At 32.6% G+C, this 142,215-nt stretch overlaps 15 protein-coding genes and 2 non-coding genes across 23 annotated transcripts; 11 read left to right on the top strand and 6 right to left on the bottom strand.

The window, feature by feature from the left end:
• The first annotated feature begins 22,000 nt into the window (after window positions 1-22,000).
• On the top strand, window positions 22,001-24,444 carry LOC126657374 (putative oxidoreductase C1F5.03c). Its single transcript, XM_050352047.2, has 2 exons — window positions 22,001-23,036; window positions 23,722-24,444. The coding sequence occupies exons 1-2, from the start codon at window positions 22,262-22,264 to the stop codon at window positions 24,096-24,098; spliced, it is 1,152 nt and encodes a 383-aa protein (XP_050208004.1). The 5' UTR covers window positions 22,001-22,261; the 3' UTR covers window positions 24,099-24,444.
• Window positions 24,445-31,307: 6,863 nt separating this feature from the next.
• On the top strand, window positions 31,308-33,421 carry LOC126657621 (putative oxidoreductase C1F5.03c). Its single transcript, XM_050352331.2, has 2 exons — window positions 31,308-32,323; window positions 32,935-33,421. Exons 1-2 carry the CDS (start codon window positions 31,426-31,428, stop codon window positions 33,309-33,311), a joined length of 1,275 nt encoding a protein of 424 aa, XP_050208288.1. The 5' UTR covers window positions 31,308-31,425; the 3' UTR covers window positions 33,312-33,421.
• Window positions 33,422-48,769: 15,348 nt separating this feature from the next.
• LOC126655879 (probable LRR receptor-like serine/threonine-protein kinase At4g37250) lies at window positions 48,770-51,925 on the top strand. 2 transcript variants are annotated; one of them, XM_050350219.2, is made up of 3 exons: window positions 48,770-48,870; window positions 48,991-50,651; window positions 51,011-51,925. In XM_050350219.2, the coding sequence occupies exons 2-3, from the start codon at window positions 49,016-49,018 to the stop codon at window positions 51,685-51,687; spliced, it is 2,313 nt and encodes a 770-aa protein (XP_050206176.1). In that variant the 5' UTR covers window positions 48,770-48,870; window positions 48,991-49,015; the 3' UTR covers window positions 51,688-51,925. The 2 variants fall into 2 exon arrangements, with proteins under 2 accessions (XP_050206176.1, XP_050206175.1); XM_050350218.2 differs by having other exon boundaries at window positions 48,790-50,651.
• A 6,577-nt stretch (window positions 51,926-58,502) lies between these two features.
• Window positions 58,503-62,420, bottom strand: LOC126656666 (uncharacterized). Its single transcript, XM_050351275.1, has 2 exons — window positions 60,453-62,420; window positions 58,503-60,362 (listed from the first exon to the last, which is right to left on the bottom strand). Exons 1-2 carry the CDS (start codon window positions 62,418-62,420, stop codon window positions 58,503-58,505), a joined length of 3,828 nt encoding a protein of 1,275 aa, XP_050207232.1.
• A 74-nt stretch (window positions 62,421-62,494) lies between these two features.
• Window positions 62,495-63,032, bottom strand: LOC126656665 (uncharacterized). Its single transcript, XM_050351274.1, has 2 exons — window positions 62,640-63,032; window positions 62,495-62,572 (listed from the first exon to the last, which is right to left on the bottom strand). Exons 1-2 carry the CDS (start codon window positions 63,030-63,032, stop codon window positions 62,495-62,497), a joined length of 471 nt encoding a protein of 156 aa, XP_050207231.1.
• An 8,926-nt stretch (window positions 63,033-71,958) lies between these two features.
• On the top strand, window positions 71,959-74,620 carry LOC126654513 (microtubule-associated protein RP/EB family member 1C). Its single transcript, XM_050348400.2, has 6 exons — window positions 71,959-72,135; window positions 72,255-72,410; window positions 72,534-72,637; window positions 73,359-73,593; window positions 73,671-73,784; window positions 74,150-74,620. Exons 1-6 carry the CDS (start codon window positions 72,028-72,030, stop codon window positions 74,423-74,425), a joined length of 993 nt encoding a protein of 330 aa, XP_050204357.1. The 5' UTR covers window positions 71,959-72,027; the 3' UTR covers window positions 74,426-74,620.
• Window positions 74,621-75,520: 900 nt separating this feature from the next.
• LOC126658951 (small nucleolar RNA R12) lies at window positions 75,521-75,617 on the top strand. The gene has a single exon (XR_007634516.1). It is a non-coding gene; the product is annotated as a small nucleolar RNA R12 (small nucleolar RNA).
• A 78-nt stretch (window positions 75,618-75,695) lies between these two features.
• LOC126658952 (small nucleolar RNA R12) lies at window positions 75,696-75,792 on the top strand. Its single transcript, XR_007634517.1, has one exon. It is a non-coding gene; the product is annotated as a small nucleolar RNA R12 (small nucleolar RNA).
• Window positions 75,793-76,562: 770 nt separating this feature from the next.
• On the top strand, window positions 76,563-77,775 carry LOC126656354 (uncharacterized). The gene is made up of 2 exons (XM_050350900.1): window positions 76,563-76,667; window positions 77,418-77,775. The coding sequence occupies exons 1-2, from the start codon at window positions 76,647-76,649 to the stop codon at window positions 77,637-77,639; spliced, it is 243 nt and encodes an 80-aa protein (XP_050206857.1). The 5' UTR covers window positions 76,563-76,646; the 3' UTR covers window positions 77,640-77,775.
• A 794-nt stretch (window positions 77,776-78,569) lies between these two features.
• On the top strand, window positions 78,570-81,163 carry LOC126654719 (ADP-ribosylation factor 1-like). Of its 3 annotated transcripts, none has more exons than XM_050348674.2 (6): window positions 78,570-78,673; window positions 78,778-78,927; window positions 79,616-79,686; window positions 79,961-80,080; window positions 80,445-80,563; window positions 80,695-80,901. In XM_050348674.2, exons 2-6 carry the CDS (start codon window positions 78,780-78,782, stop codon window positions 80,795-80,797), a joined length of 561 nt encoding a protein of 186 aa, XP_050204631.1. In that variant the 5' UTR covers window positions 78,570-78,673; window positions 78,778-78,779; the 3' UTR covers window positions 80,798-80,901. The 3 variants fall into 3 exon arrangements, with proteins under 3 accessions (XP_050204631.1, XP_050204630.1, XP_050204629.1); XM_050348673.2 differs by lacking the exon at window positions 78,570-78,673 and adding an exon at window positions 80,954-81,163 and having other exon boundaries at window positions 78,680-78,927; window positions 80,695-80,776; XM_050348672.1 differs by lacking the exon at window positions 78,570-78,673 and having other exon boundaries at window positions 78,680-78,927.
• A 9,074-nt stretch (window positions 81,164-90,237) lies between these two features.
• LOC126657531 (cyclin-D3-3) lies at window positions 90,238-92,121 on the bottom strand. 2 transcript variants are annotated; one of them, XM_050352237.2, is made up of 4 exons: window positions 91,414-92,121; window positions 91,114-91,310; window positions 90,841-90,976; window positions 90,238-90,746 (listed from the first exon to the last, which is right to left on the bottom strand). In XM_050352237.2, the coding sequence occupies exons 1-4, from the start codon at window positions 91,894-91,896 to the stop codon at window positions 90,474-90,476; spliced, it is 1,089 nt and encodes a 362-aa protein (XP_050208194.1). In that variant the 5' UTR covers window positions 91,897-92,121; the 3' UTR covers window positions 90,238-90,473. The 2 variants fall into 2 exon arrangements, with proteins under 2 accessions (XP_050208194.1, XP_050208193.1); XM_050352236.2 differs by having other exon boundaries at window positions 90,841-90,971; window positions 91,109-91,310; window positions 91,414-92,120.
• Window positions 92,122-108,022: 15,901 nt separating this feature from the next.
• Window positions 108,023-110,026, top strand: LOC126656541 (F-box protein SKIP2). The gene has a single exon (XM_050351131.2). It carries the CDS (start codon window positions 108,238-108,240, stop codon window positions 109,837-109,839), a length of 1,602 nt encoding a protein of 533 aa, XP_050207088.1. The 5' UTR covers window positions 108,023-108,237; the 3' UTR covers window positions 109,840-110,026.
• A 1,812-nt stretch (window positions 110,027-111,838) lies between these two features.
• Window positions 111,839-115,529, top strand: LOC126655373 (small RNA degrading nuclease 1). The gene is made up of 12 exons (XM_050349534.2): window positions 111,839-111,962; window positions 112,058-112,240; window positions 112,323-112,412; window positions 112,549-112,617; window positions 112,753-112,893; window positions 113,043-113,159; window positions 113,248-113,317; window positions 113,449-113,540; window positions 113,784-113,918; window positions 114,005-114,112; window positions 114,578-114,679; window positions 114,903-115,529. The coding sequence occupies exons 1-12, from the start codon at window positions 111,930-111,932 to the stop codon at window positions 115,215-115,217; spliced, it is 1,455 nt and encodes a 484-aa protein (XP_050205491.1). The 5' UTR covers window positions 111,839-111,929; the 3' UTR covers window positions 115,218-115,529.
• Window positions 115,530-115,736: 207 nt separating this feature from the next.
• On the bottom strand, window positions 115,737-120,972 carry LOC126655372 (phosphatidylinositol 3,4,5-trisphosphate 3-phosphatase and protein-tyrosine-phosphatase PTEN2A-like). 3 transcript variants are annotated; one of them, XM_050349532.2, is made up of 13 exons: window positions 120,811-120,972; window positions 119,956-120,524; window positions 119,711-119,812; window positions 119,576-119,632; window positions 118,852-118,917; window positions 117,832-118,008; window positions 117,618-117,704; window positions 117,438-117,502; window positions 117,292-117,368; window positions 116,974-117,020; window positions 116,770-116,900; window positions 116,520-116,589; window positions 115,737-116,421 (listed from the first exon to the last, which is right to left on the bottom strand). In XM_050349532.2, the coding sequence occupies exons 2-13, from the start codon at window positions 120,442-120,444 to the stop codon at window positions 115,900-115,902; spliced, it is 1,890 nt and encodes a 629-aa protein (XP_050205489.1). In that variant the 5' UTR covers window positions 120,445-120,524; window positions 120,811-120,972; the 3' UTR covers window positions 115,737-115,899. The 3 variants fall into 3 exon arrangements, with proteins under 3 accessions (XP_050205489.1, XP_050205490.1, XP_050205488.1); XM_050349533.2 differs by having other exon boundaries at window positions 119,956-120,498; XM_050349531.2 differs by having other exon boundaries at window positions 119,956-120,479; window positions 120,811-120,971.
• Window positions 120,973-122,302: 1,330 nt separating this feature from the next.
• Window positions 122,303-124,250, top strand: LOC126657783 (protein RER1A-like). Its single transcript, XM_050352554.1, has 4 exons — window positions 122,303-122,872; window positions 123,518-123,698; window positions 123,799-123,861; window positions 123,945-124,250. The coding sequence occupies exons 1-3, from the start codon at window positions 122,475-122,477 to the stop codon at window positions 123,850-123,852; spliced, it is 633 nt and encodes a 210-aa protein (XP_050208511.1). The 5' UTR covers window positions 122,303-122,474; the 3' UTR covers window positions 123,853-123,861; window positions 123,945-124,250.
• Window positions 124,251-124,613: 363 nt separating this feature from the next.
• Window positions 124,614-126,508, bottom strand: LOC126654597 (UPF0481 protein At3g47200). The gene has a single exon (XM_050348513.2). The coding sequence runs from the start codon at window positions 126,386-126,388 to the stop codon at window positions 124,799-124,801; it is 1,590 nt and encodes a 529-aa protein (XP_050204470.1). The 5' UTR covers window positions 126,389-126,508; the 3' UTR covers window positions 124,614-124,798.
• Window positions 126,509-135,444: 8,936 nt separating this feature from the next.
• Window positions 135,445-139,850, bottom strand: LOC126656102 (beta-1,4-xylosyltransferase IRX14). The gene is made up of 3 exons (XM_050350588.2): window positions 138,818-139,850; window positions 137,710-138,267; window positions 135,445-136,037 (listed from the first exon to the last, which is right to left on the bottom strand). The coding sequence occupies exons 1-3, from the start codon at window positions 139,573-139,575 to the stop codon at window positions 135,791-135,793; spliced, it is 1,563 nt and encodes a 520-aa protein (XP_050206545.1). The 5' UTR covers window positions 139,576-139,850; the 3' UTR covers window positions 135,445-135,790.
• Between the last annotated feature and the right edge of the window lie 2,365 nt (window positions 139,851-142,215).

The raw sequence follows: 142,215 nt of genomic DNA, 5'->3' as shown, positions 1-142,215 counted from the left end.
GTTGCAGAAGAAAATGGTGTTGTTTTTAAAATGGAAGTGAAGGACACGTAATATATTGTTTTGAATTTTGTATTTTACTATGGGAGAAGCATTTATTTTTTTGGATCGGAATTTCCTCATATTCATTTGAATATGAGAGGTCATATTTATTAAATTTACACTATTTATTATAAAATAAATATTAGTATAAATTAAAAAAATTTAAATTTAATTCAATTAATCTACACCATTTATTTTGTAATTGATAGTGTAAATTGGTGAACATAACTCATCATGTTTATTTGAATATGAGAGAAATTTAAATTTTTCTTTTTCTTTTTTAAAACTAACGGGTGAATTATTGGGGATAATTTAAAAAATATTTTTATATATTAATAACATTCTAAAGTGTTTACTCCAATCTAAAACATCATGTATTATAGAATGGACAGATAATTATCTAGAAAATGTCTATTATTTTACAGGTATAATTATCATGGCCGTCCTATCCTAGAGGAAGGGTCTTAATTAAATACCACTTCTTACAAATTAGGCTATAGTTTTTTTTTTTTGACAAATTATTAGGCTATAGTTGATAATGATATTGATAAGATACTGTATTTTCTAATTCAAATATTAGTTAGTACAATAGCTCATGCCATTCATGCATTATATATATATATATATATATATATGTTAATTACAATGATTAGTGACATTTGATCACAATTATTATAATAGTACTAGAGCTATCATAAGGTCTAACAAGCAAATTTATTTTTTTAATGACAAATTTCCAACATCAAAGTTAGTTTTTATTGTATTCCAAATATAGTAAATCACTCATGTATTATATATACTAGAGGTGGCAACAGTTCATAACCCGGCGGTTCCGGTTTAAAACCGCCGGGTCACGGTTTAAAAAAGTGAAATCAGCCGGAACCGCCTAAGAGACGGTTTCATGACGGTTCGGAACCGAACGATTCCGATTTAAAACGGTTTAGAAAAAAAAAATTAAAAATAAAATAAAATTTAATTACTAAAAAATATATTAAACAATAAAATAACTCACGTAGATAGAATTAGAAAATAAAGATTTTTTTAAAAATTAAATATTAACCAAAAATTTAACTAAAACAAATATAACATATATTCTATTGTAAAAGTAAATATATTATATGATAAAAATATAATATATATTTTTTATCTACGGATTCGACCCTTGAACCGCCGGTTCACAGTTCAACAAATATAGAACCAGCCCAGAACCGCCTTTTGTACGGTTCCAGACCGGGTTTAGTCCGGATCTGGATTTGACCGGTTTCAAGCTGGGTTTGACCAGGCCGTTTTCAGGCCGGTTCACAGGCTAATCCGGCCCATGGCAACCTCTAATATATACACACTTATAAGGACTAGTTTTGCATTACGTGCTACGCACGTGGATCGTAGTGTGACTCGTCAATTTTTTAATATTAATTGTGTTGCTAGTGTAGTCAAACTAAAAGATTGATATTCCTATTAATTTGGAAAAGATTAGCTATTTTTTCTATACTCAATTAATATTCCTCTATCATGATACAATTTTATTTTAACTAAAACTCTAATTATAATAATTTTTTAGTAATTAATTATTATAATTAATTTATTAATGACTATAAAACCGTTATTTAATATAAATTAAAAAGGGTTATTCCGTAAATTTGCCTGTCCCCCCCCCCCATCCGTGCTTTTATATATAGTACTAGCGTTTCACCACGTGCTACGCACGTGAGCGGCATTTATATACCCGTTGTATTTATTAAATATTAATTTTATTCAATTTGAAAACATTTTATAAATTAAATTAAATTTATTATAATTATACCATTGTGTTTTATTTATAACTAATATTAATAAATTTTTGTTGAATTAAAAAATATCCTAAAAATTGGATTAAATTTATTATATTTTTTATTTAAACTTTTAAATTAGAGTTTTATCAAGTTTGTATTTTTTATTTTGATTAATGCTGATATTCCTTATTGAAATTAAACTTTTTTTTTATTATTTTAGAAATCAAACTCTTAAATTAGAATTTTATTTGACTTTATTTTTTAAAAAATTGGTAGACTCATATGTAATTATATATTTTTTATTAGAATTAATTTTTTAGACTATAGATTTTTAATTAGACTTATACTTAATTGTTAATATTTTTAATTATTTTTAAATTATTAAAGGTTAATATTGTAATTGAATTATTATTTTTATTGTATGACCCATTATATATATAATTTTTTATTTTTAATGAATTATTTTTATTTAAATCAAAATTATTCATGCATATAATAATTACAAAGAGCATAACTTGTAATAAAGAAACATTAAAAGAAATTCAATATAATTAGCTAATAGCTTCAATATATTAATAGCTAAAATTAATAAAATTATAACATCAAATCATATTAAATTAATAAAAATACAAAACATAACTTGAAATAAGCAAATAATAAAAGAAATTCCAATAAATAATTAAAAATTATTTTTATAAAAAAATACCTCAGAATCAATTTGCAGAGATTATTTTCATTATAGAACAGATTTAAATTATATATTTGATTGTACTAATAAATAGAACCTTAGAGTTATATATATACAGAGAGTTATAGTAGTTTAAAGAAGTTAAACTCATTAAATTCTAATTGTAGTTAAATACTTTAAACTTAAGATTGGAATGAAATTAGTTAGATTAATTAGCCCGTATTTCACTTTTACTACAATAATTGTGTTGTAAATTACTAAATTTGAATTAGACTTGGACTCATGTGTTGTAAGTTAATGTCTATAGTATGATCAAATGTGTTGTGTCTTTTGTGCTTCTATAGCCGGTTTTGACCAAAAATCGAATTAATTGTAATTTATCATTATAATTTTTAATTAAATAATTTTATAAAGATTTAATTAGACTCCTATCTACTTCTTAATTTGTTAGAATTTGACTTTTACTCAACTATTCATTATTAAACTATAACGTAATTTTTAGTTGTTAAAATATATTCTCTTATCTATTAAACTCTTAATTTGTTTATTATTTTTTATATGAATTATACCCTTAATGAAGTCTATTATCGTAATTTTGCTTGTCCCCCCCCTCCCACTTATAAGATAGTTATAGATAGTATAGATATGTAGATTAAGAAATTTTTGATATGAGTTAGTTTAAGGTTATTAATTATTTTAGTTGTCCATGTATTATTTTTTTTTATCTGTGGAAAAAAATTAGCATGAGATAGACTTGTTCGGTTTCAACCATTAATAGACTTGGCATCCAATTTGAGTTATGCATTGAAACCCAACACGGTGTTATCATAAATGTGCCACTGTGCCTTATAGCTAATAGTATTAGGGGTGTGCACGGTTCGGTTCGGTTTGGAGTGCAATCTGCCATAACCGAACCAAACCATCCCTATTTAATAGAAACCAAACCACCTATTTCGGTGAACGGTTTTGTCGGTTCGGTACACCGAAATTTCGGTTTTAACCGACCGAACCGAGTCATTTAAACCGAAATTTCAAAAGCAGATTAAAGATCCAGAAAAAAATTCTCAGCAAACCTTCTACATCACTCAAAAATGGTTTTGTATTACAAGCTTATTTCTCTTTCAAAACATAAATCTGAAATCAACAATATAATTAAGTAATAAATTCAATACAAACACTTAACGATTACAAATAGCTTCAAAAATTCAAAACAAACTTTCTACATGTACTAAAAAATTCGGAGAGAAATCGACAATCTTCACTCTATCAACGGCCGATCTCCACCCTACCGTCATCATCCGATCTCGCTTGGTCTTCATCGGCGCCGAATAAATGAAATAGTAGGGTTTAGAGTTGATTTAGAGTATTGATACAGGTCGATCTTTAAGGGGTCGCCTGTACTGTTTTTCCTGCACAAGTAACAAATATAAGCTCAAAGGACCTCAGGCTTGCTCAGCCTGAAAGCCACTCCGATGCTTAAGTCAGAGAGTGTTTTTTGGTAGGTAAATGACTGTAAGAGTATTTAAGTCTGATTTCTGCTTACCCTTCTCAGCATTCGGTGGCTTCCTTTTATAATGAGTTTAAGGCGGTGGTTATCTGGTAAATCGTGGGTTTGCCCCACGATTATTGATAATGGTGAAGGCACGTTCCCGATTATCCCGGGTAGTGGGTGTCAGGGAACGGAGTGGATGAGGTCGCCTAGATGGCAGACCTGGATGAGTCCGCCCGAGACAGACATGGGCGATGGGAGATTTGGAGACCCGTTGGGCGAGCATAGCATTCGTTAGGCGATGCTTGGAGTTCGAATATTATTAGGTCGGTATCAGATGTCCCCCCCTGTAATCTTGCTAAGTCAAAGACTTGAAGCGCCAAATTTCAAAATTCGAATTTCCGAAATTTTCGAAATGATTTGAATTCCAAACGTTTCCTTCAACGGTTACGAATCTGAAGCGTTTTTCGACTATAAAAGAACGCGACCTTTGGTTTCTCATTGATTATTTCGAGGAGTTTTCTGCTGTCAGGCATTCGAGTGTCTATCTGGGGGTATAAAAGAGGTACTTATCTTTTAATTTAAAAATTTCTTACTCTCGATTTTTCTATCTGATTCTCTTCTTTTGTTGATTTGTTTCTTCAGCCAGGCTTTCTTCGAGTTACATAGCACCAGACTTTCTCTTTTAATCAGTAAGTGGCTTAGCTATTTTTGTTTGTCTTCTTGTTTCCCTCTTCTTGTTTGCTTTCAGATAGTGTATTTTTAGGATGTCTACAGTGAAGATTTCAGTGTCTTCTCCTTCTTCTTCTTCTTCTTCTTCTTCTTCTTCTTCTGAGAGTTCTTCCAGTGACCCTACTTACCCTGTTCCACTCGCTACCCTTGTGGAATTGTCATCGGACGAGGAAGGGTTGTCTCAAAAGGTGATCCCTGATAGCGAGGAGGGTGCTGATGACAGAGGGCTAGAGGGTGAGGCTCCCCTTGAGGATGCTGGTGAAGATGAGGCCGGAGATGGTGAACTGGGCGATGATGAAGGGGATGAGGAGGATTTTGTTTTGGAGAGACGTAAAGCCTCCTCCGAGGTATCTTCTAGTAAGAAAAAACCTTTGTCTGAGTGGCCCATCGTCCTCGGTCAAAGTTCCCAAGCATGGATTAGGGCGAGGTACGAGATTCCCTCCACCATCGGGATCCGGATTCCTCTTGAAGGATCGGCTGTTGACCAAGTCTTAGATGCCGATGAGCAGTTGATTTTTATAGAAGATTTTGAAGCAGGCTTGAGGCTGCCCCTTGATGGCTTTACGCAGATGGTGTTCGACCATTTTAAAATTCCCTTGGGTCAACTTCACCCTAACGCCCATCGCCATTTAACGGGGATTTTCATTCGTGGGCTCCATCTGAAGAGGTCGGTTGGCTATGAAATTGTCCGGGCGATATATTCTCTTGGGAGGAAGAAAAGTGATGAGTTCTTCTATCTGCAACCTAGCCGATCTCCTTTTTGTGGCAATCCCAATTCTCTGAAGCGGTGGAAAGGTTCTTTTGTGATTGCTAAACAGAAAGGGGGCTGGGGTTCCATCCCCAATGTATTTTTGGAAGGTCCAAGGAAACTGGACAAGGTTGTATTGAGCGAGGATGATCAGGCAACGTTGACTTTGCTCCGGGATGGCGGGAAGGTTCATGTGGTGAAGCTTATTGAGCAATATTTTGGCTGGGATCAGGGCGTTGCTTCTAAGAGAAGCAGGAGAGTGAAGAGTGGCAAGAAGGGGAAGAAGAAGAAGAAGAATGACGACAAGCAGGAAACTTCACCTCTCAAAGAGTGAAGAATGACGACAAGCAGGAAACTTCACCTCTCAAAGAGGGCGAGTTTCCTGATGATGGCGAACCTCCTCTTTCTTCTCCCCTTAATATTTCTTCTATGCCCCTTAGTCCTTCTGGTACCTTGTTTGTACCATGAAGCTTTTGTTATCTTTGTGTTCAGATCTTTAGTTCCTGATATTTGTTTATTTTCCTGGAATTTTCAGTGGTTGACTTCAAGGAGCTCCAACAGAAGGTTATGGAAGATAGAAGAGCTCGCCGAGAGAAAGAGGTGAAGCAGAAGGAGGCTCTCGCCCAAGCTGTCTCTGCGAAATTATCCGACGTGGGGAAGGGACCTCAAAAGAAGGGGGGCGATGTTCCTTCCGGAAATAAGCTGTCTTCTTCCCAGAAGGATGATGGCTCTGCCCCAACTCCTCCTGTTGCTCCCAGGGTGGTACTTCCTGGTTTTACCATTAGGGAGCCTGTTCTGAGTCCTCCTTCTTCTGCTGTTCCCTCTTATATTGGCAAAGGGAAGGACAAGATGGAGGTTCCCTCGAGGGATAAAAATTCTAAGTCTATTCCTCCTCCTCCTCCTCCAGCTGTGCTGACTGCTTCTTCGGGCTCGAAGAGACGAGCTCCTTCCTCTGGGGGCGAGGATGTTGCTGAGGAGGGTCCTTCCATGAAAAAACCTCGGAAGGATGTCATGGTGACTCAGGTCGACCTCATCCTCCAAAAGTATGGGATGGAGGCCACTAGCCGTTGTCCGGCTGTTGCGGCTGACATCTTTAGGGGTTCTTGCTGCCCTTCTGATGTCGATTATTATCTGAGAAGGCCGGACGACGTGCTGATCGACGACTGCTATACCGGCCTGCTAAGGGTGATTATTTTAGTGCCTTTTTCTCCTTTCCTTCTTCTTTCTCCTTTTTTTTTTATTAATGGTTACTTTATTTTGTTTTTAGGCCGGGTTCGCCCTCCGCCAATACTGCTCGAACCGTCTGAATGACGAGGATATTCTGGCTAAGCTGAGGGCGGAGTACAAGCTTTTGAAGGGGAAGCATGACTCTCTTAAAGCTGAGCACGGTGGATGTGCTCCTAAGCAAACCTCTCTTCGCGCTGATTTGGATCGGTTGTCGAAAGAAAGGGAGAGTGCTGTCAAGCAGCAGCAGGTGCTATCTGCTGAGGTCGCCCGCCTTAAAAAGGAGAACAAGAGTTTATCCGCGGAGGTGGTGGTCAAGGGGAGTGATTATGAGGAGCTGAAAAAGGAATTTGACACCACCGTCCTGGCTCTTACTGAGAAGGTGTCTGCTGCTGAGAAAAAGCTTTATTTGAAGCGGGGTCGACTGACTCGTGAGAAGGAAAGACGTCGCCGCAATACCGCCCAGCTGGCCAACGATCTGACTGATTTTACTGAGGCTATTGTGGGCACTTACTTGGAACGTCATCCTGATGGTGACGTTGACTTTTTGTACGGCTTTCCTTCTGGGGTCAACAGTGAGAGCGAGCCGGATTCCCCTGAAGACTTGTTTGTTTCCATCAAGTCTGAAAATGGTGGAGGTGCTGCTGAGGAGGCCAAGCAGTCTGCCCAAGGGGTCCAGGAACCTGCCAAGGCTGGTGAGAAGTCTCTTGTTCCTGGTTTGGGAGGTAGTCCTGAGGAGAAGGACTTTGGCTTGCTTATATCTTCGGAGCGGCCTTTTGCTGCTCTGGACTTATTGGATCGGCCTTCTGATCTGGAGTCCATCCTCCCAGGGTCCGATCCTCTTAGTCTTGCCGATGTCCCTTCTCCCACCCGTTCTGGCAACATTTCTGTTGATGCTTCTTCTTCAGCCAGGCGGGGTTCGCAGGAGGGGCTATCTGTCCCAAATGTTTTGGAGGGGAACAAAGAGGCTGCTCCGGAGAAGGTCGAGCCAGAGATCATCAAGCTTTAGACTCCTCTTTTTAGTTTTTGTATAGGAAGAATTTTCCTTTCTTTTTTTTTTTTTTTTGTTATGTACCTTGTACATTTGTATCTTTTCTTTTGTTAGGAATTTTACTTTCCTTTGTAATTTCTGTGGGGCATTTGCCCTCTTTTTAATATATATCGTTTTTGCCTTCTTTATTTTTGAGACAGTTAGCTTCTATGTTCTCTTTATTTTAGGCGATATATATATTTTGACTGTGTATTTTCCTTTTTTGGGAATGAACTCGTCAGTTCTCCTCTTTGGAAATATTTTAAGTAATCAGTAACTATGGTAAAGAGATGATATCTGTGGAAATTCCTTGTCCGAGCAAGGGTAAATTAAAATACTTGCATAATTTCAAATACAATAATGTGATGAAACATCACTTGTAGAAATTGAAACAATGCTGTGATTAAACATCACTTGGAGGAATTGAAATACAATATTGAAACTAAACACTGCTTGACTAATTATGCTACTTCTTAAGGAATAACTAATCATGTCTGATGGCGACCCATTGTGACTAAATTTTCCTCAAGTTGTTGGCGTTCCATGTCCTTGGTATGATTCTTCCCATGGAGTTGGTGATTTTAAATGTTCCTTCTTTGATGACCTCGCTGATGGTGTAAGGTCCTTCCCAGTTTGGCTGCAGTTTTCCACTTCCTGCTTCTCCTTTTTTCACTTCGGTTTTTCGCATGACTAGGTCACCTAGTTTGAATTTTCTTTTCTTTACATGGCTGTTGAAATGTTTGGCCATCTTTTGTCTGTAGGCTTCCATCCTGATGTCTGATCTGTTGATTTTTTCAACCAGGAGATCTAGATTGTTCCTGAGCTCTTCTTCGTTTTCTTCTAGGTTTAGCTGGTTGTCTTCGGTCCTTGGCGTGGGTGCGCCGATCTCTACAGGAATTACAGCCTCCGTTCCATAGGCTAGGGCGAATGGAGTTTCGCCCGTTGATTCTCTAGGGGTGGTACGGTAGTTCCATAGGACACTGTAGAGTTCTTCTACCCATCTTCCTTTGCACTCGTCTAGTCTTCTTTTTAGTCCGGCCAGTAGGATTCTGTTGGCCACTTCGGTTTGCCCATTCGATTGTGGATGGTACACCGAAGTGAACCTTAGGTCGATTTGATACTCGGCACAAAACTTTCTAAACTTTGCTGAGTCGAACTGCTTTCCGTTGTCTGTGATCAGCACCTTCGGTATTCCAAACCTGCACAAGATAGATCTAAAGAAAAAGTTAGTTATGCGTTGTTGGGTGATTTTTGCCAGTGGTTCTGCTTCTATCCACTTGGTGAAGTGGTCGATTGCCACTACCAGGAACTTCCGTTGTCCTGTGGCCAAAGGGAGAGGTCCCAGGATGTCCATACCCCACTGGGCGAACGGCCATGCACTGCCGATGGGTTTCATTTCTGAAGCTTGCTTCCTTGGTACCAAGGCATGTTGCTGGCAAGGCCAGCATCCCCTTACTAGCGTTGTAGCTTGTTCTTTCATCGTGGGCCAATAATAGCCTTGTAACAGTGCTTTCCTGACCAGTGTTGATGCTCCGTCATGTGCTCCGCAGGTCCCCTCATGTAATTCTTTCATGATGTACTCCCCTTCTTCTCTGTTCACACATCTTAGCCAGGGATGGGTGAATGACCGTTTGTACAGCTGGCCGTTGTATATTCCGAACTTTGATGAGAGTATCACTATCCTTTTGGCTTCCTTCTTATCCTCGGGGAGTACTCCATTAGCCAGGTATGCTGTGAGGGGGGACATCCAGGTTTCTTCCCCTTCTACCATCAGTACTTCGCCCTCCTCAATTTCTTCTTGAAAGCTAGGCTGTCGTTTGATTTCATGAGGAATGTTTCTCATTGAGTCGTAATTCTTTGTTGCTGCCCACTTTGCCAATTCGTCTGACCTTCCGTTCATTGCTCTGGGTATTTGCTGTAGCGACCAGGATCGCCCATTATTGGCAAAGAAGGTTTTGGCCTGCTTGGCGTACTTTTTCAACGTAGCTTCCTTTACTTCGAAGTTCCCCGAGACTTGGTTCACGACCAGTTGTGAATCACTGCAGATTTGGACTTCGGAGATGTTGAGTTCTTCGCATAATTGCAACCCTGTTATCAGCGCCTCATATTCCGCAACATTGTTGGAAGCTGGAAATTCGAGTCTTGCTGAGTATTCCATTTGGATTCTTCCTGGTCCTTTGAGCACGACTCCGATGCCTGCTCCTTCTCCGCAAACTGCTCCATCGACGTGCATCTCCCAGGGAGTCGTTTTGTCCTCCATGGGTTCTTTGAATGTTAGTTCAGCGAAGAAGTCGGCTAGTGCTTGTGCTTTCAGTGCTTTCCGAGCTTCATAGATAACGCCCAGACTTCCTATTTTGACGGCCCATTCTGCTATGCGTCCACTTGTCTCTGCCTTCTGGAGGATTTTTCGTAATGGTTGGTCGGTCCGTACAATGACTTGGTGCCCTTCGAAGTAATGTCGGAGCTTGATGGTGGCGGTGTATACGCATAGCGCCAGCTTCTCCAACTTCGGGTATCTCAGCTCCGCATCTCTGAGTACTTTGCTGATGTAGTAGATCGGGTATTGTTCGCCTTCCTTTTCCGACACCAATACTCCTGCTATTGTTTCGTCAGAGCAAGAGATGTATAAATATAACACGTCGCCCGGATCCGGTCTCGCCAACAGTGGGGGCGAGGATAGGAAGCTTTTCAATTCTTCAAACGCCTGCTGGCATTCTGCGGTCCATGTGAAGTTCTTGATCTGTTTCAGGGTTTTGAAGAAAGGCAGGCATCGTTTTGCGGAGCAGGACATGAACCGACCTAGGGCAGTGATCCGGCCGTTGAGCTTCTGGACTTCATGTATGCTCCGTGGCGGTGTCATTTTTAAGACCGCTTCGATTTTATCTGGGTTAGCCTCGATACCCCTCTGAGAGACCATGTACCCCAAGAACTTGCCTGCCGGTACTCCGAATACGCACTTTTCCGGATTGAGTTTTAGCTGGTATCTCTTTAGCGTCTCCAGGACTATCTTCACATCTGTTGGGTGGTCTTCAGCTCGGATGCTCTTGATAATCATGTCATCCACATAAACTTCCATGTGTTTTCCTATCTGATCTCTGAATATTGAGTTCACCAGCCGCTGATATGTGGCTCCTGCGTTCTTCAGACCGAAGGGCATCATCTTGTAACAAAATAATCCCTGGTCCGTTATGAAGGCCGTCTTCTCCTGATCTTCAGGTGCCATGGGTATCTGGTGATATCCCGCCTTGGCATCTAGGAATGTATAGAGGGCGTGACCTGCTGTGGAGTCTACTAACTGATCAATGTGTGGAAGTGGGAAACTGTCTTTGGGGCATGCTTTATTCAGATCTGTGAAGTCCACGCACATTCGGTAAGTGCCATTGGACTTTTTTACCATCACCACATTTGCTACCCACTTGGGGTAATAGGCGTCTTTGATCACGTTTGCTGCTTTTAACCGGGCGATCTCTTCTGCGATGGCGAGTTGTTTTTCGGGCGAGTGCCTTCTCTTCTTTTGTATCACTGCCTTCGCGTCGGTCGCTATGTTTAACCGATGACATATGACGTCCGGGTCTACTCCGATCAATTCGTCTGTTGTCCAGGCAAAGGAGTCTCCAAGCGACCTGAGGTTTTTGGTCAGAGATCGTTTGATTTCTTCTTCTGGCTCATCTCCCACTTCTATCTCCTTTCCTGGGGATAGTTCGATTTTCTCAGTTCGCCCATAATGCTCCGCCCTTTCCTTCTTCTCTGGAGGTTCCATTGTTAGTACTGGCAAGGTTATATATACTTTCCTGAGAGCTGTAAAGTATGCCTCTCTGGCTGACTTTTGGCATCCTCTGACTTCGGCATCGCCTTCTCTGGTTGGGATTTTCATCAGTAGGTACCTCATGCAAATGGATGCGCACGTATCGTGCAAGAGTGGCCTTCCGAGAATTGCGTTGTATGCGAAATCCATATTGACCACCATGAATTCTGCTCGGATCTCTTTGTAGATCTCTCCATCCCCCAGTTGGATGTTTATCTCCAGTGATCCTTCCACCTGCACAGATTTGCCTCCTAGTCCCACTAGTGGAGTAGAGACATGTGTCAAATTTTCTTTCTTGAGTCCAATTCTGCCGAACACCTCCATCGTGATCATGTTCACCGAACTTCCCGTGTCTACGAGCATCCGAGATACCTCGAAATTGTTGAGTCGCCCCTTGACAACTAGGGCGTCCTCATGGGGGACTGATAAGCCACGACTATCGACCTCCGAAAAAGATACGCTTCTGAATTTCTTAGCATTCGGTGCGCCTGGGCTAACCGAGTAGACTGTTCTTGCAGCTTTCTTCCTTGTAGTATTGCTGTCTCCTCCGGTCGATCCGCCCATGATTACGTTAACCACGCCTGCTGGCTCTGGTCTGGGTCTTCTGGCGATTTCTTCTTTCCGCTCTTTCTTTCTTTCTGACTCCGTTTCTCTGGCTTCGGTGTCCCTTTTTACGAACTGGGAAAGGGATCCCCTTTCTATCAGCTTCTCTATCTCCTCCTTCAGGTGCCAGCATTCATCTGTGGTGTGGCCGTTGTCTCTGTGAAATTCACAGTATTTGCTATTGTCTCTTTTGCTGGCTGATGCAGCGTTCATCTTCCTTGGCCATCTGACCTTCTCTCGGCTGTCTTTTACCCAAAACAGTACGTTGGTTCTGGTTGTGTTCAGGGGCGTATATCGCCTATCTTCGTCTTTTTTCCTTTTATTTCTGAAAGGGTCGTTGCCTTTTTCTCCGAACCTCTTTCCTATGGGCGATCTGTCCCCATTTCTTCTTTCTACAAACGTTCGTTCTTCTACCCGTCCGAGGCGATTCTCTATCTCTCTCTGGCCATCATCCACTCTGATATGTGTATGCGCGATGGTCATCAGTGTGGTAAATGATTTTGGTGATTTAGCCAACAATTCCTTTCGTAGGTCGGAGTTGGTAGTTCCATTGAGTAATGTTGTATAGGCGATCTCCTGGCTCAGGTCTTCTATCTGCATCGCCTCCTTATTGAATCTTTCCACGTACTTCCTGAGTGTCTCTCCTTCCCATTGCATGATGGCCAGCAGATCTGTGGATAGCTTCTTTTGAGGGATGCATGCTACGAATCTAGCCTGGAAAAGTCCTGAGAATTGTTTGAACGTCAGCACTGATCCTGGCTTTAAACTCTGGTACCATTCCTGCGCCAGACCTTTTAAGGTAGTAGGAAAAAGTTTGCATAGTACGTGATCCAAGTTTGTCTGAACATTGATCACCGTTTGGAATTTGTGAATATGGCTCTTGGGACAGCCTGTTCCATCGTATGACTCCAAATTTGGGGGGTATCTGAACTTTGTAGGGAACTTGTGAGAGATGATGAAATCTGCGAGTGGTGAGTCACTTCGAAGAGAGATGTCCACGTCTTCACATCTTATTCCAAGCCTGCTCATGACTTGGCGGACTTTTTCCTCCAGATGCTCTTCTCCGCCTTTGAGGGTGTGCTGTTCATCCATCCAACGTTCTTCGTCTGGAATTACGATGGGGGCATTTTGTTTCCTTGCGGAATTTCCAGGGGCATCTTCTTCTCGCATCGGTTCTTTTCCCTTGTCAATGGTTGACGTTGACTTCTGTACTGGTGATTTCGCTGATCCCTGCTCTGGCGATTTTAACGAGATACTTTGTTTGATGTCTTTGAGTAGACTGGTGATTTCTAGGAAAGCCTTGAACATTGCTTGGTTGTTGATTGGCTCTTCATCAGGTGCTATGGCTATCAGAGGTATCGTCTGTCTTATCGCCAGGGGGTCGCTGGTTTCTCCTTCCTCGCTGGTTGGGGGAAACAGATTTAGGGCCGGCGGTTCTGTTTCCCTGTCTTCTCGGTTGGTAGCTAGTAGAGTATTATCTCGTGGGGGATCCATTCTTGAAAAAGCAAATTCTGGAAAGTATCTAAAAGGAACGACGAAACTAATAAGTTCCACGTTCACCGCACCAAATGATACAGGTCGATCTTTAAGGGGTCGCCTGTACTGTTTTTCCTGCACAAGTAACAAATATAAGCTCAAAGGACCTCAGGCTTGCTCAGCCTGAAAGCCACTCCGATGCTTAAGTCAGAGAGGGTTTTTTGGTAGGTAAATGACTGTAAGAGTATTTAAGTCTGATTTCTGCTTACCCTTCTCAGCATTCGGTGGCTTCCTTTTATAATGAGTTTAAGGCGGTGGTTATCTGGTAAATCGTGGGTTTGCCCCACGATTATTGATAATGGTGAAGGCACGTTCCCGATTATCCCGGGTAGTGGGTGTCAGGGAACGGAGTGGATGAGGTCGCCTAGATGGCAGACCTGGATGAGTCCGCCCGAGACAGACATGGGCGATGGGAGATTTGGAGACCCGTTGGGCGAGCATAGCATTCGTTAGGCGATGCTTGGAGTTCGAATATTATTAGGTCGGTATCAAGTATTAACAGAAGGAAAAGGGAGGATGAAGACTTAGAGTTTTGGTGAGGGTGTGCGGCTGGGTAATGAAGATTAGGGTTTGGGACTAAAAAAGTATATATAGTATCACATGTAAATGGCTAAAATAACCTTCCTTATTATTTCGGTTTTTTCGGTTCGGTTCGGTGACCGAACAGTAAAACCAAACCGAAACCGAAAACCGCAAATTTTATAAATTTTAAACCAAACCAAACCGTTTTAACCACTTATTTTTCGGTTCGGTGTATTTTGGTTCGGTTTGACTCGGTTTTTCGGTTCGACTCGGTTTTTGCTCACCCCTAAATAGTATGATGTAATTATATGTTGGGGCACCATAATAGTTTAGCAAATAAATAGTCGTACATGAATTCGAATGATAATTTAACTTAGATAATGATTTACCTAAAGGATTAGACCTTGCGCATATGATTGTTTAAGTTTAATCTAAAATAAAATTAAATATTGCAAAATTTTATGCTACAAAAACGTAAAAGAAGCCAAATCAAGTAATAAAAGTGTTTGCCAATTAGTACAATTCTATTTTATTTAAACGTAAAAAGAGGAAATTAGTTAGGATTAAGAAAATTTACATTATAATACAATTCTATTCTAATTAGGACTTCAATTATAATATTAATAATTACTTAAATAATTAATTAGTTAATTACTATAAAACCTTCATTTAATAATAAATTTAAAAGGATTAATCGGTAAATTTGCCTGCCCCCCCATCCGTACTTTTATATATAGTATATATATATAGATTAATGATATCTAATTATCAACATTATTATGCTATCAGAACTTCAATAGGAATCCGATTTACATGCATGTATTATTATTAATTATATAAATATATTATTAATTATTAATTTTTAGTTATACTTAATTTAATTGACGTTAATGAATATCTAATTATAAAAATATAATAGCATACATATATAATTATATAGTGATTACAAATATATAAAATATAAAAAAAAAATTAATTTAATGTTTAGATGTAGTTTATTTGATTTTCAAAAAATAAAAATTATTTTTATATTTAAATAAAAAATAATTTTTTTATAACTGGAAAAATGACTGATTTTCCAATTAGTTAGGGAAATTCTTTAAAGACACTGATTAAAAACATCAAGTCTTTAATTTATTACTTTTTTTTCCAAAAAGACTGTTACATTTAATAGTTAAGTAGGAATTATCATGAGTATGGGATGTCCTTTAGAAATGAAAGTAAGATGAATTTATCTTCATTTTTAGGCCATAGTTTTCTCTCCCACAGCGCAACCCCAAACTTACAATTCCAGTCCTTGGCATGATTGAAATTAGAAGTTAGATAAAATCCAGGCTTTAAACACTAAGCCAGAGAACCTGTTTTGCATAGGCTTATCAATTAACCTCAGCCAGATTCGCTTGGCATAAATGCAGTGACGGAAAATATGATCACCATCCTCTCTAGTCGCATAGCACCTCGGACGAGACTCATCATATGTTTAGTGTCTTCTTCTTCTTTCAGCATTACACATGAGCTTACCATGGATAGCAAGCCACATTAAATGTCTTACGTTCAGGCCCTTGCCATTGCCAAACAATTTTCCAGCACATATCTTCATCTTCCCAGTTAGGAGTAGCTAGATAATTGTACGCACAGCTTGTTTAAAGTGCAAACATGTTGGAACTAACAGAGAGTCAAATTAAAATTTAACGTCCTTGTTGAAAATGCCCTAACAAAACATAAAGTCTAGTTCCTTAACCAAATAAAAGTACATGTTTCTTTTTATAAATTAACCATGTTAGTATTATATAACTCAAAATAATTTAATTTTTATATTTGTTTTATAATGTTTATTAGATCTGAAATATAAATTTTTTCATTATTATTAAAAAAGTGTAATATTACAAATAATATTATAATAGAAAACATATAATTATAACAATAAAAATTACGTCCTCCATTTCATATATAAAACATTTTTGTCATTTTTTTAAGTTCTATTTAAAAATTCTCATCGTTTTTTTAATATAATTTTTCTTCTTTAGACATTGTTTATTTTAATGGCTAAACATATTTTACCAGATAACTTTTGATACATTGTGTAATTTTAATGAATAATATATATATATATATATATATATATATATATATATATATATATATATATATATATATATATATATATATATATATATATATAATATTACATAAATTAACTGAAGAACTTTTTAAATAAGATGTAAAGAGTATATTTTTTATTTATAAAATTTTATTATTGAGCAAATTACTCTCAGGTTCCTACATATGTCGTAACTCACAACTTTCTTTTCCTTTATTTGAAATCGAATGATATAATTTTTTATTTTTATTTTTGTTAATATTTTAATTCTTCCGTTCTGTTTTGATATTAGATAGCTAAGTAAAAACATTTAATTAAAAAATAAAGTTCAATTTAGTCTTTAAACTTTTTTTAATATATATAAATAAAATTTAATAATTCTTTGAATTAAATTAAATTTTTAACTAAAATGTTTCTTTTATAATTTTTAATTTTGAAACATAACTTGACTTTGACATCAATTTGAATTTACCATGGAATTTTCTCCCAGAGCTGCGGAACTAAAAACCCTATTAGAAAGTAGAATTACCAAAGTAAGAAAACCAAAAAATTAAAATAAATCAGTTAAATTAAATTTATTAAGCCATCGAATGTTGTAAAATTATAAATTTATTTATATTTATGTCAAAAATAGATTTAAGGATCAAAGTAACATTTACTTTTTAGTCAAATTTTTTGGCTTAGTTGATTGACATAAAAATTAAATGAAAAGACTATTAATTGAAACAAATGAATAATTTTATCATTTAATTTTTAAATAAAAGAAAAATAAGTATGAATAAGGTATTATTTCGATATTTGAGAGTAATTTACTTTTTATTATTTTAGAATTGAAAGAGTAAATAAAGATCCCATTACACTTATAAAATGAAGATAACACATTGCTATCAACTTTGTCGCAGAAACATAAAATGTCTAAGCAATTTATTAAATAGTTGGTTGTAAGTTAATGAAAATAGTTGTATGGCACTTTGTAGTATTATTGAAATTTAGATTATTTATTCTCATTTAATGTTTCGTCAAACATAGCTTTAATCATTGAATCATTTCTATGATATAAAATGCATGCATATCTAAAGCTTTTAATTAGTTAAGTAGACAATACAGCCTCTTGAAAAATTAACGAGTACCTATTCTAGAAATCAATTGTACCTACAAATTAATGAGTATTTGTGATATTTAAATATATAATTGTTATTTTTTAGTAATTCGTAACTATTCTATAAACCAATTGTGCCAAGTTGCTAATAATCTTATGAGTATTTGTGATATTTGAATATATAATTGTTAATTTTTATTAAATATTTTAATATAATAAATTTATCGTTGATATATTACATGAATGACATGACACAATAATTGTTTTAAATAATTGCATTTAATTAATTACATAAACTTAAACATCACTTATGAAATTTTTTTCTATTCATGTTCGTTGATGGAAAAAGAAAACATATTAATGTACTGACGCGATAAATAGACAATTAAAGACAATACACAAATTGGCAATTAGAATATGTCGTATTTTAAAATTTAAATTGGTAATAGTTAATTAGTATGAATTATGATTCAACCGTTTTAATCACTTATTGAACCACTTAAATAGCAATAATATATTTATAATTACATATGTATATATATAAGCGTATTAGAACAATAGAAAAAGTCAAATTGTATATTTAAAATTTCATATGATTCAAAAAATTATCATTAAATTTATGAAAATCCACCAATTTTTAAAGTTGAACTGGTATAAAAACTCACATATTTATAAAGTTTTTTGTTCAAATCAATTGAACCATATTTTTTATTTATAGCCAAACAGTTAGTCCGGTCTAATTTTTAAAAAATATTAAAAATTAAGCGTTCATCTTGTCCTCTTTATTATCTTCTATGTATTTATTTCTCATTGCAGTCAAATAGTTATCCATGTATTAAAATAATTAAGTGATAGAGTTTGATCTCTGATGTGAAACCTGTAAAATAATGCAATTAGACTGTTGTTCAGATGTAGTGGTCCGATAAGCACTACAATGATAAAGTTGGCTTTTCATGAAAAACAATACAATTTAAAAACTTTTTTATAATAATTAATTGACCACCTTAAGGCTTTCTTTTTAGTTTGTACTATGTATTCAACCTTTATATATATAATGTATAATTTATATAATGTATTATCCATCTTTATTATCGATATGAAATTTTTGCTCCCACTACTAGAAATATGTCATTTAGCGACGGAAATCCGTCACTAAATGACATAAATCCGTCGCTAAATGGCTTTAGCTAAATCCGTCGCTATATTTCTGGTCGCTAAATCATTTAGCTACGGAAAGAAAAAATTAGCGACGGATTTTAAAAAATTTAACGACGGATTTAGCGACGGATTTTAATCCGGCATTAATTTTTTTAAAAAAAAATAAAAAAAAATTAATTTTTTTAATTAAAGCTAAAAATGAAATATTATTTAATCTATAGCCCACGTTCACCCACCCACCCGCGATAGGTAACCTATCATCATTCTCCGGTAATTTTTGCAAACTTCCTAGTAGGTCACCCATCCTTCAATTGCTCTCAGCCAAATCTCTTTAACCTTCTAGTTCCCCCGCGCGTAACTCCATCTTATCCAGCTCAGATTCTTGATACATGTCTATATATATTATATTTAAATATAACTAAAAGAAACGAATATTTACTCCCGCAATTAACAACCACATTATAAAAGAATTATTTTTTAAATAAATAATTAATAAATTATTTTTCAAATACTTATTTTAAATAGAAATAACAAATTATTACTTTTACACTTTATTACCGCATTCTAATATAATAAATTTTCTAATAAATTATTATTTTTTATAAATTATTATTTTTTCATAATTTTTTTTATAAATATAAACATTTATTTTTTAATAAATAATTATTTTTTATACATAATTGATTTTTTAATGAATAATTATTTTTATTAATAAATAAATATATTTTAGTAAATAAATATTTTATTAATAAATAAATATTTTTTAACAAATAATTTTTTTAAATAATTTTTTTTAAATAATTTTTTTTTAAAATAATTTTTTTTCAAATAATTTTTTATTTTAAATAATTTTTTTTAATAGAATTAATACTTTTAGCGACGGATTCTGAAATCCGTCGCTAAATGTAAAACTTTTAGCGACGGATTAAAAAAATTGGCGGGGTTTGTCCCGCCATTTTAGCGACGGAATTTTCGTCGCTAAAGGTGGCGGGAGGAATCCCGCCAATTTTTTTGAGGATTTAGCGACGGATTCAAAATCCGTCGCTAAATTTGATTTTAGCGACGGATTTGAAATCCATCGCTAAAATCCGTCACTAATCAGCAGTTTTCTAGTAGTGTCCTTTTTTAAAATGTTTATAACTTCGCTTCTGATAGTAATAAAATTAAATGAATAAATACGCTGCAAACTCTTTATATAAAGGTGAGTTTGAGCATACACAATAAAGTCCTCATAGAATTATATTTTTAACTAATATTATAGAGGATCTGAATTCTAATAAAGATCATGTCTCCGACTTCAAGATGGTAGGGAAATATTTCGAATTCAAATATGAGTGCTATAACGACATAAAGTTATATTCTGAATAAGGCGGTTCTTATCTAAGAGAGCATATTTATCTGAGTTTGAAATGGACGAATCCTAAAAAATTTGTAGGTCCATTTTTTACTTTAAAGTTCGAAGCAGAAGGCGGACCCTTGGCATATTGCTCAATTTTTTTAAATCCAAATTTTTTTTGAATTCAAACCTTAGAGTTTGTTATTTATCATTAAATAACTATCAATTTAAAAGAGATTTAAGTGGCAATTTATCCACTCAACTGGTAAGCAATGGACAACTAATATATAATTAACTTTATGGATAAATTACTTACAAACTTGGTAATTATGAGCAATAACCCATTTGCGCAAATTAATTTACAAGTTGAGGGACAAATTGCCAATTTAAGGAACAATTAGCTTACAAGTTGGGGGTGCAAATTATAAAAATGAAATTAATTGTCCATAATCAATAAGTTTGTGATTAATTTGTCTATAAAAATAATTTATATATTGATTGTTCATTGCTTATAAGGGGCAAATTGCCCTTAATCAAGTCATTCAAAGGATCTAAGCCATAAGATTTTTCTTCTTTCTTTTAGTCGATAGCAATTAGATTAAAATGAGTTAAACCAAGATGAAGAGATCATCACTTGATGAGGAAGTACCAAAGTAGAAATAGATTCCCCAAGTGGAGAGTACTACGGATTGGACAATAGATGAAAACGAAGCAACAAGAAGGTAGTGGACATGTCTTTTTTTTTTGTCAAAGAGGTAGTGGACATGTCATTTCAATGAATTAGTGGATAAAAAACTACCAAAATAGATCATTAATTATTGTCCTCGAAAGCCAATACCAATATGCCAATACTTTTATAAGAAAACAAAATCCTTTTGATTATTTATGCTAAGAGAAGTCCGCATTGAAAATGAATAAAATAAATTTATATTTCTGTTTTAATTATTATTGATAATCTTTTTAAAATATTTAACTTTTATTTAATTTTATGATATATTTTAACATAATTGTTAATTTCCTTCAGTTATTATTTTTAATCCATGATATTTTCCTGATATATGATAACTATAATTATCTTATTATGATAAAGACAAAAATATTTCTATCTTTAATTTTTTAAATAATATATAAAAAAAGTTTTATCAATTAAAAATATAAAGTTTATTATATGTATTGACTAATGCTTTCTACGATTATTTTAATTGTTTTATAAGAAAAATATTATTTTATTTATTATTATTATTATTGTTATTATTATTATTAAAAGAATAATTATTATTTTATTAGTATTGATTAAATAGATAAAGTATATAAAAAATCATCATTTTTCAAAAATTTGAGTGCACCCATTGCCAACCAATCATTTGGGCTGTTTTTCAAAGTGGTGGAGCCCTTTGTTTCCTTTAATGGGCCTGTAATTAGGTGAGGTGTCATTTTCATTGATGAAGCTTGAAAGCTTAATTCATCTAATTAATTTAGACAAAGTACAAAGTTAATCCCCAATTTAATACATTTAAAACAATCAAAAATCATTATATTAATCCCAACTTGATGAATGAGGGCATTCTCTAAAACTGTAAACCATCTTCAAAACTATTATCATGTTTTTATGTTTAAAATTAAACTCCATATGATCAAACTATAGCTTGAATTCAATTTTGTTTTGGTTAAAATTTCCAAATATGTTGTTGTCTCTTAGGACCATATTATATTCTCAAATCTTTTCAAGAATTCTTAAAATGGCAATTGACATATACGTTTTTATGCTAAATGCCAATTGTTTTGTACAATTTTTTTGGCATAACATGATCAAATTATGATTATTTTATTTTTAATTGAAAAAAAAAAAACTAAAACACCATATCATTTAATTTTCAAACAGGATGAAATTGTGGATCAAGTCATACATCAAAGGCGTAAGGGTAATTTTATCTTAAATTAATTGAAGGTTAGGTTTGCATGGCGGATGAACGATAAGAAATTTTGCAGTATATGTCTTGTCTTCTTTACTTTTCTGTTTCCATGACATTGTAGGGTTTGCATGGAGTGGTTCTTTATTGTTGTTTTGTGCCTGTCCAGCCCTTCTTCATTATTGACCTATTTCTATTTATAAAAATATGAATTACTACAACAAACGAATCGTCTTTAATGAGTAAACTAAGAATAAAAAAACAAGCAGTATGATTAAAGAAAACAATCATTCACAAATAAAACCAGTAATTTATTTGGTAAGCCGGCATTTTGAATCTAATCTATCATTCAATAATTAAAAATGAGATCTTTCTATATAACTAACCGACACTTTCTCCATATTTCTCCGACGAAACTGTATCTTCTTCACCAAAAATTTCAAAGGTTCAGTGCTTATTATCGGCATCCATGGATAATCAGCAACATAGACGCATTGTAATCTGCGGTGGCGGAGTCATCGGAGTATGCACCGCTTACTTCTTATCTAAACGAGGCGTTTCCGTTACTCTCATTGAAAAATCGTCAATCGCCTGCGCTGCTTCGGGAAAAGCCGCCGGATTTCTCGCTTTAGACTGGGCTGACGGCGGTCCTCTCTCGTCTCTTACACGTGCTAGCTTCAATCTCCACCGTTCACTCGCTCAGGATCTGAACGGTGCCGAGTTGTATTGGTACCGTGCCGTAACCACTCTAAGTCTCACCGTTACTGAATCAAAAAATCAAAACCAATCCCCTGAAAACATTCCTTCCTGGATCGACGGTCCGGTTCGAAGTCTCAAAACGAAGGGGACGACGGAGACGACGGCGCAGGTGCACCCGAAGATGTTCACGGAGACGGTTTTGGCTAAGGCGGTGGCGGACTACGGCGTTGAGGTTGTGATAGGGAAAGTGGAGAGAGTTGAAGTGGCGGCGGTGGAGGATGGCGGGAGAGCGGAGGCGGTGGTGCTGGAAGGAGGAAGAATGATTAACTGCGACGGTGTGGTTTTGGCGCTGGGGCCGTGGTCGGGGAAATTTGAAATGTTGAGTGAGTTGTTTAGGGTTTATGGGATAAAGGCTCATAGTGTGGTGATGGAGCCTAAAGAGAAAGATTTGTTAACGGCTCATGTTTTGTGTTTAAGTAATTATGGGAGTGGTTCGAGTGGAGGTGGGAAAAGCATGGACCCTGAAATTCATCCTCGTTCTTCAGGTATGGTTTTTATAAGGGTTATTTACTTAAATCATAATCATTCAATCTTTTATGTTTATAGTGATTTAAACACATTTTTTAATACATTACATCACATGTTTCATCCTATATAAATTTAGATAGCACATGTATATTTTTAATAAAATATGTTAAAACGGCATCGTTTGGCTTATGTAAAACGGCGCGAAAAATAAAAATGTGATATAGAAATGCTAAATTTAAAAAGAATGAGATGTAATTTTCAGCATTTAAATTTATCCAAAAATAATTCAGCATTTCAATTCAACTTACAGCCGTTAATTTTAAGATTAATCAAACACCGTCCTGGCAAAAAAAAAAATCAAAACACCATCTTAGAAATTGATTAATTAGCAAGATTATTTAAGTATAAATAAATTAGAATAATAGTTTAATGTTTATGAAATGAGTTTGAGTTCAATTATATTCAAAATAATTTTTATATATATATAATTGGAGAGAGAGGGTGTTTGTGGAATATTTGAACCCACTATTTAGCATTTTGCTATTTAACACTTATATTATTTGAATTATTGCTCATCGGTTATATTCAAAATAATTAAAATTAATCATCGGATCTTTACCATTTTAAACACATCCTTTCCCCAAGTCAAGTAGAATATTATATGAGTCCCAAAATATAATGTGTAAGCCATGGTAATATTAGGAGAGGTGTACGTGGTTGGAAAGTTATCAGAGGAGGAAGTGCCAGAGAATCCAAAGGAGATTGTTGGTGATCCAGAGTCAATAAGATATCTAAAGAGGGCTGCCGGAACTGTTTCTAGCCATTTAACAGAGGGAAAGGCGGAGGTGAAGGCAGAGCAAGCTTGCTTTATTCCGTGCACGGATGATGATATCCCCATAATAGGGGAGGTTCCAGGGGTGAAGGGGTGCTATGTAGCTACTGGACATGGTGGTTGGGGAATTCTAAATGGTCCTGCTACCGGGGCCGCGATGTCTGAGCTTGTTTTAGACGGTAAGTCTACCATTGTTGATCTTTCTAAGTTCACCCCTGCTAGATTTCTTGATCGTAGAAATCAATAAATGTAATCTTTGTGTGGAATACACTTTTTTTTTTGGTAAGCCCATCCGGTTTTCAAGGCTTCGCCCTGACTAATCCGGATCCGACCCGCGTCGCGCACCTGGCATGGTGGGTGAGTCTGCCAGTGGGAATTTTCTGCATTCACAAGAACTCGAACCCGAGACCTTGCTTAAGTGATACCAAGCCGCTTACCACTTGGACCAACTCCCATTGGTTGTGTGGAATACACTTTTGATTATGTTTGTGAACGCCTCTAATAAGCTTTGAATGATTTTGGTTTTATTTCTCCAATTTTGAGTGTCACACACTTCAATATTTAAATTATACTACTCAGTTATTTCTTGTTTAGCTTTACTTATTATGACTAGCTAGATCTTTTTATTGGCAATAAAGATTTGTTGATTTTATGATTAACTTATCAAATTTTGCTTACCGGTTTGATCTAAATTTAATAATTTTAGACACGACATGATTAAATAGTATGATTAAATGTAGCCTTGCATTTGAATGAATCAAGCTCGGTTGGCTTTATACCCATCCAAATCCAGTCAATAAGTATATATTGGCATTGACAGTACATATTTCTATACCGAGAGGATCAAATTGCAAAATACCCTATATCTGAAGAAATAATTTTTAAAAGTTGAAGGATCTAATTCACAAAATGTAGAATTACTCTTCATTAATGTAAGTACTTTCTCCGTTTCGTTTTAAAAGTCTCATGTTCCGTTTATAAAGTTTTATTTCTATTTTTAGAATATTTTTTCAGTGAATATTCTATTTTATCCTTCATTTAGTCATTTTAAAGAGATTTTACGGAAACTTTCATATTATTAGGGGCACATAAAAAACATAAAAAGGTAAAAATAATAATTATTTTTTTAATCTGTATGTAAAAGCAAATGGAATTTTTAAACTCGAACAGAAAGAGTATTTTTTATAAGTTGAAGAGGCCAACGTACTCTCCCCAGCTCCCTCACTCTGTTATTATATATCGATTGCTAGAAAGCGTTTGTCAATTTTCTTACCCTCGTGTTTGTATTCGTGTTTGCATTTAAACAATTACCCATATGTTAAAACAATAGCACATTATTAAAAAGATATCTACTTTATTTCAAACGAAATAATATACTAATTTTTTTTCTTTTGATTTAATAGAAGATAAAATTATAAACATGGAAAATCTGTTGAAATAATCTCACATGCTAAGGAAGCACCAAAGGGGAAATATATAGATGCCCCAAGTAGATCGAGAGTACCACGGATTGATCATATTGGATGAACAAAATGGTAATGGACATGTCATTTCCATGAATTAGTGGATAAGAAACTACCAAAATAGATCATTAATTATTGTCCTTCAAAGGTAAAACGAATATGCCAATACTTGATGAAGAAAATAAAATCCATTAGAAAATTTATGTAAGAAAAATAGAGAGAAGATTCTTCTCATCAGAAAATATCTACTGATCTTTTAAATTAGTTGGTGTGAGAAAAAAATTGGTTAAATCTAACAAATCAATTTATTTTAGCTCATTTATTACAAAATTCAGCTAATATGTACCGTTGATAAAAAAATAGAATTATTTTTGAAATCACTTATTTTAAAACATATTTACAGCAAATTTGTCCATCTTTTTATAATACTCTACACTAATAACAAACATATTTATAAAAATACTACTTACTATATATAAATTTTTATCTCATTTTAAATTAAATTGACATAGCCGCACTTTCTTTTCTCTTTCTTCTCTTTCTTTATCTCAAAATTATCTCTTTTTATTTTTCGTTTGTCTTTTCCAGTTGCTTTTCCGTTCGCTTTTCTGTTCGCGCTTCCGTTCGTCTACTTCCGATGAATTTTTCGTCTCTTTCGGTCGCTTTTTCGTTCGTCTTTTCTGTTCGCGCTTTTCCGTTCGTGCTATGGATTTCTTGACATCGTTTTTATATTTTTTGTAATTTTTTAAATTTTTTATGATGATTTAAACATTTTATAAATAAATTATTACAGATCTATGATTTTTTTGTTTATAAAATTATTCTATTATTCATATAATTATTTTGTATTACTCTTATTCATAGATTTGTTTATTTATTTTAATGCTACCGGTTTTGTAAAAAATGAATTAATTTATGATATTTTTGTAGTGTTTTTATAATGTATTTACATTATAATGTATTTTTGGTGTATTTATAGTGTAATTGTAGTGTTTTTTGATATATCTATGTTTTTTTTGTGTATTTCTGCCGTTTTTTTGGTGTATCTATGGTGCATTTGCAGTGTTCATGGCATTTGCAGTTTTTTTATGGTATACACCATAAAAATACTACAAAAATATCATAAATACACTATATATACAGTTACACTATAAAAACATCATAATTACGCTAAAAAACACAAGAGATACATTATAATACATCATAGTTACACTAAAAAACACGATAAAAAATAAAAAAGAATACCAGAAAAAAATCAATTAAAAGTGAAAAAAAAATTGTGAAATTAAAATATTAAAGGTATTTTTTGTAAAAAAAATTAGAAAAATAAAGACAAAAAAATAATGTAAAGTTGTAAATAAAATTAGAAATAGTTTATGTAGAAAATACCCTCTAAAAAAATAGTGGGTCATATAGGATTAAAAATATTAATAAAATATTTATATTTTTATCTATTTAATCAAATTGACCTCAATTTTAATTGAAGTGATCATTCGCTCATCCCTCTAAATTACATCAATCATATTATAAAATTTATTATTTAAATATAAAAATATTTAAAACAATATATTTGTCCCAATCTAAATCTTTGGAAATTCTTTTCTAATTTATAATCCTTATTTATAATAAATTTCATTAAAAAACATTATCCTCTTTCATTTTTTTTTAATATATATACTTAACATATCATGAATATATATTACTTTAATATTTTTAAAATAATACGAGTAAAGATTTTTTTTAATTAGGTTAATGAAGCTTGAAAGCTAATTCATCTAATCAATTTAGACAAAATACCAGTATTAATTAATCCCTATTTCTTTTTGATGAAAATTAATCCCTAATTTAATACATTGAAAACTGCCAAAAATCATTATCACAATCCCAACTTGATGAATGTGACATTCTCTTAAAACTGTAAACCATTTTCAAAGCATGTTTTTATGTTGGGAATTAAACTCCTAATGACCAAACTATAACATGGATTGGGTTAAAATTTCCAAATATGTTTAGGGCCATCTAATATATTCTCAAGTCTTTTAGAGAATTTTTGACATAACTTTTTATTTTTCTAAAATGGCCAAGTACTTGATGATATATACTTTTTTCTGTAGATGCCAATTATTGTCTACATATTGTGTACAAAAATTTGCATCAGTTGCCGGTGATTACATAGTCTAATTGTTAGGCCACTTCTAAAATATTAGTTTCTCCATCTCATTTTGTTTATTCTATTTTTTTTATACATATTAAATAAATTAAATATAAGCATATCTTTTTTATATTTTTCATTATATTTTTTTATTATTAAATTATAATTTAAAATTATATACAAAAAATAAATGTATTCCAATAATCTAAAAATAGCATTAAACACTTTGAAATATAATTTTTATATAATAAGATAATATAAAATTTTGTATTGAAAATATAAAATAGTCAAACACATTTATTCATTATACATATTAATCATTAATATTAAGGATAAAAAAATATATGTGTCTATTATCAAACTGTGACAATTGTTTTAGGATATCCAAAAATAGAAAATAGGACACACAAAATGGGACGAAGGGAGTATAATTATTTGGTGCCACTTAAAATAATTTGCTGAATTCAATATTTATATGAACTTGAAATGACACTCATAAAGGCCCGGCCCTAGGCATAGGCCATTAAGACCTGTACATAGCTTCAACATTTAAAGGGACCCATATAAATATGGGTCTTTTAATTCTTTTTTCTTCAATTTATATTTAATTTTAAAAAACATATATTTCTCTGATTTTGATTATAAATTAACTAAAAATTTAATAATTAGATCTTTCAAAGAGTCCCTTATTTATCTTGAATCCTTTAAAAATATATATGCTAAATCTCATATATATATATATATAGTAATAGGTATTGTAAGTATTATTTTAAAATTTAAATAATCCCCTTAATATAATGTATGTAATTTTTGACTAATGTCAATAATGATAAAATATATTTTATATATTTTTGATTGATTAGGGACTATTCTATCTCTATTTATTTATTTTATAAAAAATATTGTATATGTATTCTTTAACTTTTTATAAAACAGGTTTTTTTGTAATTGTTTTTATAAACATTAGGCTTTATAAAATGTCCTAATGATCTATCAAAAATGTATTTTTTAAAGAAAAATAAAATAAAAAATTGAGTGTATTTTTATAAAAAAAAAATAAAAAAAAAAGAGCATATTTTGTAAATAGTTTAACAATTTTTTTTTTATAAATAGCTCCAAAAAATCGCCTAGAACCTCATTTTGACTAAGGCCGGCCCTTCCCCCGTATGGTCAATTTCAGTACATTTAAAAATCACCAAGTTTGAACAATAAAACTTAATTCTCTTGGCAACGAAACTAAAAGTGAAAAGAGAGAGAGATAACGTTAGCCATTAATTAACAAGAATTTTACCTAACTTAAATCATGATTTCAGAATTAAGTTAATGGAAGGTTAGGTTTGCATAGAGTGTGAACAAGAAGAAATTTTTCTTTATTTATCTTCTGTATTTTCATGGAAATTTAAGGTTTGTCTGCTTCCCGGTGGTTCCTTCTTCTTGTTTTCTAGACCTATTTTTATTTTTATTTTGTTATTTAAATTTTAATATACAACTAAAATACATTTGAATTATAATTTTATAAAAATTAAATACATTGTATAGATAATTTTTTTGATTTAAAATAGAGTAATATAACAGTCACGTGTATATCAATCTATTTTTTCGTTCCTATTAAATATTTTCTTGATATAGGAAAAGCCACGTGACGGGCATGTGACACTCATGTCGAGATTTATATGAGGCCACATGAAATTTCTATATATAATGTTTGCTTATCAGAATTAAATTCTTATTATCGTATAAATTTTCATGTGAATGTCACATCAAAATAGCTTATATACAGTGACGAACCTAGATATATAACATTGAGGGGGCCAGTTAAATTATTATAGATAATTTTTGATATGCTTAATAAATATAAATTAAACAACTCAAAAGAAAAAAATATATTAATTTATATTCTTCTAAATTTGTATTCAATATTATTTTGTGTGCTTCTAATTGTATATATAATATTAACAAGATAAGAATAACAAATATTGAAATAAATATATAAAACATAAAAATAAGACTTAAAGCTAATTACTTTAAATGAATGAAAATATATCATTTAAAATTTGGGTTTTCCAAAATTCTTTTTTCAAGAGAGATTATTTTTATATATAATTAAATTTTTATCTTAAATGTTGGAAAATTCAATTTCATATGGAATTAGAGAGTTTAAGTGATATGTGTATAAAACTATGTAATTATTGTATAAATAAAATATGATATTAATATCCAAGTTATAATTATGGGCAATGAGCCATTTTGAAAAATTGGCTTATAAGTTAAGAGGATAAAGTGCCAATTAAAGGGACAATTAGCTTATAAATTGAGGGGGTAAATTATCAAAATAGGACTAATTGCCTATAATCTGATTTGCTCAAAAAAATTAATTTATATGTTAATTGTCCATTGTTTATAAATTGAGGGGGCATATTGCTATTTAAGCCATTTTTTTTCAAATAAAATTCTCAATTGTAGTGTTCGTGCTATTTTGTTGAGCCTTATCTTAAAAGAAAAAGAGAAATAACGGATAATCTAATTATAAAAAACAAATAGCATGATTAGCGTAGAACAAATCACAAGTATGGCGTAGCCATCATATAGTTGAATTGTGTAACATTAAAATATAAATTAAAGAAAGCAATAATTACTCACAAACAAAACCAATAATTTACCTAATTTCATGTTTGCCTTTAAGGTATGGGTCCTAATTAACAACTAATGAGCTTTTTCGCAGGTAAGACCGCATTTTGTATCTAATCTAACATTAAATTATATTAAAAATACATAATTAGATTGTTGTGAGCTCATTTTGTATTATAATGTCAATTCCCACTAAGTGAAATGATTTTAGAGTAAATAAATGTTTAAGTGATAATGGCATGATATATTATGGTTTCCTAACTAATTCTGTTGTCTGGTAATAAGCACAAATTTTGTCTTGATGCAGGATCTTGTTGTGTCATGTTGCATTGAGGATTGGAACTCCATCAGTTTCATCAATTTTTTCCCTTTTTGTTTTTCTAATAATTAGATATGGACTATATACATCTGGGGGCAAACTCTCACAAGTCACAATTATAAATAATTATAGTAATACACTATGATATCATTATAAGAATAGATTTAATATTAAAAAACAAATCTTAATTTTGTAATTTAATCACATTGTGCAAAACGTTACAAATAAATTCTGACCTTTTATTCTCGATTACTTAGCATAATTTGGAGTTCTTATTAAAAGTTTAACCAAATTTACAATCGTTTATTCGAAGTCAAATTTATACGCTTGCAATCGAAATCCGTTTCCTGGCACGTCTGCCTGCAATTCGTAATTTATTATTTCATTTTTTTGCTAAAATTGTAAGATGCTAAAAATTATATGTACAGTTTATTCAAATTAAAAAGTTATGAAAATTATCTATTAATAGTTATTTTTAGTATGAAAAGTAAACAAACCGATGGTTTATTTCAAACTGAATACTCATTAAAATACATGACCGATATTATAGGTAGCTTATTTAAATTAAAAAAAAAATCTAGCAACTTACTTTTATCGAAAAGAGGCTCTTTAATATGAATTTTTTGTAAACCAATTTAGAAATTAAAAATCTAACAACTAACTTTATCTCTAATAAAAAAAATTAGATATTATTTCTTCAATTATTGTAATATTAAATATTTCTTGGCGACTTGATTGGATGTATTAGAGAGTTCAAAATTATTTGCCCCAAATGTACATAAACTGCACATTACATAATTAATATGTTGGTAAAAAATTGAGAGTACTCATCCTCTAATGGGCTTTATTTGGACCCAAGTGTACTAATAACATAGTATGTCAAGCCTCATACAAAAGATAGTTTGGGCCAAAATCATCTAAACTTTGCTAGAGTTCAGTTCACATCAAGAATAACGAACATTCTGTAGCAATCCACGTGTCATCTTTAAAAGGAAACACCCGTTGGATAATAATGGTGCTTACACTAGCAGCATCACCATCACCGTTTTCCACAATTTCTCCATATCTCCGGCGAAATCGTATCTACGGTAGAAAAATTTCACCGTTCCAGTGCCTGTCATCGACATCCATGGATAACCACAAACAGAAACACATAGTCGTTTGCGGTGGCGGAATCATCGGAGTATGCACAGCTTACTTCTTATCCAAACGAGGCGTTTCCGTCACTCTCATCGAAAAATCATCAATCGCGTGCGGTGCTTCAGGAAAATCCGGCGGATTTCTCGCTTTAGACTGGTGTGACGGCGGTCCTCTCTCTTCTCTCGCACGTGCCAGCTTCAATCTCCACCGTTCACTCGCTCAAGAGCTAAACGGTGCCGAATTGTACGGTTACCGTCCCCTAACCACTCTCAGTCTTACCGTCACCGAATCAAATAATCAAAATCAAAATCAATCCTCTAAAAGTGATAAAAATATTCCTTCGTGGATCGACGGCCATGCTCGAAGTCCCAGAACGATAGGGACGTCGGAGACGACGGCGCAGGTGCACCCGAAGCTGTTCACGGAGGCAATTTTATCGAAGGCGGTGAAGGATCACGGTGTTGAGGTGGTGATAGGGAAGGTGGAGAGAGTTGAAGTGGCGGTGGTGGAGGATGTCGGGAGAGTAGAGGCGGTGGTGTTGGAAGGAGGGAGAGTGATAAAGTGTGACGATGTCGTTTTGGCGCTTGGGCCGTGGTCAGGGAAATTTGAAACGTTGAGAGATTTATTTAGGGTTTATGGGTTAAAGGCTCATAGTGTGGTGATCGAGCCTAAAGAGAGAGATGTGATTACGGCCCACGCTTTATTCTTAAGCTATTATGGGAGTCAAGGTGGTAAGCCCATGGACCCTGAAGTTTATCCACGTCCTTCAGGTATTTTTATTATTATTATTATTAAAATTAAATTTATTTTTAATTGAATTAATGTTATGAATTTATGATTTGATATAAATATGACTTACCTTTGTTAAATTTTTAAAAATAGAGTTGTTAGATAAATTATTAAATAAACTAAATTATTAGAACTAAATTATATTTAAAGTGATTCTTTTAGGGTTAGAATTCGACTTGTAGTTGATTAATTGGTGGGAGTAATTAACCATGAATAGAGAGTAAGAGTTTATATGTATATGAAATGAGATTGAATTCAATTATATTCAGAATAATTAGAATTAGACTTTTGGGATTATTAATTAGAAGTCATTTGAAGTAGAATATTAAATGAATATATTTACATGCAAAGATGATAACACTAGATTTGGAGATGAATTATTTCTATAGAATTTATTTATATCAAACTAACTTCTAATTGAATACGAACATTTTTTATTTGAATCCAAATAGATCAATTGCAATTTACAGCCTATGGCCTTATTCGTGTGCCATTTATTTTTATCAAAATTTGGGTATTATGATGAAAATGAATTTGTAGAGTGTTGTCAAACCGAGTCCCAGACCTAATTTGTAGTCGATTGGATGATTAGGGGAGGTGTACGTGTGTGGAATGTCATCAGATGTGGAGGTGTTAGAGAATCCGGAGGAGATTGTTGGTGATCCAGAATCAATAAGGGTTTTAAAGCGGGTGGCGGAAAGTGTTTCCAGCCATTTAGCAGAAGGGCAGGCACAAATTAAGGCAGAGCAAGCGTGCTTCTTGCCTTGCACAGATGACGGTATTCCCGTAATTGGGGAGATTCCAGGAGTGAAGGGATGCTATGTAGCTACTGGACATAACTGCTGGGGTATTCTAAATGGCCCTGCTACTGGGGCTGCAATGGCTGAGCTTGTGTTAGACGGTAAGTCTACCATTGTTGATCTTTCTAAGTTCAGCCCTGTTCGATTTCTTGGCCGTAGAAATTGCTAATTGCGACCTTTATATGGAATATACAAATGTGAGTAGATTGTTCAATTGGCAATAGAGATTTGTTGATCTTATGACTGGGTTATGAAATTTCGCTTACCGGTTATATTTAATGTTCCATCTACCTTTAGGCTTTAGCATAGAAATGGTGTATAATCGAGTTGAGCTGAGTCGTGTATTTGCATACTCAAACTTGAGGTTGGTTCTAATTAATCAAGTTCGAGCACAAATAAAGCTTTAAGCTATTCAAACTCGCGCTCGAGCTCGGTAAATTTGTCGAGTTTTATCAAGATTGGTAAAAAAATTATTAAAACTAATTTTGAATGGTAATCTAGTAACAAAAGTTTATATGTACAAACAATTGCCCCAATTATTTGGGTAAAAGTATAAAGTTAAATAAATTCGATAAGACTCGAGGGCCCATCGAGTCGATTATTTTCAAATTCGAGCTCGACTCAACATGCTACTCGAGCATCTAAAACTTTATCCCGACTCAAATATTGTTTGAGTCAATCCAGAGTAGCTTACGTATTATAACTCGACTCACTTACACCCCCCTAAACAGGCACATGGAAGCCATTAAGGTAGATGTAGAACCACCTGTTCTTTTCGGGTTGTATCTTGTGATACTATCCTGTTCTAACAGAAGGAAAATAAAATTATAAAATACAAAAAGAGGAAACCATTTGGAATTTAACAATGTTATCAAAATCATATCCTTGTGTCGTTTATAGCCGCTAAGATTTCAAAGATGATCTGAATGGCAGTTAAAGCATCACTGTCATAACAAAATGCAATTTTATAATCCTGTTGTGTATTGGACTGTTGTTGTTTGGAAGGTTTGAAGAATTAGATTCTGTAATAATAATACTGCCCATCTTTTTAAGACCCAAGTTGTTATGGACAGATCTAGAACAAGTCCAGGGGTGTTTCAAGCTGTCTCTTGAAATTTGGGAGTGTCTCTCTCATCCTATGTAGACACTTTACCTTCCTCGTCTCTTTGTGACTTTTCCTTTGAGGTGTGAACCGATCCGAACCGATAAAAAAATGGCGTATACTATTCCGAACTATTAAAACGATTGGTTTGGTTCATTTGTAATGAACTTTTTAAGGATTGTTATTTGGTTCCGATTCTACAAATCAAGAAATTGAAAAAACAAACTATTAATCAGAGGCGAAGTTAAGAGACATTTAAAGTTTTTTATATAAAAAATGTTAAAAATACTCAATTGCAGAAAAATATTTAGATAGATTCAATTCATCAGCGTCGTCTATGGACTGACTCATTCATTTTAAAACATAATTTATCGTCAATTGACACCTAAAGTAGCTTGCCCGTGGTACTAATATCTAATATAGATTCTTTATGTTCAAATAGTTAATAATGTAAAACAGATCTAAAACTTCTTCTTTTCTGGATTTGATTCTTAATTTAATCTAGATTTGTTTCTTAATTTTTAACTTTTTACTTAATCTAAAATTTCATTTCAGACCCAAATCGGAAACTAATACATCCTTAACTGTCCCAAGTCACTTAATTGCAAAAGTTTAATCCCAGATTAATCATAATTAACCAAGCTGGAGCACAATTAATTAGAAAATTGCATGAGCATTGAACCCCAGTTGAAACATAACAAAGCATGTGCTTTTAGAGCCTATATAATCTTTGTTTTCATAATGTGTTGTGTACCAGTGACTCTGATAAAGTTGGTCTTGATGAGATGCATCTTAATGTTACCCCACTTATGTAGAACAAAAATACCAGCAAATTAATCTTTATGTGGCGTTCATGATTATCTTATCTTAATAAAGCTGATTAAATAATAATTTTATAGTAGCTATTTGTGTTACTAGAAACTGATCGAACGGTTGATTTTTTTTTTAAGTGGAGCTATTATAGATAGAAGTGTGCAATAATTAAACCAAATTAAACAATCGAACTTAGAAAATTTGGTTTGGTTTGATACTATATAAAAAATTTGTTTTTTGGTTCCGTTCAGTAACAAATACCAAATAAGTTTGAGCGTAAATTCCGAAAAATTAAAGAAAAAATCAACTAAACTGACTAATTTGTCTCACTTTGGCTTAAAATTTGTTACATAATTGTAAATTCAGTTTGGTTTTAAAGAAATTAAAATTCTAATTCGGTCCGATTTGAACTGAAGCACATCAGCAATAACTTACATATGAGCCAAACATTCCTCTATTTTATCTCAGGTTTGCAGTCAAAGGTAAATATAAATTGCCATATTGGTAAGTATTTAATGAATGCAAAAGAAATAAATGTAGATTGTTCTTGATTTTTTCATGAAAAAATATGGAGGGTAACATGATCCACCTCTTTGGGACAAGCAAGTTGATTGCTTCAAGCAAGCAAGCTAAGAAAATTGATCCCATTGGCTTTAAAGATTCTGCACAAAATTTCCACATTTATAGTTTTTCACCAAGTCTTTTACCGTATCAGTTCCTCTTTAAGCCTATTTCTGTTGTCCGAACGACGACTTTTTCGGTCTGCGATTCCGATTTCCGATTCATGGTTCCATGAAAAATGAAACCGAACCAGCCAGTTGATCCGGCCGATTTAAGTCCGGTGTCAAATTTTGCGGGTTCTTGACCGGTCTGTTTCCGGTTTTTGTGCCTTGCAAGAAATTACATAGTAGTACTGGTCAAAATCGTGACTGTTTTAAATTAAGTAATCTAAAATTAATTTAGTCAAAGTATGTATAGGAATCACAAAAACATGTGCTTGCTTCCTGAGCAGAATTCTTATACTACTATTCAATTTTTCCTCTTTTAAAATTGCAGGGTATCAGAATACACTTGGTTTGGCTAGCCTAGAAAATTATTATTAAAGTAGTACATTAAATATAGATAAATTCGAACATGAAATTCTCAAATTAAATTATCATACATCTTCTTAAACTATAATTTTAAGGTATGGTTTAAGTAATATGATCCATGTTAAAATATTATGGCATAACACATTTTGAATCCTTGTACTTGTTCTATTTATACCATTGGATGCCTACATTTCTATTTGTCAACAATGAGTCTTTACATTTTTATTTTGAACACATTAGGGTCTTTATGTCACAAAAAATGTTAATGGTGTTAATTCGGACGGAAAAAAAAACAATTTTAGAACTAAATTTCAAAAATAATAAGAAGTGCAAGTAAAGTAAAAAACGAATAAAAAAAACATATGTTAGTCGCCCTAACTGCATGTGAAGATTTCAAATTTATGACGGAAAGACCTAATATCTTCAAAATTAAAAGTATATGTACTTAATGTTGTAAAATTAAAATGTATGAACTTAATGCCAAAAAGTGACAAATTCAGGAATTCACGTTTTATTGATCCAGTATAATTTTTTAGGAAAAAAGGTTATTTATACCCCTAAAGTTTAGATGTAGGATCAAATAAACTTTTAACGTCAGAAAAGGTTCAACTATGTTCTTAATGTCTTAAAAAATGAATAAACAGGCTCTCGATTTTGACAACCAGGCCCCCAATGTTTCATTTATGCGTCAAAATTGGGGGTATAGTTGTTCATTTTTTAAGACATTGAGGGCGTATTTGAACCTTTCTAGACGTTGAAAGCTTACTTGATCCTGGAGCCAAACTATAAGGGCATAAATGACCCTTTTTCCATTTTTTTAATATAAATATTGATCATCAGATGAGTGTTGCATATTCTCTCAATGTAGATTAAAAAAACCTTCATTATAAATTATACTCGTATTGAATGACAGAATATTTTGTATGAGCTTTAAGATTAGATTGGATTGGAATTCTGTAGCCAAAAGTGTTAAAACAAAAACACTAGGAATAAATTCTCTAATAATGCAACTGTACATTTTATTCCATGTACCCCAATCTAGAAAGACACAGCTTAAAACAAATTTTACATTGTCAAAAGAAATTAATTAAATTAAAGATAATACATTGGGATTATTATAATAATAATAGTACAGTTTAATATCATCCTTGCAGTGCAAGTAAAGCTCAAATTATTATTACTCATATCACGGGGTCGACGATCCATTGATCAAAGCTTGTGCATATTCTTTAATTAATTTCCTAACTTCAATGCAACTCTCCTCATATGCGGATCTATGGAGAACTTTTTAAATAATTATTATTATTGTAGAAAAAAAAAAGAGTATTACTAAAATGGAATTTTAATATTAATTTTTTTTTATTTTAAATTTTAGTTTATGGTATCAGAAAGTTAACTTTTATTAACTTTATGTAAAGCTATCCATTTTTTTTTAATAAATTATCCTAATTTGTTAATTGCATTGCAATTTTTTCCATCAAATTAATTTTTTTTTATTTTTAATCGGATTTTAATACTAATTTTGTTAGTACAATCCATTTTTTAAAATTGTAAAATTTCAACTCCCATTAAAAAAAAACAGAGCAGGTTGAAGTAAAAAATAAATAAATTTAAAATGACTAAATAAATAAATAAATATTGTACTGAAGTGAAAAATTAGCGTAATTGAATTAATTAAAAAAATTATATAAATGTGCAAATGAAGCTATTAGATTGTGATAGATTTGCTAATTTTTAACTTATCTTATAAAACAAAAGAAAATTGGCACCTTAAAACTTTCAATTTCCTAACTTCAATGCAATATGCAAGTCTCTCTATTTCTTGATTTTGGTACGATAATTAGGAGAAAAGCACGTGCAATCACAACCCAGATAAGTTTTAAATTTTATTTTATTTGTTGGGTGCGATTCAAATTATAATTTATTATTGGAAAAATGAGGTAATAAAGTTGGTTCTTTTAGAGGTGCCCATCAAGAAATGGTTTCCTAAGACAAAGGCAAATTCCTCCAAATACCCCACCATGCATGCAAATAAAACATTTATACCAACATATATATCACTTATTATACCACACTGTTTTTTTTTTTTTTAAGCCCATCCGGTTTCCAAGGCTTCGCCCTGACTAATCCGGATCCGACCCGTGTCGCGCACCTGGCATGGTGGGGGAGTCTTCCAGTGGAAATTTTTTGCATTCACAAGGACTCGAACCCGAGATCTTGCTTAAGCGATACCAAGCCGCTTACCACTTGTACCAACTCCCATTGGTATACCACACTGTTTTATGTTACTACAACTAGGAAGCTCAATTATATAAATGCATTGCATTTTCCCATTTTCCTTACCTTATTAGCTCATTCTTGCCTGCCCCTCATTAAAAAAATCATGGGTCCTCAAAAAGATTAGTTGGAAATTTTGGTGTTTTTTACTACACAAATTTGATATGTTATAGATTGTTTACGAATCAATTATAATCTGACAGATATAAGATATAGAATAAAGTGATCTAAGAAAACTATCCATGTATTATGTATAATGTATGGAGTTTCAATTGATTCATTGCAAATCAAGGTGATTATAATGCTTTTGGGTTCTTAGCTCGCAATCATACAATTAAGGCTATATTTTGATTTATAAAATAGATGCGGAATAGAATAGTTATTATATATAAAATGACTATTTTTTATTTTAATTCATGAAATAGTTATCTCGCGGAATTGTTATTTTATAATTTTGTGGAATAATTACTCCTGTCAAAAATTAAAAAATAGCTATTTTATTATATATGGAATGAATATTTTATTCCATATTATTTCATGGCATAAACTAAAAAAGTCCTAACTCTCTTTCTGTAAAATGGCTTAGTCTTTCCTCTCATCCTGTTCATGTTTTCTATAGTGGTATTTAATCAAGCGAATATCTTTTACCTTAAATAAAGTACAAACATAAGTAGATTACGAACTATGAAATTTATTAATTTGAAATTTAATTATTTTTTTTAATCTAAAAGTGATATGTAATATTATTTAAAAAATAAACTCTTCTTTAACATATTTTTATTTCATTGTTACTCATATTACTGATGTGGGCAACACGAAGAATCCAGTTTATATTTTTTTAAAATAAATAAATAAATTATCCATGTCCAAATTGGATATAATGTCATTTGTATTTCATATGTCGTTCATGTTAGAGGAGATAAACGTAAAATACAAAATTATTAAATAATGGTTCATTTAATAATTAATTTTTTATGGATAACTATTTCTAGTAACATTAGCTATTATTTTGTAATAATTCTTTTATTAAGGTTCAAATTACAAGTTCAATTTAGGCAAAATGATTATAACAATTGTGTTCATTTTGTCAAATATGCCTTAAATGTAATTTGAATCCGTGAGTTTTACAAATTGAGAATATATATATATATATATATATTCAAACTCCAAAATTATATCATTCACATAATTAATTTTTAATTTTCAGTTTATGAAGGATTTTATGGATTCAAATGAGAGTTATATGTTAAAAAATATTTTTTTTTGGTAAAATAACCAAGTGAATATATTGAGTTCAAAACTATTCACAAATACAACCACCTGGGGCTACAACTCAGCCTAACCAGGAAACAAAAAGCAGCAGGCTATACACAAAAATCCTGCCAATTCTAATACATCAAACGGAAAAGCTCGGAATCATTTCTATAACTAAACATCTCCAACAAGACATCCTTCCTTATCAAATGCAGGATAATACCAGCATCTATAGCAATCTTCTCAAAAAGTACACGATTTCTACCCTTCAGATGTGGTAGATAGTGCATATAAAAGCAACTCTTCTCATCTTTGCCAACCAATTCTTCCCCACTGCTTTCTTGCTAAACCAAGACCACTCCCTCCTCCAAGTGCTAACCTCTCTATTGATGTTGCAAGTTTTCAAAACTTTCCTCAGAATGCCTTCAGAAAATTGACAATTAAATAAAAGGTGCTCCATAGTCTAAAAAACAACAGTTATCCTCATTCACACATCCACACTTCTTCAACTTCACTTTAGTTCTAAGTGCTTTCTTGATACCAAGCCAGGAAATGAAGCTCTGTTTAAGAATGTTTCCAGGAGCCCACAAGACTCCCACCAACTCACTTTTGATAGTTCATCCTTAAACGCTTTCAAGCTTCTATGATAGAAGATCAACTCTTTTTACTGAAATTCCACAGAACCACATCCTCATTAGCATCCACAACATACCTCTCTGTAATGTTTCTCCAAGCATCCACATTACTAGAATCCATAGGGTGAGGCAGCTTCCACTCTCCTCTTCTGAAATAGTCACCTAAACCAAGGATCAAACCAAAAACTGATTTCTCCTCTCCCAAGCACATAGCTATAACAATTCCCTAACCTCGTCTCTTAGCTTTAACAAAATCCTCCAAGTCCAGCTAGCAGCAAGAGACTTAGTATACCCCAAAAGCTCAGAAGCTTCAACTTGTTTCCGATGATCCAATGAGCCAACAGAGATTCTCTAACTGCAACAAGATCCCATATACTACCTCTGTACCAAAACAATAGTCCACTTTCTCCTTTTCACACAGTTTAAGAAATACAATTAATGCTCTAACTTTTCACAAATTTATCTTCATTTTTTCTATCATACCTTTATTAAATGTTATGACTAATAGCAATAAATGATACACTTTAAATAAGGACAATATGGAAAATAAACACTTTAAATTGTGATTTACAAGGAAAGTTTTTTGGGAAAAAAAATAAAGAAAGTGAACTATTGTTTTGGGAGGGAGGGAGTATATCTCACCACGGCTATCTTGCTCCATAACTGCAGGTCTTTAATCCCTAGACCTCCTTCATTGTTTTGCTTACACACACCACTCTAAGCAACACGGTTTTCATGCTTAAATTCAATAGAATTTCCATAGAAAGCTCCTGCAAATCTTTTATATTTATATTGGAGATTAGATATATTTGTTCCAATCGTAAAATTGACTGATCAAAATGTTTTAAATTATATTTTTAGAAATACATTTTATAAAGTGATCAAAATTGTGAGTATAAAAGGTTATTTTGCCTTCAATCTAATACAAATATTAAAATTTTATTTATCTACCTTTGCACTCAACTTGCGGTTGAAATTGGAGTGGAATTGTATCCTCAATTCTGACCTGCCCATGGAGAGAGAGGGGGAGACATGATCCACTCATTTAGGGCATACAAACTAAAAAGCCTGCTTCCTTGCATCATTTTACTAATATTCAGTTTCGTATGTATTTTTAATGTTCTAAAAATAAATTGTAGTAATATTTATCTTTTGAATTTTCACTTTATTTTTATAATTTATATGTAACTTGTAAAAACTAATTTAATTTATAACGTGACATTCCATATGTCAATTGAATTATTTTATTAGTAGTTTACAAATATTTAAGCTTTTGTTCACCATTAAACCATTTTATGATTTGGGTTTACTGTATCGAAGCCATCATTTAGTAAAATATTTGTAAGAATCCATCATATATGCAAATGTGGTAATGTATTTTCTAACTTAATTTAAGTGAAGTTACAAGTTTAAACTATATTAATCTATGTAACCGTTTATAATTTAAGATTAGAGTTTTGCCTTTCATAAAAAATTTAAAAATGTCATTTTATAATTGAGACTCATTCAGGAAACTTCATATACAGAGTCAGAACCATCTTAATCTTGAGACAAACTTTAATTCAGACTTCCATTAAAAAATTCAAAAAAAATCAAAATATTTTAGTTTTTTTAAGAGAATGGGGTAGAATTTATAGTAAAAGAGGATTAGCACATTTTAAGATCTATTATCTTTTTATTTTTTGATTATCTGGTTTCTAAACTTCACTTTCGTCTTTTTGTCCTTAAACTTTGATTTTTTTTACTTTCTCGGGTCCTCGAGTGGAGGTCCGTCCATTCCGTTCATTCGTTTATAATATTGTGAGAGAAATAAATCCTACAAATTATAACACGATTTTATATCCTAAACCATTAGCCCGTTTATTTTGTGGTCCATACCTGTTTAAAAATCCGAAAAAGCGAAAAATTAAAGTTTAGAAATCTAAGAAAGCAAGAAATTAAAGTGCAGGACTAGAAAAGACGAGAATAAAATTTAGGGACCAGATAAGTAAAAAACAGAAAATCATTAGACTTTAAACTGGATTAATTCAAGAAAGTACTAGTTCCACTGCTGCTCATAATGTAGTATGTATCCAAAAAATATAAAATATTAAAATTAAAGTATTCAAATTCGTTTTTTATAATTATTATTGAAAATTTACTGTCCTTTCTCATATCAATTGATAGTCAATATCCAGATCGTCGTACAGAAACATAAATGCTAAAAATAATGGCAAAAGGCCAGATCTAGAATTACTGTATTGCTGTGGGAAAATAAAATCATATCAGTTGAAATTGAAAATTTTGGCATTTTATAAAGTAGCAAAATTATGCTGTCATAATTGTGACGAATGGCACTGGCCCTTCCACCTCATATTCGTACTATGGGGACGAACCAATACAAAACTTAGTTTGATTTTGATTAATTATTTATTTTATAAATTTTGAATTCTGAATTTTAAATAAATTATAATATAATTATTTAATAATCTAGTCTTATGCACCTTAATTTTTTTATGTTTTCTCTTTAAAATTATAAAAAAATTACTTTATATTATTTTTATCAATTTCATAAAAAAAAATTTGTCATTGCTCTATCAATAATGCTCTTATCAACTTTCTTAGATCTCACTTGATTTATAATAAGTACACTGAAAAATATAAAAAAAAGTATATTGTTTGCTTGGTTTTTTATATATTATTTTCTGCTAATTTTTGCATATTTCAAAAAACTTTTGAATTTTTTTTTAAAAAATATTTTGAAAACAGTTGCAAGCAATATTTTAAACCATTTAAAATCCTTTCAAAAATTGTTTTAAAAATTAAGTTTATAAATAGTTGCAAGATGTACTTATAAAAAAACATTTGAATTTTTTAACAAATTATTTTTTTAAACGGTTGCAAACTGTGTTATTTAAAACCATCTAAAATTGTTATAAAAAGATACGGTGGAATGAGATTGAAAAAAAATGCAAGAGAATTTAAGGTGGGATTGGTTTCAGGGTAACTTGAATTGTTCATGATTCGGCTAGCAGATTGGTTGCAGCGAGGAATGCAAAGGTGATGCGTTCTAGTGATCCACGGTTAGCGGAGTTTATAGCTATGCGAGAAGCATTGAGTTGGTTAAAAGACAAATGCAATATTATTTTGAAATCAAATGCTTTGATAGTGATGTGTAGCATTAGAAATTCAAACAGAGATGGTGAGGACGTTGTGGTTAAGAATTGTTTAATGCTTGCGAAACAGAACGTTAATTTAAAATTTGTTTATATTAGGAGATTTGCGAACCAGACGACGCATATCTTGTTCAATATGCCTATTTTATGTCAGATCGGTGAAAATGGTTGTTAAACGGTTTTGAATGCCTTTTCAATATACTTATTTCGGATTTAAATTAATGAAATTTCTTGATATTTTAAAAAAAACTCCGGCGCCTGCGGATAAATTCTACTAGTGAGGCCTTACATAAACGGAAATGCTATAGCTTTAGAGCCTTTTCACCTTTCCTTTTCCCTACCAAAAAGAAAAAATGCCATTATAAAACACAGACAAAGGAGCTTTGATTATTATAAAAAGAGAGAAAGGAAGAACTACTTTTGTTAGAAATAATATTGAAAAGAATAACTTATAATTTTTTATGTATTGACTTTGGTGTAACAATTTTGTTGATGTATGCATATTTAGACCATGAAGAATATATAATTTGTGTGGTCTAACTACACTATAAAGAAATGAAAGAAAGTGAGATTTTCCTAATCTTATTACATGTTATTAATGTTGAATAATTAACCAAACAAAGCAAATATAATCTTCGCAGGATTAACATTATTTAATTAACAAGCACCTTTCTAGAAAAAAATATATTATGCAAGCTAAATAGTATCTCCATTTGCCTCAATTTAATCTACACAGTTTTCCTTTTTGATTATTTCATTGATTATTTTTATTTATATACTTTATTTATAATCTCCAATAAATATATTTTGTTAGAATTGTTTTAGAAAAATATGACATATTTAATGTAATACGAATGAAAATATAATATTATTTTATTGATTGATTTTTCTTAAACAAATGCATAAACAATCTTCTTAATTAGATTGTAATTCTTTGACAAAAAAACAAATTAGATTGTAATTCAAAGAATCATAATAAAGAAAAGGCCTAATGCTTTAAAAAATTTAAATATTTCTGCCTTTGTTTTGCAAATCTAATCAAAAATTTCAATTTTTTGATAATTTTTACTCCATTTCAATCTTTGTTTACTATTACAGAAACACAAGACTCTATTATTTAAGAACATTTTTTTTTATTTATGGTCAACTTTTAAAATTATCAATCTGAGAAGACTTTTAATTTTCAGTTTCATTTGCGGTTATTTGTTCATTAGAGTGGACAAAAATTCAAATGTACCCTTTTTGTTGCTTCATATGTTTCAAATTTGCCTTTTTACCATTAAGAACTTTAAATACGATGTGCACATTTGAACCTTTTTACTTCAATTTAAACAAATGGTAATAATTAGAAATGAAATAAAATTGACATTTTTAAAAAAATTGGCCATAAACGAAAAACGTAAAAAATATGAAATGCTTTTAATGATTAAATCAAAACAAAATAAAGTAAATGTGGCACAAAGCATTTTGAAAAGTAGAAGAGAAAGGAGAACGGAATCAATAATGATTACAAGTGAAGAGAGTAAATGTATTCCATGTGTTCTCAATTTTAGATCTAAAATTTGTATAGAATGCACAAAAAAAAATAAAAAAAATCAATTGTCCTTTTCTTTTTCCTTTTAAGAATACAAACACTAAAAAAACAACAAAAAGAAAGAAAGCAAGAACACATGAATGAAGCTAAGATGAGTACTATACAATACACAACAAGGCAATATATTAAATCTTCAACTTGTATTGAATTTTCTCATAAATGTCCAAAATATAATGACTAAAAGTGGACCTCTAATTTTTTAGTGGGGTTTTTGGCTTCAAAATCTATCACCATGCATTATTTATGTTTTTGGCCTTTGGCTAATCTGATAAAATTTTCTTGGATTATTCCTAATATGGAGATTATAGATCAGATTTATGGTCGATTGATATCTTATGAGTGTATTTTCGGTTAGAAACCAAAAATATAAATTACTAAAAATTTGAATCAAACCAAACCAAATTTATAAAAATATAAAAAGAAATCAAACCAATCCGAATAGTTTGATTGATACCTAATTTGGTTGAGTTTTTTTTATTTGATTTACACTAAAATTTAACCAAAAATCTTTTATATTCATAACTAAACTATATTCTTTTTCAAAAAAAGAAAGTAAAATTACTTGGAAAAAAAATATTGGCCTAATACCTCAAAAAAAACCCGACCTTTTAGCCCTTTTTTATTTCTAACCTGGCGTTGAAAACTGGTCAATTTTACCCTATTTTGCATTTTCTCGTTTCAATTGTACCTTAATTTTTTAATTTTTCATAATTTTTTTATTTAAATGATAAAATCATTTAATTAACTAAGTTTAAAGATAAAATTAAATTTATTTCCATTCAAAAAAGTATAAATAAGTCTTTTATTTTTAAAAACAAACTAAAAACCATAATCAAATTAACACAAATTTAAATTCTTAATTAATTTAACTAAATCTAAATAAATTTTCAACATATACAATTAATATATGCTAGATATGGAGAATGTTTTTTTATTTTTTTCAAACGAAAAAAACGTCAATTTAATATTTCAGGGTACAAATGAAACACAAAAATGCAAAATAGGGCAAAATTGATCAGTTTTCAACGTCATGGTAGGATTGAAAAGGGACTAAAAGATCGGGGTTTTTTTGAGGTATTAGGCCAAAAATATTTATATTATCAAAATAAAATTATTCGGTTTGATTATTTCGTTCAGTTTTTTTTTTACACAAAAAGAACCTAATAGAATTTTCATAAGATGGACAAAAATAAAAAGTGATAGATAATCTTAAAATAATTTATAAAAGTGGACAAAATAAAAAAAAAATAACATGAAGAGATCTATAATATTGAATTCATACTAATGGTATGATTTAAAATGTATTAAGTGGACAATTATCCATTATACACTATATGTAAATTCACCCATATGCAATATACCCTCCCCTATTCACATAAGTGAATTCTACGAATTTAAATTTTATAGATAACAAAAATAAACTCCTCTAAACAAGAGATGAAATTTTAATTTTTATCATGACAAAATGTTTGCATAAGGGTTGACTAAAGTCTCTAAATTATTGTAAGGACCTAATTGAACGAATTAATTTGAAGTAGGACAAATATTTGCAGTAAAGATAAAAGAAGATCATTTTTGTCTCACAATGTGAATGGTCAATTTTAGCCAGTTGATGTACATTTGCACTTAATGAATATTTATAGTTAGTGTTGAAACTAAATGTAAACTCAAAAAAATAAAAATGTAAACTCATGGTTATGATAAAAAAATCTCCTTGTAAACACTGCATTTTTAAGTGTGACTTTTCTAATTGCTGCCTGTTGTTGGGCCATGAAATAATTAAAATTCTGCTTTATATTAATTTCACCTCATTTTTTTAGCATCTATATTTGCACTATATACCCAAAAAAATATCAAGAGAATTATAGTTTCTTCTGCAATAATAGTAAGAAACTTTGAGCGGTGGAGCAATGAATGGAGACTAAATAATAATCATATATCAACAATAATGCTGATGTGATCCTATATGGTATTAGTAGTAGTAAGGGCCAATATCATGGACCACCCCTATCATACTAATCATGTTAGTAGGGTACATTTCGATTCAAACTAAAATGGTGTAGACGCTATACAGCAAACTGCTAAAGTTGTGGGTTTATTTTTTTTTCTATAAACGCTCCCACACTTCAATTATAAAAAAAAATCAATTTTCAATTAAATTGAATTAAGAATTAAAAATTCAAAAATTCAAAATTAAGTTGAATCAAACTAGTCATTTGGTTAATATTTTTCAATTAGTTCAGCTATTTCAATTTGATTTGTTTTAAGACTTAACTAAAAAAAATTATATCTGAAAAATCAATTTTTTATCATATCAAACTAAATCAAAGTTCGTAATAATCTTTAAACATTTGATAATTCAATTTAATGTTTAAACACACTAAATCATGCCATTCATTTTATGATTATATAATGGTAACTCATTTTCCTTTCTTGCCTTTCATCTGGTTCCAATCTCATACGGACAATACTTTTCCTTTTAAAAGATCATTCATAGAAAAAATAAAAATAAAAATAAAACCTTTCAATTATGTTTTCAATGATTAAGTTGCATTTACAATATGATAATCAGATTTTATAATACTTCCTAGTTCCTAACTAGTATAAATAATTATGCTATGGAACATTAAATTTGTAATAATTGATGTATCATACCAAAAAATCTGGACAACCTTTTTTCCTCTTATTTTAATTATACCTAGATTTGTTGAAATATGTATGCTTAAGAATCAGCCAGATTTATACAGCATGATTAGTTTTGGTTTATGTATTTGGCATTAAGCTAATTTAGTGACAAAAAGAATCAAGAATCAAACTAGCATATAGGTTCATTTGTATTTGTATAGTCATTAAAATAATGAAGCTGTAAGAGCATTTTTAAGTGTCAATTTTTTTTCTAATATAAAGAATTTATTTACTCATTTCGGTCCATAATAATTGCCGTTTTAATTTGTTTAATACAAGGACAACTAAAAATTTAATGTAGAAATTTATAATTTTTTTACCAAATTAACCCTACTTTTACTTTTATTAAAGTTTATTACAGTATTATTAATTTGTATAATTATATTCTTTCAATAAATGTCAAATTTACACATAAATTTTTATATTATTTTAACAATACATAAGGTCATAATATGCTTAAGTGACATTCATTTATTTATGAAAATTATAGTAATAATGATACTTAAAGTTTATTACTCCCTCCGTTCCGTTTAAGAAGGGACATATCCTATTTTTATTTGTCCAAATTAAAAAGGTTATATCGTGTTTTTTGTGCTAATTCATATGAATTTTCCTGTTTTATCCCCTTTTCTCTATCCATAATTAATGACTAGTAGTATATATACAAAATACAATACTATTATAAATAGGGATAAAATAAGAAAGCATTATAGTAGTTAATGCTTTCTTAATATATGTAAAAAAGTCATTTATTCCTTATTAACGGGACGGAGGGAGTATAAAAAAAATGAACTGTTCATTAAATTTAAAGGCAACTTTGATTATATGAAGTCAATCTAACACAGATAAATCTGATAATAACTTGCAAAACTCCACCTGGATGTCTTCTTTTAGCAAAGATGCTATTCTTGTCTCCATTTCTTGTTCCTTAAATATAACCACAAGAAATTTAATAAAGGTAGATATAAAAATAGAATTATTATTTACATGTACACCAAACCAACTCTATAATTAATGATTCATTTAATACTCATATCAAACTTATAAAATTAAACTATATAATAAAATTTATTTCCCTTACACAGAAACACAGAGCATTTTGGTAGTGAGAAGCTTTGTTTGGTGAGCTGTGTATCTCTACCCATTTGTTTATTCTGTAATTTTTTTATCCAACTTCTATCACTTTCACATGGCTACTTAAAAATCTCACTTCAACACTTTTTCTTGATTATTTTTTCTCAGCGATGTGGGATCAATCTGAGAAATCATGAGCTTTCATTACAGTGCTGTCGTATTAATTCTTCTACTCGGTGGTGTAATTCAGTCCACTGGACTCAACACAGATGGAATTCTTTTACTTTCTTTCAAATTCTCCATTCTAAACGACCCACTTCACGTTCTTGAAAACTGGAATTACAGTGATGAAACTCCGTGTTCTTGGCATGGTGTTACTTGTGGAGCTCCGGGTGAAAATGGGTTGAGTACTTTTTCTCGGGTTACCGGGTTGTCTCTTGCTAATTCTCAGCTTCTTGGTTCGATTCCTTCTGATCTGGGTATGGTTGAATTTCTTCAAAGTCTTGATCTTTCTAATAATTCACTTAATGGGTCGTTACCTTTTTCGATTTTTAATGCAACCCATCTCCAGTTTCTTGATTTGTCTAATAATTTAATATCGGGTCAGTTACCGGAAACTATCGGTCGGTTACAGAATCTTCGGTTTCTTAATCTGTCTGATAATGCTTTGGCGGGAATTTTACATGGTAGTATTACAACTGTGAGTAATCTAACCGTTGTTTCTTTGAAAAATAATTATTTCTCCGGTTTTTTGCCGGGTGGGTTTAGATTTGTTCAAGTTTTAGATCTTTCTTCTAATCTTATTAACGGCTCTTTGCCTCAAGATTTTGGTGGCAATAGTGTTCGTTACTTTAATATTTCTTATAATAAGCTGTCCGGGTCGATTCCAAAAGAATTTGCTTCAAAAATTCCTGATAATGCTACTTTAGATCTTTCTTTCAACAATTTGACCGGTGAAATTCCGGTTTTTAACATTTTCATGAACCAAAAAACGAGTTTTTTTAACGGAAACCCTAATCTTTGTGGCCTATTAACGAAAAACCCATGTTTAATTCCGTCTTCACCCACTTCCCCGCCGGCAATTGCAGCAATTCCGACGACAACCGCTTCTACACCGGCTACTTCACAGCCGAGTCAAGAAAACGAGTCACAAGGGCTGAGAAAAGGAACACTTATCGGAATTATAGTAGGCGACGTCGCCGGAGTTGCAATTCTTGGAATGATTTTCTTTTACGTGTACCAATTCAAGAAACGGAGAAGAAATTTAGAGCCAACAGTCAAGAAAGAACCGAATATTGTTAATATTTTTTGTGTAAAAGAAAAAAATAATCAAGAATCTTGGTCATCTTCTTCGTCAGAATCAAAAGGGTTTACGAGATGGTCATGTTTACGCAATAAAAAAGGAGAAAACGACGATGAATCAGACTCAACCAGCTCTCTAAACGACAACGACATTGAAACCAACTCTTCAAAATTTCAAGAAAATCAAGAACATGAACAGCATAACAAAGGAGGCAAGTTGGTTACAGTTGATGGGGAAAAAGAATTAGAGCTCGAGTCGTTACTCAAAGCTTCGGCTTATATATTGGGCGCTACTGGTTCTAGCATAATGTATAAAGCAGTTCTTGAAGATGGGAGTTCACTTGCGGTTCGAAGAATCGGTGAGAATCATGTGGAACGGTTCAGAGATTTTGAAAACCAGGTTCGAGTCATAGCCAAACTGGTTCACCCAAATCTGGTTGGGATCCGTGGGTTCTACTGGGGTGTTGATGAAAAGCTCATTATCTATGATTTTGTTCCTAATGGCAGCCTTGCAAATGCTCGTTACAGTAAGTTTTTTCCTCTGTTTTTGATATTTTCATGTACATGCGCATTTTAGCATATTAGTGAAGTGCATGCTAGTGTACGCTGGTTAAGTCATAGTCATGGTTTTGACGGTAGAGTAGGTGTAACTGAACCTTGTTTTTAATGCATGAAAATTATGAAAAGTCAACTCTCTTTTTCATACGGTCATGTTTTGTTATCGTTAGACCCACGGCGTTCGATAGCGATATACGTTACTCGTACTCCCAAAAAAGATCAACTTTCTTCCGTAGAAAATGACTGGCATTTGTTATTTTAAGCTAAAAAGGGTAATGAATCATATTAGTCTTGCTAACATGCGCCTTTTGTTTTTGTATTTGTTTAGGGAAAGTGGGCTCGTCTCCTTGCCATCTACCATGGGAGGCCCGGCTCAAGATAGCGAAAGGTGTGGCTCGTGGGCTTCAACACCTTCATGACAAGAAGCATGTACATGGCAACTTGAAGCCCAGCAATATTCTTCTCGGTTCGGAATTAGAGCCGAGAATTGGAGATTTCGGGCTTGAGAGGCTCGTGACGGGAGATTCAAGCTCTAAAGCTGGCGGATCGACTCGGAATTTCGGGAGCAAGCGATCTTCGACCTCACGTGATAGCTTCCAAGAGTTTTCATTTGGGCCTAGCCCAAGCCCGAGTCCTAGTTCGATCGGAGGTTTTTCGCCGTACATTGCGCCAGAGTCACTTAGAAGTCTCAAGCCCAACCCAAAGTGGGATATTTATTCATTTGGGGTTATATTGTTAGAGCTACTAACAGGGAAAGTTATAGTTGTGGATGAGTTGGGCCAAGGGAATAATGGGCTTGTAGTTGATGATAAAAACCGGGCGATTAGGATGGCTGATGTGGCGATTCGAGCTGATGTGGAGGGTAAAGAGGAGGCCTTGCTGGCTTGCTTTAAGTTAGGGTACAGTTGTGCTTCTCCATTACCACAAAAAAGGCCGACAATGAAAGAAGCCTTACAAATCCTAGAGAAAATTCCATGTTCATCATCAATGTCATTCATCTATTAGTCACGACTCACTAATGAATAATATAAAAAGAAAAAAAAATGGAGCAGCTTTGTAGAGACATGTGTCATTGACTTATAGGTGGATGGTTTGTACCAGAGTTTGATTTGTAATTGTGTGATATTATTGGTATACTTTTGTCTGTTAGTACTAATTAGTTTTGGAGTTTGCCCAATCCATTTTGAGTTATTTGGGTTGAGAACTGATTTTAATCCTACTTTTAGTTGTGTTTGTCATGAAATATTATCAGTTAATGTATAACGGGCAAGTAGCGCCCTAATTTAATCGAGCCCTCGAACTCATTTGTTAGTCTAAACCAACGAGATCGAGCTTAAATTTATAGTTATTTATTTAAACAAATTAAATTCAAATGTAGTGATGTTTGGTTCACCATGAACGGTTAGTATCTCACAAGTTGGTTTAATTATGTATTCGTAAATGGACTCGCATATAAGTTAGACTATGAGCTTGTGAATTGAACTTGTGTATGAGTTCAATCAAGATGTTGTTGGTGTATGGATTGACAAATTGATCCGAATCCAATTACATATATGGATTTGCATGCAAAAGTTACAACTTTTAATAAAAAGTTGCAAATCCATGAAATATGATAACTTAATGAAAAGTTACACCTATTCATGACACTCATTATATGTTCATATATATATTTTGACATACATAAATTACTAATTTTCAATCATTAGAAAATCTCTCTAAAAATATACACAATATAAGTACATTAGGTGGTGAATATAGATATTTTCTATTGTGAAAATACTTGAGACTTAGTAGCAAAAGTTCATTCAAACTTGTGGAATCAACAAGAGGTATGCTTAGAACGATCTTATATTTTCCGCACATTCCAACATTGGTATTAGAGTTTTTATGTTGATTTTCATGCTTTGATTAATTGAATTTCATGTTATTTGAAGGAAAATAAAATGAAATTTATATGGTTTTTATGATTCTAAAAAGGGAAATCTGAAGTTTTGGTCTATTTTTTATATTTTTTCGAAATACAGATTATTTAATAATTTTTCTATAGTTTATTATTATTATAAATTCAAAATAAATTATTTTGACAGAAATTAAATACATAAAAATTGTAAATATATTTGAGAATATATTTTGAATAATGTTGAATTTCGGTCGGAGAAAAATATTTTTTTACATATTTATTTTGAATTTTATGAATCATTTAATTGATTAAATGCAATTATTAAAGAATTTTCTATTGAAAAATTCATAGAAATTGTATACAAGTGTTAGAAAATTATTAATAATTTTAATTTATATAATTTTCTAAACTTGATTCATACCCCGATTAATATATTTTGTAATGATTATTCTTGAGTTATAGTGTGTATAAATGTTTGATAAATATTTCATGATTGTTAAAATATTATGGATTATTATCTTAATAAATATTTTATGAAATGTGCATTCTATGATTGGTAGAATTTTATTATTCTCATCAAAGAATAAAATGGTGCAATATAAAATTAAGTTAAAGAAAATTTAACATTTGAATGATCAATTTGATTGGGAACATAGTAAACTTTTGTTTCTAGTTCATATGAAAAAAATTCAATAATTTATTTTTAAAATTGTGACTAGATTAATACGATGATGATGTGTATGATTACATAGTAGATTAATTTTTGCATTGAATATGTCTCTTTGTAGTTATTATTGAACTGAAATCGCTTCGAAAAATATCATAACCAAACTTAATAAGGGTGAAAAACTCCATGACAACATCTATAACATATGCCATCTGAAAATACATTATGTGTTTGAGGAGCAAGAAGCTCTTGATGTTGTAAATAATGTAATGATGAACCAGTAGCTGATGAGGGAAATGTCAATGATGCGCAATTTAAGTGCGACATGGCTACATGCACTATTTAGAAGAAAAAGGATTCAACTGCAAGAGGAATCCTTATCAATTGATGATTTGGTGTATAAGTATCAGCATTTTTCTACTGCTAATGCCATGTGGGTCGCTTTGCGCGAGAAGTTTGCAGGAACTACTGTCTCCAGACTTAGGCAGTTGACTATCAAATTCGACACTTACAAGAAAGTCTCTAACAAAACTTATAAGAAAGTCCCTAACAAGACAATGAAACAACATTTAAGGGATATGTCGAATATGATATTAAAGCTCAAATCAGCTGGACATAACCTCACAAATGAACAACAAGTCCAAGCGATTATTCGATCTTTGTCCAATAATTGGGAGTACATGTAAGTGAACATGACTCAAAATGGGAATATTAAGACTTTTAGTAGCATTGTGCGCCACTTGGAACTTGAGGATGAGCGCCTTGAGGCTGCTAAACCTGATATTCAAGCATATATTGCTGAATCTAATTTCAAACAAGGTGGTCATAAGCATAAATGGTCCAAAAAGAGTTGGGAAAATAAAGGCAAGGTGGATGGAGCTGGACTTGGACCAAAAGGTGGTGATACAGGTCGATCTCAAGGGGTCGCCCGTACTGTTTTTCCTGCACAAATAACAGATGTAAGCTCAAAGGACTCCAGGCTGGTTTAGCCTGGAAGCCACTCCGATGCTTAAGTCAATAAGGGTTTTTTAGTGAGTAAATGAGTGTTTAAGTGTTTAAGTCTTTTTCTGCGTACCTTTCCCAACATTCTGAGGCCTCCTTTTATAGTGAGCTTATGGCAGTTGTCATCTGGTAAATCGTGGGTTTGTCCCACGATTTCTGATGATGGTTAAGACACGTTCTCCGATTATCCCGGGTAGTGGAGATAAGGGAACGAAGTGGACGAGGTAAGTTTGATATTGAGCGGGCGAAGTCTGATCAAGACCGTGCTGGGCGATATTTATATCATATCTGGGCGATATTCCTTTCGGAGGGCAAAGTGGGCGAGTATAGCGTTTCCTAGGCGATGCTTGGAGTTCGGATATTCTTAGGTCGGTATCAGATGTCCCCCCCCCCCCCCCCTCATGATCTCGCTTAGTCAAAGACTTGAAGCGCCAATTTTCAAAATTCAAATCCCCGGATTTTTCGAGATTATTTGAATTTCAAACTTTTCCTTCAGCAGTTACGAATTTCAAGCGTTTTTTGGCATATAAAAGAACGCAACCGTTGGTTTTCTTTCATTGATTGATTGATTGTTTCGAGGAGTTCCCTGCTACTAGGTACTTGAGTGCTCTATTTCTGACTTGACATATAAAAGAGGTACTAGTTTCTCATTTTAATTGTTATTCTTGCTCTCTGTTTCGTCTAGTTCTTTCATCGTTGCTAATCATCTTTTCTAAACAGGCTTCTTCGAGTTATATAGTGCCAGATTTTCTTCTTTCATCAGTAAGTGACTTAGCTTTGCTTTTCTTCTAGTGTTCTTTTTATTTTCTGCTCTATTCTCCAGTTAGCATTTTTTAGGATGTCTTTTTCCGAGGTTTCCTCTACCACTTCTTCTTCTTCTTCTTCTGAGGGTGCTTCCAGTGGTTCTCCTTATCCTACTCCTCTTGCAGTGCTGGTTGATTTGAGTTCTGACGAGGAAAGGTTATCTCAGAAGGTGGTTCCGGATAGTGAGGAGGGCGTGCCCCTTGTGGAAGATATTGATGCGCTTTTAGGGCCTAGTGATAAAGATGCGGGAGGCGAGGTTCCCTTGGGAGGGGTTGATGATGACGAGGGCGAGTTGGGCGATGACGAGGAGAATTATATTTTGAAAAAACGTAAAGCTTCCAAAAAACGTAAAGCGTCTCCTGAGGCGTCCTCTGGCAAGAAAATACCTTTGTCCGAGTGGCCCATTGTCCTTGGTCAAAGTGCCCTAGTATGGATTAGGGCGAGGTACGAGATTCCCCCCACCATCGGGCTCCGGATTCCTTCTGAAGGATCGGCTGTTGACCAAGTCCTAGATGACGACAAGCAGTTGATTTTTATAGAAGATTTTGAAGCAGGCTTGAGGCTACCACTTGATGGCTTTACACAAATGGTGTTTGACCATCTTAAAATTCCTTTAGGTCAACTCCATCCTAACGCCCATCGCCATTTGACGGGGATTTTCATTCGTGGGCTCCATCTGAAGAGGTCGGTTGGCTATGAAATTGTCCGGGCGATATATTCTCTTGGGAGGAAGAAAAGTGATGAGTTCTTCTATCTACAACCCGGCCGATCTCCCTTTTGTGGCCTTCCCAATTCTTTAAAGCGGTGGAAAGGTTCCTTCGTGATTGCTAAACAGGAAGGGGGTTGGGGCTCCATCCCCAATGTATTTTTGGAAGGTCCTAGGAAATTGGACAAGGTTACATTGAACGAGGATGATCAGAAAACGTTGACTTTGCTCCGGGATGGCGAGAAGGTTCATGTGGTGAAGCTTATTGATCATTATTTTGGCTGGGACCAAGGCGTTGCTTCCAAGAGAAGCAGGAGAGTAAGGAGTGGCAAGAAGGGGAAGAAGAAGAAGAAGAATGATGATAAACAGGAAACCTCGCCTACAAACGAGGGCGAGTTTCCTGATGGGGGCGAACCACCTCTCTCTTCTCCCCTTAATATTTCTTCTATGCCCCTTAGTCCTTCTGGTACCTTGTTTGTACCATGAAGCTTTTGTTCTCTTTGAATTCTGATTTTTAGTTCCTGATATTTGTTTATTTTCTTGGAATTCTCAGTGGTTGACTTAAAGGAGCTCCAACAGAAGGTTATGGAGGATAGAAGAGCTCGCCGAGAGAAAGAGGTGCGGGAGAAGGAGGCTCTCGCCCAGGCTGTCTCTGCGAAACTCTCCGAGGTGGGGAAGGGGCCTCAAGAAGGGGGGCGATGTTCCTTCCAAGACCGGAGATAAGCTGCCTTCTTCCCAGAAGGATGATGGCTCTGCCCCAAATCCTCCTGTTGCTTCCAGGGTGGTGCTTCCTGGTTTTGCAATTAGGGAGCCTGTTCTGAGTCCTCCTTCCGCTGCTGTTCCCTCTTACACTGGTAAAGGGAAGAACAAAATGGAGGTTCCCTCGAAGGATAAGAAGTCTAAGTCCATTCCTCCTCCTCCTCCGGCTGTAATGACCGCTTCTTCGGGCTCGAAGAGACGAGCTCCTTCCTCTGGGGGCGAGGATGTTGCTGAGGAGGGTCCTTCCATGAAGAAGCCTCGGAAGGACGTTATGGTGACTCAGGTCGATCTTATCCTTCAAAAGTACGGGATGGAGGCCACTAGCCGTTGTCCGGCTGTTGCGGCTGACATCTTTAGGGGTTCTTGCTGCCCTTCTGATGTCGATTATTATCTGAGAAGGCCGGACGACGTGCTGATCGACGACTGCTTTACCGGCCTGCTAAGGGTGATTATTTTCGTGCCTTTTTTTCTTTTCCTTTTTTCTTCTTTTTTTTTTATTAACGTTACTTTATTTTGTTTCTAGACCGGTTTCGCCATCCGCCAATACTGCTCAAACCGTCTGAATGACGAGGATGTGCTAGCCAAGCTGAGGGCGGAGTACAAGCTTTTGAAGGGGAAGCATGACTCCCTTAAAGCTGAGCATGGCGGGTGTGCTCCTAAGCAAACCTCTCTTCGCGCCGATGTGGATCGGTTGTCGAAAGAAAGGGAGAGTGCCGTCAAGCAGCAGCAGGCGCTATCTGCTGAGGTCGCCCGCCTTAAAAAGGAGAATAAGAGTTTATCGGCGGAGGTGGTGATCAAGGGGAGTGACTATGAGGAGCTGAAAAAGGAATTTGATACCACTGTCCTGGCTCTTACTGAGAAGGTGTCTGCTGCTGAGAAGAAGCTTTATTTGAAGCGGGGTCGATTGACTCGTGAGAAGGAAAGGCGTCGCCGCAATACCGCCCAGCTGGCCAACGATCTGGCTGATTTTACTGAGGCCATTGTGGGTACTTACTTAGAACGTCATCCTGATGGTGACGTTGACTTTTTGTACGGCTTTCCTTCTGGGGTCAATAGTGAGAGCGAGCCGGATTCCCCTGAAGACTTGTTTGTTTCCATCAAGTCTGAAAAGTGTGGAAGTGCTGCTGAGGAAGCCAAGCAGTCTGCCCAAGGGGCCCAGGAACCTGCCAAGGCTGGCGAGAAGCCTCTTGTTCCCGGTTTGGGAGGTAGTCCTGAGGAGAAGGACTTCGGTTTGATTATTTCTTCTGAGCGCCCTTATGCTGCTCTGGAGTTATTGGACAGACCCTCTGATTTGGATTCTATTCTTCCCGGGGCCGATCCTCTAAGTCTAGCCGACGTCCCTTCTCCTACCCGGTCCGACAACATTGTTGTCGCTGCTTCTTCAGTTGCGGGAAATTCGCAGGAAGCATTATCTGACCCCGCTGCTTCCGAGGTTGTTAAGGGAGCTCTCCCTGATAAGACTGAGGATGTGAAGCTTTAGGAGCCCCTTCCCCCCCCCCGTTTTTTTTTGTTATGTACTTTGTACATTTGTATATTTTCTTTTGTTAGGAATTTTATTTTCCTTTGTAATTTTTTGTGGGGCGTTTACCCTCTTTTTAATATATATCTTTTTTTGCCTTCTTTATATTTGAGATAGCTAATTTCTGTGTTCTCTTTATTTTGGGCGATATATATATCGGCCGGGTATTTTCCTTTTTGGGAATGAACTCGTCAGTTCTCCTCTTTGGAAATATTTTAAATAATAAATGATTATGGTAAAGAGACGATATCTGTGGAAATTCCTTGTCCGAGCAAGGGTAAATTAAAATGCTTGCATAAATACAATATCGTGACGAAATATCACTTGTAGAAATTGAAACACAATGCTGTGATTAAATATCACTTGGAGGAATTGAAATACAATATTGAAACTAAACATCGCTTGACTAATTATGTTAATCTTTAAGGAATAACTAATCATGTTGGATGGCGACCCGTTGTCGCTAAATCTTCCTCAAGTTGTTGGCGTTCCATGTCCTTGGTATGATTCTTCCCATGGAGTTAGTGAGCTTAAATGTTCCTTCCTTAATGACCTCGCTGATGGTGTAAGGTCCTTCCCAGTTTGGCTGCAGTTTTCCGCTTCCTGCTTCTCCTTTTTTGACTTCGGTCTTTCGCATGACGAGGTCGCCTAGTTTGAATTTTATTTTCTTTACATGGCTGTTGAAATGTTTGGCCATCTTTTGTCTGTAGGCTTCCATCCTGATATCTGATCTGTTGATTTTTTCAACCAGGAGATCCAGATTGTTCCTGAGCTCTTCTTCGTTTTCTTCTAGGTTTAGCTGGTTGTCCTCTGTCCTTGGTGTGGGTGCGCCAATCTCTACAGGAATTACAGCCTCCGTTCCATAAGCTAGGGCGAATGGAGTTTCGCCCGTTGATTCCCTAGGGGTGGTACGGTAGTTCCATAGAACGCTGTAGAGTTCTTCTACCCATCTTCCTTTGTATTCGTCTAATCTTCTTTTTAGTCCGGCCAGTAGAATCATGTTGGCCACTTCGGTTTGCCCATTTGATTGTGGATGATAAACCGAGGTGAACCTCAAATTGATTTGATATTCGGCACAGAACTTTCTGAATTTTGCTGAGTCGAACTGCTTTCCATTGTCTGTGATTAGCACCTTCGGTATTCCAAACCTGCACAAGATAGATCTAAAGAAAAAGTTAGTTATGCGTTGCTGGGTGATTTTTGCCAGTGGTTCTGCTTCTATCCACTTAGTGAAATGGTCGATTGCCACTACCAAGAACTTCCGTTGTCCTGTAGCCAAAGGGAGAGGTCCTAGGATATCCATACCCCACTGGGCGAAGGGCCACGCACTGCCGATCGGTTTCATTTCTGAAGCTTGCTTTCTTGGTACCAAAGCATGTTGCTGGCAAGGCCAGCATCCCCTTACTAGCGTTGTAGCTTGTTCTTTCATCGTGGGCCAATAATAGCCTTGTAGCAGTGCTTCGTCATGTGCTCCGCAGGTCCCCTCATGTAATTCTTTCATGATGTACTCTCCTTCTTCTTTGTTCACACATCTTAGCCAGGGATGGGTGAATGACCGTTTGTACAGCTGGCCGTTGTATATTCCGAACTTTGATGATAGTATCACTATTCTTTTGTCTTCCTTTCTATCCTCGAGGAGTATTCCATTAGCCAAGTATGCTGTGAGGGGGGTCATCCAGGTTTCTTCCCCTTCTACCATCAGTACTTCGCCTTCTTCAATTTCTTCTTGGAAGCTAGGTTGTCGTTTGATTTCATGAGGGATGTTTCTCATTGAGTCGTAATTCTTTGTTGCTGCCCACTTTGCCAATTCGTCTGATCTTCCATTCATTGCTCTAGGTATTTGCTGTAACGACCAGGATCGCCCATTATTGGCAAAGAAGGTTTTGGCTTGCTTGGCGTATTTCTTCAATGTAGCTTCTTTTACTTCGAAGTTCCATGAGACTTGGTTCACGACTAGTTGTGAATCACTATAGATCTGGACTTCGGAGATATTGAGTTCTTCGCACAATTGCAACCCTGTTATCAGCGCCTCATATTCCGCAACATTGTTGGAAGCTGGAAATTCGAGTCTTGCTGAGTATTCCATTTGGATTCTTCCTGGTCCTTTGAGCACGACTCCGATACCCGCTCCTTCTCCGCAAACTGCTCCATCGACGTGTATCTCCCAAGGAGTCGTTTTGTCCTCCATGGGTTCCTTGAATGTTAATTCTGCGAAGAAGTCGGCTAGTGCTTGAGCTTTCATTGCTTTTCGAGCTTCATAGATAACGCCCAGGCTTCCTATTTTGACGGCCCATTCTGCTATGCGTCCACTTGTCTCCGCCTTCTGGAGGATTTTTCATAATGGTTGGTCGGTCCGTACAATGACTTGGTGTCCTTCGAAGTAATGTCGGAGCTTGATTGTGGCGGTGTATACGCATAGCGCCAGCTTTTCCAACTTTGGGTATCTTAGCTCCGCATCTCTGAGCACTTTGCTAATGTAGTAGATCGGGTATTGTTCTCCTCCTTTTTCCGATACCAATACTCCTGCTATTGTTTCGTCAGAGCAAGAGATGTATAAATATAACACGTCGCCCGGATCTGGTCTCGCCAAAAGTGGGGGTGAGGATAGGAAGCTTTTCAATTCCTCAAACGCCTGCTGGCATTCTGCTGTCCATGTGAAGTTCTTGATCTGTTTCAGGGTTTTGAAGAAAGGTAAACATCGTTTGGCCGAGCAAGACATGAACCGACCTAGGGCTGTGATCCGGCCGTTGAGTTTCTGGACTTCGTGAATGGTCCGAGGTGGCGCCATTTTCAAGACTGCTTCAATTTTATCTGGGTTGGCTTCAATCCCACGCTGGGAGACCATGTATCCCAAGAACTTTCCTGCTGGTACTCCAAATACACACTTCTCCGGATTTAGCTTTAATTGGTATCTTTTCAGCGTTTCTAAGACTACCTTCACATCCTTTGGATGGTCTTCAGTCCTGACACTCTTAATAATCATGTCATCCACATAAACTTCCATGTGTTTTCCAATCTGATCTCTGAATATGAAGTTCACCAACCGCTGGTATGTGGCTCCCGCGTTTTTTAGGCCGAACGGCATCATCTTATAACAAAATAACCCCTGGTCTGTTACGAAAGCCGTTTTTTCCTGGTCTTCTGGTGCCATGGGTATTTGATGGTATCCTGCTTTGGCGTCCAGGAACGCGTATAGGGCGTGGCCCGCCGTAGAGTCCACTAATTGATCGATGCTTGGTAATGGGAAACTATCTTTAGGACATGCCTTGTTTAGATCTGTGAAGTCTACACACATTCGATAAGTGCCGTTGGATTTTTTCACCATTACTACGTTGGCCACCCACTTTGGGTAATAAGCATCTTTGATCACGTTTGCTTCCTTCAATTTGGCGATTTCTTCTGCAATGGCTAGCTGTTTTTCGGGCGAGTGTCTTCTATTCTTTTGTACTACGGGCTTTGAGTCGGCCGCTATGTTTAACCGATGGCATATGACATCTGGGTTTACTCCGATCAGTTCTTCTGTTGTCCAGGCAAAGGAGTCTCCCAGTGTTCTGAGGTTTTCTGTCAGAGACCGCTTGATCCCTTCCTCCAGCTCGTCTCCGACCACTATCTCTTTTCCTGGGGATAGCTCTATCTTCGTGGTTCGCCCATAATGTTCTGCCTTCTCTGTCCTTTCTGGAGGTTCCATTGTTAACACTGGCAAAGTTACGTGAACCTTTTTGAGGGCCGTGAAGTATGCCTCTCTTGCTGATTTCTGACATCCTCTGACTTCTGCATCGCCTTCCCTGGTCGGGATTTTCATCAGTAAATACCTCACGCAAATGGACGCACACGTGTCGTGTAGTAGTGGCCTTCCCAGGATTGCGTTGTAGGCGAAGTCCATATTGACTACCATGAATTCCGCTCGGACTTCTTTATAGATTTCTCCATCCCCCAGTTGGATGCTTATCTCTAATGATCCTTCCACCTGTACAGATTTGCCTCCCAGTCCTACCAACGGAGTGGAGACCCGTGTCAAACTTTCCTTTTTTAGTCCGATCCTTCCAAATACCTCCATCGTGATCATGTTGACCGAACTTCCCGTGTCTACAAGCATTCGGGATACTTCGAAATTGTTTAGTCGTCCCTTGACAACCAGGGCGTCTTCGTGGGGGAGTGATAACCCATGGCTATCACTTTCTGAAAAAGATATGCTCCCAAACTTCTTTGCTTCTGGTGCACTTGGGCTGACAGAATAGACCGTCCTAGCCGCTTTCTTTCTTGTGGTGTTGCTGTCTCCTCCGGTTGATCCGCCCATTATTACGTTGACCACGCCTGTTGGGTCTGGTCTAGGTCTTCTGGTGGTCTCTTCTTTTCTTTCTTTCTTTCTTTCTGCTTCCATTTCCCTGGTTTCGGCGTCCCTTTTCACGAACTGGGAAAGGGAGCCTCTTTCTATTAATTTTTCTATTTCTTCCTTCAGGTGCCAGCATTCATCTGTGGTGTGGCCGTTATCTCTGTGGAACTCACAGTATTTGCTGTTGTCCCTCTTGCTGGCTGATGAGGCATTCATTTTTCTTGGCCACCTGACCTTCTTCCGGTTGTCTTTCACCCAAAATAATACATTGGTTCTGGTAGTGTTTAGGGGGGTGTATCGCCTGTCCTCATCCGTTTTTCTCTTATTTCTGAAACGGTCGTTGCCTTTTTCCCCGAACCTTTTTCCTATGGGCGATCTATCCCCATTCCTTCTTTCTGAGAATGTTCTTTCTTCCGTCCGTCCATGCCGATTTTCTATCTCTCTCTGTCCGTCATCCACCCGGATTTGTGTATGTGCGATGGTCATCAACGTAGTGAACGATTTTGGTGATTTAGCCAGCAATTCTTTTCTCAGGTCTGAATTAGTGGTCCCGTTGAGCAGTGCCGTATAGGCGATCTCCTGAATCAGTTCTTCTATCTGCATCGCCTCCTTGTTGAACCTTTCTATATATTTCCTGAGTGTTTCCCCGTCTCTCTGCATGATGGCTAGCAGGTCCGTGGACAACTTCTTTTGAGGAATTCATGCTACGAATCTGGCCTGAAATAAACCTGAGAATTGCTTGAATGTTTGTATCGAGCCCGGCTTCAAACTTTGGTACCATTCCTGTGCCAGACCTTTCAGGGTAGTGGGAAACAGTTTGCACAATACATGATCCAGGTTTGTCTGAACATTGATTACTGCTTGGAATTTATGCACATGGCTCTTGGGGCAACCGGTCCCATCGTAAGATTCCAAATTTGGAGGATATTTGAATTTAGCAGGGAACTCGTGAGAGATGATGAGATCTGCAAGAGGTGAGTCACTCCGAAGGGATGTATCTATGTCTTCACATCTTATCCCGAGTCTGCTCATGACCTGACGTACTTTTTCCTCCAGACGTTCTTCCCTTTCCTTGGGAGCGTGTTGTTCTCCCATCCACCTTTCATCGTCCGGGATTGTTATGGGGGCGTTTTGTCTCTGGGCAGAGTTGTCCGGCGTCTTTTCTAGTTCGAGTGGTTCCTTTCCCTTATCTAAGGATGAGGTCGATTTCTCTGCAGATGATTTTGTTGATTTGGGCTCTTGCAATTGTAGCGATACTGTCTGTTTGATGTCTTTGAGTAAACTGGTGATCTCCAAGAAAGCTTTGAACATCGCCTGACTGCTGATGGGCTCCTCATTTGACGCTCCGTTGATTGGAGGTGCCGTCTGTCTTATCGCCTGAGGGTCACTAGTTTCTCCTTCTTCACTGCCTGGGGGAAACAGGTTTAGGGCCGGCGGTTCTGTTTCCCTGTCTCCTCTGTTGGTGGCCGGCGGGATATCATCTCCTGGGGGATCCATTCTGGAAAAACAAAGTCTGAAAAATAAGGAACGACGAAACTAATAAGTTCCACGCTCACCGCACCAAATGATACAGGTCGATCTCAAGGGGTCGCCCGTACTGTTTTTCCTGCACAAATAACAGATGTAAGCTCAAAGGACTCCAGGCTGGTTTAGCCTGGAAGCCACTCCGATGCTTAAGTCAATAAGGGTTTTTTAGTGAGTAAATGAGTGTTGAAGTGTTTAAGTCTTTTTCTGCGTACCTTTCCCAACATTTTGAGGCCTCCTTTTATAGTGAGCTTATGGCAGTTGTCATCTGGTAAATCGTGGGTTTGTCCCACGATTTCTGATGATGGTTAAGGCACGTTCTCCGATTATCCCGGGTAGTGGAGATAAGGGAACGAAGTGGACGAGGTAAGTAGAACGGGCGAAGTCTGATCAAGACCGTGCTGGGCGATATTTATATCATATCTGGGCGATATTCCTTTCGGAGGGCAAAGTGGGAGAGTATAGCGTTTCCTAGGCGATGCTTGGAGTTCGGATATTCTTAGGTCGGTATCAGGTGGAAACAAGCACCAAAGACGTGGTGGAAAATGGGATAAGACTAAGTTGACCTGTACATTGAAGCTAAAAAGGTAAAGTCATATCTTACTTCTCTTAAGAGAAGTTTTTGTTTCTATTTTTTTATATTTCTAGTACTTTTTTGCTAACTGAATCCCATCCTATGTGGAGTGTAGATTCAAGAGCCACAAACCGAATAGCTAGAGACATAAATGAATTTTGTCGAATTACAAGTGGTTAAAGGGATATATGTAGGCAACAATGCAAGAGTTCAAGCTAAAGGAACTAGCACAAACAAATTGATTTTGCAAGAAGGCTAGATTATATATCTACATGATGTCCTTTATGCTCTGAAGATTCGACGGAACTTGGTCTTCGTTATTGCTTTGTTAAAGTTAGGATTTGGTTTATTTTTGAAGATGTTTATGTTAAGACTTCTAATGGTACTTTATATCATTGTTGTGGATTTTATGTGGATGGTTTTATAGTTTTAAACACTAATTGTTATTTTAATAATAGCGATGTTTGTTTTTCATTATTTTCTCAATCTAGCAATCATGATATGGCATTGCTAAATTAGAACATATTGGGCAAGATAGAATGAATAGATTGATACGTGATGATCTTTTAGGATCAAACACAAAATTTATTTCGCTCACTTGTGTTTTTACAAGAAATAACAACTAGAACACCTTTTGAAAAGGGTAAACGAGTTGAATTTTCTTTTTGCAACTTATACATTCGAATATTTGTGGATCAATGAATGTTCAAGAAAGGCATGGTGTTTCATACTTCATTACCTTTATAGATGAGTTCACTCGATATGTTCATGTCTATCTGATCTCCCATAAATATGAAACATTATATTGTTGTAAAAGCATTTATGTGGTTAATTTTTTATTTTAGTTCAATTTTATATCAAAATAATAGAATCAAAGTTTTAACGAGATAGTTATAATGTAAAGCGTATACAATGTATTTTTGAGTAAATTATTGTAAACAAATTCTAAATTATCTTTTTTTCTCGGTTGGAAAATGAAAAGCAAAGGGGGAAGATACATATTAGAGCATATAACTTTTTTGATTTACTAATCAATTCATAACAAAAATAGAAAAAAGGCGGGTATGCCGTAATTTTCATAGAACAATGTCTTTCAATTTGGGAAAACAATTTGATATAACAATTGAAGAAGAAATATAAATTGGAAAACAAAAAACTGAGATTTTGATTGTCATAAAGCTTGAAGATAAGATAGTAGCAATTAAATACTTTTTGTCTAAAGTTGATGTCAACTAATATCAAGTATTTTTTTTTTAAAAAATTAATCTCCTATAACTAAAGAAAATCTAACATATATTGTTAATTTTATTTTTGTTTAAATGCATGCAGAAAAGAGCTTTAATGTTCGATTTATCCGCCCATATATCATAAAGTTGCATGGATACAACGACTCCAACCTTTGTTTGATTTTAGACTTTTTACCCAAACAGTAAGAGAATGTATTCAAAGAGTTTACTTGGAAAAAACAGTATCTGTTTTAAAAGATATTGCAAGTAATGTTGCATATATTCACTCTCAATTGAACCTCGTGTTAAACGATCCGAAACTATCTAATGTACTATTGGATGAGGAGGACAACGTTAAATTGTCTGATTTTTTAGCTATTGTTGAGGAGGAGGATCTTCAAATGTCTACACACTAGCATATGGGACTTCATAAGTTAAAAGATTTGATAATATAATAGTCTTAACTTATTATTTAAAAACATTTTCTAAATAAAGACAAGATAACTTATTGTGTAAAATATGCAATTAAATTTCTAACTTACTGAAGAATGTATTTTAAATCATATATGTAACATGTTTTTATAGAGAAAAGGGCAAACCAAAAGGTAGATGTAGGGTCAAATCCAAGGTAAGGCGAGCTTCGGTGGTCGTCCCACATGACTAAAGGAAGTCTTTAGACAAGCTGCAATTCTTTTTTCAATAAATTTATCAAAAAAATATATATTTTTCTTGTTCATAGATCCCTTTTCTGACCCTAACTAGACTATCCTTATTTTTTAGGCTCATTTACTTTCAAATTATCTAACTTGTTGAGTAGTTTAGCAGACGTTGGACGTCTCTTTTCATTGAAACTAGCACAACTTATTGCTAGTTTGATTATTCTTTTTACCTCTCTTTGTGTGCTCTGCTTGATTTCAATCCTTAGTGGACTACATAATTTGATTTTATGAGATCCTCATTGGCATCCTTTAAAATGCTCTTCTTTATTTTTCTATTTTCATCATATTTTTGAGGTTACTGTTGTGTTTTCCCAATATCCTCCTGATCAGCTCTTCTTAAAAGTTGAATCATCTTGATGTTGAGATTTGTCTATTTTATTGTTTGGAGATCTTGTTGAATTCATAAATTTTAGAATCAAACTAGCAAAAATCAAATATAATCATGTATATTGATTTGAAGAATCATATTGTATTTAAGAACTTCTGGTGCTGCATATTCTTTAGTGAATATATTTTCTTATTTACCCAGCTTTACTATAGCTCAAAAGTCACAAAGTTTGGCGTTGTTTATGTTGAGGATTACACTAACCGACTTCAAATCAAATAAGACAACACATTTATTATGTACGTACCGTACGTTATTTCAATTCTAAGGCAATTCTATCGCCAAAAGGAGCTTTAGATAGTAAATAACCCTATTGATTTAACTTACTGATAAAATGTATATTAAATTTAATATGTAACATGTTTTTGTAGAAAAAAGGGCAAGCCAAAAGGTAGATGCAAGATCGGATCTAAGGTGAGGCGAGCTGCGGCAGCTGTTCCACCTAACTAAAGGAAGTCCTTACGCAAGCTGCAATTCTTTTTTTAGTAACTATAAAAAATATTTACTTTTTCTTGTTCATATACCTCTTTTCTGAACCTAACTGGATTTTCCTTGTTTTTTAGGCTCATCTACTTTCAAGTTATCTAACTCGTTGAGAAGTTTAGCAGACGTTGAACGATCTTTTTCATTAAAATTAGCACGACCTATTACTAGTTTGATTATTCGTTGCGTGCATCCACTTGATTTTTATTCTTGATGGACTCCACAATTTGATTTTATGAGATCCTCCATGGCGTCCTTCAAAATGTTCTTCTCACTTTTTCTGTTTTTATCGTATTTTGAGGTTGCTGTTGTGTTTTTTCAATATCCTGATCAGCTCTTCTCGAGATTGTATTTGTCAATTTTATCGGTTAGAGTTCTTGTTAAATTTATAAATTTTAGACTTAAACTAACAATAATATGATCATGTATATTAATTTGAAGAATTATATTATATCTAAGAACTTCTGGTGCTGCATATTCTTTTGTGAATGTACTTTCTTGTTTATCCAGTTTTACTATAACTCCAAAGTCACAAAGTTTCTTGTTGTTGTTTATGTCAAGAAATACATTAACCGATTTTAAATCAAATAAGACAACATCTTTATCGTGTAGATAGCAAACAAAACTAGTATTTTGCTTAAAAATCTTTACCAAATCTTCTCGGGTAAACATATATTCTATCGAAAAGCACATTTTCCATACATATTTTGTGGAGATCGAGATGTTGATATATTGAAGGGCCAAAAGAGTTAAATCAAAAGAATTTCTAAAATATATATTTTCACACATTATATATCACAAATCCAAATCCATATATTATTAAAAATCATTCAAAATTTATTAAAAAATTGGAAAATTTCTTTTAAAATCAAATTATATAAATCGATAAAAACCGAACAGGAGTATAATTTTCGAATCTATACAATTTCAAGTAATTTTTAATAAATTTACAAAAATTATAACTTTCTACAAAAATTATAATTTCATCCATTCTTTATATAATCATGTTAGAAATATTACCAAGTTAGCTGCTGATAGCACAAGTTTTGTCATCAAAAGGCATCCAACAATGCCACAAGTAATTTAAGATCTAAAAAATCTGAAAGTGAAAGAGAGTGAGGCATGCAATAGTTTTAACAAGTAGAGCATGTAAAAAAAAGGGATAAATACTATAACCCCCCTGAGTTTATACCATAATTACAACTTCATTGGCAAATCTTTAAAAGTGAATTAGTACCCCTTTTAGTATTGATTATTTCAATAATAAACCCCTTCCGTCCCTTGGTCTGTCAAATGTCCGTTAGTTTTGCCCTTTTTGTTGATCAAAGTTTAAAATATATTTTGAAAACCCGAAAATACCCTCATCAATTCCCTACCATTCCCCCACCCATTCCTTCTTCCACCTCTACCATGATTTATACTGGTATATACATATTTATTATTTTTGAAAATTTCAGAATATTTTTGTTTTCAACCTCCTGCTTCATTTGACTCACCAAAAACCCTTGTCATTTCTGATTATATATACTTTTCAATGTCTTGTGCATTTAACATTTATATTTTCTTGTGTTTAACTCACACGAGAATTTGTAATGGCCGCCGCTAACTCCAACTCAAAAAAAAATCATAAATTTCATAACTAATAATAAACTAAAATTATTTTATTTACTGTAAATCCTTAAATCACATAAACAATATTAACAATATAAATTAAAATTAATTACATTGAATAAGAAAATCAAACTAGAAATTCTAAAATCAATAACAATAATCTAATTTGAACTGTACTAAAAACCCTAAATATAACCCATTCAACTTTTAGGAATTCATGTTTAGCAAATACTACATACCTCATCAACTGATAATGTTTGCTTATTTTAGGTCATTCAATAAAATCACAAACAAGAATTAGAAATTGTTTAATGAGAAAGGTAAAACGTAGAAAGTGAAAAGAAAAGAAAGATTATGAAATAACAATAGAAAGAGATGGAGCAAGGTAAGAGACGGAGGATTCAAAGTAAACCATGGCTCATTTTTTTTTGATCAATTTGTGTGTTATATGAAAAGCCAGAGACTTTGATAGAAAGAGAAAGTTTAAGAGACAGAGAACAAATTTGATCAAAAAAGTTCAAGTGAATTTATTTTTATCTTCAATTGAAAGGGTAATGTTGTCTTTTTTAGCATAACTAATGGATATTTGACAGATTAAAGGACAGAGGGAGTATATAATTAAAATAATCAATGTTCAGGGGGGAACTAATTCACTTTTTAAAATTAGCTGATGAAGTAGTAATTATGATCTAAACTCAGAGGGGTTATAGTATTTTATCCCAAAAAAAATTATAGATTAAAGAAAAATTGTTATGTTCAATCTATCTACATTTTTTATATAAGTGGGAAGGGGGCGAGAGGAGGAAGAAAATTACACTATTGACTTTTAATAATAAAAATATTTATAAAATTATGTAAATATATAACTCGAACCTTCATTATTTATTATTTGAAACAATTTTTGTCTGAATTCACCAATAATCCAAAAGAGATTGAGGGAGTAAACCCCAACATTATATCACATTGCCTGAATGTAGACCCTGAGGGTAAGTCGGTTAAACAAAAGAAGAGAACTTGCTCGGTGGAGAAACAATTAGCTATCAGAGAAATAGTGGAGAAGCTCTCAAAAAGGTTAATTACCCGGATTGACTGGATAACGTGGTGCTGATCAAGAAAACCAATAGAAAATGGAGGTTGTGCATTGACGAGGTGATTAAAAGTAAAAAAATAGAGTTTAGTGTGTTTGCGGAAAGAGATGGAGAAGAGAGCATATCAAGCATAAGTTGAAAGTTCATCTTCTCACCATCTCGCTGTTTAAATTGCAAGAATTTGATGTTAAAATATATAAAGTTTATGCTTGATAAATCACCACCGAGCTCCGAGCTATAATGACCTGAAAACACAAAACAGAAAGGTTAGAAGTAACACCGGTGGGGGGTCACCGGATGTCCGCTCCGACGATTTAGTCAGTTTTTCAGTGGGGAAATAAGAAGAAAGGAAATGAGTATAAGAATGGTGAAAGAAGAAGTATCTTAGGGTTTTCACATTAGGTGGTTTTTATAGTTCCACCCGTGCAAACTCTGCTGAGACGTCCTTTCCTCTCTTCTCTTGATCCCCACTTTTCTATTATGCTGAGGTGTCTAATTCTGCTTAGACCGGAGCGTTTGGTAGATGCGCTCTGCGCGGGGGACATTCATATTGGGTTGTCAGAGAATCTTCTATGGTCCTCAAAAGTTTGTTGGGCGATCTGGGTACGTCATCCGGTTAGCTGTACTTACCTCTTCATGAGTGTTTTACGAGGCTGACTTAGGGCTTCACTCCATGAGTCCTGATGCTTCACTACCTCGGTATATCAACTTTAGTTCCTCGGGTAACTCAACAACTGTCCTATCTATAGCCTCCGGCTATTATTCCGGAATCCGGTGACCTTAGCCCTCTAATGCCCAGGTTATCTCGGATCTTGCACTCTAGGGCTCATTTTTACTTTGTTCTTTGACTACGTTAGTCGCTCTTTTGTCTGACTAAGTGATGCTCGTCCTTGAAGAGGTTGCTTCGCCCATAACCTACTACTATGTTATTAATATTAACTATAAATTTAAATAAAATTCATCATTTGATAAAATAAAAAATTATACAAGTCTATAAGTTTTTAAAATTCGTCATTTTCTAAAATCTCTTATTTGAATTCCCATCTACTAAAGGAGAAAGTTAAAATCTAACATTTTTAGATTTTAACTTAATTTTATTATTTTTAATATGTTTTCATAAATTTACAGATACTATATTTTTCCAAAGATTAAATTTAAAAAATTTAATCCATATGTTCTAGACTTCTGGAAAAAAGTTTAAAATATGTTTAGCCTTTATTTAATTTTAAAATTAGGTTTATTCACCAAAAAATACCAAACCTATTTTTTTTTGTCAGTTATAACCAAACCTTATTTAAATATTTCAGCTGACATGCCAGCCAATTGCTTAGTTGGCGGTGACGTGGATGATACAGTGTCAGAAAAACCGGTTCGATTCAAAAATGGCTAAAAAGAAAACAGAACTTATAAGGTTTGGCTAAATTTGGTGATTTTTAAAGGTTTGACTATAATTGACACAAAACGTATAGGTTTGACATTTTTTGGTGATTAAACCTAAACATAGTGATTTGTGTATTTTAATTATCCCTCACACCTTTAAAGCGTTTGAAAACACGCACTTTTGCCATGTTGAATGAAAAAAGTCAGATCGGCAAAACAGTTGCAGTTAAGGGGTTAAATAAAAAAAAATTAAGAGGTCCAATAGAATACAGAATTAATTCAATAATCTCAAAAAATAAAAATATATAATTTAGGGGTTAAATAATATATTAAGTCGAATTTTTTTAATAAAGTAATGAGATGACATGAAAAATGAAAGTCATCAATCTTCATCACCTCTTGAAATAAACGATTGGGCCGCTATATACGTGGGCTCCAGAAGGCTTAACCCGTTGTATACATGGACTCTAAACCCTACCCGAATAACCCGGATATTTGTACAACGGTTATGTCTGCGTCAGACACACACATTTTGAATCGTTAAAAATCGCGCTCTCTCACTTTTTTAAATTCGCTCTCTCTCTCTCTCTCTCTCTCTCTCTCTCTCTCTCTAAAAACCGGAGACAAATAAACAAACGTCTGCGAGAAGTTATCAGAAATTAACAATGGCGACGAATATCGGAATGATGGACGGAGCGTACTTCGTCGGCCGATCAGAGATTCTGTCGTGGATCAACTCTACTCTTCAGCTCAGTCTCTCCAAAGTAGAGGAGGTTAATTTCTCGTTTATTCTTCAAAATTCAATTTCTGTTAGGTTAAATCATCTGATTAATTGCGAAGTTTCGGTTTGATTATTACATTTTGATGTATGGAATTTTGTTACTGTTTTCAGGCGTGTTCCGGTGCGGTCCATTGTCAGTTAATGGACGCGGCTCATCCAGGGATGGTACCGATGCATAAAGTGAATTTCGACGCTAAAAGTGAATACGAAATGATCCAGAATTATAAGGTTCTTCAAGATGTTTTCAACAAACTCAAGATCACTAAGGTTTTTCTCTTTTTTTTTTTTAATAAGTTTGATTTTAAGGCCTCAGATCTCTGTATTTTTATCATGTGATTGTTGTTTTGTTATATTAATGTGGAATTTGCTGTTCTGTGTGTTGTTTTGAAGTATATTGAAGTGAATAAGCTGATAAAAGGAAGACCGCTTGATAATTTGGAGTTCATGCAGTGGATGAAGCGTTACTGTGACTCTGTTAATGGTGGCTCTGTCAAGTAATTTCTTACTCTTGTTTTTCTTCTTAAGATTTATCTGTTTGTGATTTTTGGTTTGGTAAATAACTGTGAAGATTTTACAGTGTTTGCTTAACATCTGTTGTTTGAAGTGCTGTGTTTGTTTTTCTGTTTGGCTAAAATTTAATTGAAAATTGAAATTGAATTGTATTTCTATAAAATGAAGTTGTGTTGCTTTGTGAAGTTGAAGAACTGAAATCTTACGATTACATGCCTCTATAACATTAGAGATTGACTTGAAAGATTTTGATTGCGTCGAATTCTTAATGTCTTTGTTTGGAGCAAATCAGTAGTTAAACGATTTGAGTTTTTATGAAATTAGCAGCATGATTTCATATCTTTTAAGATTTCTTACACTTTTTTAGGTTCAATTCAATGCTTTAGAATAATGATTCATGGGATATAAACATGATCAAATCCATAATTGTTTTTGTTTTTTTAAAGTTCCTAATGAATTTTCAATTTAAACAAAAACGACTATATCCATTTATAAATAAATTTCACAAAACATTATTGAATTCATTTGTGCCAAACACACCACATATCTCAAGTTATCTACTGTGTTGACTGTAGCTATTGTTTATTTCTTGAATTCTGCTTTGTATTACTTATGCATTCTCTTTATAAATACACAAACAGATTTAGAAATTAGAATAAGTATAAAGGGGTATGCATCTATTTACTTCTCTACTTCTGTTATTAGTTACAACCCACTGGAAAGGAGAGAATCTTGCAAGGGAGGAAAAGAAGTAGCCAAGAAATGTCAATCATCTCAATCTTCAGTTAAAGGTTCAAATGCTGCCCCTAAAGCACCATCTTCTCATAATGCGCGGAGGCATGATGTGTCGTCTGCGAATCTTACAACTCATTCTGTTAAGGCTGCTTCTAAACCACCACCGCCACCACCTCCTAGTGCAGTACCTGCATATGATGAGCAGGTATGATCAAGTTGATTTGCAGCTACAATTTGATGATATGCGAAATATATTAATCTACTCCGCGATTTGATTTGCAGATTACAGAATTGAAGCTGTCTGTTGATAGTCTTGAGAAGGAGAGGGATTTCTATTTTGGGAAGCTGAGAGATATCGAGATTTTGTGCCAGAATCCTGAGATCGACAACCTTCCTGTATGGCTCTTCGAATCTACTTTTGTTGCACCCAAACTTTTTAAATATATGTTTTGGCTTTTCATTTCTATTTTCAGAAATATTTCTGAAACTCCAAAACTCCATATTTATAACTTATTTTTACAACAAATATAATTTTCTCTTTATTTCATTATTTCCATTTTCGTACTACATAGCTTATCACAAACTGCTAACATTTATTTTTCGATTTCACAAATGCTTTAGAAATCCTCCTGAAACTCTATTTTATAACATTCCTATCAAAAATATGGTTTCCTTTTTCCCATTTAAACATTTATCTCGTTTCAGCTTTTCTGTTCCGACCTACATAGCTTACAAGTAGACCGAATTCTTGTTCTTTGCAGGCTGTTGCAGCAATCAAAAGAATACTATATGCTGTAGATGATAACGCATCGGTTGTCGCAGAAGCTCAAGCCATGCTTCACCAGAATGAAGAAATTCTGCTGAGCCCCATCCCGGAGGTATCGTCGGAGGAAAGGATGAATTCTGATACTCAAAAGAGAAAAAGCATAGTGAACTTGGACGTTGAAGCGATCGGTATCTCAGCTTTATCTCCCCGGCAAAGGATTTCTGATGCTGCTGATGTTCATTGCAGTGGGTCACCTCTTATGACTTGCTGATTAGTAATATAGATGTAGTCAGAATCTAAACCTGATATTACCAAACAGTTGAGTTGTCTTCAAACATATTTCTTTTTTTATAGCTAAAATTTCATGTGGTATTATGTTACATATGCGACAACAACTAATGGCCGGTTACATGTCTGCTTATGTTGTACTTTCATTTGAAGAAGAAATAGTACTAGTGTTCTATAATTTGAATTGCCACTAAATTTTGCGAAGATGTGTGTATCAGTTGCAGCCACTGCTGCCAAGTTGGCGATAAAGTTAAAAACTGCAGCAGTCTCTAAATTGGAGTAAAATGTAGGAAGTTTAAATATTAATAGTACTTTTAACTTTGGAATCGTTTGCAATCTGCGCCTGTATTGGGCCGAACTTATGGGCTGGATATATAAGTAGAAGTTTACTCCATAACTATACTTTCACTTAGACAATTACTTGGCCCATGCAAGTGTTTAAGTGGTATCCAAGTTTGTTGTTGTAGCGACCAAGCAATGTTCTCTCTGACTCTGTTTCTTTATTCTTTTCTATGTAAATAAATATACCTTTAAATAGCAGCTGGATCAATTATTTATGGCCAAGACAAATGTTATACATTTCTTTGTTTATTATTATTATTATTATTATTATTTTATTAGTGCTACTCTTGTTTTGTGAAGATCTAATGTTCATGTTATTTTGTTAATTATTTTTTTGGCTGAATTATCTATCCACAACTATATCATCTTTACCGTATATGTTACATTCTTTAAACTTCGTCCGTTTGGTCCAGCATTTTTCGAGTGTTGCCACACATTACTCAGAAATTGCTCGGAGCATGGCCAATTCAATGTGGAATATCTACGTGTATAAATTCTATCTTACTTATGCATACAATACCGCGTCATGTCGGTTCCAAAAGGTAAATAATATATTTATCAACGCTAAAAATATATTATACTAGATTAGTAAAGTTTAAAAATTATGATTAATATGACAATTGAATTGTGATTGTTGGTAGATAAAATAATTTTATACTTTTTTTATTATTATTATTTTATATATATAAGATTATGAAATTTATTGATGTATATATATATAGAAGAAGAAAAAAAAGAGAGAATGATGAAAGAAATTTTACGGTTTTCTCTCAATTTATTTTGTTACTTTTTAGTAATAAATGATATTAATCAATCAGCGAATTCTGACTCTCATTTTATATTCTTTTTATTTTTTCTATTTTTATACTTTTATATCTTTTTAGTTAAGTGACTTCTAAGAAGAAAAAGAAGAGAGAATGATGAAAGAAATTATGCGGTTTCCTCTCGGTTGATATTATTACTTTTTAGTAATAAATGATATTAATCAATTAGCGAATTCTGACTCTCATTTTATATTTTTCTTTTGATTTTTTCTATTTTCACGATTTTATTTTTTTTAGTTAAGTGACTTCTAAGGAAAAAAGGGAGAATGATGAAATAAATTATACGGTTTCCTCTCAATTGATTTTGTTACTTTTTAGTAATAAATGATATTAATCGATCAACGAATTCTGACTCTCATTTTGTAATTTTTTTTCTTTTTTCTAATTTTATGGTTTTATTTCTTTTTAGTTAAGTGACTTCTAAAATTTAAAATTTTTCAACTTTTATCATTTTGAACAAAACAATTTGTTTTTCTCAAGTATAATTTAGTGTGAAATGATAGTATTTAATTATAAATATGATTATCTTCATTATAATAGACAGCCATAAATAGATAAATTATGTTCAATTGATTCATTTCTATTTTATATCAAGACAAACAAAATAAACTAGAAAATAATTGATAAAATTAAAAAAATAGATGAATTTAATTTTTCTGAATTATTTTGCATTTTTAATTGAGGAAAATTGATTTATGATAATAAAATGAGTAAGACTTTTTAGAGGATAAATTTGTTTGATTGTTTTATTTTTTGTTCGAAAATGAATTTCAAATTCAATTCTATTTTTGATCTTTTGGGTACAAAAATGTCAAATATTTACATTAATTACATTACTTGTTCAATATTTGTGAGTTGAAAATGCAAGAGAGTGACATATGGAGAAATTTACTTCAGACAAGGGCCTCCTCTTCAGCCTAATTCTTCGTTTCCTTAACACCGAGTAATGATCAGCAAACCCTATTATTTTTCTATTTATACATCTAATTCATTTTTGCACTCTAAAGTTTGAATTCAAAGTTAATCAATCATTTCAACATGAATACACAGATCAGAAAGGTATAATCCCCCTCTCTTTCTTGTTTATATTTAGGTTATTATTTCTATATTCTTCAACCAAAAATTATTGCTCCAATTTTAAAAAATCAGTTTTAAAAAATTGTTGTTTTGCATTGAATTGTAGCTATAATTCATTAATTTGTGATTTTTTTTCATATACCGCCATATTATTCGCGGGAAAAACCAATAATATATAAGACTTTGCCGAATTATATTATTGCCATTTTTTATGAATATTATTATTGTCAATATTTTAATAATATGTTATTAATATTACTGAGTAAAGAATCATTGTAGTCTTTTGAATTTGTACGTCATATGATCAATTAACTCAGACTTAACTATTTTAATCAATGAAAACCAATATACTTCAATTTATATCAATTTACTCCTAAATTGTAGTACAAAAATAAATTCATTTACAGACCGCGATAACTCTATTGAGATCAATTTCTAAATTATCATACTATTGTTCATAATTAATTAAAATAGATAAGTGTGAGTTAAGTGATCCTAACATACGGATTTAGCGCTTTGTTTTTTTTATTTTGTTAACGAATAATGTAGCAGTTAAAACTCCGAAATTTTACCAAAAAAACTTAAGAAGCTAAAATCCAACAGCATTTTTACTTCTAAAATTGAGGGAAAAAATAGTAATTTTGACATAAAATGGTAGAAATATTAGTCCTTTTATAAATTTCTTATCATTTTTGTATGAACATATTATGTTATGAGTTATGATTGTGGCAGGAGACATTGAGTAATGCACAAGATAATGTGGAGAAAAGAATTGAAACTACAGATTACCGGTCATCGGCGGGGCAAGGCCAAGAGTTGAGGAGCGTGGAGGTGATTCACCAGACAAACCCTAATAAGGAAAATATCCACACTAGCGGCGGTGTCTTGTCCGACGCTGCAGCTTCTGTGGCGGCAACTCTTCAGTCTGCCAAGGAGGCTATTACCAAAAATTGACAGCCCAAACCAGAATTTGGCTGTAAATTTATTTCTTTACTTCTATTTAAGTGAATGTATAATTTATTGGTTTGACATCATTTTTGTTGTGAAACATGTACTAATCATCAATATTATGGAGCACATTTCTAGATTATGGAGGGTGTTTAGTATCATTCAAATTGCTTACGTTATCCCTTACCAAGATATTTGTAACGGAACAATGAAAGATTTGTGACATATTTATAATGCAATTGTCATAATTTTTTTAATTTATGACGAAATTGTGTTAAAACATATAATTTATGAGCGAATCTACATAGAACATATGATGGATAATTTCCACTTTAATTTTACAATATAATTTTACATTTTAATTTTTTTTTGTTTTGCTCATCTTTATAAAATTACATTTTATATTTTTGCCAATTTTATGAAAACTTCATTGGTCCGCCACCACAAAAATTGTAATATTTTATTATCTATAAAGGTTCATTTTCTATTTTTGAACTTGACTTAAGAAGAAGAAGGAAAAAAAAATATCCAAAAAAACTTGACACAAAAAATCAAATAAGATAAAGTTTGTGACTTTTGAAAAAACACCTTTAAATTTGGTATTTTAACTCGTTTAATCCTTTCAGTTTCAAATTGTCCAATAAATTTATGTCACCTCGTCTCTAATTTGTATGTAATGCTTCAATCGTTTTTTATTACCTCATTTAAGGAAATAAAACTAGTCAGAATGTCACGTTTGAGGGTATTTTATTCTAAAAACACAATTTTACCCTTAATTGATATTTTATACCAAATGCGAGGGGCAAAATGAACCTTTATTTATTTTACTAATAAAACCTAAAGGACAACAAGAAGGTTCGAGCCGCTGATACAACACAAAGTGAGTCCACTTTATTCTTCTACAATCTTCGAAAGAATCCTATTCCACTTGCAATTTGTGCCCTTTTCTGATAATAGAATCATGTCTCTTCTTGCTTATATTATAGGCTACACAAACTTGTATTTTTTTTCTTAAATTTTGTTTGTTTTCCAATTCCAAGGTTTGCAAATACAGCTGCAACTGGTTTGAGTTTTTTTTAATTCTAATTAATATGTATTTTATTAAATTTGTTTCTGATGAAAAATGGACCGTTAATTGTTGCAGAAATGGGTTTAGCAATATCTAGGCTTATAAAGCAATTGTTTGCAAGAAAAGAAATGAGAATTCTGATGGTGGGTTTGGATGCAGCTGGAAAAACAACCATTCTCTACAAATTGAAGCTTGGAGAGATTGTTACTACCATACCTACTATTGGTAATCTCCTATATACTTGCTATTACATAAGGTGTCATGTCAAATGACGATTGACATAACGACGGATACAATAGATTTATTATTTTATCGAGAAATTCTTATCTAAACTCAGTCTATTATTTTATCTTATTGATACGTAGCTAAGCAATATTATTTCTCCATCTGAGGAGGGCCAATCGCAATATGCACTATATATGAAAAAACAATTTTTAAAAAATTAGAGGGCCAAATGCAAAATTTAAAAGTTTTATACACTAATTTAGATATTTTATTTAAAAGTTGAGGGGGCCAAGGCCCTCCCTAGCCCCACTCTCCCTCTGTCAATGCTAGTGAGACCTAATTTGAGTGGTTAGACTCTTCAAGCGCACTCTTAAGAACAACATAACATGTTATTTCGGCTGAATTAACTTAAATCATACCTGTAACAACTAACCTAGTTACATATTATCTCTATGGGAAAAATGGTAATATTGTCTAAAATAAATTTTGAATTTTTATTACCTGTTTGATATGAGTTGAAGTTTTGGTATTGATATGAAATATATGGCTAAAATTTAAATCAGTCTTTTAATCCTTTCACTATATATCAAGTTACATCCTCTTCTTAAGTTTTAGTTAGCACTTAGCAGCTAATAATAGCACCTTTGACAATCAATTGATTATTATTCTGATTCTGATGATGGTTCAGGTTTCAACGTGGAAACTGTTGATTACAAAAATGTTAGCTTCACTGTTTGGGATGTTGGAGGACAGGACAAGGTATACAAAAAAATACAATTTACAAACTATGTTGCTCGGAAACAGAAAATGCAAAACGGTATATTTTACAAAAATAGAATAGGTTATAAATCTAGCCTCTAAAATTTAAAACCAGTTTTAGAAACGAAAATAAAACACTAAATGTAGGATTGTAGTTTTTTATATCACCATTTTCCGTTTTATTGTTTTCGTTTCCGTAGAATAAGAGCGTAATCTCGATTGCTATGAAAAAACAGAGAACTGATATGTGTCAATTCTGCTATTCAATATATAGATTCGACCATTATGGAGACATTACTTTCAGAACACACAAGGTCTTATATTTGTGGTTGATAGCAATGACAGGGAAAGGATTTCAGAAGCTAGAGATGAGTTGCATAGGATGTTGAGTGAGGTACATACATAAACCAGGTTAAATATTTTTGTGATTATATATTAAACTATATAATTTTTATAAAACAATATTTTTTATGTTCTATTAACCCAATTTCTTTTCCCAACAACGAAAGGTTGCCCAATGGTGAATAATAGTTTATGTAGCGACAGGATTGCCTACATGGTAAAGTTGGATACCCGGCAATCTGTCGACTACATAAGCAATTATTTTAGCTAGGATTGATTAGGTAAATTTTCATTGCTGGGAAATTAAAATCCAAGCTACTAAATATAACAAATTTACGTCAGTAACCGTTGTGTAACTGTATAATTCAATTACCGCAAATGTTTGAATGGAGCTTGATTAATTGTTGTGTCTGCAGGAAGAACTAAGGGTAGCAACTCTGCTTGTGTTTGCAAATAAACAAGATCTTTCGAATGTGTTGACTGTTTCAGAAATCACTGATAAACTTGGTCTCCACTCACTCCGCCAGCGCCGGTGGTATAATATAATGTGTTTTTATATATATTGAGGAATAAGTTATAAATATAAATTTTTTAGAGTTTTATAAATATTTCTAAAAATAAAATTAAACGTCAGAAATTAATTAAAATTAGTATGATCCTATATAGGTACATTCAGTCAACCTGTGCCACTTCTGGGCAAGGACTTTACGAGGGTCTTGATTGGCTGTCGAGCAACATCTCTAGCAAGGTAAATTTATTGAAAATCTGAATTCATAATTTTGGAAAATTCTTATCTAGATTGGATATTATTAAACCAGTTGAAGTTTAGATATATTATCTTATAAGTGATAAATTATAAATTAAATTTATTGATCTGGTATTAAACATTCAAAATAACTGCAATGATCTTTGTGTTCTTTTGCAGGGTTGATATTTGCTGTAATAAATGATGGATAATTTAAGTACTGGGATGAAATCAATAGTAATTGTAATAATATAATTATAACCAAATTACTATGATAAGGTGTGTAGATAAAATAAAAATAAAAAATCCCAATTATTGCTGCTGTAAAATCGATGATTTATTCAGATACTATTTATTTACAATTAGGCAAAATACATGTTTAGAGCACTATCATATTCTTTTAATGAGTCTGTCCACTACAATTTATATGTTTTAAATGCTTATACTTAAATTTTATAGATAATAGATTCTTCTGTTATAAAAAAATGATCATGGTGTCAGGTTAGACCGGAAAAAAAATACTTTTGACAAAAGTAAAAGTATAGAAACTCAATTTATATAAAAAACAATTATATTAAAAAGACGAATAAAAACTTAATCCCACTAGCATTAACGGCTGTGTACTCATTTCATTTTCGTGATGACAGAATCTAATGTTTGTAAAATTACAAGTGTAAAGAATTTAATGTTGACAAATAAAAATAGAGGGATTCAACTTAAAGAATTAAAATAACAAATAAGTTGATTCAAATCAGGAATATCTAATCTAAATCTGGTTCATAAAAAATTTAAAAATTTATCCAATCAAATATTAAAATATCTAACATAAATTTCTCTCTTTCTATAATCTTCTTTCTTTTGGAAAATTCATGGACTGTATGTGTTTACCCTTTCAATTAGCTGATATACGAGGCCCAGCCTGAGATTTGACTGAAGCTGTTACAGCGAGACCTAGATTTTGTAGTTATATGCCATGGTTTTAGGTCAATGGCAACCCACGAGTAAACCCTATCATTGGGTCGTATGGCGCCCGGCCCATCCCAATCCAGCCTGTTTGGATCAGACTAAAACACAAATTTTTACATTTTGTCCAATCCAAGCCCTTCTGTATTATTTATGGGGAAATTAAAAAAAAAAGAACGGAAAAAAAATTAATACTTCTCAAAAAGTTTACAAAAATATAATATATGTTTTCACTTTTATGTATTGTATTATATATGTATCAGAGATATGTATTGATAATTTATAAAATATGTGTCAAAGATATATCAGAAAAAATATTATAATAAAAAAAATGTAAATTATGTAAAAGAAATTAATTTTTAAATAAGATTAATTTTTTTTAAAATAAATATATATTTTTATAAATCAAGTAATTTTTTAGGCTAGTTTTTTCGTTATTCCTAATTTTATTTCTTTACGTGCGAGTTTGTATTTTTATTATTTATCAATTTTTATTATAACTATGAAAACTTTTAGTTCAAATCTGCATAAATTTGAAGTTGCATTCAAAAGAGTCAAGTTTAATTGAATTACAGCTAAACCCGATCAATCTCGTCCTTGTGCAACTGTGCTCATGATTGAACTGTACAGATTCAATAATTTGGTTCAACTTGTCTCTTTGCGCATTTCAATTAATTTAATGAAATAATTACTAAAATAATCTATGACCTTAAGTTAAATTAATTTAATTTTAAAAATTAATTGTTTTTTTATGTTTGAAAAATATATTCATTGTCAGTTAATTAATTTGATAAAAAATAATTATCATAAATAAAATAAAATCTGATTTCTAAGGTTTTTTATTTCAAAATATCATATAAATTCAAGCATATTTTTTAAATATGTTACAATCAATTATAAATAATTATTTATGTATTTATCAAAAAAAATATGCATTTTAAAATATTAATAAATTTAAATGTATGTGTTGAATTTTTTAATTATAAGTTCAAAATTAATATTACTAAAAAGTTTTATGATTATCATAATAATATTTGGACTACAATTATTTTTAGTACAACCCAATTAAATTTTTATAAAATAATTACTTGAATTTAAAAATATTATACTAAAATTGAATATTGCTATAATTATTAGAGCATATCGTAATTTCAAATAAAAAAATCATAAAAAATAATTATAAAATTTATTGGAGTTTTATGGTTTATGAACTATTATAAAAAAAAAAATAAGCTCATAACTCATTTCTTTAAAATCATCATAAAAATTATCAACAGATGAATATGGTTGTGCGTATACCTGAACTCGAGAAATCTATAATTCTCATAATGAGAATACCAGTCAGACTGCTCTCAAATCGATAATATTAAACAATGACGGAGGAAGGGGGAGGCATGGCAGTGTCATGACCTCCTAAATTTTTAAAATTGTTAAAATTAGCACTAATTTTTTTAGTATTTTACAATTTAATTCCTCTTAATTTTTAAGATTGTCTACTATATATACTCCCTCCGTTCTTTTTTAGTTGTCCATTTAGCCAAATGAATTTGTCTATATTTAGTTGTCCATTTAGAATGTCAAGATAACATTAGCTATTATCTTCCAAATTTAACCCTCCCTAATAAATGACTATATAACTCAATTTACAAAGCATTTATTATATAATAGGGTTATATTAGTATTTACTCCTATTATTTAAGACAAAAATCCCACTATCTTAATATGTGCAATTTTGGCTAAATGGACAACTAAAAAAGAACGGAGGTAGTATTATATATTGAAATTTAATTCTCCCTGTATTGAAATCATGGCTCCATCAATGATAATAAACTACTCTAACAAGTCAAATATAAGATAGTTTTTATTAAACAATAAAATGAATTCCATTATTCAATACCTAAATAACTTTATCAGTAGAGTATGTTGTTGGCGGATTGTGATTCCCTCAAGTTTATTTGAATTTGAGAGAGTCATGTTCACGATCTACACCGTTCATTGTAAAATAAATGATGTAGATTAGTTTGATTAAAATTGTATTTTTTTGTACACTGTTCATTTTACAATGAACAGTGTATACCGTGAACATAACCTTATGTTTAAATTTAAATACGTTCTAACTTTCTTATCTTGCAGATTGAATTTTGAATGCGGATATCTTTTCCATCTCAAATCTTGCCACTATTACAATTTTCAATTTTTACATCTTTGATGAATTTCCTTTACTTTCCTTTTTCTTCCTTGGATTGAAAATTGCAGCATTCATGATTTAGCAAGTTTTGGTGTATGAGTTAATCAGTGAGGAACACACTGCAATTTCATGCCATCTATTATTATTAGAGGTGAATATATTATTTTCTAAGGACCAAAAATAAAAGAAGATAGTCAAAGAAGGACATCCCTCATATTAATGACCTGTGTCCATTTAATACCAGAATCAACTTATAGTACTTCAGGGTCCCAAATTAATGATAATTTGTGTTCCATGCATATCTGCTTCTAATTACTACTTGCATATATGCAACCTATTTATTGTATGCAGCTACCAATGATGATAGCAAAAAAGAAAACACACTGCAATTTAATAACTACATAACTCATTTACGATGTTTCACCAATTCTTCACAGATCCTCAACATATATTAGGTGGATGTGGCAGGACAATTAATTCATCTCTTTTTTAAATTTTATCATTATCATGGAAATTATTGGTTGGACCTGATTTACAGTGATCATTCTCATATAAATGAATTTTATATTTTTTTGATTTAAAGTAAAAATAAAAATATCAATAAAATTTATTGATTTTATAATAAATATTAAAAGGGGTTTATCGTTGATTAAAAGGCGGACGACAACACAAATGAAGTCAATTTAGAAAGAAAAATAATAAAGAATTAAGAGAAAAAGAAATTTCGTAATTAAATAATAAAAATCTTATAAATTAGGTACGAAAATTCGGGTTTAAATAGAAAATACCCATTTAAAATATGATTTATATAGGCGTAATAATCTAAAAACACTCAGATATTTGTCGTTTATTAATTCTAATCAAACCTTGTAATTATGTCAATTATAATCTAATTTGAGTCATTTTAATTCACTTGTAGTCAAGTCATTCTAGTTGAATAAATTAAATATAATTTGCTCATGTGACAACCATCGAATGATTATATATATAGTGTCAGCCATTTTCTATTTAATTGGACGGATTAGCCTTTAATAAGTTTTTTTTTTTTAGATTAAGATAATGTTTAATTTATTCCATTAGTAAAGTTTGGCTATAATTGAAATAAAATTCTTCAAATCATATGATAATTAGAAACAATTTAAAAAATCATTAAAATTGATAAAAGCGGTAAATGTTTATATTTTTCTAAGTCATCATATTAATATAATTGATCAATTAGCATTATTTACAAGAAGCATGATTCAACTCCTTATTGTAGATCAACTTGATTTCTCTAAATAGCAATAATTAGAGAAAAAAATATTTAAAAAAAATGTGGGCATAGAGATGTGTGTTTGGATTTGATGTTTAGATGAGTAGAATGACAAATTGTGCAAAATATCAGCAGTAGCTCATAAAAAGAAGGAAATAAATTAAATCAAGCAGAGAAGTATAGTGAACTGTCAAATACAACCTGCATCACTAACTCACCACTTAAAAATTCTCACGAATAATAGGTCAAAAATGTGCCATAGAAATTATGAAATTGGTTCGGCTAAATTCTAACCAGATCAATGTACAACTCTATCATAAGTATGACTCCCAAGAAAATTTATGTGACTGCCTTAAGTGTACAAAGTTCAGGTACTGCCCATGTGAAAACATTTCTTATACTATTGCAATCTTTTGTTTTCTCTTTGAATGGAAAAAATCTTTAATTTTGTGGGGTCTTTAACTGTTTTATTTGATGCCCAATTTTGTACATGACAAGGTCAAGCATTTTACATTGTTCCTTAATAGGACTAGCATCTTCTTATAATGCCTTGGTATGAATGTTTTTCTTGGATTTTATTGTAATGTTCAATAATTTTAGAGCTATAACAGATTTGTATGCCTCGTTTTTGTTTTCGTTGGATTCCATTTTAAAATCAATTGGCACTAAATAGAGAGGTGCAACCAACATATAAATATATATATTCGTTCACACGCAATCAAGATGACATATTCCATTTCTAACACTCCCTTTCACGTGTAACGTGACCACACCGAGCAACCAATATCCTCTCACGCAGCATGTTGGCCGAGCTATATTTAAACAATCTAAATTTTAAATTATGTGAATGAATAAGACTATAGTAGCATATTAGATTCTATTTTGAAACCAATTGACATTTAGTATAGAGATTCAATTGATATATAAATACATATTCATCACACATTCGCGTGGGCCAAATGATATTAAAAGAAAGGTGTGCTTTAACTAACAAATATAACTTCAGGTCTAGTGTTAAGCGCTTTATCCAAGAACTGGTATTAGAAGTAAGTCATGAGTGTGATTTTCAGCGGGAACAATTTTGGTGAGGTAAATTGTTAGGCTGATAAATAACATCAACTATCTTATGGCAAAAGTCGCAATTGATTTATGGCATTTAAATTGAATACTCATAAAAAGAAGAGTAATACCTTAACAATTATAACTTTTGGTCAAGTAGTTAACACTTGACCCTATAATTGATATTAAAACCAAGTCATGAGTGTGATTTTCAATGAGAACAATTGTTGACGGAAAGATTGTTAAGCACATCAATAATTGTCATGTGGTAGATGTTAAATTGAATAAAATCATATTTAAAATATAGCGCTTGAACTGAATACTCTTAAAAAGAAAAACTTGCGTTAAGAAAATTTGATCTACCAATGATTTTGTAATGTGCAAAATTTTCTTCATTCAGACCTACCATCAAAGAAAAAACAAAAAAGTACTAATAATTTTGACAATTTCTTGGAGAAAATGTCAATGACAAGATTTTTTTCTAGCTGTTTTCAACAACTATGGTATATGTAAATTTCAGTCATGTGTACTCAATTGTATTGTATTGTTTCATAATGTTCATCTTTTAACCTGTTGTGTATTTATGATTATCTACTCATTTCTCTCCTATTTAGTATTTCAATTCTTGATTCTGATTTGCTGCTCCATATCTTTGCCTGTTCAATCTTTAAAGACAATTTTGCACAGTTTGTGTTAAAAGATTACTTTGTTTCATCCCACTTGGGAAACATGGCAGATTCACCAAATAAGCATTGGACTGTAAAATGGTGATTGCTGAGTACTGTAGTTTAGGTCTTGGCATAAGTGTTTTAAAAATGGGATCCGTGGCCGAATCGATGTGGCTATCTGTTTACGGTTCAACCAGTTGAACCGCTTAAATTGAAATAAGTATATTTATAATTTGTACGATAATATATACATATATATGTGATTTTTATATGCGGACTTTTGCAATATTAAAAGCAAAAAGTAAATGAAAACTAATTGATTTACATTGTTCAATTTGGTTTAATGGATCATCGATTCATATGGTTTTTCGGTTCAAATCGGTTGAAGTACGTTTCAGGTTTTTAAGAGTAAGTAAACCGAACTAGCCTCAAGTTCACAATCGAACTGGTTGGACGGGCCGATTCGGTCCGGTTCTTAAAAGACTGATCATAGCATAGTAGTTTAGTGTGTTCAGGTAAATTTTACAGAAAGTATTTCTGAGTCTGACCTTTGAAAACCATGTCACAACATTCATTATTGTCCTTTCGTACATGCCTAGCGGTAGAATTTGAATAACTTTTTACCCTATAGATAGACTATAACGTTTGACAATTAGGAAAAAAAAATTGTTTTAATTTCTTTCTTGTACTAATTATTAGATCAAACCCTATATATACCGTAAATATAACGGTCCTAAGGTAGTGCTTTTTTTATCGGTAAGTTCCGATCCGCACGAAAAACGCTTTAAGGAGAGGGAAGGATTCCTTCCTACTTCTCCCATAAGTACATCAATCGGTCTTAGGGCTCCGCATTTCCCGTAGAAATTTATGATATAATCTGACTGAATAATGTATTTCCTTCAATAATTAATTTTCTAGACTTTTATTGATTTAGACACCTAAAAAATCCAAAATATTTGGAAGATTAAATTATCTGATCAACCATTTAAAAACAAGGGTTCAGATGATTCCAAAATCATTACTGTGTGGGGTCAATTTGCCTTTGGCCTTTGCTGTTGCATTGCCATCTCTCTGAAGAATGATGTTCTGTGGCTTTATTACATCTCTTAATGACCAAAATTACTCTCAGTTTATAAAAGGCTTAATTGCCATAAAAATCATGAATTTTTGCGTATTTTACAATTCTAACATAAACTTCCAATTTTGACAATTTAATATACGAACTATCTTTTTTTTTATTGTAATTCGAAACACCGAACAAAATTTTTGTCAATTTTTAACGTTGACGCCGGAATAAACACGGCTCCGGTGCCCTTTTCAATATTTTTCAATAGAAAATTGTTCGGTGTTACGTATTGCAAACATTTGAAAGATAAACACGTCAAAATTCGTAAATTTTTAAAGCAATCTAACCTTTAATAAGGCAGAAAGAAGAAAAGGTATGGATAGTAGGATTGTGCAAATACCGAATACTCAAACCAACCAACAAATTTGGTTCTGTTCGGTTTGATATGATAAAACAACAAATTTTCGGTTCAGTTAGATTTTGAATATATATTTTAGTGCAAATCAAACCAAAATAACCGAAACAAATCAAAACCGAACTGGCTGGTCCGATTCAATTTAGTTCGGTTTTAAAATAAAAAAAAACAATATTTTGGTTCAGTTCGATTCGGTTGGATCCGTATGCACACCCCTAATGGACGAGACAGGACCACAGGAACAAACAAGTGATTCACAAAGTTGCACTAACTTAATCTTTTCAGATTTTTAGCAGTTCAAAAATAAACAACATGCACCAGAAAACTTCTTTTTCTCTTTTCCCCTAACCTTTTCTTCTACAATTACATATAATTCCCAATAACCAAAGACAATTGCTTTTTGCTGCATATAGTTCAAACTTCAAACCAACAATGTCACTAAAAAAACTTAACTTATTCAGCTATGCATACTAAAAGCTTCCATCTCTAATCTTTGCACAGATTATATGAGTGGTTCAAGGAATCAAAAATCCACCCAAAAATTCAACTCTTTATATACTTTTTGGCTTCCCAATATAATGCATATGTTCATAGAGATTTCACTTTCATGTTTCAATATACTACAACCATACAAGTAAAAATGGTAAGTCATCATGTTCATTTCAATGGTCACAAATTTCCAAAGTTGGGGTAGAGGGAGAAAAAGGCTTATTGATTGATTCATATGGTGGAAATTCTAATAATGATTCATCTATTACATGCAGAAGTGTGCAATAGCTTTTCAGTTCGGTTTGGTTCGGAAGTGAGTTTTTCGGGAACAATAAAACCGATTGGTTTTCGAAGGAAATAGAAACCGGATTAAAGGGGTAATATTCAGTTCGGTTCGTATAGTTTATGGGGAGGACTTATGTTGCTTTACACACAAAACCTAACAACTTGAGCTCATAGAATGTGGCATGACAGGATCAGTTAAAAAAATGTTTGAATGCTTGAACTAATGTCTGAGCAATGAGCACAATATTCACATAACTTTATTGTGAAAATTATGGACCATTTTGATAAAACAACTTACATAATATTATGTATCTTATTTCTTTTGCTGCTCTTATAAACTAGTTGAATTGATGTGAGTAATGTGAAAATTCAGAGATCACTAATGTGAAAATTCAGAGATCACTAATGTGAAAATTCTGAAATGACAATCCTATAAGAATCAAAGAGACAACAAAGAAAGGCCACTGTATCTACAAGGCAAAAAAATTCTGTTCACAACATTAGATTTCGCTACAATCTGCCACGAAAAAATGACGCGTTCTTTCTAATTAGTCACAATGCAAAGTAGAGGAAGACAGCAATTGACTATAAGTACTGTGTGATTAATTAAGCACACACTAAAAGACCATAAAATGAGAGAAATAAGTACTAAAGTCTCAAAGACAGAAGTCTATTGTCGGGCCAGCCGAATTGTTTGGTTGTTGGTTGGTTAGTTAGGACTTTCTATTTTCTTTGACAATGTTGGAAAAACCATCATATTATATAATGTTTTTGAAGCTAAGGATTTTGAATTTTGATCCCTCCATCTCTTTAATGTTGCCATACAAAGAAGTTAACAAGCATTTTGTATAGTTTATACAAGTACTACTATCAAGTCAACACTATGTTCCTTCAAGGATTGCACTAAAGGAGATAAGTGGTCCAAGTCTAGCTATATTTCACTTCTACATTTACTAAAATCTGTAAATTTACGGGACGACAAGATACGGGCATAAAAGGCATCCTAGATTCATTTCAAACTGAAACCAGATATGTCAAAGGTAATGATTTCAAACTGAAACCAGATATATCAAAGGTAATGAACAATCTTAAAATAGATCATACTTCATTTCATTCTCTAACAAATAGATCAGATTGCATTTCTAGTTTTCTTTCGGAGAATGAATAAGTTTCTAGCATAAGGCCAGAAATGTGATGATATTGTTTAGCATCAAAAGACTAAGCCTCACGAACAGCATACAATGATTGATCCATAAATAGAGAAAGTTGTCAACTAGTGACATACTCTATAGTAGGCAATAGGAAAAAGTAAAGATTAACGAGGACTAGTAAGCACATCCACAAACGTACGATGTAGTGAGGGCAACCGCATCTGCTGATCCTGGATTCTACTCCTTTTGAATTGAGGTAATGGCGATGAAGAAACTGATGATGAAACATTCCAAGAATCATTTGAGCTATCACAGCTGAAATATGCATCAATGACACCATTTGGACTGCCAGGTGCCGACGGATATTTGCGTTTGTAACTAGGGATTTCGTTGCCTGGTAGCTCCAAAATGAGCTTGTAACACTCGTTCACTTTGTCCTGTTGAAGTAAAACAAAGGAACCTTAACAAATTGGCTACGATGTCCTGAATTACATTATCGAAACAGAGGAAACGAGAAAATAAGACACAAACCTCATCGATTTGGATCACGGACATAAGTTGATTTTGATATTCCCCTTCATTACATGGCTCAACCTCTTTAATAACATGAAGCATAATCGCAGTAGCTAATGCGGAAGGAAGATAACACATGAACCTTGAATCTGAAGTCGAAATCAACATCGAATATTCAAAATCCAATTAGATATGCTAATTAAGACTACTAATCTTGCTTTCAATGTGACACCAAGAAACTCAGTAAATGCCAACAACATAATTAGCTACATAATTCCCCACTTACCAGAGATAACATGGAGAAGTAAACGCTCACATCTCCTAAGAAACTCCAAATGCAAGTGATTCTTTAAGCCAAATCTCCTTATAATATGGTCAAAGAATGCAATTGGAGTCACAGGATTCATCCTCCATTGAAGAGCAGACAGCACTAAAAGCTCCATTCTTTTAATAGTCTTGGCTTCAAACACATACTTAGCTTCCTCAACCTAAAAATCCAACATTATAACAACACTTACTAGTTTAACAACCACCAAATCTCAACATTTCTAACAAAAACAACACAAAATTGTAAGCTTTCATAAAACTTACTTGCAAGTCTAGAAGAAGGGGCACTTGAGTCTCCTCAACTTTAGCAGCCAGAGATAAACAAGCAACAGCAGCAAGTTGACCCATCCATGGCTTATCTTCAGGAAACTTTAAACTCAGAACAAATCTATCAAAGTAATTCAAAGCAAGAACACAAGTCAAACCAGTGAACCCATAATGTGCTTTAACTTTCAAAATCCACTCCACAGCTTCATAACGAGCCACCATTACAGACCCATTACACATAACCGATTCCATATCATTAAAACCAAACTGGGCATCTTTTTCTTTGGCCATTAGATTGAATAACTCATCATCTTCCCAAAACAAGTCATGCTCAAACAAAGAACAAACTGAAAAAGATGGCTCCTTTTTCACATAAAAATTATGAAAAACTTCATTTATTTCTTGCTTTTCCTCAATACATTCCTCTTCACACAATAACCCATCAAGAATTAATTGGTTATCTTGTTCTTGAAATGCCATAATGGTTACAAAAATGGTGGTCTTCTTCAAAGAAGAAGAGGTTGAAGTTTTTTATCATTATGATACCATTATGAAACAGCATTAAAACTGAGAGTTTCTTGCATATTATCTAGTCTTTGTAGAGTCTAGTGATTGAGAGAGATGGTGAGGGAGACAATTAGAGTAAGCAACTGAAGAGTTTTTATCTGAAATTTGCCTTCACGCCTGTCTTTTTTATTTTTTGTTAAACATTTATATCAATTCTTTTTTTCTTTTAAATTAGTAGAATTTGTTTTTAGTAGAATTTAATTTTTAAGTGACTGTTTGGCGCGATGGAAGATATTCACCAGTGACAGGAAAGAAAAGGGCACAGTTACCTAAGAGCTTTTCCAACACATTGAAATGTCTAATGTGCTATTGAGAAAATGGTTAGAATTTATTTTTATTAATAGTGTCGATTCACGTGTTTCACAAATGACTCATAGTGTGATTCATTAAATTATCAAAAAATATTTAAACTAATAATTAATTAAAAATAGTTTATTTTATTTAAAATTTTAAATAATTATTTTAATAGTTTAACAATTAAATTGATACTCAAATTTTATGATAATAGAGAATTTATATAAAAATACTCTGAATCTTATGATTATAGTTTATCTTATTATTATAGTTAAAATAATAATTTATTGGAGATAGTTTATTTTATATAAAATCTATATGCTTAAAAAATACTAATTAAAATAATAATTATTAAATTTTTAAAGTAGTCTATTTTAATTAGTACTGTAGATAATTATTTTAATATAATAATTATTTTAGTTAGTTAGTTAGTTTAGCATATTAGTTTATTTTAGTTAGTACTCTAATTTTAATAGTTATCTTACTATAATAGTTTATTTTAGTTAGTACTCCAATTTCAATAATTAGTTTAATAGTTTTTAATTGATATATATTTTATAAAATAAAAAACATATTAACATAAAAGTTTTAATAACTTTTAATAATTTAAATGAACCAATTACTTTATATTTCAGTATAAAATACACCTATAAAAACTAGCCATTTTATATACATTTTATATGTTTAGAAAATTACAAATAAAAATTGAAAAGGTAGATAAAAATTAATATGAACCAACTCATATTTTTTGAAATTTTGTATTTGTCCAAATAATCTACTATTATTTAGAAAAGAAGTGAGCATTATATTATGTAATTTGTCAATAAATGTTCAACAATATGACATATACTGATATAAATGTTAAAAAACAGAATCTCCACTTTTGTTACTTTATATTTCTATTAACTTTTTATTTTATTTTAGTGAATTTTATAATATTTTGTATATGTTTATCGGCTTAACCAAATAATTTAAATGATTTGGTTTTACAATTTGGAAATTTTGATTAATTTGATTTTAGTTAAAACTTATAATTTAATAGGATTATTTATATAATACTTTACTTTTTAAATTTAATTTCACCTTTTTGAGTCATATCTCCATAATTTTCCTACTTAAATTAGAAATTTAATTTCAAAAATAACTCTTACTAATTTGGATTTTCTTCCTTCGCAATTCGTATTCATTCTCTCTCATTTTTCTCTAACACACAAATCTTTCTATTTCTTCTCTCTTTTTCTCTCTTCTTAAAATTTTTTCGTATTCTCTACATCTTAAATTTACGATTTTTTTTTTTTTAGATCTGCAATCACGTTGCCTGTTGCTATGTTTTTTCTGGTTGCTTCATCATCGTCGCCCTTTTTCAGTTATTTCCCCGTTGTCGCCGTCTTTTTAAGAGGTTCCATCATCGTCGTCATTTTCAGTGATTTCATTGTATCGCCGTCTTTTTTCTGGATGCTTCATCGTCGTCGTCTTCTTTTATATTTTTTAGATATTTAAAATTATTATATTGAAAATATAATTATTTTGTCTTTTTCTCTCTTGTTCATAGATTTGTTATGTTATTTTAATTTTACTGATTTTATAAACAACAAATTAATTTATAGTGCATTTGTAGTGTATTTATGGTGGATCAATATTTTAGTGTATTTCTGTTGTTTTTTTATGTTTCGACCATGTTTTTTTGGTGCTTCTATGGTGTATATGTCGTGTTTTTATAGTGTTTTTACTACAGGGTACACAACGAATCAATTTTCTATTTTTATGATATTTTATGACATTTTTATGGTATTTTGATAGTGTATTTACACTAAAAACACCATAAATACACAATAAAATACTATAGAAAACAACATCAAAAAATATAAAAAAATAAAAGAAATATATAAACCGTAAAAAAAATAAAAAAAATGTATTTTTAAAATTAAAATTCTAAAATATGTATCTCAGATAAAAAAAATGTATGACATGTAAATAAATTATAAAAATGTTGAGATATTATGTTTTTTAAAAAGATACTAGGAAATTTTCTCTAATCTAATTAGTTATGTTAGAGAAATTTAATAATTTAACTAATTTAATTTTAATTAATTGGTTATCAACCAGCCTGTTTGCTCATGCCTACTTATAGGATAGTCTAAATTTACTATAGTTATTAAAATAATGTTTTATATATAGTAAAAAATGAGAAATAAAGACTTTCATGTATTTTAAAATAAGGAAATTTCTTATAGTACATTGTTTTAAATTTTATTTTTAATTTGATATTGTTTTTAAATATATTTACAGATCGTACCTTTTTTTACCAAAAATACCTTATTCTTTTTCTAATTTTCTAAATGCTTTTTTTTAGTTTTTATCGATTTATGCTCTTTTTTATAGACTGTTTTATAATGTTTTTAGTGTAAATATGATATTTTTATAGTGTATCTATGATGTTGTTTTAGTATAACTATAGTGTATTTATAATGTATTTATGGTGTGTATATAGCATTTGTAGTGTTTTTGTAGTATTCTTATTGTGTATAACATAAAAACACTGCAAATACATCATAAATATTGCAAATACACCATAAAAATATATATACGCTATGAAAACACAAAAAATACTCTATAAATACACCAAAATTCACTATAACGCAATACACAATAAAAACACTGCAAATATACCATAAATCAATTTATTTTTACAAAAACAGTAGCATCAAAATAAAAGAATAAATCTGAACAAGAGAAAGACAAAATAATTATATAAATAATAAAACAATTTCATAAATAAAAAATAATATATCTACAATAATCCCTTTGTAAAAATCTAAACTATCACAAAAAATTTAAAAAATTGTAAAAAAAAATATAAAAATGATATCGAGAAATTCATCAGAAGAAACGCGGCGACGAAAAAATCAATGGAAGAATCGCGGCGACAAAAAATCCACCGAAAAAACGCAATAATGAGAAAACCACGATGAGAAATCTATCAAAAAATGAGCGACGGCGAAAAGGAAGAAAGTGATGTGCGGCAGAAGTAGACGAACGGAAGAGTAAGTTGAGAGAAGTATACATGAAAGAGAAAAAAGTAAGAGAAAAATTTGAAAGAAAGAGAAGTAGAGCGAGAAGTGCGGCTAAGATAACGTGGGCAATTATAGATATATAGTAAATAAGTTTTCAAATTTATATATTTTCGAAATAAATCTTTTTAAAATTAGGAAAATAATTTCGTTAAATATCCATGAAATTAAAAATTCACGAGAAAAATGGCATGGGAAAAGGCAGGGTACAAAAGGGACAGCTCACAGTGAAAAGAGAGGTTTCTATTTGGTTTGTAATTGGATTGAGGGGGAAAACAAAAACATTGAATTGAACACAAACAAACCCTAATTTGACCTTTTATTTAATTCTACCTTTCTTGTGTTTATGAGCTTATTATTTTAACTTCATAATGTCTGCCACAAACATACGCCGTACGCATTCTTAGCTGTCTCCTTTCCCCATTTTTTTCATCTTTTTATGCTACTATTCATTGATTTATTACTATATTCTTTGTTCAATTTTGAAAATTGGGTTCATTTATAACCTTCTGCATCTCTTTTTAACTCTCTTCCTAAACTCTTGAATAAATGCTTTATCTTGTTTCTACCTTCTACATTTATTACTTTGCTTTAATTAATTTATGGAGATTATGTTCGGTTTATGTTCAGTTCGGACGTATCTGCCTAAACGAGTTGAGTTCGAGAACATGCTCGCGAGCGAATTCGTTTTACAGCTAAATGAACGAACATGATCTCAGCTTGTTTAACAGCTAAACAAACGAATACGAGTTGAACACGACCTCGACTCGTTTGACAACTAAACAAATAAACAAGAGCTCGACTCATTTAGCTGCTTAAGAAAGGAACACGGGCTAAACATGAAACGAACTTAATCATCTTAGGGTTGTTATGAAATTGTAGGAGCTTGTTTAGTGTTTAAATTAAATTTTTATATTTGATTTTAAAATTAACTAGTTTGTGAACTGTTTATCGAGCTCCAATACGATGTAGAGCTTCAAAACGATCTAGTTCACGAACAATCAAACGAGCTTATAAACGAGCTATATTTGTGAACATAAACGAGTTGAACACCACTATACTCGTATTCAGACTGTTTAAATAAATGAACATAAGAACAAACTCAAACTCGATTTGTTTAGGTTACAAAAAAAACACGAACTAAACTTTTATCGAGGTGTCACGAGGAACTCCATTCATTTACAACACTAATAGAATAAAATTAAAAATTGAACTAAAACTAAATTGAATTTTACTCTTTAATTCACTTCTATTTTCACTTTTTCAAAATCAAAAAATTGTTGATATTTTTACTATCTAATCCAACTGAATCGACTGGTAGACAGTGTTTTGACATTAATATATGCTCTTAAAAAATAGCATTATTCAATATTATTCAGATGAGAGTAATTCACCAAAAATCCAATCTAAGTATATTTACGACAACATGAAATATATGCAGATATACATATTATTTTATAAGGTAGGGGAAGGAAAGCGTTTGTAAAAAAAAACACAATTTAACAAAATTGCTACCTAACGCGTATATCATTTGAGTTATAACTATTAATTAATGCCATAAAACAAAAGAGAAGTCAATACACTAAAATAGTAAAAAATGAAAGATTAAATATGATATGATTTAACTTTTCCAATTATGATTTATGTGTATAACATACTTGGTCCAATAATTTTATAATTTGTTACTATTAAAATATTTTTATTATAGAAAATTTCATAAAAAAGAATCTTTAAGTATGGATTATTTTACTATAAAAATAACTTAAAATATATTTTATGTACTTTTAAATAATTGACTAAAAAATATAAAATCACTGGATTTAACTATCAATTTTTTTATTTAAATATATGTATTAATTTTTTATAGTTGAGAATCTATAACTTTATTTTGGCTATTGAATAATGTTAGAATGCTGATGCTTATAAGTAGATAGCCAGAATGTTTAAACTAATTAAACATTATGTTATCAACTAATTGCCTTGTTTAGTTCAATTAAAGTTTAATGATTGAAAACAGAGAACCCATGTTTTTTTTTTCTGTTCTACATAGAGTAGATTGTATTTCAATCATATAAATAAAGAACAATGATGATCATGTGGTATTAGCAGCCAGCACAAACAAGTACAATAACACATTTCTTTCTACTCAATCATAATGTCTCTAATTAAGCTTAATATTCAATTCTTTTTTCTGTATTAAATTCATTTTTCAAGAGATAGGGTGAACACAATTTTACTTTTGGCTTAATAATTGGAGTATATGATTTTTTTAACTTTTTTTCGTTCATGGTCCAAACTTTCGAAACTGCTATTTTTTTTTAATTTTCAATTTCAATTGTACCATTTGTTTAAATTTAAGTGGAAAAAGATTTAAATATGCACTTCATCACATGTTTGAAATTTTTGACGTTAGAAAGACAAATTCGAACAAAACGAAACAATATAAATGTAGCTCTAATTTAAATAAATGACTACAATTAAAACTGAAAATTAAAAGTGGACTAAAATTGTCGATGTGAAAAGTTTAAAACATAAATTAAAAAAATCAAAAAGTTGAATATTTTTAAATAATCAAACCTTTAGTTTTCTTTTTGTGTAATTTGATTTATGAAGTTAAAGAATTTTGGTGTTAAATTACTAGAATTGGCTAATGAATACCTAATTCACATCAATTATGATCTAACACCATAAATGCAATTACTAGTACTCAATTATCACCATCATTGTCCTTTCAAGTTTACATCTTTTTAACATCATTATTGTCCTCATCATCATCATCGTGCATTGATATTTTACCCACTAATCCCATTATCAATCTCCAGGGAATTCATTTATATATGAAAAATTACAATAATAGTGTCTACATTTTTTGTAATCTACTAGTTCGGTGTCTGGGCATTTTATTTCATTTAAATTACTATTTCAACTTTTTTAAAATATATTAAAAGGTATTTTGCTGATACTCGATATACCAAATTTATTTAAGTTGTAATATCATATTACAAAAATATACCATAGTGTGTGCAAGTATGTGAAATTAAAATGATAAATTATATTAATAAATTATTTTTTATGGCATTTCTAATAATTAAGGTATCAAAAAATAATTAAAAACACTCATTTGATCAATTCAAAAACATTAGAATACTAATTAAAGAATAAATTCAATCACTAAAATTATAGGTTGGTAATAATTCAGACGCCATTCAAATAATACGTTGACGATTTTTTTCCTAATGTCTAGACTTGAAGATTAACCTGCAACTTCATCATATATACCTTGATTTATAAAATTACCTATTAAATTGTTTCACTAAATCTGTTATTTTCAAATGTCCAACTTCATCATGCAGTCTTTAACATTTTACATGAGTCAATTACCCAGGTTGCAATATTGAGATTATCTGTGTGAAATAGAAAAAGGAAAAAAAAGAGCAAAAGCAAAATTATTGTTATTTGCTTTATTTATAAATATTATTTGCTTTAAATATTAACTTTTTGTAATTTTAATCAAAACTATAAAACTTCATGATTTTAGTCTAATTTCAAATATTTACAACGATTTTAATCAATACGCCTCAAATAATTTAGGATTAACTCATTTTCAGGTCCCTAAATTTTGTTTTTTTTCTGACTCTTCAGTTTAGCGAAAACTCTGATGTAACTGATCTGGTTTTGAAAGAAACTTCCGCACGTTTATTTTTCGGAAGTTTAATTTGATAAAAAAACTGAAAAAAAATGTTTTAAATTCTAGTTGTCCGCAGTAGTTTAGAGTATTATAATTTGTGTATAAATATTTTAAGAGTTTTAAACTCTGACGATTTATTTAAATAAGGTCTCATCATTTATGAATAAATATTTAATTACATTTCAATTTAATCATAATAGTGATTTTAGACTTGTTACGGATTTCGGAGCACCCGCTTCCATTCTCTAGGCCAATTTCGATTCGAGTTTTCGTGTCGTGACATTTAAACATACATTTTTGCTAAGTTAAAGGACAAAAAAAAAACAAAATTTAATTTAAGAGTCAGATAATTAAAAATGGTATAGTTTAAAAATTTAAAAATAAATTATTTCAATAATTTAATAGTGTTTACCCAATTCCACATAACATTCATGTAGTCAAAGCATATGACGACGTGGAATCCATCGACCAAAATATTTAGCTAAAATTACAAACATTTTAAATTTTTGGCTAAAATTGCAAAAGGTCGAAAGCTCGTATTTTTCTGGTCCAATAATAATGTTCAATCCTATATGACATTTTTTTGTCCGTATGATTTTTTTATAATGTGGAGATTACACTATTAAATCGATTAAGGTGAATTATCGCTATAAAAATTTAATATTTTGGTCAGAATTGTAAAAAAAATATGAAAAGTTTTGGTTTTCCTAAATCATTGAGCCTTAATATAATGTGTTAAACAGGGTAATCATGACTTTTCAGAATAATTAAAGAGGTATTCATATAGTATTATGCTCAATATCCATCATTTCCAATGTGCTAAATTTCATAAGTTTTTTATAAGCAAGAGCCCGGATTTTAAAGAAGCTATCCAAGAAAGTTTCTCTATCTCTACGTATCTCTCTAATCTTTTTAGGCATGTAATTGCTAGCAATTGTTTTTGCATTTCTTTTGATTATTTTATGGCACTATAAAGTTTAAAGGTTAAAAGAGATCAAAGAATAAGAAGAGGAATAGAAAAAAAGAATGTGTAGTAATATTATTTATATGTTCAAAAGAAAGAAAGATTCATCTAGGGTTTTCTTTAGTTAGCTATTGTTTTAGAGTACTCTCTATATCTTTTTACTTTTTACTTTGCTTTTGGTTCTTTATAAATTTGATGTCTCGAATTGCGAGGGAGAAGTTGAAACAAACAATAAGAAGTAATTATCATTGTTTTAAAAACCAAAACGGACCAACTCTAAAACGCAAGTGAGTTAATAAGACGCTCTTCTAATTAAGTGGGATTACAGGTTCAAACCGTATTTGTATATGCGGTCGTTTAAAAACTTGAGGATATAGTATGCCTCCCGCAAGGGACCTATACACTACTCGAGTGATAATTAGTCTGAATGTGGAAGGTCTAAAGGTGTCGTCTCATAGTTGGTTCAGTAGACCTCATGGACTTTGTACCCAAAAAAAACTGAGTGATCTGCTCAACCAGTTCAATCGGGATCGAAAATACGGTACATAAAATTAAAAAAAACAAATGAATTATTAAATTAGTTACATTGTAAAAATGCCGCATTCTTAATTTACTAATTAAAGTGTGATTACTACTTTTTACTTCATTTGTTAATTAGAATTTTGTATATATATTTAAGCTTTTTTTATAGAAATCGAAGTCAATTATTAGAGGTTAAGTGTTAAATTGTAAAGTCAGCCGAAATAACATGCTGCAAAAGTCGGATGCGAACTTACAATCTCTAGAATGCAATTGAAGAAGTTTAGAGATGTTAGGCCAAATCCTCATTTGCGTGTTTAAATTTAAAAAATGAATTAATTGTAAACAAAATATAATATACATGTTGTATGTTTATTTTTATTTAATTGTTAAAATCGGTTAGCTTTAAACCGGTTCATTTTTTAAAACCCTGATAACTACAAATATGTTTGGTTGTTGTGTTGTCTAGCAAAACCTCAATTTTAAACTTTCTACTTTAAAATACAAAATAAAGGTTTAGATTGTACTACCAATACCATAAGTTCCATGCATTATTAAACATTGTGTTGGCCTTTTGGAGCAGAATAATGTGCCTTTTTCTAATCTTGATTTCCTAACAAATAACACCAGAAATCAGATACAATACCACATGTTTCTTCATTTTTGTTATTTGTCATTCTTATTTGAACTTGTACTAATTTCTTTAGGGCATGGAATTAAGTTCCATGGAGCATGCATGCACCAATTATATATTGATATTTTAGTAAGTAATTCGCACGAGCTAATGATGACATGGGTACTAATTTGTATTTATCATATACAGGTTTTAACAGTATTTGTCCCACCTTGGATATGTATGCAATATACATGTTCGAAGTCGCGCTTGGGTGCGTTCAGGCCAGATCTGATCGAACTTGCTTTTTTAAATACAAATATGTATAGGCATGGATGAAGATAAGGGGGGTTTATAGTGGCATTAGACCTTCCAAATTTTTTTAAAAAAATTCATCCTTGAAAAAATTTATTTTTTTTATTTTTTTGACCATTTAAGTTTTTCTTTAAAATAGTATAGATAATGATTGATTTTTCTTTTCTTCTAAATGACTTTATTAACAAAACAAAAAACAGTCATGAATCATAATTTTCTATTCCACTTACAATAAATTCATGGTCACTTCTATACATATAGTTTGGCTATTTATTTCCATGCCCACATAGCATAATCAATGCAAGACGAAGAAAGTGAAATAAAAGAACACACAAGGCATGAATAGAAACTTTAGTCTTTGCCATCCATTTGAGCAACAAAATATTTATTTCAAAAAAAAAAATTATTTCAAAATATAAATCAATCATGGCATTCATGGGCTTTGACTAAGCTCAAAAGAGGGATACACAAGCAATCTGAAGTTTTGTATTGGCTAATCCACACACTACACGATATAAGTTGGCAAAGTGTATATTTGGTCCCTATATTTATCCATTTTTGGCATTGAATTCCTATTATTCTATTTGCCAATATTAAATCCTTACACCTTTAATTTTATACACATCAGATCCTTCCGTCACGGAAATAAAATGCATATACTTCACGCGTTGTGAGTGCGACTGAAATAATTTTTTATTCATTTTTTTAATTCAACTTTATTCAGAATTAGTTTTTCTATTATTTTTATTTTTGTTGGCATTAGATCTTTTAATTATTAGTATTTTTCAGTTTGAATTAACACTGTAAATATTTTTTATTATTTTTTTATAACAGAATGATCTAATATAATAAAATTGAAAATGTAAGAATTTAATATTGATAAATAGTAACTCAAGGACCTAATGCTAAAAAGAACATAAACTTAGGAGCCCAAAAATATATTGTGCCATATAAGTTGCCTATGATATCTATACTTTAATTTTCATGCCTTCACTCATACTCCACATTTGATCATCAAAAGGTTAAAATGATTGTAGTTTGTTGGGCAAATAGGGCCACACTATGATTTTACTTATCAATTTTTGGCTATTGGCGAACAAAATTTATAAAGCTGATATATTTATATTTATGGTCAACTTGAAATTTTGAAATGTTTTGGTTGGCGGGTATTCATTCATATTTCTTTTAACCGAGATAGGTCATGTTGAAATAAACATTAAAATGTAATGTAATTCAATTGGGAAAAAAAAAAAGCTAGTTAGGCCGAACAATTAATTTACTAAAAGAACAAGACAAAAAAAGAAATTTAAAAGCGACAATAAATAAGAAGAATCTGTAGAGGATTATTTGGAACCAATTCATCTTTAGACAGATCTATTTTATCTTTTTCTTCCGGCTTCCATATAAATAAAATAACTTTGATTTATATTAAATGTTGAATCTGAAGAACAAATAAACACGAAATAATCATCGACACATTAAAAAACTGAAATATTAAAGAATATTAAATCTGAAGCACGACTACTTGAATAATCCATTTGAAGAAAACTAAACACAAAGGGTAGATAAACTCATGAACAAAGATGACTATTTAATGATAAATGGTGAAATCGTCAAGTTGTATACTAGTAATTCGAATTAAAAGTTGGTAGAATAATTAAAAATGGAGTTCATCTCACTTCCATTGAATTATTTACATAAAAAATTAAGTTCAATATAGAAATAGAAATAATTATAAAAATTTATGTAATTATAAAAAATAAAAAATAGATTAACTAAAACTAGATTAGATCGGTGAATCTATTGAGTTAATTATCTTAATATTTAAATATGACTCGATGGTTTACTCGAGTAATTTGAATTGAAATCCGATTTAATTATGAGAAAATTAATGCTATGTACGCTTTTTTTAGAAATTATTACAAAATACGCTCTAATTATTTTATTTACAAAAATATGTTTTTGTAAACTTTTTTTTATAAAAATACGTTTTTTTACAATTTAATCTATCAAAATCTACCATAATCTACTAAAATCATTCATTTGTTAAAAAAAGAAGAAAAACAAGCGTATTTTTGTAAAAGTAAAATAAAATAAAAATTAGAGCGTACTTTTACAAACAGTCATCTAAAAATAGATATTTTAATAAAAATAATCCTTTAATTATTATCGAATCAATTTTGAATATTTATCGAGTTCACCTGTAATAACAAAGCTCTTAAGTCTCATCAAACTGACTTCAAAAAAAAAAAGTCTCATCAAACTAAAGCCTTGGGCTGATTTCCCACCAAAACGTTGGGTCATATTGATGCCTTCTTGGGCCTGTGCAAATTCTTAAGGTCTGTATATAGGGCTGTGTAAAAATCGAAAGTTCAAATCGAAATTTTTAGTTTCGTTTGGTTTTTTGGTAAAACTGTTTGATTCGGTTTTTATTAATTTAGAAATTTGATATTTAGTTTTTAATTCAGTTTTAGGTTCTTGCAAACCGAACCGATCGAAAAAACCGAATAATAAATCTTTTTTTTGAAAAATTAAAATTTATATGTTTATTTATATTTTTTTAGTATTTATTTTTTAATGATATCTAATATATAAGTTAAAAAATTTATTATAATAGATAAAACACACTTATAATATATGAAAATTTATTATTAATCAATAATTTATTAATTTTTTATTCAAAAAAACTGAAAAAAATAATTTTTAAAATTTGGTTTTAAGCCAAACCGAACCAAAATTTTTTGGTTTTTTAAATTTCAGTTTGGACCAACTTCGATTTCAGTTCGGTTTTGAATTTTCATAAAATTTTAGTTTTCGGTTTTTTCGGTTAGTCAACCGAACCGACCGATTTCACAGCCTTATCTGTATATATGCAGGCATTCATAATCCTCCAAGGATCTAAATGTTGAAGAATAATATATATCCCAGATTCAATAATTAGTCTAAAATAATTAATATAAAGTAATTATATATTTAAATTGTAGATATTATATATAATTCAAATCATTCTTGCATATCGATGTAAAATGTTACATATACTCTCTTTAAATTTGCAACATTTTCATATGATTAAATTTATTGTTTATACCGAGATTGCGTTTTGAATAATGTAAGTCACCAATGTTTTTCTTTTTAGACCCGACTCACTAAATAATTTAAATGCGCTACCACATAAGCAACACATGCTCGGATAACTAAAGATCAAAACAAATTTGTATGCATTTTTTATTAAATTATTCTATCTTTTGGGAAAGAAGATAAAATTTGTGCACTAATTTAGAAAATGTTTATCAGCTAGAAATGGATTGGAATTATCATTCAAGAAATGCATCAAAGGAAAAATAAAGTATAGAATCATTCTTACATTTCCATGTTCTCAAGTAAAAATTGAACATTTCAAAGTTTGGACTTTATTTTCTCAAAGGAGTGGGAAATTAGAATCTTCTATTAAAGAATTATCAATTTTATTCTTAACATGTTTGATCATTATTATTAATGTAGACTGCATGTTTGACCATTAGTTGAAGCAAATGTGTTGACCAATGACCATTGATTTCCATTTATTCTAATGATATGCAAAATTCTCCTACACATTTGTTCTCTTTGAGAATGGCAATTGCTTGGAGACAGCCTCCTTCAAATTGTAATTTAAGAAGACAGATTGAATCAACAAACATTCATTTTAATCCTCCACTTTAAAACAAATGGTAAAAAAATCCAAATCAGTAACTTTGAAAGTTTGTTAATTTTGGCTAATAATCACCATGATCCCTGACTTTTAGGGTCCGATCACTAAACCTCTGATGTTTAAAAACGATCACTAAACTCCATAATCTTTAGCGGCGCTTGCTAAACTTCCCGAATACGAAAGTATCTCTGAACCATCTTTTTTGGTCAGCTGACATTCTAAAAAAAAAATGGCGGCGCCACATCATCAAAATACCCAAAAAAATAATCACCAACCTAACCTAATATAACCAAACCACTCGATCAACTCGACCACCGCCACCCAACAGTCACCAAACCACTCGGGTTGATCGGGTGATTCGGGTTGGATTTGATTGGGTGAATTTTTTTATTTTTTATTTTAATTAAATAGGAGGGTATTTTAATTTTTAAAGTATTTTATGACGTGGCGCTGTCATTTTTTTAGAAAGCCAGTTGAAAAAAAACGACACTATAGTATTTTCGTCTTTAAGGAGTTTAGTGAGCACCGACATAAAGTAGAGCTGGCCATGGGCCGGATCAGCCAGTGTACCGGCCAGGTCAAACTTGGCCCGACACCGTACTACAACCAGCCCGGAACCGTAGAATGACCGGTTCCGGACCGGTTCCAAATATTTTGAACCGTAAACCAACGGTACTGGGTTGAAACCGGCGGTTTAAGAGTCAGACCTGTCTATAAAGTGCTATTTAGTTTTAATATTTATATATAACATTAGAAATTTGTTCTATTTTGTTATTTTTTTATAATATTATCTCCGCGTGTTATTTTATTTTTAAGTTATATATTTTTAGTAATTATATTTTAATTTTACTTTCAATTTTTTTTAAACAGTCCAAAACCGGAACCGGAACCGGAACCGGAACCGGCCGGTTTCGAACCGTCATGGAACCGTCACTTAGACGGTGATCAGAGATCCAAAAGTTAGGGGCCATGGGTGATTATTAGCCGTTAATTTTAGATCAGTTACATCCTGAACAGACGTCAATCATGACGTTATTTTTTATGATCAAAATTGATAATTGATCTAAAATTGACATTTTTTTCTAAGACTCCAAACATAAGCTCTTTTAATCCTTCGTTAATCAGGAAGATTACTATTATTGCATATAAATTGGATTGGGATTCCATTTGAATTTGAGGGAGTCATGTACGATCTACACCGTTAAATTTAAAATTAATTTATTTTTAATATTTTTCAGTTGTTTAATCATTAAATGGAAGTGGTTATAATCTTGTTAATATTATATAAAAGAATTATTTTATAAAAAATAGACTAACCATTAAAAAACATGCAAAATCTCATACCAGTCTAAAATAAACATAAAATTATTTAAATATACCATAAAATGAAAGACGAATATTATTGTTGTAAGGGCAAAAATATTTAAAAACTCCCCACTTTTGACTTTGTTTTCAATTGCACCACCATGTAGAAGAATTTTTAATTACACCCTATTTAGGGTTTTCAGTTTTCGTCTGTACCCCAATTGACTAAAATGATCTCTTTTTATTTAGAAAAAAGTTTAAATTAATCCGCCATATACTAATTTATTTGTTTTTTTCAAATGGAAAAAATAATGATACAATCTCTCTATTTAGTTGGATTTAATAATTTTATCATTAAATTAATTAATTTTTTTTTTATTTTGGGATACAGATGAAAACTGAAAACCCTAAATAAGGTGCAATTGAAAATTCTCCTAGATGGTGGTGAAATTGAAAAAAGTTTAAAGATGGAGGAGTTTTCAGTATTTTTGCCTTGTTGTAATGAGTTGGTAAGTTTGGTTGGCCTAATCATCACATCTTTAATAGTGGTCATAAATAACTTGACTCACGGATGAAAGTGGTGGCCACTCACCAAACTTAGATTTACAATCCAATATCTTTGCAACCACTTGATATTTTCTTTCACATAAATCCTTTAGAATAAATTAAAATGAACAATCTTTCTAAAATGAACAATCTTTCTAATAAAATAAAATAAAATGAATAAAAAATTAATCTGCCTCTTCAACTTTGAACAAAAATTCAAAAAAAAAGAAAAAAAACATTTTCAAGAAAATTGAGCCACTTCAATCCAAAAGTATCAAATTTAACCCTTTGGCACAAAAAAGCGTGAGATACACAATTTAACTTAATTAGTCTTAATTAATCTTAATTATAAACCAAATGGTAATAATTCTTTCAATATTATATTAAATAATTTAAAAAATATCCAAATGATTAAATGAGTTTAAACTTGTCACTTTAAACGGGTTGATTTGTCAACACATTTATATATACGTATTTATACGCCTCGTATCGTGTAACTCGTGTAATATTCGTGTCGTGTTTGAGTTTTGTTACCGAACTCGATTAATAATCGTGCTGTGTTTGTATTTAGACTAATCATGTTCGTATCTAAACGAGTCTTACCCGTTTATGATCCGCAGACTTGAATTGCCGGGTCCAGGGGCGGAACTAGGGAGGATCGAAGAGGGTCGGCCGACCCTCCTTGCCGGAAAAAAATTAAAAAATATATATATATAATTTTTAGGGTTTTTTCCGTAGGGGCGGTTAACCGCCCCTAGAAACCGCCCCTACATGTGTTAGGGGCGGTTTTTTCTTTGTAGGGGTGGTTAAAACCGTCCCTAGAACTACAAATAAATAGATTTAAACTTTATTTATAGCCGTTTGATTTTTAAATAGCCGAACGTAAAAATTTCGACCCTCCTAAGTTAGAGTCCTGGTTTCGCCACCGGCCGAGTCTAGATGTACTCCATAATGTCCACGTTCTTTCCAAATGTCGTGCCACCATATCGTATAATAACAAAAATTATCTCGAACAGTCATCGCTTTTGGACGGTCGTGATTTATTTTCCTAACTTCATCACACGCAAAATCATGCGCGTCCACGACTGCGGTCAATTTCAAGTAGCGATTGCCACGAGAGCACGCAGTCCCCATTTGACGGGATAAATAAATTAAATCTCATCACAAGCCTAAATCCCTAAAAATAATCTAACACTTTATTAATTGAATTTCCTCTTTCACACCGATCGGCGCGTGTCTTTCACTTATCTTATGGGCCAATCACCATCCATCGCTGCTCACCTCTCCGCCACCAATCGTCTTCCACCTCCACATCCCCCGCGGCCGATTCTTTCCACCGAAGTAGTCACAACAACCGATGCAGACTACACCGATAATATTCCGGACGAGTGTTTAGCTTACATTTTCCAGTTTCTCTCCGCCGGCGATCGCAAAAACTGTTCCTCCGTGTGTAGGCGGTGGGATCTCGTCGACGGACGTAATCGCCACCGTCTTTCACTCAAAGCACAATCGGAAATTATATCTTATATTCCGTCTCTATTCACTCGGTTTGACTCGGTCACTAAACTCGCTCTCCGTTGTGACCGTAAATCAATCAGCTTAAACGACGACGCATTCGTTATGATCTCAATCCGTTGCCGTAACCTCGAACGGCTGAAGCTGCGCGGCTGCCGTGAGATAACGGATAACGGGATGGCAGAGTTTGCAAAAAACTGTGTAAAATTGAAGAAATTGTCGTGCGGATCGTGTGCTTTTGGAGTTAAAGGAATTTACGAAATGATTAATCACTGTACGGCTCTTGATGAGCTGTCTATTAAACGGCTACGAGGCGGCGGTGAGAATCTACTCGGTGGAGAAGCGACAACGACGTCGTTTTCATCCTTGAAGTCAATTTGCTTGAAGGAGTTGGTAAACGGTCAGTGTTTTGAACAGTTAGTAATTAATGCTAAAAAACTTAAAACTTTGAAGATAATTAGGTGTTTAGGTGATTGGGATAAGGTTTTTAATATAATTGGAAAAGAAAATGAGTGTTTGATTGAGGTTCATTTAGAGAGGATTCAAGTGAGTGATTTCGGACTCGAATCGATTTCGAAACGGGTGAATTTAGAGATTTTACATATTGTTAAAACACCTGAGTGTTCCAATTTAGGGTTAGTTAGTATAGCAGAGAATTGTAAGAAGTTAAGGAAGTTACACATTGATGGATGGAGGACTAATCGGATTGGCGACGAGGGTTTAATCGCCATCGCGAAACAATGTCCTAGTCTTCAAGAATTGGTTCTGATTGGTGTTAATGCTACACATTTGAGCTTGGGTGTTATTGCTGCTAATTGTCAAAAACTCGAAAGATTGGCACTTTGTGGCAGTGGGATTATAGGTGATCAGGAGATTGCGTGTATTGCAGCGAAATGTGCTGCGTTGAAGAAGTTCTGTATAAAGGGGTGTGCGATCTCGGATGTAGGGATTGAAGCACTTTCTTGGGGATGTCCTAATTTGGTGAAGGTTAAGGTTAAGAAATGTAGAGCGGTGAGTAATGAAGTTATGGATTGGCTGCAAGATCGAAAAGCTTCGCTTCTTGTTACTTTTGATGGTATTGATAATGAAGGTATTGATAATGACGGTATCGATGCTACTAGTGTCAGTGACGGTGTTGGTCAGGAGAGTGGTTCTGGGTTTCTGCAAATGAGCGGTCAATTGGTTGTAGCTGATGGGTCGTCGTCTGGTAGTAATACTAGCGGTGGCAGATTGGCGTTGTTCAGAGCAAAGCTTGGCGGTTTTGCTAGTAGGAATTTGGTACCTTGCACCTTTAGCCGGTGGTCAAACAACGAAGACGGTAGTCCAAGTAACATCTGAATGATCTCTGTAAGAATTTTACTTTAATGGATCAAATTGCTCCGTGTTTTTGCTTATTTAGTTTCTTTCGAATTCATTGATTTGTGTTGGTTATATGAAATCAACAGAAAGATTTATGTTCTTTCGTTGGCTATGTTGTTTGTTCATTTATAATGGTTTATCACATTCTTTGCCTCTTTTAATTTCATCTTTTGCGTCCAAGCTCACCATCTAAATTTATTGCAATGAGTTTGTGTTTGCTTTATTGGAAGGTGGTTAAGCTTATTGTAATTGTAGGAATGAACTGATGCAAATGCCTTGGTTGTTTATTAGCTTTTGAATTTGGTACCAATTAAGCACAGTAGCATGACAATCCTTGGAGGAGAAGTTATAATCCGTTCAGCAGCTGATTTATGCTGTGTTACACATTAACATATCGAATCTTACATTTCAACATTTCATTTTTGTTTCCGAAAATACTTTTGAAACTCTTAAAATTTTATAGGTATAACTTATTTTTGTAAAGATACCATCATTTTGCCATTTTTCTTTCTAGTATTCTCCATGTCAAGAATTCTAGTTTGGTGTAACGTAGCTAGTATGCTTGTGCATTTGTCGAGCCTTATTGGTTCGAGACCCGATCAAAAGGAGGGGTTTGTGTGCAGAGGCAGCTAAACTCTATGCTTAACATTCACAATTAATTATTTAATCAAATATTTGCAATGAAAATTTCTCAGTATTTTATTGTTTTTTTTTTATCCTTATCCAAAGCCAGTGCATGTTCTTTTTGATGTGATCTAAATATTTGAATGGTCTTCTTAGGAAGGCAATATTCTATCACAAAGCTTAGGGTCTTCACTTGGAAAAGGTCAATGAACAGATATTCCTCTTTGACATCTTCTTTTAATCTCTTCAACCACTGTTCTTAATAAACTACTGTATCAAAGTGCTTGGAAATTTGTCATACCCCTATTTTATGTCCTGTCATGTCGATGAGTATGGCCTATACCCGAGTATAGACGGAACTGGACGGGATCAGACTGGCTCTACCGGACTTGACTCATTAACATGCAAGTCGAAATTCAGTCCGTATCCAGTTAGATTTATGTGAATTCGAACGAGCTCGAAAAAGTGAGTCTATATGGGTTCGTGTTTGAGCCAGACTTGAGTAGTACCCGTCCAATGAATAGCTCAGCTGTTGCATTGAAATAATTGGTTTGGTATGCGAGCACATCTTGATTACATGTGCTGCTTTGAATCCCTCCCTACGAATTTTGGCTCAAAACCATAAACTTAGTACCTGACTTTGACTTGGCTATAGAGGAAACACCTCAAAAAAAGTAGTTCAAACTTAGTTCACATAATTTTACTCTTAAAATTATTATTTTAAATAAAAATTATAATCCCACTGTTGCCTGTTTTCGGGTTCCTTTTGCAAATTCATGATGTCATCTATATAACCATTACTATCTTTTAGTTGAATTAATAATTCAAGTGCCTCTAAAATTTGTGACCGTAAAATGCTTGTAAAAAAGACATAATTATGTTCTTTTTACCATAATAATTGCACAGCGATAAAAAAATAAAAACTCTGAAAGTTTATTTTAAATCAAGGCGGTGTTTGGTTTGTTAAAGAACAAAAATATAATAGAATAATAATGATTAATTTTCATTATTGATGTTTTACATAAAAATCACTTGAAAATGAAAACAAAATTACCTCTTCAACGAGAATTAATCATTTATTTCTTTACTCTTGTGAGTAAACTTTTCATTCCTATAAAAATTAAATTAAAATTTGATAAATATTATTTAATTATACATATATTTTATTAAAATTTATATTAAATTTATTTTATAAATACTTAAAAATTTATTTTACGTACATACACATGATTCATTCGTTTTCATTTTCAAACTTTATCTCTCAAAAGTACCCTACAAGGTTAGAGTCCATATCCATCATCTTAGCGCGGCCCAATTATTTAATTTGCTCATGATAAACCCCAAATGCACAAAACCCCCAAAGTTTTACTAAACCCTTATTCCCGGCTTTTCCATCCGCTACTGTCAACCGCACTCTCTCCGCCGCTCTTCCACCACGCCGGGAAATGGCCGATAAACTAGCCGACGTGCCGGAAAGGGTAAGCTTCTTCTTCTTCTCATCTCATTTCCCCGTAATTTTAGTGTATATTTACAAATTAAGGAGTTTTCTGAAGCTGATAAAAATGTAAATCAGGTTCTTGTAGAAACTGTAAAATTAGCTCAAAAACAAGGAAGAAAAGGCATTAATGGCACATGGAAAGAGTTTCTAAATGTTTACGATAAGAAAATCGGGTCAAGCTTAAGCGACCCGGCCAAAAGACCGCGTGATTGTTTAGTTTCGTTTTTACAAACATTTACTCAGAAACCAGACATTGAGGTAAATTCATTTTAGTTTTTTTAATTAATTAGTATTTGTGTTGATTTTCAATTAATAATAGTCTGTTTGTGTATGTATTCAGTTTGTGGACCGTGTACTACGGCTACATTTTAATCATGAAGTTGTAGATCAAATTAGAAAAGAGTCTCCTGATGATGAATCAGCTGAACAGGTAATGCTTTTTTTTTTCCTGCGAAAGTTGTATTATTTATCATTTAGTTAAAATTCTATGTATTTTACGGAATTTGGGATTATGATTTTTCTTTTTGTTTATAATGTTTTTGTTGCGAATCCTTGTGCCAGTACAGAAGCTAGTTCGAGCAACCATTGAGCATCCGTATTACCTTTCAAAGTATGCGTTCCCGTCGTATGATCAGGTGTGTATGTTTTGATGTTGATTTTTCATTGGAAAAATGTTTTTTATATCCAAAATTTTGATTATTTTGTCAAATATATTCCTAAAACATAATTTGGACATTCTCGTCTTGTTAACTTGTGGAATTGTCCATCAGGACTGGCTGGTTACAAAGCTCCCTAAGAAATCCAAGCTGGCGAGTATAGATGCAATTGTGGCTATTGATTGTGAGATGGTTCTTTGTGAGGATGGCACAGAAGCTTTGGTGAAGGTTTGTGTTGTGGATCGCAATTTACAGGTACTAAACTATCTTTATTTCTTTCTTGTTACTTATTTACAGTTCTGGAGGCTCTGTGAACTGGAATTCTTATTGTGAAACATGGAAGATGATCGTGCTTCAGGCTTTGTCACCTATAAGTAAATCAACTTTGGTAAATGTCTTCTCAGGTAAAACTTGATGAAAAAGTAAATCCTTACAAACCAGTTGCAGATTATAGATCTGATATAACTGGAATTACTGCGAGAGATTTGGATGGAGTGTCTTGTTCATTAGCGGATGTACAGGTATCAATTTTAATTAGTAATTCGTAGAATTCATATGATTATCATTTTGCGTTCTATATTTTTGAAGCTGTTTATTACACATTTATAGAAGTCCATGAAGAAGCTATTACGCAAGGGAACTATTTTAGTGGGCCATGGTTTATATAATGACCTACACGGTATGTCAAAGTATTTGTCGTGACAAGGTTTTTTATTTAATGGAATGGAATATTTCTATTTGAGCTCATGTTGAAGTTTGTCCATGCCTTGATAATTTTTTCTCGTGTTTGATTTTTTTTGCTATTGATAGCTCTAAAGATAGACCATGCCAGAGTGGTTGATACTTCATTTATCTTCAGACGTTCAGATGGGCGTCCACCTTCTTTAGGCACCTTGTGTAAGGTCAGATTCTATTGACTTGGTAATATCTGCTAATATCCTTTAGAGAAAATGTTCCTTGCTTGGATTTGAACGACTTGGAAGTGCTGAATATTATTGCTCTAGAGTTGGCAACCTCTCTCTCTCTTTTATTTTGTATTATCTTAACCATAAATGAGGCTTTTTTTGTGACCGATCTTAAGATTGCACAGTGGTATTTTCTTATATATTATGATTTTTTATTAATTTTATATATTTCACTGACAGTCTGTGCTGGGTTATGAACTTCGCCAAGGAGGTGCTCCTCACAATTGCATAGACGATGCACTTGCTGCAATGAAACTATTTCTTGCCAGGATTGAAAGGGGAGGTGATGATGACATTCTAGTGAATCAAGAAGATGTAAGTTCTGAGAGAATAATTGTCATCTCTGACACACTCACTGGTATAATGCTTGTCTACTAACTAATGTATTTTGAATGATGTAGTTGCTAGAATCTGAATTGACAAAGCTATTTCTCCATGGGATCCCAACTGATGTCCGCAGTGAAGAGTTACATGGAGTCTTTCGTGAACAATTTACAATTGAACTCAAGGTTGAGTTTATTTGTTTTATTCCTTAATTCTTTTCTGACTTCAATTAATGTTGAATTAAGGCTGAGTTGTGCTTGGTTAAGTACATTAATTTTTTCTCTTAAAGACTAATTTTTACGAGTACATTACATTCAACAAATGAACTTTTCCTGAGTATTCTCATCTCAAAAAAAATTCCCCCCCCCCCCCCCCCCGGGGTGTTATCTTTCAAAATAAACTTAAAAGTTTGACTATACCTATAAGAATATTTCAACTCTTATCCATAAGATTTTCAATATAATGCCCAGGGGTTCATTAATGTGAAAATATTTGCTTTTTCCTTCTTCTGAGGGTTGAGAAGATGCTGCTGTCAATTGATTGAGCACTGAGAGTATCATTCTTTCAATAATTTCTGTGCCAAGTATTCATGCATAAATTGTGTCCATTTCCGGTACAAGTTTCTTACAAGATGATTGATTCTATTGCAGCCACCAAAGAAAGGCGGATCACTATATTCTGCACTTGCCATTTTTGAGAATTCACAAGAGGCAAACCGCGCTTTTGAAAAATTGATTGGGAGATTAGAAAAGGTATTTTGCAAGCTAGCGCGTTTCATTTATTCATATTTGATATTTCTTTATTTTCTTTCTGCTGGTGTTTAGCCATTTGAAGAACAAATAGTCTACATCAAAATTAGATTTCTTTTATTCCCTGCTCATAAAAAGACGTTGGTCTACTGAAATTTGCAGTGGATTTGTCTTTAATTTATTTTTCCAGAATGAAAGAGAATGACATTCTTTTTTGTTATGTCAGGATAAAAATGGACTGCCGCAGAAAATGATATTGCTTAAACGCAAAACAGGAGCAACTGTAAATCTATTTGTTCGTAAAGTGGGACATGATCATTTGCTTCTTCAAGATTTACAGAAAAAACGAGCTTTTGAAGGAGAGGATACAAGTGATCCCAAGAAATTAAAGAGAGAGGATTGTGAAGATCACTTGAAAGAGATTGAAAAATTAAAGCAAGATCTAATTTGGAAAGATGTTCAAATAGCTAAACAGGAGAAGATGATAAAGTTGCTAACAAAAGAGTTGGAAGGAAAGAAGACTGCGAAGAAGAAAAAGTGATGAGCACTAGAAACTATGCGCCCTAACAGAAGGATATGTACTTTGACGGAACAGGTACTCACTTATTGAGATATTATCGATGCAGATAAATATTCGTGTAGAATCTGAAACTTTGGAGGGGCGTTTTAGTTCAGATAATCTGCCCTTAATTTTTCGAGGCAAACAATTTGCCTATAATTTTGTATCTGTCTCATTAGATTTTAATGAATTTGTAACATTTAAATTAATTATTTATAGAATCATTTTTTGTACTAGACCATCCCAGTGATTCTAATCAATATGATAGTAGCAAAAGTTGGTTTTGAATCTTTATTGCTGCTCATTTCACCAAGCGATCTTGATATATTATGGGGCATATTGAAGCAGGAAATCAGAAAATGAAGAAATATTATATGGTTGGTTAATATTTGATTAAATAATAAGTTAAATGTTTCTTATAAATTTTTCATTTTTCATTTTTTTAAACTTGGATTGTTAACCATGACGTAATTAAATTAAATTCAACACATGAGACTGATGTAAATAAATGAGGAAACGGAAAAGAATGGACATAAATCCTATAAAAAAATGAGAGATGAATTTAATCAACATACAATTTCCCTCCAAAATCTAGCAATTTTGCTCACAAAGAACTCGATGCACTTGCTTCTCCACACATTTAAGTACACTAAGTCCCCAGCTTTTACTCACTTTCATAATCTTCTTCGTCGCCGAATGAAAAAACTGAAGCATCAGCAGCCATTGCCTTAAAATCACTGGCTCCTTCAGATTCTGCGTTACTTATTCCAAGGCCCGAGGTAGATTTCTCGTTTCCATCTTTACTTGATTCCTTGGAATAGTTACTACGCAAAGGTTCTCGACTCCCAAGAGACATTTTTGCAGTTCCGTGTGTTACGCTCCTCATTTGCTCTGGAGTGTTTGATGCGTGAGCAGATTGTGCTGATCCAACTCCGGAAGCAGTAGCTTGCCTACTTTTTGGAGTACCAGTTTCTTCTCCCTCGCTGTCGGAGAACACATCATCTTCATTCTCGGAGACTTTTCTTTGATTTAAACTAACTGTAGGATTTGGCTTCCGATCATAACCTGACGCTGTAGTACCATCCGGTCCCTTATTCGGAGAATCAGGGTTAGACCGTCCTGCTGAAGTACCATCATAGTCAATCATCACAACTTCAACTTGGAAACCTGGTGAAGGTAACTTTCTCTGCAAGATACAATAAACAGGCCAGCAACAAAAGCAATGTGAAATCGAGAAATCTAACTCCCTGAGTAAGATGCATATAAAAGATACCGTCAAATTACCTTATCAAAACCATCGAGATCAGACGCATCTAGTGTTTTTCTATTCTCTGTCATTGTTGTGTTTAACCAACTGAAGACCCAACAAACAAAACAAATTTAAAGTTAATCTCAAAATTAGACTGATAAAGAAACTTAAAATTGCTCATTTATTGTTAGAGTGAATTGGACAGGAAAATAACTAGTTGTTTCAGTATAAACATCAAAACAAGCGTAACCGCTTGTAAGTATTAAATGTATCAAGTTCACAAACCAGTAGAAATCTCCATGGCGATCATGAAAGTGGATTTTGAAGTCCCCAACCAACTCAGTGAGGCCTGGCTCCCCGGGTAGAGCAAATACCACCATGCCTTTCTTTCGTGCACTAATCCAGAAATCTTCCGGCTGTAAAAGTGGATTTCACATGTTTAGATCAGAAGTTTAATACCAGAACCAAACAACTTGAGTGAAGATCTACCATTAAATCCTTTGTTTTGGGATGCTTTTTTGTTGAGAACAGAACTCCTGTGGATAAGGAAAAACATTTCTGTTTATACACATGCAATTGGTCTATAGAATTGAAAGACAAATCAAAGAAAAAAAATTGTTTACATGCATAACCTTCCAAGCATTAAACAAAAAAATAAAATGTTATCAAATTCCTATAATGATGGAAAAAGCCATGGATGTAACCTAGATGCTCAAAAACTTCATTTCCGAAGTTTAACATGGAATAATAAAGATGTCATTCCTTATAAACAAAAGAGATATTTGTACAGGTAAAGTGACATCATACCGGTATGATTAGAAATGGTAATAGACGGTCTTATCCAATACGGACATTTGAGAAGCCGAAATCCCCTAAGCATGCACCTGTGTGGCTCCCACTTCAGTATTTTGGTGAATACTACATAATTTGGATAGAGATGCTAAAAAAATTACCTTCGTGCAGGCTGATTCTCTCCATTAAAGTACGTTAAGATACGTTCAAAGTATTTGACATACCTCTGGCGAAAGTATAAAAATAGTAATAATAATCAGAAGGTGCAAAGAGTAACTTCTCAAATTTAACACACAAACCTCTTAAAAATAAACTGCAAATCAGAAACGAGATTGACTAACAATTTGACTAGGGAGAACTAGAGCCTTTCCATCCACGCATCTTTTCTGGTTGAAGTAATCAATGGCTTCATCAGCAGTTGGGAAGAACTGCATACAGAAGGTAAATAGAACAATGATATCATCAAGGAGAAAAGACCAGCAAAACCCGTGGAAGAACAAAGTTCCACCAACTACTACAACTTAAATAAGTTGAGGCTAAAAATTTGAATCTAACCTTCAAGTATAGAATGAGGCTACATATCATTACACCTGTCCTGCCCATACCAGCTTTACAATGTACTACCACCACATTTTCAATGTCCTCCTTCAACCAAGAGTATGCACTCATACAGAATGATGTTATGAGATAAAGGGGAGGACAATTATGGTCATCAAACGGGAAAGATGCAACCTATGAAGAAAAAATAAAATAAAATGAAATCAGAAAATCATATATGGAAGACGAAGAGGCTAAGAATAAAAATTGGCGCACAAAGAACATGGAAACTACTGTCCCTCAATAACTACAAACTACAAACATCACTAGCCATGTTGATCTAATTGAAACACGGGCACCTGGTAAATACAGTCATCACTGTTCATTTGATCTCTCTAAGACAATGAAACTGGCAAAATTCAAAATATATTATTTGTTAAGTTGTTTCTCTATATATATTGGTCCCATGACATCCATAAAACAACACTCAATATTTTGTAAGAGGCTATTCGCATACAAAACATGGTTCTTAATTTGTCCAAATGCACGAAATACATTGTAACTTAAAAAGTGAATCATATCATATAAGTAGAAAGCCATAGTTCAATAAACACCAAGAACTATTGAAACTTATTCAGCCTGTCCGGGTAATTGAATCACTGTCGGGGATAATGAATACACTCAAATTTCAAACTTGAATCATATTCCTGAAACTTAAGAAATAACTTTTTTTTTTTAAAAAAAAAATCCTTGAAACTATATTTTTAATAAACTAGTACACTTCATGCTTGCAGTTGCACTATAATCCAAGCAACCGGCCGTTAGGCTGTCGGCTGATACCAGTAGTTTCAGATATGGAATTTCTTTTAGCACAGGGGTAAAAGAAAAGGAAAATTTGTCATCCTTATTATAATTTGCTATAAATTTTCTTTAAGATTCACTGTGATAAAAACAAGTCAAGCTTTGATAATCATATTGTCTCTACTTGAATTTTGACATTAAAAGGACAATCAGAATAGTTTCAAATCAAAGATGCACCTTCCCCTCAAACCTCGATGCGTCATATAATCTCTCAGAACAAAGATTGTATACTTTGTATTTTCCCTGCAGAGAAAACAAACTAATACCATCAACATGTACTTTTTGTTTAAGATAGAGCATATGTCATCAGAGATGCATTCAGCTAAATGAGAATGCTGATCTTTTTGATATATAAACTAATGGCCAATGGGAACGCACTACACACTGTGAAACCCATTTAGGTATCCGTACAGTATGAAAGATAAGACAGAATTACCAGGTTGGAGTAGAACAGTTCACAGAATCATAAACAAAAGATTCTTTTACAAATAACATTTAGAAACACAACAGGATCTAAAACCATAACTATAGAATTTTAATTTCAGACATAAAAGGGTGAAGAGGTAAGCATCTTAACCCTACTTCAAACTCATAATTATCTAAGTGCTGCACAGTGACCTTCATCTTAAATAGTTAAAGCATAATAATATCCTTCTAAACCTCTACACAAGAAAGCACTTTCTTTCGCTCCTAAAAGAAAGCATGTCTAAGCAAGCCAAGTCAGATCATGTGATAAGACTCCTGTCACACTTCCTTTAATCGATTGATCCGGGATTATGAACACTTCATTTTTCTTCTAATTTATGCCGTGGCATAATCTGTTTCTTCATTTTTTTTAGTATTTCTAGCCTAATATTCAACACAGATTTCTATTATTATGACAAGCAAATTTCAACAATACCTTATGATGAGTCTCAAAGAAATTGATCACTTCTTCCATGTGATTTCGATAGAACCCCTGCACCAAATTTAGAGTTCATGCATTACTTAGATGATAAAAAAACTTCTACAATGTTCACTAGATGATATTGTTTACCTCAAAGAATCCAAAAAGTCCAGAGCTTAAATCACCAGCAGGAAACCCCATAGCTATTATATTTTCAGTGATATAAGCCATATCCAAATCAAACCCTCCTTCCTGACAAAAAAAGTATCAAGAACTTTCAGTACACAATTTATTATGCTAAAGCAAACCTTAATGAGATCAAATCAACAAAATTGTTTTCTCAGCATTTAACTGAAATTGAAAACCACATGCAACAAAAGAAGTGATTAAACTACCTGGTATCTACGTTTATTTTGAGACACTACATGACGTGCCTTGACCTGCACCGCTTTCACAGCACTTCGAGAAGAATCAACCAAACCTTTAGTCAAAGATTCAAAAACACCAGTTTGTGCAGATGACACACTCTCTTGAGAACTCCCATTTTGTCCAAGAATCGTTGCAGTAAAATTCAATCCAAGGCCGCTAGTCAAACGAGCAAATGTTGTCCCAAAACCTCCAATTTGTGAGTCTGCTGGTGGCCGCGTTGGCTGTGGCAGATTTGAACCTTTACCGCGAGGTGATACGCCTGAAGAAGGTATTTCACCAGTCTTACCATCAGACATAGGCGCAGCATGCACAGAAGCTTCAGCATTGGCCGGAGATTGGGACTCGTGGTTAGAAACTATGGATGGATTTTCAGCATTAGAAACTTTAGCAGGAGGCTCGGTTGAAGAAGGTTGAGCAGAAAGTTGGGACGACGAATCAACAGTTTCAGAATCCATAGAAACCTACATACATTAGCTTCGAGAGAGAGATCCTGAAATAAACCAAGTGAACTAATGGGCATTCTTAGAAACAGAATCTACAACAAAAAACCAAAGTTGTGGATCAAATTGTTGCTGATCAATTCAAGAAGACAATACTAAAGCTAATGCACTCAGTTTCAGATGAAATTAAACACACATATTACAAGCTTCGCTTAATAGATCAACTGGGCTATATAAGAAAAATTCAAGTTTGGAAATAGAGATGCAATAAACAACGTACATACAAATATGCTGGACTTGCATTTCCCAAATCAAATGAAATTAAGAAGATTTGAACACAGAATTCACTTACAATTACAATAATAAGTTGAAATCACTTACAATTACAAGATTTGAACACAGAATCAACTCATTTTTTCTTCAATCTGTTTGTTCTGTTCATTGGATTTCCAATGCAGACCCGCGAAAATGGAGGAGAAATTGCATTAGCATGATGTGGGTACTTGTGATTTTTGATTACCGGTAAAAACTAATCATACTGTATATATGTTCGTATTGCCCCCTAAATTTACCATAAAAGATCAATTAAGGCCAACTACTATGAATTTAACCTTTTACCTCGTTTTATCCTTTCGGATGAGGTGTTGAAAAATAATTGGAGCATGGAGCCGATGTGGTAGAAAATTATCAGACAATTTAAAAATTTAAGGATAAGACAAGTCAAAATATCAAATTTAATGTGTTCTTTTAAATCAGAAATTTAACATTAATTAATGTTCTGTGCGAAGTTGAAAGGATAAAATTACCATTTAATGTAATTTTTAATTAAAAAAAAAGTTAATGTCATATAAATGCATCAACTTTATACGTTTTCTCAATTTAATTACGTTCTTTAAAACTTCTCATTAACATACACCAACTTTTATTTTTTTTCTAAATTCATACACGGTGCTGTGTCATGCATTCATTGGTTAAAAATGACTTACACCTTAGCGAATTGCACCAATGAATAAGTGCCACGTCACCACCGTGTATAAATTTGGAAAAAAATGAAAGTTGGTGTATGTTTATGAGAAGTTTTAAAGAACGCAATTAAATTGAAAAAACATGTAAAATTTGTGAATTTTTATGACAATATCTCTAAAAAAAATTACAATTAGTGTGTAGCTTACTTTTTTGAAACGAGCCCCATTTAAATACGACTCGAAACGGTTGATTATGAACCATGTCCAATCTAGTTTGGAATCGGAAAGAGGCCAATTTCGGGCCGGTGCAACAATATTTGGAAATGGAACCATCAGATTCGGTTCCAAACCGATAATATAGATTCCAAAGTATATGATATCAAAAAATGTATATTTTATTTTTATTTATATATATAATTATAGATATTCATATTCATATTTATTTTTATTTCTTTAAAATATTAACCATTAATTTTATTTTCTTCTATAACAATATATGCTAGTATTTATTATATATAATTAATTGAGTATAAAAATTCATGGCAAACTAAACAATTTTTTTAATTTTAAGCATTTAAATTTAATTTTATAAAATATTTTATAAAATGTTTCGAACCGGACAAAACAGAAATCCTGAACCAGAATCAGCCGGTTTGAACCAATCCAAAACCGTCTTTCATGGCCGGTACAAGTGATTTTGAAAAAAAAATAATATGAGAAAAAATGAAATTGATTTATCACAATTGAAAATTAATCAAAAATAATGATATAGATAACTATACATTGAAATAAATAAACATTAAAAAATTACTCTAAATTTAACAAGTACTAGAAAAAAATTTAATAAATAATTTTGTTTTTCAATTATGAAATTATTAATACATTTTGCATCCCCCGAAAATTATTAGAGAGATAGGAGATAGAGAGATAAACTCAACAAACCCAAAATATTTTGGTAAACACAAACGGGTAAAAAAGAAAAATCTTAGTAGTGACAAACAACACAAATTCCTCACAACCCCAAAACAAACAGACAAATCACCTCTTTAATCTCAATCTCCGCCAAAAAAAACACCAAAAATGGAGGCCGGACAGCCCGGTGGCGGAGGAGAAGACGGTCTGTCCTCCTTATCACAAACCCCAGCCACCGTGATTTCCCGGTGGACGTTCACCGTCTCCCAGCGTTACCAGCATCTTCTCGATAAGGCTGTACCGCACACCCTGTACCGTTGGATCGGATGTCTCGTCGTCGCATTAATCTACACCTTGCGCGTGTACTTGGTGCAGGGCTATTATATAATCACCTACGGATTAGGTATTTATATGCTTAATCTTTTGATTGCGTTTTTATCGCCTCAGATTGATCCGGCGTTGATGATGAATAATGGTAATGGTAATGATGATGGGCCTACTCTTCCGACACGTGGATCCGATGAGTTTCGCCCCTTCGTCCGCCGTCTCCCGGAGTTTAAGTTCTGGTTAGTTTTTTTTAATCTGATTTGATAATTGAATTGAATTATATGTTTAAAATCCGTTGATTACAATAATAGAGAGATTGTTGAACTTGAAGTGCTTAATTTTTTTTAAAAAAACACATAAAATTTAGATTATTGTTGGCAATGGGTATGCTTAATTAGCTAAAGAATCACCAAATTTTAAGCAAGTTTTTTTTTAATGATGGAGTTTTTGCGTTAAGTATGAAAATTGTTCTAAATCTAGCAGGAGTTCTATGAAGTGAATTGATATCTAAACTTAAGCAAAAGCTTAATGACGGTGATGATGAAGTCAAAAATATGCTACATTGCTGCGATAAATCTCGGATCATGAATTTTTTTTTGTTCATGCTAGGTTTCATAATATGAACATAGTTCATGGTATTTTGAGAAAAAAAGTAGGGAAATTTTCTTGATATGTTTAGGTTTGTATGTAGTAATTTATCCAATTGTTATGATGTTGTTGTTATTGTTATCCATTGAGGTCCTATAGATTTTTAAAGTATTACTTGAATTGACTTTGGTGATGATTTTAATGTGAAACCTTTATACGAGGTTTTCCTAATTTTTGGTTCAATTTATTGAAGTTTTCCTAATTTCTGGTGTGTGTGTTGCTTGTGTGTGTGTAAGGTACTCGATTGTCAAGGCCGTCTGCATTGCGTTTTTCTTGACATTCTTTGAAGCATTCGATGTACCCGTCTTTTGGCCAATACTACTATTCTATTGGATTATACTGGTTTTCATGACTATGAGGAGACAGATAATGCACATGATCAGATATAAATATGTTCCATTTACTTTCGGAAAACAGGTAATTGTAGTCCCATCGAAATTTTAAACTTTATACATAGTGGTTTTCCTTGTCATCACGGTTTTTCAGATTTTAATATGTCCATATTCTTTATTTGTAGAAGTATGGAAAGAAGGCACCTACAACTGACAGCATAAGCATTCCGAAGGAATGAGTTTCTCAGGTAGTTTGAACGTTTGCATTTGCTTCTCTAGACACATTCATCATCGGTATCTGATCTATTGGAGTATTATTGTGTGGTTGCAGGTGAAATCTGTGAAGGCTTTGGTGGTCGTAGAATCCGGTCAACTAATTTTGGTGCAACGAAATGGTTATTCTTGCCCTCTGATTCCTTGTTTCCCCACATTTTTATTCTTGTCCACATTTTTGGAAGAAGAGTTTTGTATATAGAGCAGCATGGGACGTTTAAACCAAAATAGTTAAACCTTTTTAGTAGTAGTAGTTTATAGAGGGGAATTTAAATTTAGCAATGCAAAAGAAGAATTATTAATTTTCATCATCAAGACGCTACTTTTTCTTCAGTTGGAAATACCAATTTCTCATTTAGTGATACGATTTTGTCTGATTTTGAAACTTGCTGTTTCTTTATGTTTTGCATCGTCGCATACTTTACCTGCACTAATATCATTAGTGATTCTGTGAATTTCACGTTTCTACTTCATTGGCTGCTTGTCTTGCTGTTTTATAGAGCGCATAATGTATGATGCAATAGCTAGGCGGCTAGGTTTTCGGATCTAAGGCGATCCTGTTCATGTTTTAGACGATCTAGCTAATTATATATACATATTAGAAGAGACGTTTCTTCTATTAGAAAACTGAACATATAGGCCTGTTGTAGCGCATTTTTTTCTTCAAAGTAATCCAATTTACTTTTGAAAGTGCTTCTAATATTAAGGAACTGGCGAAGAATGAAAATCGTCTGCTAATGCCCACCGGACATAATTAACCTTGTTGATTTTTGGTAATTAAACAATCAAACTTTGGTATAGAATACATCCATCAAACGAAAATAAAACCATAAATGAAAAATTCAGACTATTTTATAGAAATAATTTGTCTGCAACCCTAAACTGCAGCTTCATATAGAAAGAAAGACTTAACTAACTTGGCTTGTAATATCCATAAACTCCATAGAAGGTCTGCGCTAGAGTAAGAGCAAGCAGCACAACAGCAGCAAAGAATGAGATGATCGCCCATGGATTGCCGAAATAATTATGTGCCAAACTGGCACGCCATGTATTCCATTTATGATTATAGTACTGGTTTACATCTTGAGACAACGGAGAAAGATAACTATCATTTATATCGAACACGACCTCTTGACAAAGACGGTTGAAGAGATCTGCTACTTCCGCGTCACTGCCGAGCCAATGCTCAATTATCCCGCAGTAATGAAGGTAGGCAACATCCTCTGGAGAATTTATCAAGTTATCCATGAAGATCACATAAGAAGTAATCTCATTTCCGCAGTCGAGATGGCACTGCTCGAACGCTATGAGATTAAGAAAAAGCGACTTAGTTCCATCATGGACTAATAAACGAGGAAGCCGAAGAACTCCATGCTTGAATTTTATCTCCCAGAATCTATCGGTCTTCCTTTTCTTGAACTTAATACCCGCCTCTCTGAGTTCCGTAACACAATGAATCAACTGTGTTCGTCTTTTATCAGCAACACGATTATTACTTGACCATTTCCTAATCCAATTTCTCGGTGCGGGTTTCGGACCTGTTCGCAGAAGACAATGTCGGAAAACGTCAAGACAGTGAAGTCCTCCTTGATCTGCCAACGGATCAAAAGTAGTAGCATATCCAAACGAAGACTCGAGCTTATTCTTTTCGCTCTTCGTCAATGGCTCGTCCGTCGGCATTAACGGATCAAAGAATCTAAACGCAAGCTTAGCAACTAACCCCTTCTGATCAGGTTTATCAAACTGAAGTCCTAACAACAAATCAAGTATAAAAAGGGGAATCTGATTCTCCAGCATTATCATATCTCGCTGAATCGAATGCATCGAACCCCGCATAGCGAAAATCGGATCATTTCTCGCATAACCGAGTTGCTTAAACCCTTCAGCTGCACCTCTAAACAATTCAAGAACAAAACAACCATCAACCACCATCATTTCAACAAATTCATTACTACTCAAACCAATCATTCCTTCATAGCAAGAACGAGCTTTTTCTTCAACTTCCCTTACAGAGTCAAGAAACAGTTTAATATCTTTATTACAACGCTTTAAAACATGCTGAAGGGACCGCCATTTATGCCGATCCAATTGCCGAAGCCTTCGTTTTCCGTGGTGGTACGGTCCTAACGAGACAATCTGCGGAACAATGGCTTTATCATCACCTTCTCGTAGATAATGTGGGACTCTATAAATGCATAGCTTCGCCCATGAACCTGCCTCGTCGTCTTGGTTCGCTTGTTCGAGCTTTTCTTTAATGGAAATCACCCATTCGCAGTCGGGTGATTTAGTTTCTTCTTTACAAGTTTGTTCTTCATCTTCTTTGATCGAAATCTGATGAGGATCTGAGTTTTTCTGCTCTTGTTCTTGATTTGTGTTTTCTTGAACTTCAAGTAATGGAGGATTAGTATTAGAAGATTGAGGAACTTGAGATTCTAGTGTTTCTCTGAGTTTGAGTGTGATAAGGTACCAACTTAAGAGTTCTTTATTGAACACTGCCACCATTTTTTTGGTTCTTGAGATCAAAAAGCTATGGTGGATTGGAGATTTTGTTGCTTGAAAAAAAGAAAAGACAATGGATATTTTTAACTTGTTGACATCAAATTCTTTGATGACATTAAAAAAATAAGGTGTTATCTTAACATTATGATTAAAGAAAAAGTATTTGGTATTAATTTTTTTTTTAATAATTGAGTTGAACCCATTATATACCCCACTATGGACCCATTAGCTTGGAATATAAATTTGTAGATAACTTAAGCTTTTAATGTCACTTTCTCAATTTCTAAAGTGTTCTTTTTCACCCATACTTTTATTACCAACTTTTTTAATATACCGAATTATAACATCTGGAAAGAAATGGCTTATCAAGAAAAAAGACCCCTATTATTTTATAGCGCAGTTGAAAAAGCTGCTCGAAAGAACACGTAAAAAAGCCTGACTCAAGCAATGTCCAAAGATCCCTATGGTTTTCTTTCCAGACAATCGGACTGTTAAGCAACGAGCAGGGAGTGTGTTATATTTTTACGACTTTGATCGCACCAAAGCATGAACAATGCTCGTTGTTTACCGTTTGTTTTTTACGACTTTTTAAAAAAAAAAAAATCATGTGCAATTTTTAGGATAAGTAAATAAAGTAGTGGAAAGAAAGTGGGATTGCATTGCAAGGCAGTCAGAAAGTGTAATGTAATTAAAATGTGTCTCCTAAAACTTTTAGACCATGATCCATAATAAGGGCCAAAATGCATAAAAAGAAGTCAATTGATACCTTTGGCTAAAAAAGGATTTGATAAAGGATGAAATCGGAATGGAGACGAGTGGTATGTATAATTTAATTGCACATGCATCATTACAAGACTACAGCTTTTACTAGTTTATTTATTAAATTAATATTTTAAGTTGGTATTTTTGTATTATCCTATTATGAAGTTTGACTACATATAATTCATGACTTTCGATTTTTGTTTAGACCACACTTTTGAACAAAAAAAAGCAAATAAAATGATACAATATCAGTTGGAGCAGAAGTATCTCTATGAAAATAATGGATTAAATAATATTTCTTTTATTAAGTATATCATTTCTCACAATATATATAGTTTAGTTTGTAAAGGTTGAAACAATTAATAATCTATATGAAGTGATATAAATAATATTATAGATATATGCTTATCAAGCAAGTAAGCAACATATATTTATTACTTTCAAGGTACTTCAGGAAACTTCAAGAGAGCTTGTCATATTGTTTTTTTTTTTCCTTTTTGAAGCTAGCTTGGCATATTGTTACTTCAATAAAGGACTTAAGTTGTAATGTAATCTCTCAACTTGGAGGTAATGAGAAATTAATAATATTAAATTTTATACTCAATTTATCCATCTTTACATCTGACTCCACCAACTTCAAAAATAATTATTGTTAGGTGAATACGCGCTTGAATCAAGTGCAAAAACAAGATAAAGTAAATATATAAATCAACTATAATACTAAATTGACCATAAAATAAAAATATGTGTTAACTGTATATCACTAGTAAATTGAGGAGACAAATTACCATTTAAATCTTCAATGAAGTGTGAAATTGAAATAAACAGGATTCATCTAAATTATTCAATAAAAAAAGGATTCATCTAATTTATATAAAATGTGAAATTGAAATAAAAAGATAAAAATTAGAAATAATTAAATTATAGATATTTACTATCATATATTTAAGGGTTAATGTCATAAAAATTCACGAATTTTACACGTTTTCTCATTTTAATCACGCAGTTTAATTTTTTCATTTTCATTCACGAACTACCACTTTTTCTCAAATTCATACACGGTGCTGAGTTGTCACGGCTCCATTGGTGTAATTAGCTGAGATAGAGGTCATTTTACACCAATGAATGAGTGTCACCTCAGCACCGTGCATGAATTTGAGAAAAAGTGGTAGTTCGTATATGAAAATGAGAAAATTTAAACTGCGTGATTAAAATGAGAAAACATGTAAAGTTCGTGATTTTTTTTGACATTAACCCTATATTTAAATTCTATTTTGACAAGAAAGATGTCAAAACTAACTACGGTAAAATTAAAGCAAAATACAAATAAAACTAAATAACAAGAAACCAAAAAACACGAGTAGGAAATAATAAAAAATCTAAAGAATTGCGAACATGATTATTTTGATGAGTAGGAAATAATAAAAAAATCCCACATGGATTAGTATTAAGTAAGCTGATTTGTTTATAATACTAAACCTAAACTCACCTAATCGCCGGGCTAAGTAGCATGAGCCTGTAACCGAGCGGGGCACTAAAATGGTTGGAGCATGTAGGGCTACCGAGTTGGGGAGGATTGACTCTGTTGTGATGTTGTGCGCCTTCTACTCTTAGAATGTAAGGGAACCCCAACCCACATGGTTGGGTAGCAATATCAAACATATGTGCGAGTCTTTCCATATTTACTCTTCAGAGTTCATAACCTTCCTCCCCAGGCGCACGGCTAGGCCGGTTCTTCCAACCACAACCATTTTTTTGCATGATAATAAGCTTACTTGGTGATGGTTTATTGTGGAGTCGCAGTCGAGTCAACTCACGAGCTATTCGGGATTATTTTAAAAAGTATATAAAATTGGTTTGATCAATATTGAAAAGAGTTCGAATTTGAGCTATTCGAGTTAATTATCGAGTCCAATTCAAATTTTAAAATACTTAGTTCGGGAGGTTCGCAAGCCGAAATCAATGATTAATTATTATATGTGTGTGTAATACTATTTTTTTATATTAAAATTTAAAATTTAAATAGATAATCTAATCGAGTTAAAGAGTTTGAGACCGATCTCCTAAATAAGACTCTTTCGAATTCGAGTCGAATTTCAAGCTTTAAATTTTTTAGTCGAGTTTGACAGTATTTCGACTCAATTCGGTTACGCCCCTAATTTATTCCTTGTACTGCTACTTAAAGCCATCGATACACTAAAAACGTCCACAATAGTCTACATCTAAATTAGTTTAATAGCTAAATTAAAAAAGTTTTATCATTCTCTCTATAAAATTTTGCTCGTTCTGTCTAGAAAAGACTCTTTCCATCTTTATCTTCTTGAGAGCGGGAGAAGGTGATTTTTCCGGTTTTAGTCGGAAAATTATCTTCTCTCCACCCATATTACTATTTTTTTACGGTCTTTAATCTTTGATTCAATAAATCTCTTCGTTAAGAAGTTTATTTTTCGATTTGGTCTTTTTCATGATTAAATAACATTTGTTTGGTTTATACTCCTCTTCGGTTTGATTTTTTAGATCTCATAAGAATATTTAGTGTTTGTTCGGACTTTAAATTCAAGTTCTTGTAGATCTAAGAAATTAGGAAGTCTTTAGATTTAACTTTAAGATCGCATGGAAGATGATGATTCAAAAATACTAAATTTCAACAAATCGAGTGAATCGTCTGTCAAATCGAAAGAAGGCGATCGAAGTACCCCGTCTAACGGAATTTTGTTGATCGTTGTGTTAAATTTACATGCTTCATTCTAGATTTTTTTTATTTTCAATTGATTTGTATTGCTTGTATTTTAAGATGTTGCCTTTTATTTGGTAGCTCAACATTTAAAAGATTATATAGTTATTTTTTGTTATATGATTTTACTTTTTTGTGTTTTAATCTTCACCGGATTTAGATTGGTTAAAATAAATTAGTATAATAGCTTATACCATAATATTTTTTACAATGATATTAGTTAAAGTACATACTAATAATTTAAAGATCTAATTGATAAATTGTTGAAATGAACAATAAAATATACAAGAGAACTTAAATAAAATAAATTATATGCGAAAAATAAATTTTGATTAAATATGTAAAGGAAATGAATTAACATCATCAAAAATATCGCAACTTTTAATTTAACCATTGTATAGTCACAACTCATAACTAATTTATTCATTTAAATATGGCCAAACCCATGTAGAGGTCTCTGTACTTTACACTTTTTTTTCCATAGGTCCTTATACTTCATTTTTGTATTATCTGCTCCCTCTACTTACCTATTTTTGATTTTCAGGTCCTTTGTGAGTTTTTTCCAGTACCTCTACTTACAATTTTTGTTTCCTCCAGTCCCTCTACTTACAATTTTTGTTTCCTCCAGCCATACAAAAGGACCGAAAAAAAACTCATAAAGGACCTGAAAATCAAAAATAGGTAAGTAGAGAGATCAAATAATACAAAAATGAAGTATAAGGACTTATGGAAAAAAATGTGTAAAGTACAAGGACCTTTATATGGGTTAAGCCTTTAAGTATCCTACATTTTCTCATCATGACTAATGTAATTCACATGATAGTATGAAATAATATTCTGATGCATGTGATCCCAGAAAATGCTATAAACATGATTTTCAACTAAAATAGGTATATACATTTCATACTATCATGCTAAAATCTATTTAGAGAGTGAGAATAATCTTTTTAATTAAAAAGTAATTAAGCTTATGGTTCTATAATTGTAGCTAGCAATTTAATATTTCAGGTAATAGTACTCGGATAAGATATTGGAGAATGCTAAAACAACTCGTCATTAAATGCTTTCGTTGTTCTGCTATTTGCTGACCTGGCGCATTTAATAAGATATATTTTTTGTTTTTTGTTTTAAAAATATTGTATTTTAATGAAATCAAATATAAAGTATAAAAGAAGAATCTCGCTTGATTGTGTAATAAAAAAAATTATACTTTTCAACTGAGTTGACATAATTTTAATGTGCGACTCAGAGATTCATCCGCTTAATCAGACTTCAATTCTTTTTCCCAACAAAATAATGTCATGAATTATCAAATGATTAATTACAATATTGCATTTCTTTTTAAATAATAGAAATGTAGAAATTTGTATGTAAAAATTAAAGTTTAGCTAATTCTTTTTTAAAATGGCTTTTTGCACCCTCAAACCAAATTAAATGAAAGACGTTATAGTTGCCTAGCACTATAAGCAACAGTAAACAAATGTTATTTTATTAAAAATAATAATATTGTAAAACCACTGCAATATTATTACTCCATGAATTCTACAGGAAAAATAAAGTGTGATGTTGGGTGTAATCGAAAGTAATTATAGTTAGAGTTTTTTTTTATGAATAATTATGGTTAAAGTAATCATAATTTTTAATTTTTTAAATTACTTACTTAATTCATTGTAGTATAATATCTAACCTAGACTTTATAATCCCCTTTCGCTCCTATCTGACATTAAAAATTTGTCAATTTTACCCTATTTCGCATTTTATCATTTCACTTGTACTATGAAATATTAAATTGACGTCTTTTTTATTTGGAAAGAATTCAAAAACGTTCTCCATATATAGCATATATTAATTGTACATGTTCAAAATTTATTTAGATTTAGTTAAAATTTAGACTTGTTCATGCGCCCCGCCCGCCCAGGCCCGTCCTCTTAGGGCCGGACTTGGACACCAATTTTTAGTCTCAAGCCCGAGCCCAAAAAAGCTCGATTTTTTATGGGCGGGCTCGGACTTTGAATATTGTAAAAAAAAACAAAGTAAGCCTACCCAAGCCCGGTTTGAACCTGTTAAAATAGTGCATTAGGACCGGGTTTAGGTAGAATATTTAAAGCCCGCACCGGACTTGGGCGGGCTTGGGCTTGCCTTTAAAAAAGTCAAGCCCGCCTAAAGCCGGCCCATGAACAGGTTTAAGTTAAATTAATTAAGAATTTAAATAAGTTGTAATTTGATTATGATTTTTAGTTAGTTTTTAAAAATAAAGGACTTATTGTACTATTTTTAACGGTAATGAATTTAATTTTATGTTTAGAGATGGTTAATTGAATGATTTCATCATTTAAGTAAATAAACTGACAAAAATTAAAAAATTGGGGTACGATTGAAACGATAAATTGCAAAATAGGATAAATTTGACAAGTTTTCAACGTTAGGGTAGAATTGAAAAGGGGATACAAGGTCGGGGGTTTTTTAAGACATTAGTCTTATTTAAATTATTTTTCCACTGTAATTTTAAAATTTTATGTTAAATTACAAAAAATATTATTTTATTATTTTTAATTTCAAAAGTTTGGCTTTTTTTTAAAAAAAAAAGTACTGGGAGCCACTGTCCTCGACTAATGTGGTTATAACGAATATTGGTTGGCTTATGAAGAGAATGAGAGCATGTGTGTGAATATATTATTTATAGAGTAATGCAATATAACCCTCATTTTTAATCCACCTTTTTTAACCCGCCTGATGTGGCAATAAACTAGTGGATGTATTTAAAGTTGTTTTTTGAGATATACACTTTTAGAGGAGAATTGGACGAATTAAATGCTGGCACGTAAGGAGGGACAATGAAGGTGGTACAAAATGGTGGGTTAAATAGCATTTTCTTTATTTATAAGACGTGTAATGGAAGGTTAGTTTAAGCATGCAAGAAAATTGTAATTTTTCTGACTTAACTCAGAAGAAATGGGAGTAAAAGACGATTGATGTTTTTTTACAGTCACTAGAAAATGCAATGCCAATTTTCAATTTTGTTAGTGAGGCCAAGCGGATAGGTTCTCCAAATGCATTTTTAAAGTTTTAGTTTCGAATTTAATACTGTCAAATTAAGACATATTTAACATAACATATATAGTATCTAACTTCTTTTATTTTTTAAAGGTAAAAAAAATCAAATGTTGAGTCTTATGATAATAGTAATTGACAAATAACCACTCTTTTTTTTCTCTAGAAAAATTTCTCTTTTCATCTTTCATTATGCAGTTTGATTTTTTAGATCATTTAAAGATTTTTAGTGTTTGTTTCAGCCTGTTTGGTTCAACTGTTTTTTGTAGCTGGTGGCTGTTAGTTGTTGCTGCTGTTGGCTGGTAGCTGATAGCTGATAGACCATAGGTGTTTGGTGAAATTTAATTAGCGGTAACAATTTATATACAGAATGACCGTAAAGGGTATAATTTTTATTTTTATTTATTAAATTATGGATATATTATATCATATATTATTTAATAAAAATATTAATAATTATATTTTTAGAAGAAGCAATATTTAGTTTAAACTTATTTTTATATTTTTTTGATAAATCTATAATAAATTTTTCAAAATATTATTAAATTATAGTTGTTTTGATATAAATAAAATAATTTTATGTAATTTATAAATGATTAGAGTATTTAAAAATAATTTAAATAATTTTATATATTAAAAAAATGACATATTCTAGTAGGGTTAATTTTGTCTAAATATTTAAAAATATTAAAATAGCTATAAGTTGTTGACAAAAATCTCCAAAAAAAACTCTAAAAAGATGCTCACCAAACACTTTGGTGGAACTTTTTGAAATGCAAAAGCTAAAAACTCCACTAAAAAATTGAACCAAACACTCCTCATAGATCTAACTTTTTAGAAGCTCATTGAATATGATGGTCGAATAATACTAGATTTCAATAGATCAAGCGGATCATCAGTGTAACCGGAAGAGGACTAAATCGAAATACCCTGTCCAACGGTACTTTGTTCATCGTTGAGTTAATTTTACGGAATCCATATCTAGATTTTTGTTTTTAAATTATTTTTTATTACTTGTATCTTGGGTTGTTACTTACTATTTGGTAGTTCAAAATTTAGAAAATCATATATTTGATTATTTTTTTTTTTTTGGTAAGCCCATCCGGTTTCCAAGACTTCGCCTTGACTAATCCGGATCCGACCCGTGTCGCGCACCTGGCATGGTGGGTGAGTCTTCCAGTGGGAATTTTCTGCATTCACAAGGACTCGAACCCGAGACCTTGCTTAAGCGATACCAAGCCGCTTACCACTTGGACCAACTCCCATTGGTATATATTTGATTATTATTATATAGTTTTCACTATTTGTACTTTAATTTTCATTAATGATTTCTACCTTTAAGAAAAAAAATAAAAAAACAATCATAATCGACAAGAATTTAATTAGAAAAACGGATGACATCTTTTTTGTCAAATGAGAATCTCACTAATTTGAAAAAATTGACTCTCTGAGTCTCATATCTAGCTACAAAACTTAGACTAGAGAATTTAAAATTCTAAATCTTTGAGGATTTTTTTGGCAACAGAATGTGCCATCCAATTACAGTTTCTATAAACAAAAGTGAAGCAAAATCGATGATCAAACACCGACAGTCCTCGACGATCACTTCTGAATCTAAGTCCAATGATTTACCGGTATTCAGAGCGTCAATAAGTACTTTAACATCCCCTTCCGCCTGAATGTGTGTGAGTTGAAGTCGTAGGAAGGAACAAAGCTTCCTTAAGAGCTAGAGCTTCAACCAGAAACATGAATGCTCTTGGCCACTGAAGCTATCACCCTCCCTAGATGATCTCTCCCAACTGCAGCTCCCACACCCAACTTGCCTGATTTCTATAAGGCCCCATCGAAGTTTATTTTAATGAAATTATCAACCGGGGGACACCATTGCGGAACAAGACCCGCTTGTCTTGGAGGAGAAGTAACTGTATGTATGGTGGAGCTTCTGGACGTCGTAGCATTGAGGAATTCTAACCGGAGGTCTGTCGCTCTTCTAATGGGTCATCATAGGGTCGTTTCTTGATATCCATATTGCCCAGAGAACCCATGCAGCCCTACACAGCTGGGCAAATTTTATGCATGTGCTGCTAAAATCAAGAATTATCTTTTTCTGCACCATGTTTTGGTACGTGGAATAGAACAACGATTTTGCATTGATTTAAGGCTTAAATGGAAATAAAATCATGAGAGCATATTTTACAATTTTAATATGAATTTTTAATGTTTATAATTTTAAACACAATATATCCAAGTTTAGAATGCCGGGTCTAAAAGTGACCATAGTAAGATAGATTTTGACATCCGCACCGATTAATCTTATTTTCGTTGATAATTCAAATTGCAAAAGAGTAAAAATTAGTCTTATAAACAATAATTTTAAAATTTATATTGAAATCGAAAAATACGCTATCTAATTCCATTTATATGTAACCCTTGAATTAATTAGCAGTTATAGCAATGGGATTAATTTCTACTGCATACCCAAACCCCTGCGCACAAGCTCTTTATATTCCTATTTGTTTTAAAAAAATTATGTATAAATTTTGGAGGATTTCAGATACAAGATCCCTGCATTTCCTGGCAGCAGCAGACACAGCTAGATCATACCGATCACCCCAACAAGTAAATTGATGAAGGAAATAAATCAAAGAAAAAAATTAATGAGAAAGGTCGAATTCAGACTCAGGCGTACATATTAACTCTCCTAATTGAAACCGACGCCTTTCTCCGGTGCAGCTGCCAACTTGTAAGATCGTGTGATGCTTGTTTGTTTTCTTTTATCAATGAAATTCCTTGATGCTGAAGGCGTGCAGTTACAACTTTCACATAGCAGTATGTATTTATGTTCTTGATTAGAAGTTTCAGCTTTGCTCGGATTGTTTTGCGGAAACCTGAGTGTCAGGACTTTTGGAATCGTGTTTTCTCTTTCGAGAACTGCGTTTTGTTCTGGGGGATCGGCTCTTTGTGTGCTTAGCAGTCTGCTCCGAGATGTTGATCACCGTCTTTTCAGTAGTAGTAGTAATAGTAGTAGGGAGTTCAGGGGGAGTATCGGGCCACGGTGTTCGTTTCGATGGGACAGTTATTTCCAAAGGTGGATCAATAATCCATCTGCAAAGGCAAACAAGTAGAATAAGTAAGAACCTGGAAAACTAATCCTGCTCTTGATAAAGACCAAAGAAGATAAAATTTATATGCAAATAATATTGCAATGCTGAATTGCAGATAAATGAGACAAAGAAAACAACTATTACGAATAGAATTTCGGATTTCAATGGTTCATGTACTATGATGAGCCGCGTTTGAGCATTAACAGATGGAACAAAAATGCGAGCAAAACATAGTAGGATAAAAATTTCTGGAAACGGCTGAATTAGTATTTGATTAATAATGGAAAATGGGAAAAATGATAGAAATAACTACTGATGGTTATTCTAAAAAAACAAAAAAAAAACTACTGATGGTTAAGTTGTTTTTTGCTATACTGATACTCTCTATTTTGAGTTAATTAACTCCCACATTTTACGAAATGAAAGAGTTTAGGAACCGCGATGACCCAATTTGGGATTTAATTGATCGAAAAATAGAGAGTATTGTCACTAATTGACCTAATATAGAGAACATTGACCTTAATTGATTAAAATAACGAAGTGCGAATTAATTGACACCGATGCACAAGTTCACAGACCGGGATAACCCTTTGTTCCAAACAAAAGTGCAGAAGATCAACTTTTGTTCAAATAGTGACATAATATTTTCAAAGCAAAGACCATGGCCTAGCTTAATTACTATCATTCAGTCAGACTATACACAAGGGAGTCCAGATACCATGGCATGAACACATTTGCAAGAACTGTCAATACTCACTCATCACAAGAACTGAAATACTTTGAACTATGTTCTCTATAAGCCTATCTAATTTGGGATAACGTAAACCATAAGACCAACCGAGTTGTTCCGTAAATTGATCCTCATGCGAAAGGAAAAATGGGACAAAAGGGCTCCTCAAAGAAAAGAAAATTCATACTGAGCAAAAGAATGCTTTAGCATGTTCTCAGCATATAGAGGGTTCTACAATCATCATGTACACTTCTTGATGGTGGAAACAATTTTGTAAGCAACAGAAACTGAAATTTAAAACAATTAAACTAGTTAATTTTCGTTAGACCAATTAATATTTAGTGAAGTGTCAATCCTATAAGGAATAGTTGGAGGCGCAACACAGCATACTAACTATAACCAACAAAACACCTTCATCATATGTTACATATCCCACATCTACCCAGGCCTTGTACTTTTTGTTCTAGTTGCTTTCTCAACATCCTTAAGCACTAGTAAATGAAACACACGCTTTGATTATAATAAAAATCTCAAAACAACATCAGAAGTCAAAATGGAATTACTGAGCAGATTAGCTTCACATATTCTTTTTCAGTCTTTTCTCCTCATGTTCCTTGTAGCTATGTTACCTACTATAGAACATATTACTATAACACATAATACGAATTGTCATTCTAGGCAGTAGAATCTGTTTCTTTCACAGTGCATAAATTCAAAAACACACGGGGACCAGCGGAAAGGCAGTTCTCTCATATACTTGCCTGGTCTTTCCAGATATATGATTTTAAATTTTCTGGAACCCAAAATCATTAAATATGAACAGACAGGACCATAAAATCAAACAGGCAAAATGAATGGAAACAAAATGAAAACCAAGCACATGATAGAAATATGCAATACAATGAAAGTGGAAAACTACAAAAAGTGATGACAGAAAACTCACCCTGGAGGAAATTTGCTATCAGTACGAGCTTCAACGCGGAGCCACCAGAGCAAAACTTGTCTACCACAGCTTCCTAGTGGCTCTACAAAAGAAGAGTCCTTCAACAAAGATAGAGGACTCTCTATATCATCATCAATAAATTCTAAGTCTCTGATCCAATTTGGCTTATCTTCAGCTTCCTTCCAAAACAACCTTGAATTCATCACAAACCCAGCCCACTCCAGCTTCTGAGGCAGCACAGTTGCCCTATCATCAATTGAAACCGCACTCTTTCCCTCATATGGCAATGTATTAAACGTATGCCAACCAGCCAATCTGTTAGATGCATTACAAGCTGGACCTTGAACTGGCATTGATGGACTCTTCTCAACCTCCTTCTTATCGTTTGTAGCTAATGACAATGACTCATCAACAGCACCGCCTGAATGAACAAGAATACCAATAGAAAGAGCGCCAAACCACTCCACATTTTGAATCTCATCAAATAGCTCCATACTATGCATATTACTATCATCTGCAAACATCACTACCCCATCCAGCTTCTGCTCTCTCACAACTCTGCTCCACCAAAAGAAGCATATTTAATAACATCAATACACATTCTAATAACATCAAGAATAATAACAGTCTAATCCTCTAGACCTTAAAATAGATAAGTCTATGTGCAAGAATTCAATTCATGTCATTTTTAGCAAAATTCCATTTTCTTCAAATACCTCATTTTTTTCCTAAGTTTTCAAAGGACTCAAATTCCAAGATCCCGATTCAATTCTATACTCATTTTTGCTATAATTTGATTCCTACAACTTAGGAAGCACAAGGTATTTAGAAAGAATTGGAATTATGCCAAAACGGACATGATTTGCAAGAATTCACATGATTTACTTCAAACAAGGCCTTTTAATTAAATAAATTCCATCAACTACTAGCTTTCCAAACTCGAGAACCTGAATAAATCAAATTCATTTAAAATTGATTTGATGTTCTTGCATATTTAGACTTGCTAAGCACTACATCGTACAAATTCACAGTTCAATTTACTTCAAATTTGAACTAAAACACTAAAAATCTCAAGATGAAAAACCAAAATCCGAGACTAAAAAAATACCTCAAAGCATGAAGCCGCATTTTCGCCTCTAATTTAAACCGACCACTCCAAGTAGTCGGAACTCGCTCTTTAAACCCGACATGAACAATCCTAAGACCAGATTTATCAATAATCGAAGCCGTTTCATTACTAACACCGCCAGCTTCAACGACGATCCAAACAACGTCGTAAGGCACCAGCATAAGCGAATGCATAACGCCAGTCAAATGCAGCATCTGAAAAGTCCGTACATACGTCGGCGTTACAGCAATAATACTCTTGGGTCTTTTAACTCCGAACTGAGTCCGTTGCTCTCTTTGAACTCGCTCAATTATCTGATGCGCTCTCATCACCTCCGTCGGGTTCGGATGCGGCCACGGCCGGATCCGGATCCCGTGACGGCCAACTACAACCCGAGAAGATTGACCTGAAGTAACGGTTACAGTTCTGTTAAGTAACGTAAGTTGTTCGGAGCTGATAACGGGGGCGTTTGATACTGTTGCCGTTGTTGTTGTTGTTGCCGTTAGTTGACGGAACGGAGAGGTGTAAATAGTGAGGGAGGAAGTAGAGAAGAGGAAGAGAAACACAAGGCGAGAGAAACGGAAACCTAAAACGAGACTTATAAGACAACAAACGCCGTGTAGTAGAAGCCAGAAGATAGCCGCCGGTGATTTAATGGTGCTTTCTGATGATGAATCTAACGGTGGCGGTGCTGATGATCCACGGAAACTGTTGCTCCGACGGTTCATGTAGCTCTGGTGTAGAGCTGAGAGCTTCATTGCTTCGTTTCTAGAGAAGAAGAAGGGAGGGATCGGGAGGTATAAATTTGTTGAGTTGGGTTGAAGATTCAGTGGTTGGGTTGGTTGGTTGGTTGGTTGGTTGGTTGGTTGGGTTGATTATAATTTAGAAGGATTTCTTTGGATTGAAGAATGAATTGTTTTATTGTTGGTGGTGATGATCTGTGGTACTGTGAAAATGGCTGCTGGTGTTTATGATGGAGAAAGATGAAGGAGAGACAGTGGTCCTTGATTTAAGGGCATGCCTTAATTGCTTGATTTAGGACAGGTTTAATTCTTTTTTTGACTTTGTTTGAGAATTTTAACTGTTGGATTTTGGATTAAGGATTTAATTAACAGATGGCAGCTCTTCATTTGCAGATGTTAATCATTTGCTTCTCTTTTTCGGCAAAATACAAATTTATTCATCTGCAATTTTTTACTATTTTTGCGAAATGTATCATGATTTTTAAAATTTTGTCAATTTGGTCCATCGCTTTTTTGATTTTTATCATGACTCGTTTTGAACTGATGTGGCATTATGTTGTTCATCTATATGTACAAAATTTATTCTATATTGCACATTCAAACTTGTGTCATGTTAATTTAAAAAAAAATATGGATATATCTTGCAAAAATTTATAAAGTAAATTAAAATGTCAAAATTTAAGGATAGTGATATATTTAGCAAAACCGTAGAAATTGTGGGCAGTAAATTTATTCTACGTTGTATAATCTATAACTGTTTATTGATGCATGATTTTTTTGTAAAATTACTCTCCTCTCAATGAATTTTTTTAAATTTAGTTTATTATATTATCTGTGAACTGAGACAATAAATATATCATTAAGATGATTACGATAATTTAATATTCACCTATATACATTTATCAGAATGTGGCCATAATCTTAATAAACTGTTATAAGGCAATTTTTATTTTTTTTAGAATAGTAAAGCAATTTACTTAGTTCACAGATAATATGATAAATTAATCTATTTAATTTTTTTTAATGGTCACCATGGGTATTTTTTCTGTAAGTTTAAGACATTTAAATATTTGGTTTAATTCTTTCTTATTGATTTAATTAATGTGATAAAATTATAGATAACAATAAATAAATTAGTTTATAATACGGTTACATATCTTTATTAACTAAATATTAAAAAAAGTTAAAATTATGAATGCAAAAGAAGTTACCTACGGGAAATATGAAATTACGTCAACGGTCAGGTGAAGAAAGTGGGCTGTCGACTGTTTTGGTTAGGCTTTTTTAAATAAATACCCTACATGGCTATACTTAATTAGATTTTTACTGTTGACCAAAAAAAAGTTGATAACATATTTTTTAAGTTTTCAAATTGCACAAATAATTTTATAATATTTGAGGATTACTGTCAACTATAAAAAGGGAAGGAAGTGGTTAAAAGAATCAAAATCTCCTACAAAATCTCAAAGCATTAATATATAGCAATTAATATTTAAGAATCTTTAATAATCCTTAATTATAGTAACTGGTGATTTGAATTATATGCCATAAACGACAAAAGGGAAATCAAAAAAATAAAATAATTCAAAAAATGAAAACAACAAGCATTTGAAAAACAAAAAAAGTCCAGCAAAATAAGAAATTTATCAACCCATCATAAACAATCAACAAATATTAATACACAATATAAATTTATTTATTTGTAAAACAATCTGATATACTATCAATTTACATATATGTCACGACCCATTTTCATGAATCGCGACCGGCGCTAGGGTATGGGTAATGTAGTACCGAAACCCGTAGCTAGCCTCCAAATAAATCATAAACACATAAACCTGCAGAAAACCAATGCTCGGGGGCAACCGAGACTTCAACCTAATCTAACAGATATAATAATCAACAATTAATATAACATGCTTATTCAATTCTGATTCTAAAATAGATTTATCATGAACCAATATAAATAATATAACATGCCAAAGCAATATAACCAGTCGAACCAATCCGACAAAATAAATAATAATAACAAGGACGTCTAGTTACTACTGCGGTCTAAGAATAAAACAGTTTTACAATTTTATTAAAATAAAAGGAACCTCCGAGGAAAAGTAAATGCGGAGATCACCAGACTCTCTCAGATAATAACCCTGGGGAAAATTGGGAAAACAACGGGGTCAGATATACTGAGATGAGTTCATACCACTATCTACATTTATTAAGTGGAAAACCTTTAAAACGTTTAAAACATTTAATAACGATATTACGGATAATAGTTGGAACCCTAATCCACAATTCTAAATAATAATCATAATCCAATAGGTCTGGTCCCGAGAGCGGAGCTACACCGAGTTACCACTGACCACACTTATACCAGAGTCCCGAGAGCTGAGCTACACCGAGTTACTCTACCTGGTCCCGAGAGCTATGCTCACACCGAGTTACCACATTTCCATAAATACCTTACCCAGATCAATACCGGTGCGCACGCAGTCCTAATGATGCCCATTAGGTAGCACGTTCCAACTAAGAGCCATAATATAAAAACAGTTCGAAATATACGTACAGTATATATATTTAATATTAAAATAACAATTTACTTAATAAAGCGGTAAATAGTAAATATAAACTCACTGCTTGCTAATCCGCGTGAAT

The sequence above is a fragment of the Mercurialis annua genome, linkage group LG7, assembly GCF_937616625.2.
Source record: "Mercurialis annua linkage group LG7, ddMerAnnu1.2, whole genome shotgun sequence".
NCBI lineage: Eukaryota > Viridiplantae > Streptophyta > Magnoliopsida > Malpighiales > Euphorbiaceae > Mercurialis > Mercurialis annua.
This window is presented reverse-complemented; position numbering and strand designations above follow the sequence as displayed.

Excerpts from the sequence above, each read along its gene's own strand:
- LOC126657374 (XM_050352047.2), top strand. The coding sequence starts at position 22,262 with ATGGATAATCAGCAACATAGACGCATTGTAATCTGCGGTGGCGGAGTC. Across the intron at positions 23,037-23,721 it reads AATTCATCCTCGTTCTTCAG|GAGAGGTGTACGTGGTTGGA; the intron begins GTATGGTTTTTA and ends TGGTAATATTAG.
- LOC126657621 (XM_050352331.2), top strand. The coding sequence starts at position 31,426 with ATGGTGCTTACACTAGCAGCATCACCATCACCGTTTTCCACAATTTCT. Across the intron at positions 32,324-32,934 it reads AGTTTATCCACGTCCTTCAG|GGGAGGTGTACGTGTGTGGA; the intron begins GTATTTTTATTA and ends TTGGATGATTAG.
- LOC126655879 (XM_050350219.2), top strand. The coding sequence starts at position 49,016 with ATGAGCTTTCATTACAGTGCTGTCGTATTAATTCTTCTACTCGGTGGT. Across the intron at positions 50,652-51,010 it reads CCTTGCAAATGCTCGTTACA|GGAAAGTGGGCTCGTCTCCT; the intron begins GTAAGTTTTTTC and ends GTATTTGTTTAG.
- LOC126656666 (XM_050351275.1), bottom strand. The coding sequence starts at position 62,420 with ATGGAAGCAGAAAGAAAGAAAGAAAGAAAAGAAGAGACCACCAGAAGA. Across the intron at positions 60,363-60,452 it reads TGGAAAAGCTGGCGCTATGC|AAGGCGGAGACAAGTGGACG; the intron begins GTATACACCGCC and ends AAAATCCTCCAG.
- LOC126656665 (XM_050351274.1), bottom strand. The coding sequence starts at position 63,032 with ATGCAGAGAGACGGGGAAACACTCAGGAAATATATAGAAAGGTTCAAC. Across the intron at positions 62,573-62,639 it reads TAAACACTACCAGAACCAAT|CCAGCAAGAGGGACAACAGC; the intron begins GTATTATTTTGG and ends ATGCCTCATCAG.
- LOC126654513 (XM_050348400.2), top strand. The coding sequence starts at position 72,028 with ATGGCGACGAATATCGGAATGATGGACGGAGCGTACTTCGTCGGCCGA. Across the intron at positions 72,411-72,533 it reads ACAAACTCAAGATCACTAAG|TATATTGAAGTGAATAAGCT; the intron begins GTTTTTCTCTTT and ends GTTGTTTTGAAG. Across the intron at positions 73,594-73,670 it reads TACCTGCATATGATGAGCAG|ATTACAGAATTGAAGCTGTC; the intron begins GTATGATCAAGT and ends TTTGATTTGCAG.
- LOC126656354 (XM_050350900.1), top strand. The coding sequence starts at position 76,647 with ATGAATACACAGATCAGAAAG. Across the intron at positions 76,668-77,417 it reads TGAATACACAGATCAGAAAG|GAGACATTGAGTAATGCACA; the intron begins GTATAATCCCCC and ends TGATTGTGGCAG.
- LOC126654719 (XM_050348672.1), top strand. The coding sequence starts at position 78,750 with ATGAAAAATGGACCGTTAATTGTTGCAGAAATGGGTTTAGCAATATCT. Across the intron at positions 79,687-79,960 it reads ATGTTGGAGGACAGGACAAG|ATTCGACCATTATGGAGACA; the intron begins GTATACAAAAAA and ends TTCAATATATAG. Across the intron at positions 80,564-80,694 it reads TCACTCCGCCAGCGCCGGTG|GTACATTCAGTCAACCTGTG; the intron begins GTATAATATAAT and ends GATCCTATATAG.
- LOC126657531 (XM_050352237.2), bottom strand. The coding sequence starts at position 91,896 with ATGGCATTTCAAGAACAAGATAACCAATTAATTCTTGATGGGTTATTG. Across the intron at positions 91,311-91,413 it reads CCCTTCTTCTAGACTTGCAA|GTTGAGGAAGCTAAGTATGT; the intron begins GTAAGTTTTATG and ends TTGGATTTTTAG. Across the intron at positions 90,747-90,840 it reads CCGTGATCCAAATCGATGAG|GACAAAGTGAACGAGTGTTA; the intron begins GTTTGTGTCTTA and ends TTACTTCAACAG.
- LOC126656541 (XM_050351131.2), top strand. The coding sequence starts at position 108,238 with ATGGGCCAATCACCATCCATCGCTGCTCACCTCTCCGCCACCAATCGT.
- LOC126655373 (XM_050349534.2), top strand. The coding sequence starts at position 111,930 with ATGGCCGATAAACTAGCCGACGTGCCGGAAAGG. Across the intron at positions 112,241-112,322 it reads CTCAGAAACCAGACATTGAG|TTTGTGGACCGTGTACTACG; the intron begins GTAAATTCATTT and ends GTATGTATTCAG. Across the intron at positions 112,618-112,752 it reads CGTTCCCGTCGTATGATCAG|GACTGGCTGGTTACAAAGCT; the intron begins GTGTGTATGTTT and ends ATTGTCCATCAG.
- LOC126655372 (XM_050349532.2), bottom strand. The coding sequence starts at position 120,444 with ATGGATTCTGAAACTGTTGATTCGTCGTCCCAACTTTCTGCTCAACCT. Across the intron at positions 118,918-119,575 it reads TCTTTGAGACTCATCATAAG|GGAAAATACAAAGTATACAA; the intron begins GTATTGTTGAAA and ends TTTTCTCTGCAG. Across the intron at positions 118,009-118,851 it reads CATCGAGGTTTGAGGGGAAG|GTTGCATCTTTCCCGTTTGA; the intron begins GTGCATCTTTGA and ends TTTTCTTCATAG.
- LOC126657783 (XM_050352554.1), top strand. The coding sequence starts at position 122,475 with ATGGAGGCCGGACAGCCCGGTGGCGGAGGAGAAGACGGTCTGTCCTCC. Across the intron at positions 122,873-123,517 it reads CTCCCGGAGTTTAAGTTCTG|GTACTCGATTGTCAAGGCCG; the intron begins GTTAGTTTTTTT and ends TGTGTGTGTAAG. Across the intron at positions 123,699-123,798 it reads CATTTACTTTCGGAAAACAG|AAGTATGGAAAGAAGGCACC; the intron begins GTAATTGTAGTC and ends CTTTATTTGTAG.
- LOC126654597 (XM_050348513.2), bottom strand. The coding sequence starts at position 126,388 with ATGGTGGCAGTGTTCAATAAAGAACTCTTAAGTTGGTACCTTATCACA.
- LOC126656102 (XM_050350588.2), bottom strand. The coding sequence starts at position 139,575 with ATGAAGCTCTCAGCTCTACACCAGAGCTACATGAACCGTCGGAGCAAC. Across the intron at positions 138,268-138,817 it reads ATGCGGCTTCATGCTTTGAG|AGTTGTGAGAGAGCAGAAGC; the intron begins GTATTTTTTTAG and ends TTGGTGGAGCAG. Across the intron at positions 136,038-137,709 it reads GATAGCAAATTTCCTCCAGG|ATGGATTATTGATCCACCTT; the intron begins GTGAGTTTTCTG and ends TTGCCTTTGCAG.